Genomic DNA, 139,698 nt, shown 5'->3' on the forward strand with positions numbered 1-139,698 from the left:
TGCAGGTTGTCACAGTGGTGGGGTGCCCTGTGGTGGGGACAGGGCATGGCCCCAGTGTTGTGCTGCTCATTGTGGGAGGAGGTTTGTGGAGAGAGCAGTGCTGTGCTCCCAGGGCCCTGCCTGCCATCATGGTGTCCTTCTGGGAGACCTGGGGTGGGGACCATTGGTGACCGTGTTCCCTCCTTGGAGCATCCTGGTGCAAGCCAGGGATGCTCGCAGTTTGCTGCTTTCTGTCAGCTGTGGTTCAGGCTTGCAGTTTCTGAAGCTCTTGATGCTTTCCTGAGTCTTTGGGATTGTACGGACTCTTCTGGGGAAAGTCATCTTCTCACTCCTTATAAAGGCTTTCTGTTGAATCTGGACCCTCATTGCATCTTCCCATCCCAGACCCTCATCCATTCCAATCCATCAGAGAGACAGGGAGTAAATCAAAGCAGTCAGAGCCACTTCTTCGCCTTTTGCCTGCCCAGACCCTTGCAAACAGTGGAGATGCCACCTCACAGAAGTCAGGCCTCTCGGGGCGATGGGTGTCTCCAAAACACCTGTCCTTGATCAGCTGTGGAGGCAGGAAGATCCTCCTTGGGCTTCTCTTCTTGAGGCTGAACAAACTCAGCTCTCCCGGCCTTTCCTTACATGCCCCATGCTCCAGCCCCTGACCATCTTGGTGGCCCTGTGCTGGACTCCCCTCCTGTGTGTTAGCGTCTTTCTGGAACTGGAGAGCCCAGACAGGACCTGGTATCCAGATGTGGCCTCAGCTGTGCCCAAAAGAGGGGTAGAATGTCTCCGGTGGCCCTGCTGGCTGTGCTCTCACAAATACAGCTCAGCATGGAGGGGAGACATTGGTCCCTGGCTGTTGTGACTATGTAAGGCCAGCAGAACTGATACTAACCCTCTGATTCTTTCTTCTTAGGTTGCTCCGGTCATGTAGGCTGCCAGTGCAGTGCTAGAGCCCCCGAGGATGGAGGCAGGGTGCCAGGGTGTGTCCCTGTAGCTGTCAACACCTTTGCCACCATGGTGACTCCCTGTGAAAGCAGCTGCAAGTGAATGAGGTGAGGCTGCATATGGATGTGAAGGCTTCCATAAATGTGCCTTGGGGTGTGGGATCCCCTCCTGGTACCTCTGCTCTCCTGCAAATTCCTCCTCCTACAAATGCTGTTAGTGCTGGCCCGTGCAGCAAATGCTGTAGTGCCCCCTCCTTTTCCTAGATGGTTGTGCTTCCACACAGGATGAGTCAAAGACCCTTATAATAAATGCCAGTACCACCTGTGTGCCTTTGTCTGTGTGCCTCAAAGCCTGCTTAGCTTGAAGTGAGGAAGTTTCACAGCTCTTGAGCTTCTGTCTCTGCAGAGAGCTCCTCTGTGTGTTCCCCTAAGCAATGGGTGTGTTCCCATCTGGTGATGGAGCTGGGACAGGCAGGCCCACTGAGGATTTCTCCTCCAGCAAATCTTTGCTGAAGGGAAAGGCTGTGGGGATTTGTCCTTCCTGTGGATTAGGTGTGGTGATCTAAAGAGCTGTGCAGGCAGGCAGACTCACAGCTGTGTCCAGCTGATGACCAGTTGTCTTGAAGTTACAGTTTATTTGTCCTGCCTTGAGGACGAACCCTGGGAAACTGCCGGTCCCCCTCCTGCTGCGGAGACCTGTCCCAATGGCTTTTGTGTCTGGACACAGTTTGTTGCTGGTAGCTCATGGGAGCTGCTCTGCTCCTGCCCTCCTGTTCTCTCCAAAGGGAGGGAGAGGAAGCAAGGGTGACAGGGCTGCAGGTTGGGGAAAGCCTCACTTGAGTTGCTCATCTTCCCCAAAGGGGATAAGTGGTGAGAGACAGGCCACCCAGGAGCCACAGTTACAAGCATGACACATGGTCACATCTGCCCAGTGCAGCATGTCCAGGTTCCCTGAGTACCTCATAGGCCATCAGAAGGTGGCAGGCCATGTAAGCAGCCCGGAGGAACATGGCTTGGATGTTGAAAGTGTGCCTGATGGGTGGCCTGTCAAGGACTGAGGTCTCCTGCTGGCCTTGGAGGTGCTGAGGCAGAAGGGAGCTCACCGTCAGGATCCAAGCGGTGTGCCTGCAACTTGCCTGTCAGGTCCTGAGGATAAAGTGACCTCACAAGCACATACCCCAGCCATGGGCCTGCTGCTGCTGACCTATCAGGTAATGAGGCAGAAGAGATCCCAAAGTCCACACTGAAGTGATTAACCAGGTTCTTGCTGATTAGGAGAATGCACAGAGCCGACATCACCAGAACCTTTCCCAGCCTAGAGCCTGCTGATGGCCTGTCAGCTCCAGAGAAAGAAAGAACCTCACAAGCAGCATGCAAGGCATGTGTCTTCTGCTGGCCAGTCAGTTTCACAGTTGCCTGACATGTGACCTAACAGGCACAGGTACCATTCCGTTCCTTTCCATGGTTTCTAGGCTGACTTTGAGGTCACTTGTTCCTCTGTACGGGATAGGCCAGCAGCAGGTACATTGCTGCTGTTTGCGTGTGTGAGGTCATTTGTGATTCATTATCTGACAGGGCAGCTGCAGACACATGGATTGGAGGTCCTTTTTGAGGCACTACCTGATAGGCCAGCAGCAAGTACATTTTTGCTGGTTGTCTTGGTGAGGTCAAGTTGTGCCTGAGACCCTAAAAGGCCACAGCATGCACATTGCTTTGGTGATGATGATGGTGAGGTCAATTGTTTCTCAATCCATGATCGGTGGAGAGCAGGCACATGGCTGCTGTGTGTTCTTGTGTGTCCTTTCTGCCTCCAGACCTCATAAGCAAGGATCAGGCCCAGGGTTTGGATGCAGATGGTTAGGTCCCTTGGCCTCAGTACCTCTTTGGCCAGCACAGGCATATTGGTGCGGTTTGTACTTGTGAGGCCACTTGTGCCTCAGTAGCTGATTGGCCAGCACAAGGAAAATGCTGCTGGTTGTTCTCCTGAGCTCACGTCAGCCTCAGGACGTCATAGGCCGACAGCAGGAAAATGGCTTTGGTGCATAGTGAGAGGACACTTCTTCCTGAGGAACTTGCAGGCCAGGAGCAGGGACATGGCTGTTCTTTCTGCTTCTCAGGTCACTTGTGCTTCAGTAGCTGATTGGCCAGCAGGAGCACATGGCCTCAAAGATGACTATGACATCAATCCTGCCTCAGTTCCTGACAGGCCAGAAGCATGGGCATGGCTTTGATGCTAAGAAGAGGTCACTTCTGCCTCAGTCCCTCAGGGAAGGGAAGGCGAGGGAAGGGAAGGGATATCGCACTTCATTGACCGTGCAGGGAATGAAAAGGGAGGGTGGCTAGATTCCTTGGGACACCTGTAAGACGTCACTGTAACACAGGTATGTTGAGATTTGTGCAAATTTGGTCATCTAAAAATACAGTGCCTTATTGAAACCTGGTCACCCTGCTTTCCTCTATCAGTCGAGAGAGCTCAGCATCTGAGAGTGTGACTCACTCTGTGCACAGAGTGAGGAGTGGCATGGAGACCTGTAGGCAAGGGTGTGGTTTTGGGTCACTGGGAGAGACACAAAAATATCTTTTATAATGGTGCAGGCCTGATTATAACAGAAATGTTTAGAAAATGACATTAAAAAAGAAACAAGAAAGAAATTGAAAAAAAAGAGATTTAAAGCAAAGAACTATTTTGTTATACTGTCCAGCCTTTGCATTTTTTGTGTTCTTATTGTCTTTTGTGATTTTTTTTTAATGTAGTGGTCTTTTAGTTTAGTGGGGGTTTTTTGTTTTGTATTTTGGTTTTTTTTTTAAGAGATTTTCAGAACTGGGCTGGGATGCAGTCACAGGGTTATGGAGGGCTGGTGCCATTGCAGGTGCCCTGGTGCCCTCTGCCCAGCCTCCCTCTGCAGCTCCAAGGGGCTCCAGTCTCCAGCAGGTCCCCTGTGAGAGCTGCCAGGCCCAGGCAGATACCTCAGAGACACTGGGGCCTCTCCAGGTGCCACTGGGTGCTTGTGGTTGGACACCTGAGCTCTGCCTGGAAAGCTGAAGAACTGTTTTCAGTATTTCAAAAATATGAGCACACTTTCATCAGCTCAAATGATTCACTAATTTTCATGTCAATGTTTTGCTATGATGAAATAGTGGAAATCTTCAGGAAGGGTTCCCAGTGCAGCCAAGCTGATCTCCCAAGATGTCTACCAGTTTTACTGAGTATTGGGGTGGACCATCCTTGTGTGTGGCAGATGCTGTCCTTAAAGACCTGATGGCTTTCCAGAGCTCCTAGGCCCTTCAGAGCTGCCTCCCCTGGGATCCCCCACCAGTCCCCTGAATAGGCCCAGGTCTGCTCCTCTGAAGTGCAGGGTCTGTGCTCTGCCACTATCCTTCCTCACTCCACTCAGGACCTGGAACTCTACTTTTTCATGGTCACTGTAGGCAAGGCTGCCACTGCCTGTCCCATCCCTGATCAGTCCCTCCCTGTTTGAAATTTCCAGATACAAGAAATTATCATGAGTATTGTCCCATCATACACCTGTGCTAAGAAGTTGTCCGTGATGCCCTCCAGAAACCTCCTGGCCTGCTTGCACTTTGCTGCTTGCCCTTCCAGTTAATGTCTGGGACATGAAAATCACCACCACCACCCTAAGAACCAGGGCCTGTGATCCACAGACTTGTTCGCATTGCTTAAAGGAGGCTGCATCCAAGCACTCACCCAAAGCCTTGCTTCTTCCGTGGAAGAGCTCCACACATCTGAGCTGCCCCTTCACACAAAGGGCATCCCCCCTACTCATTGTCCCCGACAGTCTCTCCTGAAGAGCTTGTACCCTCCAAGGAGAGCCCGCCAGTCATGTGGGTGATCCCACCACGTCTCAGTCATTCCAATGATGTTGCAGTCCTGTGACAGCTTGTGCTCCTGGCTGTGCCCCAGGCTGCAGGCATTTGCATCTATTTGGGCTGCAGAGCCTCAGCTGTGACACAGAGAACAGATTGGTCATGGTGAGACCTGTTTGCAAGAGCCAAGGACACCGTGTGTACGATGGTCCCACTTCCAAGCAAACACTTGCTGGCATGGATAGCAGGTGGCAATGTAATGGTGAAAGGAGGTTCCCACTAAGAGAGCAAACCCTGCAGTGCCCAAGGCCAAGGAGGAACAGAGCTGAGCTGTGCTGAAATGGCAGGAGAGGGGTTTGCTGCCTCAGCTGATTCACAGCACCATGGGGCCTGTGGCAGAGGTGAACTGATCTCCTGGCAGGAGAAGGTGCCACTGAAGAAAGTCCCTGGGCCTGAACAGCCTGTGATCCAGCCACCTTGAGGTCATCATTAGCCCATTTCCTGTTTATAACATTCAGGGGTGAGAAGAAGTTCAGGGGGAGGAGAGCAAGAGGGTTTGAGAGGGCAGAGAGTAGAGCAGAGACCTTGGTGGGATGTGCCTCCCATTTATGCAGCACACTTGAATGTAGCTGGGATGGACTTTGCCTAAAGGCAGTGGTGGGATCCAGTTGTTTGGGCACAGGTAGGAAACCTGAGAGGCCCTGGGGCACTGGCCCAGCACCAAAGGGGCATGGTCTTCCTGCGGGTGCCATGGTGTATGTGCTAGAGACATGGTTGTGCTGGACACCCCAGGCATCTGACGTGGTCCCTGCCTATGGCCTATCTTTATGTCATTAAATCACATGTCTGCACTGAATTCTGTTAGCTTTTTGGGCTGTAGAGGTCTGCCTGTGTCTCTGCTTCACAGTGAGTGGAGCTCTAGTGGTAGCAGTAGACATCCAGTGTCATTACAGATGGCCAAGGAAATTCCCCACTTGGCCCCCACCTGATGTTCTGGAAGGATGTAGGTCTCCCAGTTGCTCCACCAGAGCAAGCAGACACTGGCACATGCCTTCAACCACCTCTGTCTCTACAAATGTCACCAGGTATTTGTGTATGGGCAACTGACTCCCACCCTCCATCTCCAGTGATTGAAATGGGAGCTTAGACAAGGAGCTTGCTTGCAGACACCTCTATTGTGCTCCCTTCAGCTTGGGGAAGGGGAATCTCAGCTCCTGTGTGTTTGTGGAGTTCATGGGAAGGATCTGAATCCCATTCCAGTCCAGGGGCTTCTAACCTGCTGTAAGATGCTTGAATGGACTCATCAGAATCAAAACCTGAACCACGTGTCAGTGAGCTCCCTTCTTGTCCCCATCTAGGTGTCCTGCCTAGTTAAGAGATGGGAATAGGGGCTTCCAGAGTGGAATGTTTCCACCTCTTTCAGATAACCATCCTCTGATGAGACTAACTGTAATGCTGGAATCAGTCTTCCTTCAGTGCTTAGAGAGGGACCGTCGGTGATTATTTTAGTCTGCTTCACATTTCCCAGGAGGAGGGAGCACAAGGGACAGAGAAATTCAGGCCTTCAGCTGGGCCTCTGCTCCTGAGTGGGGCCAGGCTCCTGGGATGGAGGGAGCTCATGGCAACCTGGCAGCACTGCCCAGACACAGCTGTGTGCAGGAGCAGCTCCTCTGCCAAGAGCAGCAGGGCTGTGGGCACTGCCTGCTGCTGCTGACATGAGATGAGAGAAGGCAGAGAGAAGTGGAAGGCAGTGTGGAGTGGGAGGACAGAGGAGAGCTCCTTGTGAGAGAAATCTTCATAGCCCTTTGCATGGTAAGTCTCTGGCTGCAGGGCAATGGTACTGAGGTTCCTGGAGTGGCCTTCTGAACCCATCCCATCCCATCCCATGACTGATAGGCTTTTTAAGAATTGCTCTCCCTGTTCTTCTAGTGCATAGGAGGAGGAGATGCTTCAGAGCAGGGATTCCCTGCCACACCATCACAGGGACAGGGCACGCTGCTCCCATCTGCCAGGGGCAGCTGCATGGGGGTGAAGCCTGGGTGTGCCCTCAGGTCTGTGCAGGGCTGTAATTCAGAGAAGTTCAGAGCAGTGACTCTGCCAGCTGTGCGGGTCAGCACTCAGCCTGCCCAGGGAGCTCCCTACGGTGCTGCAGGAGAAAGCTCTGGGTGAGAGGAGCGACCCAGCAGGGCAGATTTATTCTCCCACCGAGAGTGTGCTGAGTGGATCAGGGCTGCTCACAGCTCCAGCTCATGCACAGGAGATGTCCGAGGAGCCTTTTCAAGAGGAATATCAAGGGAAGGGCTACTTGAAAGAGAAGGTGCTTTCCTTCAGGTGTCCATGCTTTCAGTTCCCTAATTTTGTCAGGGAGAAAAAAAGAAAGAGTTTTCTGTTCTATCAAGGAACTGGGACTCCTGAACCTTCACTCTGAGAGATTAATAGTTTTGTGAGAAACCTCAGCAAGCCGCTTCATCCCCACCTTAGCCTAGAGACAGCATCAGAATCACCTTTGTGGCCTCGTAGGACTTTATGTGAGCTGCCTTAGGATGTGCATGCACAGAGATGCCCCTGGACAGTGCCCTGATCCGGGAGGTTACTATAGGTCAGAACTGAGCACACAGTGGCTGGGATGGCATCTGTGAGCACTAGCAGGGAAAAGATGTTGGGGCAGAGAAAGAGCTGCCAGCAGGGACAGCTCCAGGCAGCAGAGATGGGCAGGAAGGAGTGGGAAGTGCTAACAGAATCGTCATGGCAGGATGGATTTGGGCAAGTCATGTTCAGTCCCTCTGATGCAGACACCTTCCTCTGAGCAAGCTGCCCCTGTCTCCCCTCCCACCCAGCAGACCCTCTGCCTTGCGAGCCATGGAGTCCAGGGCATGAACCACCTCCTCTTCAGCCAGACCTCCAGCAGGGCAGAGGGGCATCTCTCCTGCCATGGGCCTGTTTACTGCTGTCCCACAAAGCGGCTGAGAGTGACTCCCCTGCGATGTCATCATTTGCGAGATGGTATGCCCAGCTGGGTACGGTGAAGGCTTTCCCAAGTGCCCCTCTGTCTTTCTCTCTCCTTGCCTCCTTCGGCACCAGGATCACAATGTTGCTCCTTTTTTCCCCTCCTGTCCATGCTGCTCCTGTTCTTCTGTCGAGCTCCCTGAGGTAGGGGAGGGGTTTCAGCTGCAGTTCGGACACTGACACTGAGAGTTAGGCAACAGAGGAGTCTGCATGGAAATGAGCTTTCCCCAGCCCCCTTCTAACCTGTGGAGCTCCAGGAAATGCAGAGTGTGGGGTTGGGAATTGAGCTGACTCTTCCTTAAGGAGAGCCCATCTTTATTCCTAATGGTCCTTTGACCATTTCTCTGTGGTGTCCTGTCAGGCTTTGAGCTGCCCCCTAGAATGGCACAGCTGTCTCGTAGCCTATCTTAGAGGCCATGAAGAAGGTACAGAGATGCTGAGAGTATGGAGATGATGGTGGGAGGCTGCATATGGGCATCTGAAAAGAGCCCTGTGTGTCCTTGGCTAGAAGGGGAGTGTGGAGACCTCCCTCTGGTGCCTGGAGAAAGGGTGAGAAATTTGGAGACCTGCACTTTGAAACTGGACTGCTCTGCTCTCAGCAGTGGCTGGTTTCCTTTCAGGGCAATATATGAGTGCTATCGTCCACCAGCTGAGCGAAGTAGGAGCACAGGAAAGCTGGGAACAAGACTAATAAACAGACTAGCTGTCCTCACACTGCAACAAGGGACAGTGAACCTGTTTTTCTCAGGACTCGCAGTAGAAATGCCAAGGATTTCTGGCTTTGAGGAACACTCCCCAGGGCTGATGAGGACATCTCAAAGAAAATAAAAAATCCCTGAAACTCTGCTCCTCAAACTTCATTCTTTAGAATAGGGAGTGAAGGTGCTGAAAAGCCCTTCTATATGAGAAGTGTATTTCATTTGCCAGAAATGGTGAATGTCAGAGCTAGTCACCCCCATTCCCCCGTTCCCACTGCTGCACAGCAGGACTAACTCCTCTGGAGCCCACGGGCAGATGTCCCTGCTCCTCGCAGCAGCACACTCAGGCAGTGCAAAGTGGAGCCCAAGCAAGGGAGCTGCACAAAGATCCTCTCAGTAAAGAGAGAGGCAACGTGGGGGGTTGTACGAGAACTGCAACAATTTTTTTTTTTTTTTTTTTTTGCTTGAAAAGTCTCTCCTAATTTCTCAATATCTTTTCTTTGGACAGTCCCCCATGCCCGGAGATAGCAAAATGTCCAACAGCAGCTCCCTCAACGAGTTCCTCCTCCTGGGGTTTGCGGACACACGGGAGCTGCAGCTCTTGCACTTCTCACTCTTCCTGGGCATCTACCTGGCTGCCCTCCTTGGAAACAGCCTCATCATCACAGCTGTAGCCTGCGACCACCGCCTCCACACCCCCATGTACTTCTTCCTACTCATTCTCTCCCTCCTGGACCTTGGCTCCATCTCCACCACTGTCCCCCAGTCCATGGCCAATTCCCTGTGGGACACCAAGGCCATTTCCTACTCAGGATGTGCTGCCCAGGTCTTCCATTTTATCTTTCTCATGTCGACTGAGTATTCTCTCCTCACAGTCATGGCCTACGACTGCCACATTGCCATCTGCAGACCCCTGCACTACGGAACCATCATGGGCAGCAGAGCTTGTGTCAGAATGGCAGCAGCTGCCTGGGCCAGTGGTTTTCTCTATGCTGTGCTACACACTGCTAACACATTTTCAATACCACTCTGCCAAGGCAACACAGTGGACCAGTTCTTCTGTGAAATTCCCCAGATCCTCAAGCTCTCCTGCTCAGACTCCTACCTCAGGGAAGTTGGCCTTCTTGTGGTTAGTCTTTGTTTATTCTTTGGGTGTTTCATTTTCATTGTGCTGTCCTACGTGCAGATCTTCACTGCCGTGCTGAGGATCCCCTCTGAGCAGGGCCGGCACAAAGCCTTTTCCATGTGCCTCCCGCACCTGGCTGTCGTCTCCCTGTTTGTCAGCACTGTCATGTTTGCCTACCTGAAGCCCCCCTCCCTCTCCTCCCCAGCTCTGGATCTGCTGGTGGCTGTTCTGTACTCGGTGGTGCCTCCAGCAGTGAACCCCCTCATCTACAGCATGAGGAACAAGGAGCTCAAGGATGCACTGAAGAAGCTGATTCAAAGGGTACAATGTCAGCACCAATAAATATCCATTGTGCATCCACTCCTCAGGGCATCTGGCATCAAGGCTGTGTGTTCTGCATTTCTTTCTTTCTTATTTTTCTCTTTTTTCTTTAAAAAAAATTTGGGTTCATGTTACATCTCCTCAGGAATCTCTCATTTGAATCTGACCCAGAGACCGTGTCGAAGCAGGGAGCCAGGCTTCCCCCTTCATCAGCAGACATGGGGGAACCTCAGAGCCTGCTAGTCTGAGATGCCTTGGATGCCTCCAGTGCAACGAGGAGCGTTTCCCTTTGCAGTGTCTCCTTTGGCACTGACACCAAGGGAGCTCAGGGGCACAGAGTCAGGCTCAGATGAGTACAGACGGGTTGAGACCATGGGTTCCAATTGCCTTTAGGAGACCTCAGCGCCCCTGGCCACAGTCAGGATGTGATGTCCTACCCCTCTTTGGGGAGGTAGCAGCCAGGTGTCACTGTGGCTGGTCCCGTTCCCTCTACAGAGCTCCGATGCACACAGTGGAGCGGAAATGGAGGGGAAGAGAGTCTGGACACAGCCTGTGGGGAAAGATCTTCTGCTCCTCAGCACCATCTCCTCACCACCACAGCAGGCATTTCCTCACTGCAGCCTTCACTGGGGGGCTGCAGCTTTCCTGGAGACTCGTCCACCAACAGCAGCAGGACTTTCTCATTTCAGGGCTGCTCTCCTCACTTCCACACTCTTCTGCTGTGCTAAAATGTGTTTATAGGGCCTAAGTGCTCTTGTAATATGGCAGTGGCATGCTCCTGTGAGCAAAAGCAGGACCAGGCATTTGGCACTCTTTTGCCAGACCTGGCCTCTGGGATAACATTTCTATAAGGAAAGGGGTTCTTCCTGTGACATGCCTGAAGTCTGGCCTTTCTTCAGAAGATGGAGTCAAAATTACGCCTAAAGGATTCCACCACAAAAGGGCCTACTCTTCTGCTTGTGAACTCCATGGGCTGCAGGGGAGGAGCTCAGAGTCCCCAGGTGATCTGTTAGGGACTGAGGGCTGGATTCAAGGCTCATCTGTCAGTGACCAGTGGAGATGGGGAATGATGTCTGAATCACCTGTGCTTGGCTGTCCCACAGGTGACAGTGCTGATGACAGATACCCAACCTTCTGGAAGGGAATCTCCAGGGGATCCCCAAGAGAGCTCAGGGGATCTCCAGAGACAGCATGTGCCTGGGGTGGGCAGTGAGTGGAGCCTCACAAAATGAGGGATGGTCCATGGTGGAGTAACCAGAAGGTAAAGCACTAAATCCAGGTATGTAGGGGGAAACGAGGGCTCTGCAATCCCTGGAGGGGGAGTGGAGGCCCAGGGAAGGGGCACTGGAGAGTGATTCCTGCACCCTCAGTGAAACACCACAGGCTGGAACCAGTGCCCACCCAAACACATCTCCTGCCATTGCCAACACCCTGGGGTCACTCTGAGCACCATCCATGAGCACAGAGAGGTGCCAGCAGTATCAGTGGTCCCTGTCCAGCTGGGTCTGCTTCCTGCCCCAGCCAGCACGGCCAGTGTGGAACAACCCCGCAGCCTCACAGCCCGCTCGCCCTGCAGAGCAGCACCGCCAGCCTGAGGCCCTGTGGGGAGCATGGGGCAGGGGTGCGGGAACGGCCAGGCCAGCACAGACACACTGACCTGAGGAAAGGCTCTCGGGGGAGCAGGGATGTCCCAGCAGAAAAGCCGGGTAGCATTCAGAGACAGGAAACGAGAAGGAGAAGCAGGTTTCTCTGGGCACCAGCTCGGGGCAGGTGGCTCTGTCCCTGGGGCAGCAGGAGCTGCCGGAGGGGCTGCAGGGCCAGGGCTCTGGTGCTGTGCTGGGCAGCGGGGTGGGCATGGAGGGGCTGCAGGCAGACAGGGAGGGGGATCTGCTGGGCACAAGAGCAGGGGAGACAGAGAGTGGTCAGCCTCATTGCAAGGCCCCCTCCCCCTTGCCAGGGATCTGCTCCCCTTGTCCTTGGGCCGTGCCTGAGCTACGCTGTGGACATGGCTGTGGCTGGCCCTGCACCTCTCGGGTCCTGACCCGACCCTGTCCCCATCCTGCTGACCTGACTCCCCATCTCTGCCTCGGACCTGTGTCTGACTATGGTCAGGAAAGCCTTGGCAAGGGAAGCTGGGACCCGAGCAGATCCCAGAGAAGGTTGTAAGTAAAAACACTGGCCGTGCAGGCACAGCAGCAACTCTTGCCTGACAGCCCATTTAAAGGAGTAAGGAGAGCTTTGGATTTGGACCCCCTGCCCGGGTGAAGCTGCACACGGAATCTTCACTAGATGAAAAAGTGAGAGCAGCCACTTGGGGTGTGCTTTTTAATGTGTAGTTATGAAAGCAGGTATTTCTGTATCACAGCTTGAGTGTTTAAGCACCACCTGTGAATGGGTTCCTGCACTGGAGTGCTGGGAGCAGCAGGAGCTGGGCTGCTGCCTGTGGGAAGGGGAGCTGGGAGCCGAGGGTGCTGGCAAGGCAGGCAGGGCAGTGACCCACCAACGAGAGGTACCGTACCACTGTGACTGGACAAGAGGAGCAGAGCAGGTTTGGAGATGGTAACTGGGGTCAGGTGCAGTTCAGAGATCACAGACAAGACCGTAGGGTTCTAAGCAGCCCTGCTCTGCGTGGGAGGTTGGACTGGAGGTCTCCAGGGGTCTGATCCCACCAAAAATCCTCTGCAACTCCATGAATGGAAAGACCCTGGGCACAGAGACAGGCTCTGCCTTTCCCACAGGCTGCACTGCCGGCAGGCGAGGGGCAGTGTTAAAGACGGCCTCTGACCCTAGGTTTCCCGAAGCAGAGTCTCAGACGCGGAGTATCACACACTCATTTACTATATATGGTACAGCAGCAAATGACAGCTCAAGCTGGATGCCTCCGGAGAGGGACCCGAACAAAGAAACCCCTGGGCAATTATAACCTTTCAATCTAAGTTCTCCACTCCTCACACAGTAGTTCGGACCAACAGTAATATTCAGGTCTGGGGTCTTCCCATTCCCTGTTGGGTCCTATCATTGTCTCTCTAGGTCCAGAGGAGATAATTCCAGACCACAATAACTAACACTGCCCCAGCAGTGAGAGGAGGCTTTGTTTCTCAAGGTCCTGATGCCCTGCACAGGCCTTATTTCAAAGCCTTGACATCCCCCCTTTCGGAGTGTGAGACACAGGAACACAGACTGCTGGTAACTCCCTCCTCTTTCCAGCTGGAACCAGCTCTGGGGCCTCTTTTACTGAACTAGGTGAAAGTTCATCATGTTCTGTGAGTGTGGCTGAAGGCTTCAGTAAATTTAGCTCCTCATGCTAAGCAAGTTTGAGAGAAGTTGTGCTAAGCGGCTACTTCTAGACAGCCCCAGTCCCATATTCTTTAACATCTTGCCAGGATCTCCTGCCAGGATGTTAACTCAGCGCCCATGTTCAGCTGATCAGATACAAGGAACCTCACCATCAGTGTCCAAGCTATGTGCCTGCTGCTTCTCTATCAGCTGCTAAAGCAGGAGTGACCTCACATGCACAGGCCCCAGCCATGAGCCTGCTGGTAGCCTATCAGAGGCTGAGGTAGAAGTGACCTCCCAAGCAGGAACTCAAACCTTGTCCATCAGAGAAGCTGAAAGGCCATCAGCAGCAGCCCTGTGGGCTTGGTAGAGGATTGTAAGGTCACCTCTATCTGAGCAGCTGATAGGCCAGCACTTGGCTAATGCTTGGGGCAATTGTTTGTGAGGTCACTTCTGCCGGAGGACCTGATAGGCCAGCAAGAGGCACAGGGCTAGGATGTTGCTTGTGAGGTCATTTAGAACTGTGTAGTTGATAGGCCAGAAACAGTTGCATGGCTTGGATGGTGACTGTGAGATCACTTCCATCTCAGCCTCACATTGGCCAGCAGCAGGTGCGTAGCTCAGGTGGTGATTGTGGTGTCATTTCTGCCTGAGTACCGGGCTGGATGGAAGCCAAGAGCATGCTGAGGTGATTTCCCTAAGGCAAGGTGAAAGACCAGCAGCCGGTCCATTGGCTTGGTAGGTGATTATGAGGTCAGTTGTATCTGGTCAGCTGACAGGCCACCAGGAGGCTGATAGTTGGGGACATTTTTATGAGATCAATTCTGTCTCAGAAGCTCATAAGAGAGTAGGAGGCCCACAGCCATGAAGGTGCCTGAGAGGTCACGTCTGCCTCTGCAGATGATGGACCAGGAGCAGGCACATGGGTGGGAAAGTGGCTGTGAGGTGACTTCAGTGGGTGAAGCTCACAGGCCAGCACTCGACTCCTTTCTAGGGTAGGTGGTTGTCAGGTCCTGTCTGCCTGAGTACCTGATAGACCACCAACAGGCACAGGGCAAGGATGTCGGTTGTGTGGTCACTCCTGTCTCTGCTGGGTGCGACTCGCTCTGTGCAGAGTGAGCAGTGGCGTGGACAGCCCTGGGCCATGCGTGGTTTTGGGCCACTGGGCTCTGTGCAAGACACAGAAATACATTTCTAATGCTGCAGGCCTGGTAATAACAGAGATCTTTTTAAAAATGTCAATAAAAATGAAACAACAATGCAATTAAGAAAATGATCTAAAGTGAAGAAATGTTTTGTTACACTTCCCAGCTTTTAAATTTTCTGTGTTCTTCTTGTCTTTCTTTGCTTTGTTATCTTTTTTTAATATACTGGTCTTTTTTTTTTTTTTCGGAAAGGGAAATTGATTTCCAGAATTGGGGAGGGATGCAATCACAGGCCACTTCTGCCTGAGGCCCTGATAGGCCAGTGCCAGTCACATGGCTGGTGTCTGTGGTTGTGAGGTCACTCGTGCCTCCTGCCCTTATAGGCCAGTGCTGGTTACAAGGCTGTTGTCTGTGGTTGTGAGGTCACTTGTGCCTCAGTGCCTGAGAGGTCAGTGCCAAGCATATTGCTGCTCTTGAGGACACTACATCCTCAGACGCTTTTAGGGCAGCTTCAGGCATATGGCTTTGACATTAACTGTGAGGTAACCATTGCATCAATACCCGATAGACCAGAAGCTGGAACTGGCTGCTGCTTGTGGCTGTGAGGTCACTGGTGCACCAGTGCCTGATAGGACAGTGCTAGGCAAATGGCTGGGGTTTGCAGTTTTGAGGACACTTCTGGCTGAGGCCCTGATAGGCCAGTGGCATGTGTAAAAATCATCTTTTCTCTTTTGTTCATTCGCGGGCACCGGTAATGAGCAGCAGGAGTCAGATTCTCTAAGATTTTTAAAGTTTTATTGCTAGCAATAAGGTGCCTCTTGGCTGGGCGCACAAGAAGGACCCCGAGCAGCTTTTGGTTACAGCTTTGAAGCAATACTAAGCTGTTACCTAGTCAATACTTTAGTCTACATAACCAACCAGATCTAGCCATGATTCTTAGTTCTACCAGTCCCCTTGCCATGTTACAGTACGAGGTATTTCCGTGCCAGCCTTATATGGACCATCTTGTAATTATTCATTAGCTGATTTGCACCTCCGCTGATGTTACCTTTGAGCAACTTTGGCACTGCTGGCTGGATTAAACTGGCTTCTTTGCAGTTCCTGAACTCTGTATGAAAGACAGGGCTAAGGCAAGGTCAGATAAGATGTTCTGCTTGCAGGGCGCTGTGACCTTGCATGTTCTTTCTCTGCAAAACTAAAGTACAGTGGAAATTTCCTTAACATTCCCTCCTGTTATTTCATGTGTGCCTGCTTTCATTGTTATGCTGGTCTATACTTATATCCCCTTACACGAGAGGCAAGTTGAACATTGTTGACCCTTGCACGAGACACAACAGCAAAGCACAGTTCCTATTGCCAGAATTAACATTAAAATTATGAAAACATGCCTGGTCCTCACTCACAGATCTGGTAGCCATGACCACAACCACGACCAGGCTGTTGCTAGGCTATTAAGCAGAGGCTGCTCTTTGGCTATCCAATGGAAGGTGCGGACATGTCGTTGAATGACGTTTCCCTCATATTCAATTTGTTTTGATTTGTTTGCATAAAAACAGCAGGTGGTGTTTACCAGCACACACACTGCTCCCTGTGTGGCCAATAGGTAATCTAGGGCCGATCGATTTTGGATGGCTAATTGAGAGAGAGAAATCACTTGTGCCTGTGAGGTCACAGCAGAATAAGGACATAATAACGCTTGCACAGGGCCCTCCCATTTTGGTTGTAACATGTTTTTGGCTTTATGAGTTTTTACTCTAACATAATCTCCCAGTCGATATGGATGAAGGTAATCTTCTAAAGGCAGAGGTTGGGTAATTACAGCTTCATACCTCTTATTTTTGAAACTATTTTGCAAATACAGAACATACTGGGTAACAGCTTCATCTCCTGCCAAAAGGCTTGCATGTGCCAGGATAAAAGTGCCTGGGATCCTATCTGGTCTGCCAAACAGAATTTCAAAAGGGGTCAACCCATGGCTTGGGCCCAGGCATCGTCTTCATTCCCATAATGCTAATGGCAGTGCTTCTGTCCATTTTAATTGATACTCCCTACAAATTTTTAGCTAACTTCATTTTTAGTGTACAATTCATTATTTCCACCTGCCCTGAAGATTGAGGATGATAAGATATATGTAGTCTGTTTTGAATTCCTAATGTTTCACATATTGCTTTTAGTACTTTAGCAGTAAAATGAGCTCCTTTATCAGAATCTAACTCAGTCTGGTAAAGCTAGAGAGGGAGCCTCCGTAACTGCCTGCTTTCACTCTTTAAATGCTCTTTTTCCCGCCTCTGTAGTCCATGCCACTAAATCCGGTTCACTGTCTTTCGTGAACTGTGTTAAATCCTTTGCTTTTTCACTAAACCCAAGTATCCAATACCTATTAAATCCCATTGCACCTATAAAAGCCCTAACCTGCCTTTTTGTCTGAGGGACTGGTGTTTCTTGGATTGCTTGTATTCACTCCAATGAGATCAATCTCTCTCCTGAGTAAATTACCATTCCCAAATAATTAACTTGTTGCTGGCACAACTGCATTTTGACAAGAGAGACTTTATGTCCCTTTTCGCTAGGGCACACAATGATGTTTTAGTATCTTGCAAACAAATATCACAATCAGTACTCGCAGTCAACAGGTCCTCTACATATTGTACCAGCTTAGTGTTTTTTTGACAGCGTAATAGTTTGTAAATCTCTTTTCAATATTCTTGAAAACCATGTGGGGGAACCTGCAAATCTGGTCCATGTGTACTGCTGTGCTTTCCAAGTCAAGGCAAAGAGGAACTGTGAGTCTTTATGTGCTGGTATACTAAAGAAAGCTACTGTTAGATCCAAAACAGTAACACAGCTTGCATGTGAGGGAATTTCCATCAGGACTTGGATTGGATCAGGGACCACAGGGTGTGGCAGATCCACTATTTTATTAACTGCTCATAAATCTTGTACAAAGCAGCATGCTGGTTTCCCGTTTGGGTCCAATTTTGGTTTCTTGACAGGCAATACAGGGGTATTACAAAGGGAAGTACATTGTGCTGTAATTCTGTTCTTAATCAAATCAGCAATCACAGGCGCAATTCCCTGTTTGGCCTCCCGGGAAAGGGGGTACTGTTTTATACCCATTCCTGCTCTTCTGGTCCCTCTTCCTCTTTGACCTCATCCTCTCACATCTATTCCCCTTCCTTTCATCTTTGGAATTCCACCCAATGCTGCTGCCAGCATACTCACTTCCTCCCGCTTCCCTCTTTCCTTCTCTTTTCATTCTTTTCCTGACCTTCCATCGTATATGCAAGCTGCTAACGACAGACAGCATCTTCTGTAAATTCTCTCCCTGCCGTCCTGAAGCATGTTTTCTGAAATACTCATGGATATTTGGTGCCACTTGCCTGAGCAATACGCTCATTGCTAGCCCTTTATTAGAATTTCCCACCAACGTCCCTCCATGGCATAACAGGGTTTGCCACAAGCGATTCCAAAAATTGCTCGGGTGTTCCTCAGACTTGCTAAAGATAGTAACTTTTCCGCATTAACGCCCACTTGCCCTGAAGTTCTTACCGCTAGAACTAGATTTTGGCACACAGTTTCGCATGCTGCTGGATCATTTGTATTATGTGCTTGCTGCTGGCCTGTCAGGTACAGAGGCACAATGACCTCACAACCACAAACAGAAGCAATTTGCCTACCACTGGACTATCTAGTGCTGAGGCAGAAGTGACCTCGCACATACGAACAGCAGCAATGTGCCTAGCACTGGCCTGTCAGGGCCTGAGGCACAAGTGACCTCACAACCACAAACAGCAGCCACATGACCAGCACTGGCCTATCAGGCACTGAGGCACAAGTGACCTGACACCAGGAAACAGCAGGCACAGGAGCAGTACTGCTGAGCAGGCACTGGGGCACAAGTGACCTCATAAGCAAAACAGCAGCCCCGTGACCAGTACTGGCCTATCAGGGCCTCAGGCACTGAGGCTCAAGTGACCTCACAACAGCAAACAGCAGCCATGTGACCAGCACGGGCCTATCAGGGCCTCAGGCAGAAGTGACCTCACAACCACAAACACAAGCCATAGACCCAGCACTGGCCTATCGGGAAGTGAGGCAGAAGTGAGCTCACAAGCACAAAGAGCAATAATATGCCTTCTTGTTGCTTGTCATTTACAGATGCACAGTGGCCTCACAGTGGAATTTGCTTAGTGCTTGGCTATCTGGTTCTGAGGAAGTAGTGACTTCACAGTCTTCATCAAAGCCACGTGCCATCTGCTGGCCTATCAGATATAAGGCAATAGTGACCTCACAAGCAAAAACCGCAGCCAGGTGCCCTCTCCAATAGCAAAACAAAAGTGACCTCAGTCTGCACTGAAGCCATGTGCCTGCTGCTGACCTATCATGGACTGAGGCACACGAACCTCAGAAGCACAGACAGCACTCATCTCCATACCGCTGCTCTACCAGGCCCTCATGCAGATGGGAGCTCAGAACCAGAAACAGCAGCAATGGCTCTGCTGCTGGCCTATCAGATTCTTCAGCAACAGTGACCTCAGAATCCGCACTGAAGCCATGTGCTTGCTGGTGGCCTATCAAGCACAGAGGCAGAAGTGACCTCACAAGCACAAAAGCAGCAACGTGCTTGATGCTGTCTGATGAGCTACTGAAACAAAAGCCACCTCACAAGTACAAAAATGAGCAATGTGGCGGCTGGTGGCCTAGCAGATCCTGAGACCGAATGATTTCACCAACACAAACATCAGCAATATGCATCGAGCTGGACTCTCAGGTACTGAGGCTGAAGTGACCTCACAGGAAGCCATCGATCTGCTCCTGGCCTGTTAGTGACTGAGGCGCAATTGACCTAAACAAGCACAAACAGCAGCAATGTGCCTGCTCATCACCAATCACATACTGATGCACAGCTGACCACAAAAGTACAACAGCAGCCATGGGCCTGCTCCCCGTTTGTGAGACATTGAGACACAAGGGACCTCACCAGCATCACCAAAGCTATGTGCATGCTGTTGGCCTACCAGGTTCACAGGCACAACTGACCTCACAAGCACAAATGGCATCAACGTGCCTGCTGCTGGCCTAGCTGGCAGCGAGTCACAAGTGACTGGAGAAGTGCAAACCTTCACAGAGGAGAAGCTCACCTGGGCCACTCGCATGGCCCTCGAGTACGCTGTTACCACTTCACGCATAACAGTCTTCTGCAAACGGCTGTCATCTCCTGGCAGGATTCTCTCCAGGTCATGGCACAGCTCCACTCTGTCACCCTGGGCACAAATCACAAAAGGCAACGATTGGTCTTGCTTTTCCTTTATGACCATCAAGTCCGAGCTGTAAGCCTTTGCACTGGAGCACCTACACAATGACAGCAGGAGGCCACTGCCATTTCCAGTGCCGAGGTACAGAGATCAGCTGAGGGAGCAGCTGCACTGGAAAGGGTCCCTGACACTGTCACATCAACTCAGCACTGCACCAGCCATCACCCTGACGCCAGACCTCAGCTGTGCCAGCTAGTCTACAAACACACTGTCTCTGCCCCACAGAGCTGGCCCTTCTGCTAGATACAACCAAGTGCCAGCAAGCAGAGATGGAGGCAGGACCCTTGCGGCTTGCATAGTCCCTCCGACACTGCTCTGCTCACTGCCTTCCCTTGGCTCCTCAACCCACACACACAGGGAAGCTCTTGTGGTAACACCAGGAGGTGGCCAAGGCACTCTAGGCTCACAAGGCAGGTGCAAAACAATCAGCACAAGACCAGGGACAGAGCTGTCTCCTTGGGCAATGCTGCTCTTTTCAGAGGGAAGGAGCCTGCTTTCTTTGGGCAGAGCAGGCTGCTGCTTTCCACCCCCATCCCCTCCCGAACCTCCAGCTAGGTATGGGGGGATAGGGATACACTGTTGAAACCTTTGAGAGTCTTGAAGGCCTCCAGATTTGGCCTTAGGCCAAAGTAACCTTGGTTTCTTTCCTTCAGTTCCTTGGACAAGGAGCCCTTGTGAAGGGAAAAAGGGTGCAGAGGCTTTGACATGAGGCCCAAGCAAGGAGACAGCCCCAGACTGGAGGTCTGCTGAAATGTCAGCTGTCCTGGCTGCCACAGGCAACCTGGCCCTGGGCACATCTTCACCCCTTGCAGAGCCAGATGGTGAAGAGCTGTGAGACTTCCTCAGTTCAAGCTACGGAGGCTTTGGGGCACTCAGACAAAGGCACTCAAGAGATGCTGGCATTTAATTATAAGGGTCTTGGACTTGTCCTGTATGGCACCACAACCTTCTAGGAAAAGGAGGGGGCACAGTGGCATTTGCTGAGCAGGCCGGCAGTAACAGCATTTGTGGGACATGGAATTTGCAGCACAGCAGAGGTACCAGGAGGTGAACCCCCTCCCCAAGTCACCCATGGAAGCCAGGCGCATTTCTGGAAGCCTTCGCATCCATACGCAGCCTCATCTCATTCACTTGCAGCTGCTTTCACAGAGGGCTCACGATGTTGGCAGAGATGTTGACAGGTACAGGGAGACACACTGGCATCCTGCCTCCATCCTCAGGGGCTCTAGGCCTGCACAGGGAACCTACGTGAGTGGAGCAACCTAGAAAGAAAGAAAAAAATCAGAGTGTTACTGTCGGTGCTGCTGGCCTTGCAGAATCACAACAGTCGGGGCAAATGTCTCCCCTCTTTGCTGAACTATAGTTGTGAGAGCACAGCCAGCAGGGCCACTGAGATGTTCTAGCCCGCTTTTTGGCACAGGGGAGACCATGTCTGTGCACCGGCTCCCATTTGGGCTCTGCAATTCTGCAAAGGCAGGAACACACAGGAGGCAGTCCAGCACAGGGACACCAAGATGGTCCAGCCTGGAGCATGAGCATGGGGCATATAAGGAGAGCTTGGGAGAGCTGGGTTCAGCCTAGACAAGAGAAGGCCAAGGGGGATCTTCATGCTGTGCACAGTTACCTTATGGAGGGCACAGAGAAGGCAGACCCCGATTTTCTTGGAGGTGCACACTAATAGCAGAAGAGGCAACAGGGACAAATAGGACAATGGGAAATTTTTCACAGATGTTTCTTCTGTGGCTTCTTAGGTTTTTCTCCATGAGGGTGGCCAAAACGTGGCATAGGGATCCGGAGAGGTTCTCAGATCTCCAGCCTCAGAGATAATCAAAACTACACTGGAAAAGGCCTGAAGATACCTCCTCTTCTGGGACCTGCCTTGAGCAGGGCATTGGATCCCCACCTCCAGATGTCTCCCCCATTGCAGGCTCAAGGAATCTGCTATTCTGAGATTCTTGCCAAAGGGAGCAGCAGCTTCGGAGATGCCACCTCCACCACTGACCAAGGACAGGTGTCTCAGAGCAACCCAGCACCCTGAGAGGCCTGACTTCTGGTGAGGTGGCATCTGCCCTGTCTGCAAGGGTCTGGGGAGGCACAAAGGGGAGAAATGGCTCTGCTTTGATTAACTACCCATCTCTTGGATGGATCGGAATGGGTTAGGGTCTGAGAAGGGAAGATGCCATGAGGGTCCAGCTTCAACAGAAAGCCTTTAAGGAGTGAGAAGAGAACTTTCTCCAGCAGAGTCAGTAAAATCCCAAAGACTCATGGAAGCATCAAGACCGTCAGAAACTGCAAGCCTGAACCTCAGCTGACAGAAACCACCAAACTGTGAGCATCCCTGGCTCACACCAGGATGCTCCAAGGAGGGAACACGGTCACCAACAGTCCTCACCCAGGTCTCCCAGAGGACACTGTGATGGCAGGCTGGGCCCTGGGAGCACAGCACTGCTCTCTCCAGCCACCTCCTCCCATGCTGAGCAGCAAAACACTGGGGCCAACACCCAGCTCCACCACAGGGCACCCCACAGTGTGACACACTACTACCCCCGCACCTCACAGAGGGTTGGCAGCCAACACGCGCCTCTGCATCAGCAACACACAGGGCACAGCACCACACATGGCAGCAGACACGGCACCCCCAAGTGCCCCAAAACACAGAAAGCCCAACTCTCCATCCCCTCAATTCCCTTCTAGTCCTCCAAGGCCTTGCAACAGGCACTGCCTCTGAACAGCCCCTCACAGCCCGGGGCCTGCTCACTTCCCACCTCCAGGAAGCAGAGGAGAAGGGCTCTCACAGGGGCTGATCAGGCAGCTCTTGCCTCTCTCTTGTGCCTCAACTTCTCTGAAAGCCTCTCAGAGCCCCTCGGAAATGCCGTTTTCAGAACAGAAGAGACCCCTGGGAAGGGCCCCTCGCAAGGACACCAGCAGCCTGCTCAGCCTTTGCCCAGCAGCTCCCAAACGCAGCTCTGAGCAGCACCTGGGGGCTGCGGTGGCAGCAGCAGCTCAGGGACACCCTTGACAAGGGGTCTGTGACCCAGGGCAGGGGCAAAGCTTCCTGCCCCCAAACCCCCCCAGCCCCCTGGCCCAGCTGCTCGGGGGCAGCCGGCACGTCTGGCTCGCAGGGCAGCTCCCCCGGGGCCAGGGCGCTTTGTCCTGTGCTCCTGGCCCCACCAGCCCCTGCTGCAGCTCCGGGAGGAAAGCAGCCCCAGGGCAGCACCACTGCCCCCGCCCCAGCGGGATGGCACCCGCCACCATCGGGACGCGCCCGCAGCCCCGCCAGCCCTGCTCACACCCGCTCACACCCACCCCCTCGCTCCTGCTTTGATCCCGCCCTGCTTCCAGGGCTGGGTTTTTCCACATGCTGCACTCTGATTGGCTGACAGAGCCACCAATCAAGCCCAGCCCTGCCCTCCTCCTCCCACCAGCCAATAGGAGGCAGCACTGGGGCGTTGCCAGGGGAACGTTACAGCCTCCTGCCCTGACGGCCAGCTGTGCCCCTTCCTCCCCGCCCCGCCATGGTGGGGCGCCATGTTGTGGGCAGCAGTGCGGGACGCGGCAGGGCCTGGGGGCAGCCCGGCGCCATGTGCCTGGGCAGTGCGGGGTGCTGGGGCCTGGCTGCTGTCCCGCAGGGTCTGGGCTCTGCCGCAGGGGCCCCGTGGGACTCCTGGCTGCCTTGCACCCGGGGTCTGTGCCGGGTGTGGGGGAGCAGCTCTCCTGCTGCGCCCGGCAGGGCTGGGCCGTGGCCAAGCAGGAGCTGCTCTCTGCGGGGCTGGGCTGGGCCCCGGCACATCGCTCCACAGGGCTGAGGAGCCCCGGGGCCCCGGGGCAGCCAGGGCCAGAGCAGCTCTGGGCCTGCCGGTGCTGGGCAGCAGAGGTGTGGGGCTGGGAGGGGGCGGGTGAGATGGCCCTGCTGGGCTGCCCCCAGCACTGCCCCCCACGGCTCAGAGAAACAGGTTTGGGGTCAGCAGGGCCTTGTGGGGTGGCAATGATGTTCCCAAGCTGCTCCCCCAAACAGGCTGTCTTTTGGGTGCAGAGGTCGGACCCCATCTGCAGGAGGACAGGGGCTGTGGCCATCTGAAGATGACTTCTCTGAGCCCAAAATATGTTCTGCCAAGTTGGAAGCGTAAAAGGAACCAAGGGGAAGGGACAGAAGTTCTCCCAAACAAGTAGATGGCTTCCAGTTATTAGAAGCTGAAGGGGTTTTTTTTGTTTTTTTTTCCCCATGTGGGCATTACCAGCAGGCTCTTGAGAGCCCCACAGGAGCTGCAGGACACCCCATCCTCCAGGACACAGGACCCCTTTCCTGCCAGAGCCAGATGCCAAAGGGGGACCCACTCCCAGGGAAGCCTGGCCATGGATTGCCCCCCAGCCTCCACAAGGGGATGGAGCCAGCCCCACAGGAGCCTCGGGGCTCGGGGCAGCCCCAAGTCCTGGCTGCCACATTGTCCCCTGAGCCAGAGGGGACCCTCAGGCAGGGCTCTTGTGGCAGCCCACAGGCCTGTCCAGCCACCCCTGCAGCCCAGGACCCACAGCCTTTTTTTTCAGCAAACACTATCTGTGCGACTCCTTGGGAAGGCGCTTCTGAAGCCCTTATCCTTGATGGAGGGCTGCAGGAGCACTAGCGACAATGAACTGTGTTCTGGGCTGATCGTCTTGGTCCAGCAGTCCTCCATCTCACTTCTCCCCTTGCCCTCAGCTCTTCTGTCCATCCAGGGGAAAAGGATGCTCTTCACATTTCTTCACTCAAAACTCCTCCTCAACCTGCTCCTCTGCCTTTCTGCGAGGCGCCCCAAGGTGGCCTGCTGCTTCCTGTCTCCCATCTTGCCATGGAGCAGCTCCAAAGGGCAGTGGTGGGGAGCGTGTGAGCAGTGCCCAGCAGCTCCTGGGCCTTGCAGCGAAGTGAGGGCACTGCTGCAGCACTGGGGAGACGTCCCTGTGATGCAGCACATCCCACTGTGACATCAGCTTGTGTCATCAGGGGGCTCAGTAGGTCACCGCCATGGAGATGGCAGAGCCAGGGAGAGAGCAGGCAGATTTCCCTTCCCCTTACCTCCCTTCACCCCAGGTATTTTCCAAAAACTTGCTGATAAATTCTTCAGAAACATCTCCAGACAGTGCCATAGGCTGTGATATATCTAAAAGGGGTCCCTGGAGACGTCACTTCTGCACCCCTGCACTGTCAGGTCTCTGCCCTGGGCAGACGTGTGCAGGAAGCTGGGGTTTGAGGGTTGGTTTGGTGGTTGGCGTTTTTTAAAGACAAGATCAAAGTCATGTGGGATGAAACAGCACAAAGCGTGGCCACAGTTTGAGATGCTTTGGTGAGCCTCAAAACTGATTTCTGCTGTGGGTTGCTCTTTTTGTAGAAGCAGGATGTAGGTAGGACCATATGGGGAGAGGACGCAACCTTCCTCTTTGAGGCACCAAAGCAGGCTCTTTGTTTTTCAAAGTCCTCAGCAAGGTTTCTCAGTCTGTGGTGCTTAAGATAGAGATGATACACCAGAAAAGATCAAATGTGTCCTGAACACACATCATCCGTAGAGCTTTATCTGGGACCCTGGTCCCTGCCATGCTTCATAGCCATGGTTACTGGAGTGCATGAACATGATGCTGCCAATTAATAAGAAAGAAAAAAAATATTCAGCAATGGTAAAAATGTGTGAATTCTTTGAAAAGAGGGTTTTTTTATAAATTATCACATTGAGTTCTTTTTTGCAAAGATTTCAGCTTATGACTAGAATCTCCTTTTGGGGCTTGATTCATTTGCCCACATCAAGAAGACTGTGCTGCCTGAGATGCCCTGGGATAGCTGTTGTGTTCCCATGTGGTGCTGGAAATTTTGGAGGTGGCTCCTACGGGACATTAGTTGTCATTAGGAAATGTATCTTAAAACAGCTCTGGTAAGAAATCTATTTCCCTCCATTGCCTAGAAAGGGAAGTGCAGACAACTGGGTCGGACAGAGACACCTGCACTGACGGGGTCTGGCATGGGGTGAGATCAGCCTCCTCCCTGTTGTCCCCTAAAATGAAGTCGCATTTCATTGACTGTGCAGGAAATGTAAAGGGAGTGTGGCTAGATGTTTTAGGGACTCCTTTAAAAGGTCACAGAAACACAGCTATGTTGAGATTTGTGCAAATTTGGCCATCCAAAAATAGACGAAGTGGGTCCCCCTGCTTTCCTCATCAATCGAGGGAGCCCAAAGCCTCAGAGTGCGACGTGCTCTGTGCAAAGAGTGAGGAGTGGCATGGACAGCCGTGGGCAGGAGGCGGCTTTCTGAGCACTGTGCTCTGCATGAGACACAAAAATGTCTTTCTTAACAGTGCAGGCCTGATTATAGCAGAAATGTTTAGAAAATGACATTAAAAATGAAACAAGAAAGAAACTGAAAAAGATTAAAAGCAAAGAAATGCGTTGTTATACTTTCCAGGTTTTCTTTTTTGTGTGTGCTCTTATTGTCTTTCTTGATTTGTTCTGTTTCAGTATACTAGTCTTCTGGAGAGATTGTGTCTTTTTGTCTGAAAAGGCAATTGATTTTCAGAACTGGGGTGTGATGCAGTCACAGAGTCATGGATTTCAGGTGCCCTGGTCCCCTCTGCCCAGCCTCCCTCTGCAGCTCCCAGGGGCTCCGGTCTCCCGCAGGTCCCCTGTGAGAGCTGTAGGGCCCAGGCAGGTGCCTCAGAGACACTGGGGCCTCTCCAAGTGGAGCCACTGGGTGCTTGTGGTTGGACACCTGAGCTCTCCCTGGAAAGGTGATGGACTGTTTTCAGCATTAAAAAAAGAAAACCATATGAGACCATTTTCATCAGCTGAAGGGACTGAATAATTTTAATAAAATGTTAGTGTTTTCCCATGATGACATAATGGAAATTTTGAGGAAGGGCATGAGTCTCAGAAGAAGGAATGTTGATCTGCCCCTCAACTTGCATTACCACTGCTCTGTCTGTTATGCTGTGCTTTGAACCTCACTAATCTTTCCCCTATTTCCACGTACCCTGATTAAATTGATCATTTCTAAAGTCAACTTTGCATCAGATGATCTGGGCATATGCACTTTCCATAGTTTTCCAGTATTCCTCCTCCCCTTGCTCTTTATCATTCAGATAGCTCTCAGCTCTCCAGTTGCTGCTTTAAGCTTCTGGGAGTCTGAAGCTTGCCTCACCTCTCAGCAGTCTAATTGTCTCTTCAACCAGCTCCTTCACGGTGTGTCTATCCAGCCTTTCCTATCTGTATGTGGAGAACATTTCAAGGAAGGTTATTCCCTGTAGGCTGTGGACCTCACTGGAGGCAGCATGGACTTGACATAGAGTTGAGGAGTATGTTTTATTTCTTATGACACTAGATCATGTTCATTTTTCTTTGATCACAATTAAGACAAATCCTTCTGTGTCTGTTTGCAGCTAGTCCTCTAAGGAAAGTAGATGGTAATTGGTGCACATGAGCTGTAACATTCAGCTACAGCCCTGAGTGGAAAAAGGTGAGATTTTACCAAGAGTGCTCTAAGTCCCCAGTGGCTGGTGAGAGAAATGGCAGGGGAGCTGGGGAGGAATATTTTCTAATGGATGTCTGACCTCAAGGATGCTGCTTTTCCTACATGCCCAGACTTCATTAGGAGACACTCTGGATCAATGTCAGTTGGGGAATGTGGATATCACTGTATTTTGTAAGCTGAAAAATAAGGAAAACTTTAAAAGCAGAAATTGTTTGGTTTTTTTTTTTTTTTTTTGATGCTCATTGAAATCTTCTATTAAATGTACTCCTGAAACCTCCCCAATTAGCCACACAACAATTGAAGAGCTGAAGAACATTATGGAAAGAGGCATGGCTCCTTAGGGGTTTTTGCATTTTAATGACCCCTTGGGTGGATTTGGTGCTGAGCCCATGAACCTCAGATGCTGGGAGGAGACTGAACAAACCTTTCAAGAAGTTGAAGTCAGAAGCTAAGTTTCCAAGTTTCTAGGAGTGTTAATTGGTCCCACTGAGGGTCATTACCAAGAAGGCCTCCCCAGGGGCTGATTAGAGCACAAAGTTGGAGGCCCTGATTGCAGGTAGGCAAAGGCAATGTGCAGGTGGCTGTGATGCCAAGTCAACTTTGATGTGTGTTATCAAGCAGAATGGCCAAGCTTCACAGCCAGCCCCGGGGCAGGGTGATCCTTTGCCTCACATGTTTCTCAGGGCTCTTCCTGGGGGCAGTGTGAGGGTGGGGGGGTACGCTATGCTGAGTGCAGTAGAACAATTTGGTGCCTCCTGCGCTCCCTGGCTTGTAAGGAAACATCATCTTCTCGTAGGCCTCAATGGCAGAGACGCTCGTCATAGCAAAGGGGACAAAGAACTCAGTTCTTCTGGAGGCTTTCAGCCTTGGCATTCCCCTCTGTCATCTCCACCACAACCTGTCCTAGTCTGTCCCAAAACTGCACCTGTTTCTCTGCAGCCTGTAGACACCCAGCCTGCTTCCCTACCTCGCTCTCACTGCAGGATCTCCCCACCTTTACTGACCTCCCTCTGTCCTTGCTGGCTGCTCCCTGACACAAAGCCAGAGGCTGATCACAGAGTCCCTCTGGGTGTCCTGTTGCACCACAGCACCACCCTACGAGTGACATTCTTGTTTCCTAAAGGGCAATCTGAACCTCTTAAGATGCAGTTTGTGGCACTTCTCATGCTGCTTCCCACCACCAAGAAAAGCTCCATCATCTCTGAAACCACCCTGTCACAGGCAACTACTGTACTGATCTTATCCTCCCTCCCCTTCACCAAGCTAAAGCAGCCCAGGTCCCTCAGCCTCTCCATACAGGCCATGTGCTTCAGGCCCCCAACCTAATCTTGACAGACCTCCTCTGAAGCCTCTCCAGTTGCTCCCCATTCCTCCAGCACTGGGCAGCCCACACTGGGACACACTGTTCCAGACATGGCCGTAGCAGTGCAGAGTCGAGGGGGATAAGAACTGCCCTTGCCTGGGTGGCCATGCTCTTCCTAATGCAGTCCTGTATGCAGCTGGCTTCATTTGTGGTGAGCATGCACCACAGGCTCATATGGCATCACTTGTAATGTCCATGGCCTTCTCCATGGGTCCAGAGATGTCTACTAATTTTACAAACTGTTCGTATGGAGCATTCTTGTACCTGATGGGTGCTTAATGACCTGCCAGCTTTCCTGGGCTCCTCTGCCCTTCAGAGCTGCCTCCCTTGGTCCATCCCATGGAAGAGCTCCATACATCCAAGCTGCCCCCTCCTGATCTTCCCTGCTGGTCTCTCCTGAAGAACTTGCACCCTGCCATTGAAGGACTCCAGTCATGCGAGTGATCCCACCACATCTCAGCTATTCCAACCATGTGGCACTCCTGTGACAGCTTGTGTATCTCCAGTTGCTCCTGGCTGCACCCCAGGCTGCATGTGTTTGCATGTGTGTTGGCTTCAGCACCTCAGCTGTGGTGCTGACTGAAGATTTGTCACAGGCAAACATGTTACCGAGGACCTCATGTATGCAAAGGCTTTGACTGCAAGTGATGACATACTGGCATGGATAGCAGCTGGCACTGTAATGGTGACAGGAGGTTCCCACTAAGAGAGCAAACCCTGCAGTGCCCAAGACCAGGGAGAAACAGAGCTGGGCTGTGCAGGAATGCCAGGAGAGGAGTTGGAAGAGAGGACAGAGAGGCAGAAGAAGAGAGAGGAGACATGTCAATTTGGATACAGTAGTTTCTCAGAACAAAGTTTCTCCATTCAGAGTGTTGGTAGGAAATGTATTGCATTGAATAGCTGTACATTTATATAAATATATACACTCACATAGAGTAAGTACTGTAGTATATGCATATGGTGCTGCCAATCAAAAAGAAAGAAAATAGTCATTAGAATTGATAAAGAATGTTCGAAGTTCTGAAAATGAAGATTTTTTTTTCCCTCAGTTCTCGCTTAGAGCTATTTTTTGCATAGATTTCAACCAATGCTGAGAACTTTACATTCAGGCCTTTATAGACACATATGGAGGCCATTGCTGCCTGAGATGCCCTGTGTAGCTGTGTTCCCATGCAATGCTGGGAAATGTGACCCAGGAACTGTGGGAAACTTTCTGGAGCATTGGCTGATCACCAGGAGAAGCATCTCCAGACTTCTCAGTGCGACAACTTATTTCTTTCCGCTGACTAGAAAGGGAAGTCCAGACAATTGGATTAGCCAGAGGCATCTGCCCTGAAGGAGTCTGGCATCGGGTCTTATAATTCCCATCGCTGTTGTTGCCTAAAATGGAGTCGCACTTCATGACCATGCAGGGAATGGAAAGGGCAAGTGGCTAGATATTCAGGGATTCCTTTAAGACATCACCGTAACACAGGTACTTTGAGATTGGTGCAATTTCGGCCATGGGTAAATAGAGCATTTACTGAAGCTGATCAGCCTGCTTTCCTCTATAAGCTGTGAGCACGTGACACCTCACGGTGTGACTTGCTGCATGCACAGAATGAGGAGTGGCAAGGAAGATCCTGGGCAGGAAGTCATTTGAGGGGCGCTGGACTTGTGTGAGTCATGAGAATAGATTTTTTAATAGCTTAGGCTCTGCTAGAAATCTTTAGAAACTGTCAATAAAAAAGAAGGAAAGAAATTATCTAAAGAAAAAAAAGTTTAATTACATTTTTCAGCATTTGAAACTTCTTTGAGTTCTTATTGCCTTTTTTGTTTGAGTCTTCTTTGATGTACTGATCTTTTGGGGAGTGGTTTTTGTTTTTTCTTTTTGAAAGCAAAAGTGATTTTTCAGAGCTGTGGTGGGATGCAGTCACAGGGTCATGGACATGTGGTGCCATTGCAGGTGCCCTGCTCCCCGCTGCCCAACCTCCCTCTGCAGCTCCAAGGGGCTCCGGTCTCCCGCAGGTCCCCTGCGAGAGCTGCCAGGTCCAGGCAGGTGCCTCAGAGACACCAGGGCCTCTCCAAGTGTCACTGGGTGCTTGTGGGTGGACACCTGAGCTCTGCCTGGAAAGGGGAAGAACTGTTTTCAATGTTAAAAAAATATGAGTCCGCTTTCATCAGCTCAGATGATTGGCTAATTTTAATGTCAATGTTTTCCTGTGATGAAAGAGTGGAGACGTTCAGGAAGGGTCTTAATCTGGGGAAGAGAAATATTGATCTGCTCCTGACCTTGTGTTTCCACTGCTCTGTCTATTTGGCTGTGGATGTAATCTCAGTGATCTCTCTCATATTTCCACATGTCCTGATTAAACTGATCATTTCTAAAGTCCTCTTTGCATCAGACTCTCTGGACATAGGCACTTTCCATAGTTTCACAGTTCTCCTCCTCCCCTTGCTCTTTATCATTCAGATGCCTCTCAACTCTCCAGTTGCTGCTCTGGGCTTCTGGGAGTCTGAAGCTTGCCCCGTCTTTCTGCAGTCTCATTGTCTCTTTAGCCAGTTCCTTTGTTCTGCTTCTTGTCTATCCTTTCCTATCTATCTGTCGAAAACATTTCAAGGAAGGTTATGTCTTGTGGGCAGTGGAGCTCACCAGAGGCAGCTTGGACTTGACATACAGTTGAGGAGTGTATTTTATTTCTGATGACACTGCTTCACATTTTATTTTGGTTTGTTTGCAATTAAGACAAAACCTTCTGTGTGTCTTTGGAGTTAGTTCTCTAAGGAAAGCAGGTTGGAATTGGAGCACATGAGTTGTAACATTCAGCTACATCCTTGAGCGGGAAAACACCTTCAGGACGGAAGGGACCTTAGGAGGTCCCTAGCCCAAACTCCTTGTCAGAGGACGGTCAGCTCTGGGGTCAGACCAGGTGGCTCTGCACTTCATCCAGTCTGGTCTTGGAAACCTCCAAGGCAGGAGGCTACACAGCTTCTCTGGGCAACCACTTCCAAAGCTTGACCATCCCCATAGTGGAAAAGCTTTTCCTCATGTCTTGCACAAATTTCTCTTCTTTCAACTTATGCCCATTTTTTTGTCTCTTGTCCTCCCAACATGCACCCTGGTGAAGAGCCTGCCTCCATCTTCTCGATGACCGCCTGGTAGCCATTGGAAGACTGCGATGAGATCCCTCCAAAGCCATCGCTTCTGCAAGTTGAACCAGCCCCATTTCCTCACAGAGCAAGTGCTCCAGCTCCCCAACTACTGCGAGGACCCTCGGCCAAATTCGCTCCCGGTTATCAGCCTCTTTCTTTTCCTGGGAATCCCAAACTGAATGAAATGTTCTCTATGTGGTCTAATGAATACTGACTAGAAGGTGATCATCATTTCCCTCGACCTCCTGGCTGTGCTCCTGCTCAGACAGCCCACGATGCTTCTGGCTTCTTTGCTGCCAGGGAATGCTGCTGGCTCATGTTCTGCCTCTCCACCAGAACCCTCAGGTCCTTTTCCACAGAGCTGCTCCCCAGGCACTCAGGCCTCAGCCTGTAACACTGCAGGGTGTTGGTTTCTCCCAGGTGCAAGACCTGGCATTTGTCCTTGTTGAATTTCCTGAGGTTCCTGACAGCCCATTCCTCCTGCCTGTCTAGCTCCCTCTGCATGGCAGCCCTCAAGCATATGGCTGGGCTCCCCACTTCCAGTCTGGGGTCATCTACAAGCATGACAAGTGTTGCCTCCTGCATGTAACCAATACAGAGGATAAACAAGAATATTGGGGGAGACAGTGTCAAACACCTTGCTAAAGTCTGGGTAAAAGACATTTACTCTTCTCCAGCCACAAATACAGTTATTTATTCATAGCAGGCAATCAGGTTGCTGAGGCACAATCTACCCTGGGTAAATCCATGCTAAGTGTTCTCAGGCATCTTCTTCTCCTTCATGTGCCCAGAAATGTGATCTGAGAGGATTCATTGCATGACTCACTCCTCACCAAAGTGAGGCTGAACTACCTGCAGCTCCCCAGGTTGCCCTTGGAGCCTCTTTTGAAGAGGGATGCAACATTTGCCTTTCTCCAGTCATTGAGACTTTGCCCCATCTCCACAACCTTGCAAAGATGGTGGTGAGTGGCCTTGCAGTGACAGCAGTCAGCTCTCACAGCATCCTCGTATGCAGCTCATCCAACCCCACTGACTGGTGTAGTTTGAGTTCTCACAAGGAATCCCTCACTAACCTCATCCACCATTGGCTGCTTTTCTCCTCTGGAGTCCTGACTCCAGGCACAACAGCCCGGGAGACCTTGCTTGTGGAAACGGAAGCTAACCATGGGTTGAGTTCCTCAGACCTATCTGCAGCTGCTGCTAGAGGATTCCCTGTCCCATTTAGCAGGGAGGCCACATATTCCTTTTTAATTTATTCCCTTGACGTCCCCTGCAAGTGTCTACCCTACGGGAGCTGTTTCTTCCCTAACACCATGCCTATGACGCTGGACAATATTTCTAAATTCCTCCTCTGCCTCTCCCTTCTTCCCACTGCTGCATGCTGCCCTATTACCCTGGAGCTAAGGTGGGAGGTCCCTGTGTAGCCAAGTTGGTCCCCTGAGGTGTCTGCTAGTTTTAATGAGTATCAGGATGGCCCATTCTTGTGCTTGGCAGGTCTGTCCTTAAAGGCCTGCTGGCTTTGTTGAGCTCCTGGGCCCTTGAGAGCTCTCTTCCATGGCATCCCCCACCAGTCCCCTGAACAGCCCAGGAAGTCTGTTCCTCTGAAGTCCAGGGTCTGTACTCTGCTACTGTCCTTCCTCATTTCCCTCAGGATCTGGGACTCCACATTTTCATGGTCACAGTAGGCAAGGCTCACACTTACTATCCCATTCCTGATCAGCTGCTCCCTGTTTCACATTTCCAGATACAAGAAAGCATCACCCTTATCTGTTCATCTGGCAGCTGTGTGAAGAAGTTGTCCTTGATGCCCTCCAGAAACCTCCTGGCCTGCTTGCACTCTGCGGTTTGCCCTTCCACTTCATGTCAGGCGGATCAAAGTTCTCCCCACAAGAACCAGGGCCTGTGATCAACAAACTTTCTCCCATTGCTTATAGGAGACTGCATCCACCTCCTGACCCTCATTGGGTGGTCTGTATCTGTCATGATGTCACCCTTACTGTGATGCTCACCCACAAGCTCTCACCCAAACCCCTATCCATCCCATGGAAGAGCTCCACACACCCGAGCTGACCCTTCACATAAAGGGCATTCACCCCTGCTCATCTTTCCTGGCAGCCTCTCCTGAAGAGATTGTAGCCTACAAGCACCACCCTCCCATCTTGTGAGTGATCCCACCACATCTCCGTCATTCCAGCAATGTTTCAGACCTCTGACAGCTTGTGCATCTCCAGCTGTTCCTGTGTGTACCCCAGGGTGCCTGCATGTGCATACATTTGGGTTGCAGAGCCTCAGCTGTGACACAGAGAACACACTGGTCATGGTGAAACAGGTTAGCAAGAGCCAAAGACACTGTGTGTACAATGGCCCCACTTCAGAGCAGAGACATGCTGGCGTAGATAGCAGGTGGCAATGTAATGGTGAAAGGAGGTTCCCACTAAGAGAGCAAACCCTGCAGTGCCCAAGGCCAGGGAGAAACAGAGCTGGGCTGTGCTGGAATGGCAGGAGAGGGGTTTGCTGCCTGAGCTGACTCACCATGGGGCCTGTGAGAGAAGTGCATCCATCTCCAGGCAGGACAAGGTGCCTCTGAAGAAGTCCCTGGGCCTGGGCAGCCTGTGATCCAGGCACCCTGTGAACATCATTAGCCCATGTCGTCTGGGGGCAAGAAGAGGTTCATGTGGAAGAGAGCAAGAAGGGTTTGAGGGTGCAGACGCTAGAGCGGAGACCTTGGTGGGATGTGCCTCCCATTTATGCAGCACACTAATGCGGACGAGATGGATTTTGCCTAAAGAGAGTGGTGCGATTCTGTTGCCTGGGCACAGGTAGAAAAACCTGAGATAACCTGGGGTGTTTGCCCAGCAAGCACTCCAAAAGGGCATTGTTTTCCCATAGGTCCCACCCACGTGGCTGTGCTAGAAACCCAGGCATCTGACATGGACCTGCCCGACTATTTTGAGGTCTTGATATCAAGTGTCTGCACTGAATTACATTAGCAGTCTGCACTACAGGCATCTCCATGTGTCTCAGCTTCATAGTGAGTGGTGCTCAAATAGTAGTGGGCATCTAGTGTCCTTTGAGATGGCCAAGGAAATTCCCCATCTGGCCCCACCTGAGGCTCCAGAAGGATGGGGGTCACACAGTCACTCCAACAGAGCAAGCAGACACTGGCACGTGCCTTGTACCATCTCTGTCTCTTCACATGTCACCAGGTGTTTGTGTGTGGGCAACTGACTCCCATCCTCCATCTCCAGGGATTCCAAAGGGAGCTTAGACAAGGAGATCGTGGACAGATCTCTCTGTTGTGCACGCTTCAGCTTAGCAAGGGGAATCTCAGCTCCTGTGTCTTTGTGGATATAATGGGAGGGATCTGAATCCCACTCCAGCCCGGAGACTTCTAAACCATCATGACATGCCCAGATTGACTCATCTGAATCAACACCTGAACCATGTGTCAGTGAACTCCCTTCTTGTCCCCATCCAGGTGTCCTGCCTAGTGAAGAGATGGGAATAGGGGCTTCCAGAGTGGGACATTTCCACCTCTCGTAGATAACCATCCTCTGATGAGACAAAAGGCAATGCTGGAATTGGTTTCTCTCCACTGTTCAGAGAGGGACCATCGGTGATTATTTTGGCATGCCCCCTCTGCACACCTTGCCACTTCTCCTTGCAGATCTTCAGCATGTTTCTGTTGTCCAAATCCCTGAGCAACTCTGCCCTTCACAGCTGCCTCCCTTTGTCTCCCTTCTTGGCCCCATCTAGGTGTCCTGCCTAGTGAAGAGATGGAAAGAGGGGCTGACAGAGTGGGATGTTTCCAACTCTTGCAAATAACCCTCCTCTGATGAGACAAATTGCAATGCTGCAATCAGTCTTCCTTCAGCGTTTAGAGAGGGACCATCAGTGGTTATTTTAGTTTATTGCAGTGAACATTTCCCAGGAGGAGGGAGCACAAGGGACAGGGAAATTTGTGTCTTCAGCTGGGCCTCTGCTCCTGAGTGGGGCCAGGCTCCTGGGATGGAGGGAGCTCATGGCAACCTGGCAGCACTGTCCAGAGACAGCTGTGTGCAGGAGCAGCTCCTCTGCAGAGAGCAGCAGGGCTGTGGGCACTGCCTGCTGCTGCTGACATGAGCTGAGAGAAGGCAGAGAGAAGTGGAAGGCAGTGTGGAGTGGGAGGACAGAGGAGAGCTCCTTGTGGGAGAAATCTTCGCAGCGCTAGACATGGTAAGTCTCTGGCTGCAGGGCAATGCTCCAGAGGTTCCTGGAGGGGTCTTCGGAACCCAGCCCAAACCATGGCTGATAGGATTTTTCATGATCTCTCCCCTGGATTATCCAGGACATAGCAGGAGGAGGAGATGCTTCAGAGCAGGGATTCCCTGCCAGAGCGTCACAGGGACAGGGCATCCTGCTTTCTCCCAGGGATGGCTGTGTACACCCAGGCTGTGCACCCAGGTCTACCCAGGTTCATGAGTCAGAGCAGCATCCCTGCACCCCAGGGTGCTGTGTGCCCGGGGCAGTGACTCTGCTGCCTGCGAGGGTCAGTGCTGCAGGGAGAAGCTCTGCGTGAGAGGATCGACCCCCCGGCCAGGCACGTTCATTCTCCTGTCAAGAGGGAGCTGCATCGGTCAAGGCTGCTCACAGCTCTAGCTCATGCACAGGACATGTCCAAGGGGTCTTTTCAAGAGGAGCATCAAGAGAAGGGCTACTTCCAAGGGAAGGAGCTTTCCTTCTGGTGTCTGTGCTTTCAGTTTTCTCCCTAATTTTAGCACGGAGAAAAAAAGAGAGTTTTCTCTTTTGGCAAGGAACTAGGACTCGCAAACCTTCCCTCTCAGAGATCAGGAGGTCTGGGAGAAAGCTCAGCAAACCCCTTCAACCCCACCTCCAGCGACAGCATCAGCATCACCTGTGTGGTCTCCCTGGGGTTTGTGGTACCTGCTCCTTACGAACTGCAGGCACAGAGACACCTCTGGACAGTGCACTGTCCTGGGAGGTTTCTGTAGGGCAGATCTGAGCACACAGAAGGGGTGATGTGGTCTGAGCACTGACTGGAAATGATGTTGGGACAGAGAAAGGTCCCAGCAGGGACTGCTCCAGGCAGCAGAGCTGGGCAGGGAAGGAGAGGGAACTGCTAACAGAATCATTGTGGGAGGATGGATTTGGGCAAGTCATGGTCAGTTCTGTTGGCAGCAGGATCATGGCATTGCTCCTTGTTTCCTCTCCTGTCCATGCTGCTCCTGTTCTTCTCTCAGGATCTCCAGGGTGGATGGGTTTTCAGCTGCAGTTCAGACACCATCACTGTGAGTTGGGCAACAGAGGAGTCTGGATGGAAGTGAGGGGTCCGCAGCCCCCTTCTAATCTGTGAGGCTCCAGGAAATGCAGTCTGTGGGGTTGGGAAATGAGCTGATCCTCCCTTAAGGAGAGACCATCTTTAGTCCTGATAGTCCTTTGACTGTTTCCCTGTGGTGTCCTGCCAGTCTGCAAGCTGCCCTCCAAAAAGGCACTGCTGTCTCATAGCATATCGATAAAACTGTAGAGACTGTGAAGACGATACAGAGATGCTGAGAGTATGGAGATGATGGTGGGAGGCTGCATATGGGCATCTGAAAAGAGCCCTGTGTGTCCTTGGCTAGAAGGGGAGTGTGGAGACCTCCCTCTGGTGCCTGGAGAAAGGGTGAGAAATTTGGAGACCTGCACTTTGAAACTGGACTGCTCTGCTCTCAGCAGTGGCTGGTTTTCTTTTAGGGCAACATATGGGTGTGATCGTCCACCAGATCGACGAGGTGGGAGCACAGGACAGCTGGGAACAAGACTAATAGACAGACCAGCTGTCCTCACGCTGCAACAAGGGACAGTGAATCCATTTTTCTCGGGACTCACAGTAGAAATGCCAAGGATTTCTAGCTTTGAGGAACAGTCCCCGGGGGTGACAAGGGCATCTTAAAGAAAATAAAAAATCCCAGAAACTCTGTTCCTCGAACATCGTTCTTTAGAATTCACAGTAAAGGTGCTGAAAAGCACTTCTATGTGACAAGTGTATTTCAGCTGACAGAAATGGTGAATGTCAGAGTTAATCACCCCCATTCCCCTGTGCCCACTGCTGCACAGCAGGACTGACTCCTCTGCAGCCCACGGGCAGAGGCCCCTGCTCCTCACAGCAGCACACTCAGCCAGTGCAAAGTGGAGCCCAAGCAAGGGAGCTGCACAAAGATGCTCTCAGTAAAGACAGCGGCAATGTGGGGGGTTGTATGAGAACTGCAACAATTTGAGTTTTTCTTGCTTGAAGATTCTCTTCTAACTTCTCAATGTCTTTTCTCCTTTGGACAGTAACCCATGCCTGGAGAGAACAAAACGTCCAGCAGCAGCTCCCTGAATGAGTTCCTTCTCCTGGCGTTTGCAAACACACGGGAGCTGCAGCTCTTGCACTTCTCGCTCTTCCTGGGCATCTACCTGGCTGCCCTTCTGGGCAACGGCCTCATCATCACAGCTGTAGCCTGCAACCACCACCTCCACACCCCCATGTACTTCTTCCTCCTCAACCTCTCCCTCCTCGACCTCGGGTTCATCTCCACCACTGTCCCCAAATCCATGGCCAATTCCCTGTGGGACACCAGAGTCATTTCCTACTCAGGATGTGCTGCCCAGGTCTTTTTCTTCTTTTTCTTAATTTCAGCAGAGTATTGTCTCCTCACTGTCATGGCCTATGACCGCTTTATTGCCATCTGCAAACCACTGCACTACAGCACACTCATGGGCAGCAGAGCTTGTGTCAAAATGGCAGCAGCTGCCTGGGCCAGTGGTTTTCTCTATGCTCTCCTGCACACTGCTAACACATTTTCAATACCACTCTGCCAAGGCAATGCCCTGGACCAGTTCTTCTGTGAAGTGCCCCAGATCCTCAAGCTCTCCTGCCCAGACTACTACCTCAGGGAACTTGGGTTTAATGTATTTAGTGCCTGCTTAGTCTTTGGGTGTTTTGTTTTCATTGTTCTGTCCTACGTGCAGATCTTCACTGCTGTGCTGAGGATCCCCTCTGAGCAGGGCCGGCACAAAGCCTTTTCCATGTGCCTCCCTCACCTGGCTGTGGTCTCTGTGTTTGTCAGCACTATCATATTTGCCTACTTGAACCCCTCCTCCCTCTCCTCCCCAGCTCTGAATCTGGTGGTGGCTGTTCTGTACTCGGTGGTGCCTCCAGCAGTGAACCCCCTCATCTACAGCATGAGGAACAAGGAGCTCCAGGAGGCACTGAGGAAACTGATTCAGCTGGTACTGTTTCAGCAGAAATAACCTGCCCATCCCTCTTCACAAGTGATTTCCAGTTCATCTCAGACAACTCTTATGCTTTGGGCAGTCCCTCTGTGATAATCATGTTTGGGCAGAAGTGCCGGAATTCCTAGCAGGAACCCAGTCTATCTGACCCAGAGGTCTTCTGTGAATGTGTCTATCACTATGCCAGAGCTGGCCTCTCTCTAATAAAAGGGGATTTCCTCGGTGCAGTGCTTGAAGATTGGGCTCTCCTTCCAAAGCTGAAGTCAAAAATGTGCTCAAGGGCTTTCACCCTGAAAGGGACTGTTCCTTTTCTGGGGCTCTGCATGGGCTCAAGGTGATGAGCTCAAGGGGTGATGTGTTAGGAAATGAGGGCTGGGTTCATTTCTCACTTGTGGGCGCCCATTGTTCCTGGAGGTGCTGAATGGTCAAGCAGTATCTCCCGTATGACAGGACTGGGGACAGATGTCTGTCATTCTCGAAGGGAGTTTGGAGCCCCCAGGAGAGCACAGGGCATCTCCAAGGGCACCACCTGGGCAGTGAATGGAGCTTCTCAAAATCAGGTGGAGTCACCCAAAGGTGAAAGGATAAACCAATGAATGTCCAGACTAGTGAGAGCTCTGCAATCCAACAAGCGGCACTGGGGACCCTGCAGGCACAGGAAGGGAGCCTGGAGAGTGGTTCAGGTCACCTTCAATCCAAAACCATGGGCTATATTTAATGACACACCTGAACACAGCCTGAGGCATTTGAAATGCCCTGAGACTGCGCAGAGCATCATCCATGGCCACAGACCCCTTGGTGGGGGCTTGTCAGGTGCAATGATGCCCATGCGGCTGGGTCTGCTTCCCACTCCGACCACCATGGCCAGTGTGGAGTCACCTCGTGGCCCTGCTGCCCCACAGCCACTCGCTCTGCAGAGCAGCACCGCCAGCTCGGGCCCCGCAGGGAGCACAGGGGAGGGTCCAGGAATGGCTGAGCAGGCCAGCACCCTTGCATGGACACTCTCACCTGGGGAAAGGCTCTGCAGAGAGCAGGGATATGCCACCCCTGCGCTGCCCCATCTCCCATCCCCTCTCCCCACACTGCAGGGACCAGCGGTGCAGCAGGAGCTGGCACAGCCCCACAGCCGCTGCCCGGCCCTGGCCCTCCCCACCTCCCCCACCAAACATGACATCCATCTTCAAGAAGGACAAGAAAGAGGATCCAGGGAAGGAGCTGGGGCTTGTGGTGGACATCAAGTTGACAAGAAGTCAGCAGGATGCTCTTGGAGCAAGGACAGCCACCGTTTTTCCGGGTTGTATTAGCAAGAGTGCAGGCAGCAGGGCAAGTGCAGTGGGACACACAAAATATCCTGGCAGCCTCAACCAAAGAGGAGCAAAATAAAGAAAGAGCAGAACTCACAGACTACCCATGTTGGAGAGAGTGGTATGCTCAGCAAGTGCCCAGGTACTGCAAGCACTTCAAAACAATCAGAAAAAGGCATTTCTGCCAGTGGCCAAGTGGCTGGATGTCCCAGACTTGCTCACAGGAGACTTCTGGTTTACTCTACCTCTAATAGCATGGCCAGGATGATGATTTTGTAGTGATAGAACATGACTTTGCTAATCTAACTTAACCCAAGATTAAAGCCTCATGCTCAAGCACACCAGTGAGGGGAAAAGAAGCACCAAAACCGCTTTCCATTGCCTCCAGTGGCTGCAAGATGGAGCCTGATTCTAGTCTGAAAAAGAAAGCATTAGGAATGAGTGTCCTGAGGGGGACTGTAAACTACCTGATGCCTTTTGTGCTCTTCAGTGACGTTTCCTCTGGTCCCACCTCAGTCTACACTGAACTGTATTTTTCCCCTTGCCTAATAGATCAGGACTGTGAGGAAAGAGCCGAGTCCAGGCCACTGCCACGCTGATGATCTGGGCAGCCTGAGGAGCCCATTGAGAAAGTAAATGTGTGCACAAGACCTCACAACACAGGCCTGGAAAAAGCAAGCGGCAGTGACCCTCGCAAGGCGCCAAGGAGCCCAACCCTGAGCCACGAGGCTGCATATGGCTTCCTCTGCTCATGCCGTGGGCTCAGGACACACCTCACAGAGTCAGATAAATTTCTGTGGGAGAGGCGGAGGAAGAAAGTAGAAATGAACCAAAAGAGGGGGAATGCAGGCCAGGAGTCCCACCAGTAAACATCTCCAAGTACAGGTGGATTCACCTCCTCTCTGGCAAGGCCATTTCTTCCATGACCAGCAGCACCTGCGGGAAAGAGGGTTTTTTCCTGACACCCTTTGTGGGATGGAGGGCAGCAGGATTTGAGGGACCTCTTCCAGCCAGGGACAAGTTTCTGGGCACTCAGGCAAAGAATTCAGCCTGGGACCTTAAAGTGCAGGGTGGCTGAAGACTGTGAGATGCCTCCAATGTGTGGCTCACAAGGGACCTGAGTCACATCACAGCCACCACTGAGACACCCTCAGAAGCAGATCCCGTAACGTGCGGCCTGAGCAAGACCTGCAGTATTTCCCAGCCTTTCTCTGTGCACGTAAAGCTTTTGTTTTAGCCCCTCAGCACTGGGGAGCAGTCTCGGCTCCTGGAGTGGCAGGGAAGGCACCAGTGACTGCCAGCCCTGCCACTGCACCCAGAATTTCATTGTGTTGAACTAAACCAAGTGCCCCGGGTGTTCCCTGCAGCCGGCTGGATGGGCACAGATGGGACCTGTCCCTTCCTGTTCCTCTCAAGCATGTTGTTTGAGGAAGTGCTGGAAGAACGGGCCTGGAGGGATCCTCATGGCCCTGCACTGCCTGGGGCTGTGATAACTGATCATCTCCCTCCTGCAGATGGTTCCTGGGCCAGGTGCTTGAGGACAAGCAGCCAGCGGTGCTCATGGGAGTCCCCCAGGAGCATGCCCTCTGGGTGGGCAAGGAGACCTCAGGCTCATCACCCTGTTGGAGACCAGCTGGCCACTCAGAGGACTTGGAGTAGGAGGGACCGGTCCCAGGACTCGTGAGGTGAAGGTGTTGACATGTGCCTGGGGCCAGGACACTGCTACCTCCTAGGCCCTCTCCCAGCTCCTGGGAAGCCAGTGCAGGAGCAAGCAAATCCTGGAGAACAGCCTTTCCCACATTCCTGGATGCCAATGGCAGGGTCACCTATGTGTGAGAACGTGAGAGACCAGCAGCAGGGACATGGCTGGGGTGTCATAGGGGGTCCTGGGGCCCTTTCAGGCCAGTGACTTTCAGGCGGGCCTTTTGGAAAATCCTAGGCACATGTGATTCAAACTGCACACGCCAACAACTGGAAGGCCTGGCAGCAGCCATCTCGGGGCATGGTCTTAGTGTTGACAGGCCACTGTGTAACCTTCAAGAGGTTGTGCTTACGCTGGAGACGTGTTTAGAAGAGAGAGCCCTTCTTTGCTGGACCTGCTGCTGTTCTGTGCCTGAAAAAGTCTGGCTAGGGCCCTGGCCCTGATGCTGTGAGGCAGGGTGGAAGATGGGCCTGCACCCGTGGCCCGGGGCCACGATCTGGTGCCTCAAATAACTGAGCTCGCCCCTCCCCTCCAGTACCCCCACCTCCACCTGCCAGCAGGTCACTGCTGCCCAGCTGCTGGCACTGTGCCCAGCTCTGCCAAGCTCCCCGGCTGCTGGTGGAGCTGCGAGAGAAGCCACTGCCCAAAGCCAGCAGCTGACTGGACTCCTGCCCTTCCTGCGGTGACAGGGGCACCTTGGTGCACAGGGACACAGAGAAAGGAGCCCAGCAGGCTTTCCTGGGCACGCCCAGTGTGCAGCCATGCAAGGACAGGACCAGCTGCCCTGGCGTCCTGGGCACAGGGACTGCGCGAGGGCTGGTACCCCAGGGACCTTGTGCCACGCGCCGATGCTGGGCCAGCAGGCAGCTGGCAGGGGAGGCTGTGGCGGGGCCCCGGGGCCCCCATGTCACAGTGCTGTCCCCCGGCAATGCAGTCACAATGCCCCGGGGCAGCATAAGAGGCGCAGCCTCCCGGGCCCCCTGCCAGAGCACAGAGCTGCCTGCAGCCAAGGGCTCTCGGGAGGCTCTCAGCAGGCTGTCCTTGGGCACGAACACACCCCTGCGAGGGCAGCAGGGCTATCGATGGCTTCCGAGCAGGGCACTGTCGCAGGACATGCAGGGGCACCAGTGCCTGCACCTCCGGCCACCGAACGATGGAAGCACTCAGCAGCTGCACCTCCATTTGGTACGGAGACCTCCTCCTGGCCTTCCGCTCACCTTCCTTCCAGCCCTTGCTTTGCACCTTATCTGCCCGGCTTTGCTGCTGAGACCACTCCCTGCTCTGCCTCACAGACTCGTCGAGTGCCTGTGTCTGCCACTCCGCTCCCTAACACTGCCTAAACACGGCCGGAAGAAAACCAGGATGGAGAAGACAGGCACGGTGAGACCCTAGGATGCCTCTTTGCCAAGGAGAGCGAGAGAACAGGCCTAGCCAAGAGAGGTGCACCACTCCGCAGCCTCCTCAGGCCACGAGGGAGACATGAGAGCCCCAAAGCACTAGAGATCTCTCTGGCCCCACTGGCCTGCACTTCCCATTGGCAAGAGACTGCAGGGAACTGAGGAGCCTGGTGCTGGCCCAACCACTTTCCCATGCAGTGCAAAAAAGCTCTGCCTTCCTCTTGCTCTGCCCCTGCTGCCCTTGTTTCTCCCTTTGTGGTGGCCATTGGTGTTGCGGCAGGAGCTTTCTGAGGAGGCTGCATGAGCTTCAGCAGTGCTGAGACAAAGCCGAAGCTGTCCTGTGCTTTTGGGGTGGAGAAAGCCCTGCCTTTCTGGAGCTCCCAGGTTGGCTGTGTTCTGCATTGTGCTGGCTCAGGGGGTGCTGCTGGGTGTTTGGAGCTGTCCTCTGAAAGCTTGTGGTGACCTCAGGCATCTGGTGGTTGTCCGGCCCTCAAGGGGCATGGTGGAAATTGTCTTGGGGCTGCTCCATCTTGGGAGCTGTGGCAGCGGCATTTGCAGGAGAGGTCAGTGGGGAGGGACATGCTGAGGTTGAAGGGCGCGGTGCTGTGTTCTGGTGCTAGTGCAGAGCTCGGAGGCAGGGCACTGCTCAGGGCTCGAGTAAGACTGGTTGGGCGTTTGCAGGAGCTGTGCAGGATTTGACTGTGGAGCACTTCCTTCCTCCAGGGAACAGGAGGGAGACAAGCCAGCAAATCAGAGAGGCTGCCTGTGCCCGCATGTCTATCCAAATCATGCTCTTCCAGCATGCTTGCCTGCTGAGTGTCACGCAGGGCTGGTCTGTGCTTCCAGCTCCCCAGGGAGAGCTCCATTCCACTGCTCTTCCAGAGCAGAAAACGCAGCTCTTGCATAGACTGCAAAAAGAGAGCAGCCGTCTCCTTATTTCCGAAGCCATTTCCTGGCCCTTGTTGGCACCACTGGAATGCAGGTTCCAGTGCACAGGAATCTGCTGGCTCATTGCAGGACTCAATGTGGTGGCAGGAGTCAGCAATGGGTACTATGATGCGTGTTGTGAGGCAGTGTTCTGTCTGTGCTTTCACTCAAATGACCTAGAGCAGCTCGTGATGCTCGTGGCATGTGGCCACAACCTGGCCTGTGGCAACTGCCCCGCGTGCAGCACCTTTGCTGGCCTGCTGAGCGAAGTGGCCCTCAGTGCCTGACCTGGGACAGCAGAGATGGGTCTTCGAAAGAGCCTCAGGAAATGGCTGCCTGGGATGAGGACTGCTGAGAGCCTGATGCAGATGGGAGGTCCGAGCTCCCTGGCAAAGCCTCGCAGACCTGCTGGAACTGGCAAGCAGGCGGCCCTTCCCCATCACGGCACGAATGTTCCCCCTGAGGACAAGGGACTCTCGGAGGTGCCAGTTCTCCTCGCCTGTGCTTGGCGTCTTGTGCCAGTCTGCACCTGTGGGAGGCTGCAGCAGCACGGGCATAGAAGAGGTTGCCTGCTGATTGGGGACCGATAGCCTTCTATCTTCAGAGGAAGTGCTTCCAGCCTCATGGGAGAAGGGCTTGTGCCAGCAAGGGCTTTTGTTGGGAAGCACGGACTTGGGGGGCGAGAGAGTCCTGCTGCAGTGCCCAGCACCTGCTCTAAGATTGGGCCTTTGGCTTGTCTGAGCCTCAGAAAGACTGCTGATCCTGTTCCTCTTCTGCCTGGGACGCCTCCAAAGACGGAGAGAGCAATCCCAAGTGACAGCAATGTTTTCACAGTGTTTTCCCTCTCCGGAAAGCAGAGGGAGGTCAGCATCTGCCAGCTCCAGGTCTCTTCAAAGCCCCGTCAGCTGAGCTGACCCAACGAGGCCAAGGCAAGCAGGCTGGAAGGCTTTGCTCCTGTCCTCGTGTGGCACTGCTGGGCACTGCTGGCCTGTGCATGCCTCCGGTGGGAAATGAAAGTGACACTGCCCGCCACTGTCAGCAGCCATTTCTCTGGGAGCAGAGACTGTGCCCAGGCATTTCCTGATGAGAAGGCAGTGAGCTGAATCTCACAGCTGAGTCAGCCCTTGTGTAGCCATTGGATCGTGGAAGAATTTCCCTTGGAAGAGTTCTCTGGAGGTGCTCTGATCCAAGTCATGCTCCGAGCAGGCTCGGATTCCAAGCCGGATGTAGCTGTGGTCCTTCAGAGACTGGAGCAACCCCTTGCTGGCATGAGAAGACCCCCACACACCTCGAGATGCCCAGGGGCACCAGGCCTTTTCAGCGGGAGATCAGTGGGAAAAGTGAACTCGAGGGCCTGCAAAGAACAAGGACATCCATTCTCAGCAGCCAAAGACCATTCCAAAGCTCCCCGTGCAGATCTGCTTCGGCGCCAGATGCAGCACCCAGGAAATGCAGGGCATGGGATGTGAGGCTGTTCCAGGTGGTTATCCTCAGTGTCATACCTCTCCGCCAACCCTCTGGAGCAGCCGGTGGTTTCCTGCAGGGCCCGGGAAAGATTTGTTTCCCTCCAGCTCTGTCAGGTCTGTATGTGGTGGGTTTTTTTTTTTTTTTTTTTTTTTTTTTTGGCCACTCTCTGGAGCCCCTAAGGTGGCTGCAGGTTGAGAGAGGAAAGGGGTTGGGCAGCGCTGGTGTCTCGAGCCCCGGTGGGCATGAGAAGCCTCCCAGGGCTGGCCGGGAGGCAGGCCTTGCTCACATGCACAGGGAACAGCCGATCACCAGCTTTGGGGTCAGGAAGGAATTTTCCCCCAGGACACATTGGCAGCAGTCCCTGGGGGTTTTTCGCCTTCCTCTGGAGCAGTGAGCACGGCCCATTCCCAAGGCTCCCCTGGGCCCTTGCAGGCCAGTGGCTGCCTGCTCGCAGCACCAAGACACCAGCTGTGCCCTGCAGCTCTCAGTCTCTCCCTGCCCTGGGGCAAGTTTGTCGCAGGAGCTCCGGGACTGCCGTTGCTCCCATATCCTTGGGGTGTTCTGGCTTGTGCAAACAGCGCAGTGTGTTTGGAAAGGCTGCAGGCTTGAGGATGCGTGAGGAGCTGCCCCTTGTCATCTGTGCCTGCATGCACACAATAAAAGCCAAGTGCTGTTCTCCTCTCCTAGGTGTGCTGTTTGTGTCGTGCATGTCCTGGCTGTTGCCTGAGAGCTTGCTGCTGCAGCTGTGCTGTCAGGAACTGCCGGTCCCCTCCTGCCCATGGGGCTTGTCATCTTCTGACCTTTCTTTATCTTGCTTCTCTTTGGTCGAGGCTGCCAGGATATTTCATCTGTTCCAGTGCGATTGCCCTGCTGTCTGCACTCTTGCAAATACAACCCAGGATAAGGGTGGCCATCTTTGCTACAGGAGCAGCCTGCTGGCTTCTTGTCAACTTGCTGTCCACCGGGCCCCCCAGGTCCTTTCCTGCAAAGCTGCTTTCCAGCCAGTCAGCCCCAGCGTGTCCTGCTGCTGGGGGTTATTTCATCTCAGGGACCGGACTTGGTTGAACTCCCCGTGTTCCCATCAGCCCGTATCATCAGCCTGTGCTGCCCCTCTGCTTAGCAGCCCTGTCCTCCAACAGGTCAGCAACTCGCCCCAATTAGGCATCATTGATGAACTGGCTGAGAGTCCACTCCATCCCACCATCTAAATCATTCACAAAGACGAACAGCACTGGCTCCAGTATTGACCTCTGAAGAACATCACTGGTAACAAATAGTCAGTTGGGCTTTGTACCACTGCTCTCCACCCTTTGAGCCAGGCGGCCTCCAGCTCAGTTCCCACACCCTCCATTGCTTACTCCTCCACCCCACCTCTCCCCAGTTTGGCTACAAAGATGTTATGGAAGACCATGTCAAAGGCCTTCCTACATTCAAGGAGTGCATGCACTGCACCCCTCCTTGTCCACACAGCCAGTCATTCTGTCACAAAAGGCAGTGAGATTGGTCAGGCACAATTTGACCTTGATGACATCATGCTGGCTGTTCCCAACGCCTTCATGTGGCTGGAACCAGCTCCAGGAAGATTTGCTCCCCAGGGACTGAGGTGACGCTGACCAGCCCATCACTCCCCAGATCCTCTTTCCTGTCCTTCTTGAAGATGGACGTGATGTTTGGCAGGCAGGAGGGGAGGGCCAGGGGCCGGGCAGCGGCTGTGGGGCTGTGCCAGCTCCTGCTGCATCACTGGTCCCTGCAGTGGGGAGAAGAGGGACAGAGGACGAGGCAGCACGGGAGTGGTGGCAGGTTGGCAGGGGCCGGTCAGCGGGGCAGGGGCCAGTGGGGGCTGCAGTGAGGGGTCATGGCCGGTGTTTCAGCAGCAGTGGCTGTCGCATTCACTTCACAGGCCAAATTCCCACACTGACCCCAGGCAGAAACAGGCCATTTCCCTGGTGCCCGTGCCACCCTCCCAGCAGGACGGGGACATACAAGGAGCGTGCTCTGCCTGTTGCGGTGCTCAGGGCAGCTCCCCAAGGAGCACAGCTTTGCCTGAGGACCTCTTGGTCCTTGGCCTTGGCTCCAGCACAGCTGGAGCAAGAACAAGAGCTCGTTGGCCAGGCCAACATCCCCCTGGCACAGTCCCTGTGGCAGCCTTCGGTGCCCTGTCCCCCACAGCCCTCCTGCTTTGGCAGCCTCCACAGTTTCTGCACCTTGCCCAGCCCCGGCCATGTCCCACGCAGGGGTTAGCACACAGCCGTCCCCAGGGCCTGCTGGGGTCTGGGCCAGGAGAGAGGCTGGCTAGGCCTGGCTCTTCCCCTCAATACCGGCGCTGAGCCCAGCAGGAACGAGCTGGCCGCACAGCAAAACTCGCCCATAAACCTGGGGTGTGCAGCCAGGGCTGCAAATGGCCTCCACTCTCCTGCACCTGGCATGTCTTCATTCCCCTCCACATTCTGCCCCACAGACCCACCGGTGTGTGTCCTCACCCCAGGGAGTGCATCAGTGCTGGCCTGCCTGGCCACTCCTGGAGCCTCCCCTATGCTCCCCGCAGGGCCCCGAGCTGGCGGTGCTGCTCTGCAGAGTGAGGGGGCTGTGGTGCCCCAGGGCCAAGGGGTGACTCTGCACTGGCCATGGTGGTTGGGGTGGGAAGCAGACCCAGGTGGACGGGCATCATTGCACCTGACAACCCCCTACCAAGGGGTCTGTGGTGTGGATGATGCTCTGAGCAATCAGAGGACATTTCAAATGGCTCAGGCTGTGTTCAAGTGTGTCCCGAGATCCAGCCCATTGAAGGTGACATGAACCACTCTCCAGGCTCCCTTTCCTCTGCCTGCTGGGTCCCCACTGTGGCCATCTGTCACCAGCCCTGTCATAGGGCAGACAGTCCCAGGCAGATACCACTTGACCATTCAGCACCTCCAGGAGCACTGGGCACCCACAAGTCAGAGCTGAATCCAGCCTGCATTCTCTAACACAGCACCCCATGAGCTCATCGCCTTGAGCCCAGGGGAACCTTGGAAAAGCAACAGGCCCTTTCATGGTGAAAGCCCCCGAGTGAATTCTTGGCTTCAGCTTTGGAAGAAGAAACCAACTTTCAAGCACAGCACTGAGGAAATAGTCTTTTATTAGAACGAGGCCAGCTCTGACACAGTGACAGACACATTCACAGAAGGCCTCTGGGTCAGACAGACTGAGTTCATGCCTCTGGAGAAGTGGGATGAATTTAAATCATTCTGTACAAGCATGATTATCACAGATACAATACCCAAAGCACAACAGTTGTCTGAGATAAATTCAAGTCACTTACAAAGAGGGATGGGCAACTTATAGCTGCTGAACCAGTACCACTTGAATCAGTTTCCTCAGGGCATCCTTGAGCTCCTTGTTCCTCATGCTGTAGATGAGGGGGTTCACTGCTGGAGGCACCACCGAGTACAGAACAGCCACCACCAGATCCACAGCTGGGGAGGAGAGGGAGGGGGGCTTCAGGGAGGCAACCATGACAGTGCTGATGAACAGGGAGACGACGGCCAGGTGAGGGAGGCACATGGAAAAAGCTTTGTGTCGGCCCTGCTCAGAGGGGATCCTCAGCACAACTGTGAAGATCTGCACATAGGACACCACAATGAAAACGAAACACCCAAAACCTAAACAGGCAGTAACCACAATAAGCCCAACTTCCCTGAGGTAGGAGTCTGAGCAGGAGAGCTTGAGGAGCTGGGGGATTTCACAGAAGAACTGGTCCACGGTGTTGCCTTGGCAGAGTGGTATTGAAAATGTGTTAGCAGTGTGCAGGAGAGCATTGAGAAAGCCACTGCCCCAGGCAGCTGCTGCCATTTTGACACAAGCTCTGCTGCCCATGAGTGTGCCATAGTGCAGGGGTCTGCAGATAGCAACAAAGCGGTCATAGGCCATGACTGTGAGAAGAGAATACGCAGCCAACATGAAAAAGACAAAGAAAAAGACTTGAGCAGCACATCCCGAGTAGGAAATGGCCTTGGTGTCCCACAGGGAATTGGCCATGGATTTGGGGAGAGTGGTGGAGATGGAGCCAAGGTCAAGGATGGAGAGGTTGAGGAGGAGGAAGTACATGGGGGTGTGGAGGCGGTGGTCACAGGCTACAGCTGTGATGATGAGGCCGTTGCCCAGGAGGGCAGCCAGGTAGATGCCCAGGAAGAGAGAGAAGTGCAAGAGCTGCAGCTCCCATGTGTTGGTGAATGCCAGGAGGAGGAACTCATTGAGGGAGCTGCCGTTGGACATTTTGCTCTCTCCATGCATGGGGGACTGTCCAAAGGAGAAAAGACATTGAGTAGTTAGTTAGGAGAGACTGTTCAAGCAAAAAAACCCCTAACTGTTGCAGTTCTTATACAACCCCCCCATTGCCTCTCCCTCTACTGAGAGGATCTCTGTGCAGCTCCCTTGCTTAAGCTCCACTTAGCACTGGCTGCATGTACTGTCAGTCCTGAGGACTCCAGAGGAATCTGTCCTGCTGTACAGTAGTAGGAATGGCGATAACTAGCCCTGACATTCACAGTTTCACAAAAAGTCAAATGAAATCCACTCGCTTTGTGGAAGGGCTTTTCAGCATCTTTACTCCCAATTCTAAAGAATGAGACTTGAGGAACAGAGGTTTAGGGATTTTTAAATAGTGTTTATTTTCTCTGAGTTGTCCTTGTCACCCCTGGGAAGTGTTCCTTAAAGGCAGAAATAAATTCTCAGCGTTTCTACTGTGAGTCCTGAGAAGATCGGATTCAATGTCACCTACTGCAGAGTGAGGACATCTTGTCTGTCTATTAGCCTTGTTCACAGCTGTCCTGTGCTCGGACCTGTCTGAAGGATGATGTTACCCTAAAAAGAAACCAGTCCCTGCTGAGTGCAGAGGAGTCTCATTTCAAAGTGCAGGTCTCCAAACTTCTCACCCTTTCTCCTGGCACCTGAGGGAGGTCTTCACACTCCCCTTCTAGCCAAGGACACACAGGGCTCTTTTCAGATGCCCATATGCAGCCTCCCACCATCATCTCCGTACTCTCAGCATCTCTGCACCTTCTTCATGGTCTCTCAGATATCACAGATATGCTACGAGTCAGCTGTGCCTTTCTAAGGGGCACAGCTCCCTGACAGGACACCACAGAGAAATGGTCAAAGGACCATTAGGAATAAAGGTGGTCTCTCCTTAAGGAAGAGTCAGCTCAATTCCCAACCCCACACTCTGCATTTCCTGGAGCTCCACAGGCTAGAAGGGGGCTGGGGAAAGCTCATTTCCATGCAGACTCCTCTGTTGCCTAACTCTCAGTGTTGATGTCTGAACTGCAGCTGAAACCGCCCCCCTACCCCAGGGAGCTCGACAGAAGAACAGGAGCAGCATGGACAGGAAGGGAAAAAAGGAGCAACATTGTGATCCTGGTGCCGAAGGAGGCAAGGAGAGAGAAAGACAGAGGGGCACTTGGGAAAGCCTTCACCTTACCCACCTGGGCATGCCACCTCGCAAATGATGACATCGCAGGGGAGTCACTCTCAGCCGCTTTGTGGGGCAGCAGTAAACAGGCCCATGGCAGGAGAGATGCCCCTCTGCCCTGCTGGAGGTCTGGCTGAAGAGGAGGCGGTTCATGCCCTGGACTCCATGGTTCTCAGGGCAGAGGGTCTGCTGGGTGGGAAGGGAGATGGGGGCAGCTTGCTCAGAGGAAGGTGTCTGCATTGGAGGGACTGACCAAGACTTGCTCAAATCCATCCTGCCATGACGATTCTGTTAGCAGTTCCCGCTCCTTCCTGCCCATCTCTGCTGCCTGGAGCTGTCCCTGCTGGCAGCTCTTTCTCTGCCCCAACATCTTTTACCCTGTCAGTGCTCACAGATGCCATCCCAGCCACTGTGTGCTCAGTTCTGACCTACAGTAACCTCTCGGATCAGGGCACTGTCCAGGGGCATCTCTGTGCATGCACATCCTAAGAAGCAGCTCACATAAAGTCCTACGAGGCCACAAAGATGATTCTGATGCTGTCTCTAGGCTAAGGTGGGGATGAAGCAGCTTGCTGAGGTTTCTCACAAACCTATTAATCCCTCAGAATGAAGGTTCAGGAGTCCCAGTTCCTTGACAAAACACAAAACTCTTTCTTTTTTTCTCTGTGACAAAATTAGGGAACTGAAAGCACGAACACCTGAAGGAAAGCGCCTTCTCTTTCAAGTAGCCCTTCTCTTGATATTCCTCTTGAAAAGGCTCCTCGGACATCTCCTGTGTGTGAGCTAGAGCTGTGAGCAGCCCTGATCCACCCAGCACACTCTCAGTGGGAAAATAAACCTGTCCTGCTCTCACCCAGAGCTTTGTCCTGCAGCACCGTAGGGAGCTCCCTGGGCAGGCTGAGTGCTGACCCGCACAGCTGGCAGAGTCACTGCTCTGAACTTCTCTGAATTACAGCCCTGCACAGACCTGAGGGCACACCCAGGCTTCACCCCCATGCAGCTGCCCCTGGCAGATGGGAGCAGCGTGCCCTGTCCCTGTGATGGTGTGGCAGGGAATCCCTGCTCTAAAGCATCTCCTCCTCCTATGCACTAGAAGAACAGGGAGAGCAATTCTTAAAAAGCCTATCAGTCATGGGATGGGATGGGATGGGTTCAGAAGGCCACTCCAGGAACCTCAGTAGCACTGCCCTGCAGCCAGAGACTTACCGTGCAAAGGGCTGTGAAGATTTCTCCCACAAGGAGCTCTCCTCTGTCCTCCCACTCCACGCTGCCTTCCACTTCTCTCTGCCTTCTCTCATCTCATGTCAGCAGCAGCAGGCAGTGCCCACAGCCCTGCTGCTCTTGGCAGAGGAGCTGCTCCTGCACACAGCTGTGTCTGGGCAGTGCTGCCAGGTTGCCATGAGCTCCCTCCCTCCCAGGAGCCTGGCCCCACTCAGGAGCAGAGGCCTGGCTGAAGACACAAATTTCTCTGTCCCTTGTGCTCCCTCCTCCTGGGAAATGTGAAGCAGACTAAAATAATCACCGACGGTCCCTCTCTAAGCACTGAAGGAAGACTGATTCCAGCATTACAGTTAGTCTCATCAGAGGATGGTTATCTGAAAGAGATGGAAACGTCCCACTCTGGAAGCCCCTCTTCCCATCTCTTAACTAGGCAGGACACCTAGACGGGGACAAGAAGGGAGCTCACTGACACATGGTTCAGGTTTTGATTCTGATGAGTCCTTTGAAGCATCGTACACCAGGTTAGAAGCCCCTGAGCTGCAGTGGGATTCAGATCCCTTCCATGAACTCCACAAACACACAGGAGCTGAGATTCCCCTTCCCCAAGCTGAAGGGAGCACAATAGAGGTGTCTGCAAGCAAGCTCCTTGTCTAAGCTCCCATTTCAATCACTGGAGATGGAGGGTGGGAGTCAGTTGCCCATACACAAATACCTGGTGACATGTGAAGAGACAGAGGTGGTTGAAGGCATGTGCCAGTGTCTGCTTGCTCTGATGGAGCGACTATAAGACCTACATCCTTCCAGAACATCAGGTGGGGGCCAAGTGGGGCATTTCCTTGGCCATCTGTAATGACACTGGATGTCTACTGCTACCACTAGAGCTCCACTCACTATGAAGCAGAGACACAGGCAGACCTCTACAGCCCAAAAAGCTAACAGAATTCAGTGCAGGCACGTGATTTAATGACATAAAGATAGGCCATAGGCAGGGACCACGTCAGATGCCTGGGGTGTCCAGCACAACCATGTCTCTAGCACATACACCATGGCACCCGCAGGAAGACCATGCCCCTTTGGTGCTGGGCCAGTGCCCCAGGGCCTCTCAGGTTTCCTACCTGTGCCCAAACAACTGGATCCCACCACTGCCTTTAGGCAAAGTCCATCCCAGCTACATTCAAGTGTGCTGCATAAATGGGAGGCACATCCCACCAAGGTCTCTGCTCTACTCTCTGCCCTCTCAAACCCTCTTGCTCTCCTCCCCCTGAACTTCTTCTCACCCCTGAATGTTATAAACAGGAAATGGGCTAATGATGACCTCAAGGTGGCTGGATCACAGGCTGTTCAGGCCCAGGGACTTTCTTCAGTGGCACCTTCTCCTGCCAGGAGATCAGTTCACCTCTGCCACAGGCCCCATGGTGCTGTGAATCAGCTGAGGCAGCAACCCCCTCTCCTGCCATTTCAGCACAGCTCAGCTCTGTTCCTCCCTGGCCTTGGGCACTGCAGGGTTTGCTCTCTTAGTGGGAACCTCCTTTCACCATTACATTGCCATCTGCTATCCATGCCAGCAAGTGTTTGCTTGGAAGTGGGACCATCGTTCACACGGTGTCCTTGGCTCTTGCAAACAGGTCTCATCATGACCAATCTGTTCTCTGTGTCACAGCTGAGGCTCTGCAGCCCAAATAGATGCAAATGCCTGCAGCCTGGGGCACAGCCAGGAAGGAGCACAAGCTGTCACAGGACTGCAACATCATTGGAATAACTGAGATGTGGTGGGATCACCCACATGACTGGCGGTCTCTCCTTGGAGGGTACAAGCTCTTCAGGAGAGACTGTCAGGGACAATGAGGAGGGGGGATGCCCTTGGTGTGAAGGGGCAGCTCAGATGTGTGGAGCTCTTCCACGGAAGAAGCAAGGCTTTGGGTGAGTGCTTGGATGCAGCCTCCTTTAAGCAATGCGAACAAGTCTGTGGATCACAGGCCCTGGTTCTTAGGGTGGTGGTGGTGATTTTCATGTCCCAGACATTAACTGGAAGGGCAAGCAGCAAAGTGCAAGCAGGCCAGGAGGTTTCTGGAGGGCATCAGGGACAACTTCTTAGCACAGGTGTATGATGGGACAATACTCATGATACTTTCTTGTATCTGGAAATTTCAAACAGGGAGGGACTGATCAGGGATGAGATAGGCAGTGGCAGCCTTGCCTACGGTGACCATGAAAAAGTAGAGTTCCAGATCCTGAGCGGAGTGAGGAAGGATAGTGGCAGAGCACAGATCCTGCACTTCAGAGGAACAGACCTGGGCCTATTCAGGGGACTGGTGGGGGATCCCAGGGGAGGCAGCTCTGAAGGGCCCAGGAGCTCTGGAAAGCCATCAGGTCTTTAAGGACAGCATCTGCCACACACAAGGATGGTCCACCCCAATACTCAGTAAAACTGGTAGACATCTTGGGAGGTCAGCTTGGCTGCACTGGGGACCCTTCCTGAAGATTTCCACTATTTCACCATAGGAGAACATTGACATTAAAATTAGTCAATCATTTGAGCTGATGAAAGTGTGCTCATATTTTTGATATGTTGAAAACAGTTCTTCCCCTTTCCAGGCAGAGCTCAGGTGTCCAACCACAAGCACCCAGTGGCACCTGGAGAGGCCCCAGTGTCTCTGAGGTATCTGCCTGGGCCTGGCAGCTCTCACAGGGGACCTGCGGGAGACTGGAGCCCCTTGGAGCTGCAGAGGGAGGCTGGGCAGAGGGCACCAGGGCACCTGCAATGGCACCAGCCCTCCATAACCCTGTGACTGCATCCCAGCCCAGTTCTGAAAATCTCTTAAAAAAAAAACAAAACAAAAAACCCCCACTAAACTAAAAGACCACTACATAAAAAAAAAAAAAATCACAAAAGACAATAAGAACACAAAAAATGCAAAGGCTGGACAGTATAACAAAATAGTTCTTTGCTTTAAATCTCTTTTTTTCAATTTCTTTCTTGTTTCATTTTTAATGTCATTTTCTAAACTTTTCTGTTATAATCAGGCCTGCACCATTATAAAAGATATTTTTGTGTCTCTCCCAGTGACCCAAAACCACACCCTTGCCTACAGCTCTCCATGCCACTCCTCACTCTTTGCACAGAGTGAGTCACACTCTCAGATGCTGAGCTCTCTCGACTGATAGAGGAAAGCAGGGTGACCAGGTTTCAATAAGGCACTGTATTTTTAGATGACCAAATTTGCACAAATCTCAACATACCTTTGTTACAGTGACGTCTTACAGGTGTCCCAAGGAATCTAGCCACCCTCCCTTTTCATTCCCTGCACGGTCAATGAAGTGCGATATCCCTTCCCTTCCCTCGCCTTCCCTTCCCTGAGGGACTGAGGCAGAAGTGACCTCTTCTTAGCTCAAAGCCATGCCCATGCTTCTGGCCTGTCAGGTATTGAGGCAGGACTGATGTCACAGTCATCTTTGAGGCCATGTGCTGCTGCTGGCCAATCAGCTACTGAAGCACAAGTGACCTGAGAAGCAGAAAGAACAGCCATGTCCCTGCTCCTGGCCTGTAAGTTCCTCAGGAAGAAGTGTCCTCTCACTATGCACCAAAGCCATTTTCCTGCTGTTGGCCTATGACGTCCTGAGGCTGACGTGAGCTCAGGAGAACAACCAGCAGCATTTTCCTTGTGCTGGCCAATCAGCTACTGAGGCACAAGTGGCCTCACAAGTACAAACCGCACCAATATGCCTGTGCTGGCCAAAGAGGTACTGAGGCCAAGGGACCTCACTATCTGCATCCAAACCCTGGGCCTGATCCTTGCTTATGAGGTCCGGAGGCAGAAAGGACACACAAGAACACACAGCAGCCATGTGCCTGCTCTCCACCTATTATGGATTGAGAAACAATTGACCTCACCATCATCATCACCAAAGCAATGTGCATGCTGTGGCCTTTTAGGGTCTCAGGCACAACTTGACCTCACCAAGACAACCAGCAAAAATGTACTTGCTGCTGGCCTATCAGGTAGTGCCTCAAAAAGGACCTCCAATCCATGTGTCTGCAGCTGCCCTGTCAGATAATGAATCACAAATGACCTCACACACGCAAACAGCAGCAATGTACCTGCTGCTGGCCTACCCCATACAGAGGAACAAGTGACCTCAAAGTCAGCCTAGAAACCATGGAAAGGAACGGAATGGTACCTGTGCCTGTTAGGTCACATGTCAGGCAACTGTGAAACTGACTGGGCAGCAGAAGACACGTGCCTTGCATGCTGCTTGTGAGGTTCTTTCTCTGGAGCTGACAGGCCATCAGCAGGCTCTAGGCTGGGAAAGGTTCTGGTGATGTCGGCTCTGTGCATTCTCCTAATCAGCAAGAAACTGGTTAATCACTTCAGTGTGGACTTTGGGATCTCTTCTGCCTCATTACCTGATAGGTCAGCAGCAGCAGGCCCATGGCTGGGGTATGTGCTTGTGAGGTCACTTTATCCTCAGGACCTGACAGGCAAGTTGCAGGCACACCGCTTGGATCCTGACGGAGAGCTCCCTTCTGCCTCAGCACCTCCAAGGCCAGCAGGAGACCTCAGTCCTTGACAGGCCACCCATCAGGCACACTTTCAACATCCAAGCCATGTTCCTCCGGGCTGCTTACATGGCCTGCCACCTTCTGCTGGCCTATGAGGTACTCAGGGAACCTGGACATGCTGCACTGGGCAGATATGACCATGTGTCATGCTTATAACTGTGGCTCCTGGGTGGCCTGTCTCTCACCACTTATCCCCTTTGGGGAAGATGAGCAGCTCAAGTGGGGCTTTCCCCACCTGCAGCCCCATCACCCTTGCTTCCTCTCCCTCCCTTTGGAGAGAACAGGAGGGCAGGAGCAGAGCAGCTCCCATGAGCTACCAGCAACAAACTGTGTCCAGACACAAAAGCCATTGGGACAGGTCTCCGCAGCAGGAGGGGGACCGGCAGTTTCCCAGGGTTCGTCCTCAAGTCAGGACAAATAAACTGTAACTTCAAGACAACTGGTCATCAGCTGGACACAGCTGTGAGTCTGCCTGCCTGCACAGCTCTTTAGATCACCACACCTAATCCACAGGAAGGACAAATCCCCACAGCCTTTCCCTTCAGCAAAGATTTGCTGGAGGAGAAATCCTCAGTGGGCCTGCCTGTCCCAGCTCCATCACCAGATGGGAACACACCCATTGCTTAGGGGAACACACAGAGGAGCTCTCTGCAGAGACAGAAGCCCAAGAGCTGTGAAACTTCCTCACTTCAAGCTAAGCAGGCTTTGAGGCACACAGACAAAGGCACACAGGTGCTACTGGCATTTATTATAAGGGTCTTGGACTCATCCTGTATGGAAGCACAACCATCTAGGAAAAGGAGGGGGCACTACAGCATTTGCTGCACGGGCCAGCACTAACAGCATTTGTAGGAGGAGGAATTTGCAGGAGAGCAGCGGTACCAGGAGGGGATCCCACACCCCAAGGCACATTTATGGAAGCCTTCACATCCATATGCAGCCTCACCTCATTCACTTGCAGCTGCTTTCCCAGGGGGTCACCATGGTGGCAAAGGTGTTGACAGCTACAGGGACACACCCTGGCACCCTGCCTCCATCCTCGGGGGCTCTAGCACTGCACTGGCAGCCTACATGACCGGAGCAACCTAAGAAGAAAGAATCAGAGGGTTAGTATCAGTTCTGCTGGCCTTACATAGTCACAACAGCCAGGGACCAATGTCTCCCCTCCATGCTGAGCTGTATTTGTGAGAGCACAGCCAGCAGGGCCACCGGAGACATTCTACCCCTCTTTTGGGCACAGCTGAGGCCATGTCCGGATACCAGGTCCGGTCTGGGCTCTCCAGTTCCAGAAAGACGCTAACACACAGGAGGGGAGTCCAGCACAGGGCCACCAAGATGGTCAGGGCTGGAGCATGGGGCATGTAAGGAAAGGCCAGGAGAGCTGAGTTTGTTCAGCCTCAAGAAGAGAAGCCCAAGGAGGATCTTCCTGCCTCCACAGCTGACCAAGGACAGGTGTTTCGGAGCCACCCATCGCCCCGAGAGGCCTGACTTTTGTGAGGTGGCATCTCCACTGTTTGCAAGGGTCTGGGCAGGCAAAAGGCGAAGAAGTGGCTCTGACTGCTTTGATTTACTCCCTGTCTCTCTGATGGATTGGAATGGATGAGGGTCTGGGATGGGAAGATGCAATGAGGGTCCAGATTCAACAGAAAGCCTTTATAAGGAGTGAGAAGATGACTTTCCCCAGAAGAGTCCGTACAATCCCAAAGACTCAGGAAAGCATCAAGAGCTTCAGAAACTGCAAGCCTGAACCACAGCTGACAGAAAGCAGCAAACCATGAGCATCCCTGGCTTGCACCAGGATGCTCCAAGGAGGGAACACGGTCACCAATGGTCCCCACCCCAGGTCTCCCAGAAGGACACCATGATGGCAGGCAGGGCCCTGGGAGCACAGCACTGCTCTCTCCACAAACCTCCTCCCACGATGAGCAGCACAACACTGGGGCCATCCCCTGTCCCCACCACAGGGCACCCCACCACTGTGACAACCTGCACCCCCACCCCTCACCTCACAGAGGGTGGCCAGCCAACACGTGCCTCCTGCAGCAGGGACACACAGGGCACAGCACCACACATGGCAGCAGACAGGGCACCCCCAAGGGTCCCAAAACACACACAGACCAACTCTCCAGCCCTTCAGTTTTCTTCTAGTCCCCCAAGGCCTTGCAACAGGCACTTCCTCTCAACAGCCAGCCACAGCCCTGCGCCTGCTCACTTCCCACCTCCAGGAATCCAAGGACAGAGATGTCCTTCAGGTCTTGGAGAACAATTGCAGAAGCCCCCTGGTATTTGGATGGGACAGAATTTTCTGCAGCACACAGACATATAAAACCAGAGATTACCAATGTCACTGCTCACACCAGCACTTCATTCATTTAGCAGTGTAAACATTCTAGCTGGACTCCCTCGCCCACTGGTAGCAGACTCTAAGCCAGTACTTAGCAAGAAGTACATAGTCAAACTCCACATCTACATTTACCAGAGAACATCACCCACATTTTAAATGTAGCACTACTAATCCATGATAACAGAATGGAATAAAACTGGTGTCAGATGGTATGGAACATTATTGCCTACTTCTGCTTGATTTATTAGTTGCATTTCTGTAGTGCTGTAGAGCTCTGCAGGTGTCAATCCTTCCTCCTGGCATACTCACCAAACCCAGAAGTGACCTCACCACCAACATCCAAGCCATGGGCCTTCTCCTGGCCTAACAGCAGCTGCTCCCACCACCAGGTGCCTGCTGATGGCCTATGGGCTTCAGAGACACAAGTTTTCTTTAAAATAATTTCCTATGCCATGAACATGCTGCTGCCCTACCAGCTACTTTGACCAAGAAGACCTCACAGTCTGCTTCCACACCCATCTGCCTGCTGCTGGTCTACCAGAGACTCACAGCCATGTGCCTGTCACTGGCCTATGAGCTTCTGAGACAGCAGTTACCTCACTATAACTTCCCCAGCCATCAGCCAAATCCTGGCTTATCAGCTGCTCAGGCAGAAGTGAGCTCCGAAGCACATGTCCCAGCCGTGGACCTGCTGCTGCCCCATCAACTGCTCAGCTGGAAGTGACCTCACAAGCACCTTTCCACCCACAGCTCTGCTGCTGTCCAATCAGTTCATCAGTCAGAAATGACCTCACCATCAACAGCCAAGCCTTGCTCCTGCTGCTGGCCTATCAGCTACTCTGGCAGAAGTGACCTCACCATCAACAGCTGAGCCACGGGCCTCCTGCTAGCCTGGCAGCTACTGACCAAGAGCTGATTTGGCAGTGATGACCTCCTGGCCCAGCTCTCGCAGACAGCCGTGACCTCCCTGCCCACAGCCCGGCCACGCGGCTATTGCTGCCTGCAGCTCCCCTGCCTCCCCCAAGGCTCAGCCAGCTCCTGAGCGGCTGCCAGGACTCACCCTGGGGCCTCACAACGATCACAGTGCAGCAAAACACCCATTACGGACCAGTTACTGCCCCAAAGCAGCAGCTCTGGGAAATGCTTGACAGCAGGTCTGCGACCCAGGGCAGGGGCAAAGCTTCCTGCCCCCAAACCCCCCCAGCCCCCTGGCCCAGCTGCTCGGGGGCAGCCGGCACGTCTGGCTCGCAGGGCAGCTCCCCCGGGGCCAGGGCGCTTTGTCCCGTGCTCCCGGCCCCACCAGCCCCTGCTGCAGCTCCGGGAGGAAAGCAGCCCCGGGGCAGCACCGCTGCCCCCGCCCCGGTGGGAGGGCACCCGCCACCATTGGGATGCGCCTGCAGCCCCACTCGCACCAACTCGCACCCACTCCCTCACTGCCGCTTTGCTCCCGCCCCGCTTCCAGGGCTGGGTTTTCCATATGCTGCACTCCGATTGGCTGACAGAGCCACCAGTCAAACTCAGCCCCACCCTCCCCCTCCCACCAGCCAATAGGAAGCAGCACTGGGGCGTTGCCAGGGAAACGTTGCAGCCTCCTGCCCTGGTGGCCAGCTCTGCCACTTCTCCCCCTCCCACCCCGCGGTGGGGCGCCATGTTGTGGGCAGCAGTGTGGGGCGCGGCGGGGCCTGGGGGCAGCCCGGCACCATGTGCCTGGGCAGTGCGGGGCCCCAGGGCCTGGCCTCTGCCCTGCAGGGTCTGGGCTCTGCTGCAGGGGCCCCGCGGGGCTCCTGGCTGCCCTGCGCCCAGAGGCCATGCCGGGCACGGGGAAGCAGCCCCGGGGCTGGTGCTGGTGCTGGCCCTGGCACCCATGTGGGGGCCCTGGGCATGGCTGGGGTGCCAGAGTCCGCGGGCAGCATCCGGACAGGGCAGGGCAGGCAGGGCAGCATCCTCTGGTCCCTGGGGCCCCATCAGGACTCTACAACAGGGCTGTTATGGCAGCCCCCACCCTGTCTAGCCACCGCCACAGCCCTGGATCCACAGCCCTTTTGGCAGTTAACAGTCTCTGTGCGACCCCTCAGGAAGGAGCTCCCAAAGCCCTCACCCTCAGTGGAGAGCTGCAGGAGCGCTGGGAACAAGGAACTGTGGTCTGGGCTGATGGTGTCAGTCCAGCAGGCCTCCATCTCCGTGCCCCTTGCCCTTGGCATGCTCTTCCCGTCTCATCACCCAAAACTCCTCTCCAACGTGCCCCTGCTCCTCTGCATGTTGGCAGGGAGCCCCAGCACGGCTCCCGTCCCCTCTCCTTGCCACAGAGTGGCTCTGAAGGGCAGCAGTGGGGAGTGCAAAAGTGGTGCCCAGCAGCAGTCGGGCCTCGCAGGGAAGTGAGGGCCCCGCTGTGGCACCAGGGAGACCACCCTGTGATGCAGCACATCCCACTGTGACCTCAGCTCGCGTCATCAGGGTGCTCAGGAGGTCACCGCCATGGAGATGGCACAGCCAGGGAGAGAGCAGAGAGATGTCCCCTCACGTCCTGGAAAGCAGTCATCTCCCTTCACCCCAGTTATTTTCCAGAACTTGCTGATAAATCCTTCAGGAATGTCTCCACATGGTGCCAAAGGCTGTGAAATATCTAAAATGGGGCACTGGAGAAGTCACTTCTGCACCTCTGCACTGACATATCTCTGCCCTGGGCAGACCTGTACGGGAAGCTAGGGCTTCAGGGCTGGTTTAAGGTTTGGCATTTTTCAAGGCCAGGATCGAAGTCACGTGAGATCAAACAGCACAAAGCGTGGCCACAGGCTGAGATGCTTTGGTGAGCTTCAAAACTGGTTTCTGCTGTGGGTTGCTCTTTTTGTCAAAGTAGGATGTAAGACCATATGGGACAGGACACTGCCTTCCTCCTTGAGACACCAAAGCAGGCTGTTCAGAGGCCCACCACAGAAACAGCATTCTTGTTTGAAGAGGCCCACCACAGAAACAGCGTTCTTGTTCGAAGAGAGCCACCAGGACAAGTGCTGAAAAAATCCAGCAAATTCTCTATTTCCCAGGCAACTGGCAGATGGAAACCCTGCCTCGCACACTGATAAAACTGGTTTTACCCCAGCTCAGAGCTGGGACCACGGCAGGAGCAGGCTCCGAGCGCTCCTCTTCTCTGGGGGCTTCCTGCCACCTTCACAGCTTTTTGCAGCACGTCGGAGCCAGGGAGCAGATCCAAGGCACAGTGAGACAAAATCCTGAGCCCCCCGACCTGCCCCCGGGTGCCCACCTGCACCCCGCAGCGCCCGAGCACCCAAACAGGGCGGGTTTAGCCTCGAACGGGGCGTTGGGTGCTGCTGCTCCCGGGCTGTGGGAGCCAAGGGGACTTGGCGGCGTCCCGGAAGCTGCAGCGAGGAGACGGCAGGCGCTCAGGCAGGCTGGGTCCCCGCTGCCCACGCTGCCGGGTCCGGCCGCGGCTCCTTGCTTACCAGGATGGAGCGCTTAAATAGCGGCATTGCTTCCTGCAAAGACAAGAGAGAAAAAATCAATAAAGGCAGAGCTGTGGGGGACGGGCGGTACCCCCGCACCCCCGTGCGCGCCCTGTCCTGCAGGTCCCAGCCCCACGTCGCTGTCCCCCACGGGAGCTGCACTGCGGGGCTAAATCCCCCCTCCCGGAGCCAGGGGAGCAGGCAGAAGCCCCCGAGGACCCAGCCGCAGCACCCGGCCAGCCGGCAGCCCCATGGCGGGTGCCAGCCTGGTATCGCGCTGGGCCGGAGCCCCCCGCCCCGCTCCCAGCACCAGCTCTGACCCATTCTGGAGCTGCTGGATGTCCCGCCGTGGCCTGTGAGAGAGGAGCGGCAGTGAGCCCCGGCCCCGTGCCAGTGGCACTGCAGGTCCCGCACCAGCCGCGGGCAAAGCCGGGCCAGGGCAGAGCCCGCTGGGCTGGGACCCGGCCCTGGAGCCGCCTCACAGGCGCCAGGAGCAGAGGGCAGCGCCCGGGCACCTCAGCCTCCAGCGGCGGGACGCCAACCCTTTCCCTGCCCCGCAGCCGGGGAAAAGCTGTGGGGCACGGAAGAGAGGAGATGGGGGCAGGCGGGGGACGGGACGCGCCAGCCCCGAGGCCGCCAGAAACCAGAGAGCAAATGCTGCCCCGCTGCCAGGCGCGGCCTGGGACGGAGCGGCCCCGGCACTCACCTTTGGCGATCGCGTACCCCTGCTCCTTCCTCCCTGCGGGAAGAAAGAGGCATCAGGCCACGCGGCCCCTCGCAGCCCGGCTCTGCTCTGGCCCCGGGGCGCCAGCTCGGGCCCCTTCTCCTCCCGGCCTCCCTCCCCCCGCCTCCTCGGCCCCCGTGCTTTACCCCATCTGCTCTTCCAGACCACAAAGCTGGCAATTGCCGTGATGACGACGACCACAGCGATGACCGCCCCGAGGACGACGGGCAGCAGGGAGCTTGGCGGCTCTGGAAGAGAGCGGGGCCAGGAGCAGGGGCCGGGAGCTGCCCCCAGCGGGCGCTCCGTGAGCTCTGGCCGCCCGCGCTCACCCCAGGAGAAGAGGCCGGGCTCCGGCAGGCTGGCGTGCTCCACACGGCACTGGTACTCGTGCTTCTCTGTGGGGAGGGCCTCAGTGCTGGCCCAAGCGGGGAGGTGCCATCATTGTTGGGCGTGACGCTGTCCCGCTTGGTCTCCTGGGCTTGGATGCGGCCCTTTTTCAGCCAGCTGATGCTGATGGGCTGCAGGTAGAAGCCGTGAGCCCGGCACGACAGGGTCACGAAGCCGTGGCTCTCCTTGGCCGACACTCTCACTGCGGGGCACTCTGGGGAGACGGCGCGAGGGAGGGAGGTCAGGCAGCTCGCACCCAGCCCCGGACGCACACGCCGCACCGCGCCGCCAGCAGCGCCCTCAGGCGCCTGGGCCCAGCACCGAGCCCGGGGCCCGTCCCCGTGTCCGGGGGGTCCCGCCTCGCCCTCTCCAGCGCGGCCCTCCCGTACTCCACGTATGTCCGCAGCCCCTCGATGCAGCTGTTCTCCAGGTAGTGCTTCCAGCGCTCAGGCTCATTCTCAGCCTCCCACTTCTTCTTCGTGATTAGCGCAGCAGCATCCGCCGTGACGAATGTCAGCGTGTCCTTGTCGAAGGCGATGAAGTCCTTCCCGTCGTAGCCAAGCTGCATAAACCCCCGGGTCCCGCCATCCTCCAGGAGATCACAGCCGTACATGCGCTGCACTGTGTGATACCCTGAGACACAAGCAGGGAGACGGGGGCTCAGGGGCAGCAGAGGGGCTCGGACCCGGCACCCAGCGCAGGGCCAGGGGCACCCCAGCCCCGCAGCCCCCAGCGCTGATGGCGAGCGGCTGCTGCCGGGAGCCCCGGCCTGGCCCCTGGAGCCCCGGCCTGTGCTCACCCCCGCTCTGGCTGTAGCACTCCTGCAGCGTGTCCAGGTACACACGGAAAGTCTCCTGACAGTCCTGATTGATCCGGGTCTCCTCGTCCCAGCGGTCCTGACCCTCCTGCTCCATCCAGGCCACACCCAGCACCACTCTCTGCATCTCGCTGTCGTAGCGATCGATGAGCTCCCCATCTACGTAGCCCACGGAGGCGAAGGCGGGCAGCCCCGGGCTGGGCTCCGTCACGGCGGTGTTGAAGTAGCGCAGGGAGTGGGGGCCTGCAGGGACATGGGGTGTGGTGAGGGGCTGGGGGGGGCACACTGGGGGGCATCTGGGGGATCAAGATGTCCCGGGGGGACAGGACGGGCGGGTCGGGGGGGCAGCATGTCCCAGGGTTCAGGTCGGGGGGGCAGCACGTCCTGGGGGGGGCAGGCTGGGGGGCTCCGGGGGGGCAGCACAGCCCGAGGGGTCCAGGGGGGTAGCACGTCCCGGGGGGCAGGTCGGGGGGGTAGCACCTCCCGGGGACGGTTGCAGGCCGGCCCGTGGGGCCGCTGACGGGGAGCCCGGCAGCGGGGGAGGGCAGAGGGGGGCCGGGGTCCCCGCCCGCACTCACCACTCCCCGCCGCCCCACCGCCCCCAAGCAGCAGCAGCAGCAGCAGCAGCCCCGGCCCCATCGCCCGCCCCCCTACCGCCTCCTCGCTGCCATCGCCGTCGCCCTCACGCAGCGCCGAAGCCCACGGGGGCCACGCCCCCACACCGCCATTGGCTCTGCTGCGGCACACCGCCATTGGCTGCGCTCTGTCCCACCCGCCAATAGCAGCTCGAGTCGACCCAGGCGTCACCAGGCGCTGGGCAGATCCCGGCGCGGCAGGTTGGGAAAAGCGACAGCGAGGGCGCGCGCGGAGGGCGCTGCACAGGGCCGAGCTGCGACTTCCGCCCCGCCTTGTCACGCAGCCATTGGCCCCGCCGGCGGCCGCCCGCCAATGGCGCAGCGCGGCAGTGGTGATGCCACCGGGCGCCGGGCAGATCTCCGTGGAGCGCGTGGTGGGCGGGAGCGCGGAGGCGATGTGGGAGGACGAGGACGATGTGGGGACGGAGATGATGTGGGGACGGGGACACTGGGGGGACGGGGACGATGTGGGGATGGGGATGATGTGGGGATGGGACACTGGGGGGATGGGGATGATGTGGGGATGGAGATGATGTGGAAGTGGGGACGATGTGGGGATGGGACGCCATGGGGATGGAGACAATGTGGGGATGGGATGCCGTGGGGATGGGGACGATGTGGGGATGGAGATGGAGTTGGCTCTGTCACAGGGGCAGGGGGACACTGTGGGGATGGGGATGATGTGGGGTTGGGGACGATGTGTGGACGGGGACACCATTGGGATGGGATGGAGTTGGCTCTGTCACAGGGGCAGGGGGATGTGGTGAGGACAGGGACACCGTGGGGACGGGGATGCCGTGGGGCTGGAGATGGAGTTGGCTCTGTCTCAGGGGCAGGGGGACGGGGACACCACGGGGATGGGGACATGGTGAGGACGAGGACGGCAGGCGAATGGGGATGCTGTGGGGATGGGGACACCGTGGGGACGGGGATGCTGTGGGGATGCTGATGGAGTTGGCTCTGTCACAGGGACGGGGGGACACGGTGGGGACAGGGGTCAGCTCCGGGGATGGAGTTTGGCTCGGCCAAGGGACGGGGACCCGGCGGTGGAGATGGGGACCCGAGGATGCAGGGACGGGGGCAGGGATAGGGACAGGAGACCACGGGGACATGGCGATGGGGACACGGGGCCAGCAGTGGGAGCTCAGGGAGTGGTGCCCATCGAAGGCCGAGTGCTGGTAGGTGGCCCCGGCCCACCCCCGGCACCCATAGGTCTACTGGAAGATGTGGAAACCTGCCCAAGGTGGCACCCATGGGTGAGGAGCTGCCCGGGGACCCAGGCATCCAGCCCCATTGCACCCCTGGAGCCAGGCATCCAGTCCCAGCAGCACCCACACCCATCCATGGAGCCAGCTGTCCAACCCCATCAGCACCGTCCGCCACCCATGGACCCAGGTGTCCAGCCCCATTGCACCCGTGTTGTCACCCATGGGCCCAGGTGGCCACCCATCAGCACCCACCACCACCCATGGACCCAGGCGTCCACCCCCATTGCACCCCTGGACTGAGGCGTGAGGTCACATCAACACCCACCACCACCCATGGACCCAGGCCCCCCATCCCATTGCACCCATGGTCCCAGCCCCCTGCCCCATTGCACCCATGTCCCCAGACCCCTGCCCCATTGCGCCCATGTCCCCAGGCCCCTGCCCCATTGTGCCCATATCCCAAGCCTCCCCGCCCCATTGCACCCATATCCCCAGCCCCTGCCCCATTGCACCCACCTCCCCAGCCCCTGCCCCATTGCACCCACGTCCCCAGGCCCCTGCCCAATTGCACCCACCTCCCCAGCCCCCCGCCCCATTGCACCCATATCCCCAGCCCTCTGCCCCATTGCACCCACATCCCCAGGCCCCCTGCCCCATTGCACCCACATCCCCAGGCCCTCACCCTATTGCACCCATATCCCCAGGCCCCTGCCCCATTGCACCATATCCCCAGCTCCCTGCCCCACGCAGACGGGGCCACACTGCAGCAAGCCCAGCGCAGGCCCCCAAGCTGCCTGGCAGCTGCAGCACAGCACACAGGAGCAGAGGCCAAGGGTGCTGGCTTGGTGCAGCCGGCGGAAGAGAAGGCGTAGGGGGATCTCACTGCTGCCTGCAAGAGCCTAACGGGAGCGTGCAGAGAGCATGGAGCCAGAGACGTCCTGAGGGGCCTGGGGACAGGTTGAGGGCAACGGCACAGCTTGCGGCAGGGAAAATTCCCCTCAGAGACTGCAAATGGCCTTGGAAGCCGAATGGTGGTGCAACACTGGAGCAGGGTGCCAGGGCCGTGCGGGAATCCATCGCCAGAGACGGTCAGAGCTTGACCCTGACAGGCCCTGCGAAACCTCCTCTGCTTGCCTCCACTTGCAGCAGGAGGTTGCAGCAGACACCTCCGGAAGACCCTTCCCACCCCAGCTGCTCTCTCACTCTGCGACTGCTTGTAGGGCTTTCTCTGCAGCCCTGACTGCCTTCCTTGGCAGCGCCTGCACTAGTCTTTCTCCTGACATTTCCCTGACACCAAGTAACACGGCGGGAACAGCTGCCGAGGGTTTATTTGGAGCAGAACATGGGCTCTGGGACACGATGCGGCAGCATTGCTGTAGCAGCCAGGAGAGAGCCTCCGTCGCTCTGCCTCTTTGCTCTGCGCCATGCCCCATCTCGGACGACCTGTCTGGCAGCTGCATCCTCGCGCTGTTCCTCTCACTGCCCTGAGACACAGCGGCAGCTAAAAGCTCTGCGCAGAGCCCGAAGCGCTGCCCTGAGCCGCGACGGCCATCGCCTGGAAGCCGCAGCATGCGGGAGGGCGGCGATGCCTGTGGAGGAAGGAGAGCCGTGGGCGAGGGGCTGGGCAGGCGCAGGGCAAGCACCCGCCTGTCCCTGGCACCAAGGGCTTTCCCGAGGGCTCACGGCCTCGGCATGGCCAGCCCCTGGGTGCTTCCTGCTGCCAGCCTCAGTGCCGCTCGCTGTGCCGTCCCCAGAACGGCTCTCGACTTGGGTACCTACCTGAGTCCACCTCTGGCGTGGGCCTGAGGGAAGACGACGACTTGTGCTCCTCTTTGGGCTCACAGGCAACCTGCATGGGGAGAGCAGCAACACACCCCTGTGTGGTATCAGCTGGCCATGCTCAGCATCCTGGTGCCCTGGGATATGTGAGGGGGGAAAGGGTCTGGGGTGGGGGGATGCTGTGAGTGGCCGCGAGCCCCAAGGGGAGGCACATGCAGCTGGCTGGGCAATGGCACAAGGCTTGTCTTGGGGCTGTAGCAGCAGGGCTGGGCCGGGGGCCACGGCGGGCAGCGGGGGATGGAGGTGGCCGGGTGCGGGGCACAAGGGGGCTGGCTCGCTGGCTGTGGGAGGCGGCTGCTGCTGGGGCTGCCCCTGCCCTCCTCGCTCAGCATCCATGCCCCAGGGCTGGATGCTGTGCAGGCCGGGGAGGGCACGTCAGCCCTGGGCCTCTGGCACTTGGAAACGCAGAGCACCAGGCATCTTCCCCAGGGCAGAGAGTGCAGAGGGCAAAGGGCTGGGGGGACAGCTTCTCACCACGGCCGCGGGGGACCCATGCGATGGGGCAGCTCTTCTCACCCACCCTGCACACCCCAGACGCTGCTCACACCGCACCTCCCTTGGGTGGTGGGTGCCAACGCCATGCTCCTTGCTCACCTGGTGAGGAAGGCCTGCGGCCAGGGCAGAGCCTTCTGCTGCGCTTTCTTCGGGGAACGGTGGTTGGAGAGGCAGGCTGTTGCTCTCCCCACAAGGGCCTCCGCACAAGTGGGAGGCCTCTGGCGCAGCCTCTGCGGGAAGCGATGGAGGCAGAGGAGCATTTTCCCCTGCATCCTCAGGGCCTCTGGCTGCGGGGGAGGCCTCCGCCTTTGTCCCTGTGCTGGCCAATGGGGACAGAGGCACACTGTCCCCCGCATCCTGGCAGCCTCCTGCCAAAGGAGATGCCGCTGCCTCGGCTCCTCGGGGCACTGCTGGGGCCAGAGGCGTGCTCTGCAGGTCACCAGCTGCCTCCCTGGCAGCATCTCTGCCCTTCACAACGGGGGAGCAGGGCACCTCCGCAGGGCACGGCTCTGTGTCTGCCAAGAGGCTCCTGAGGCTCGGTCTGACCCAGCTCATGACCAAGGCCGTGTTTTTCTCCAGCTCCTCCCATTGCAAAGGCTCTTCATCAACGTCCTCTTCCTCATCGCTCCACTCCACGCCAGCATCCTCTGGTGCTCCCCGGACTCTCTTCCCAGCTCCCAGCTCCCTCCTGGGCGCATGGGCGTACAGCCGCTCCTGCACCTCCCACTTGGACCTCGCGTCCTTCAGGAGCTCCACTCGCGTCACCTCCGGTTGCCACAGGTTATAGAAGGAGTTTCTGGCACAGAGCTGAAGCCAGAGAGGGAGATTTGTGAAGGCAGCTGCTTTTCCCACCAGCAATGCCCCCCGCAGCCCTGCCAGCACTGCCACCATCACGCTGTTGCAGCAGGGCGCAGCGGCTGGCCCCAGCACACGGAGGGTCACCATCTGCCCCGGCCCACCCTTTGCACTCACCTCCTTGGGGCGAACATTGAGGCATCCCGATGCTGTCAGGGAGAAACGTTTCCCCTTGCCCTCCTCTTCCTCGACCTCCCTCTCCTTCGGCCTCGGCTCCTTCCTCTCCAGAAAGGCTTCTCGCAGCTGGGCCAAGCTCTGCCCGGTGCGCGCCACGCAGCTCCTGTCAAGCTCCTCCAGCGTCTCTGTTTTGATTGAGAGCACGGCGAGATACTGCGCGGGGTTGTCGGGGTGTATGCTCAGCGGCGTGCCTCGAAGGCGACAGATGATGCCCAGAGGCTGCTGTTTGGGCCTCTGCACTGCAAGCTGCCATCCTAGTGTGACCAGTCCATGGCCACTGCCCGGGGAAGCTGGTGCACCGGCCCCCGTGACCTTCCTTTTGCCATCACAAGTGTGGGCATCAGGCCCTTGCAGAGCTGTGGCAGCTGTGCTTTTGCCATGCTCGCTGCTCTCCTCTTGGGCTCTCTTTGCCACTGCTGCTGGACCAAGGGTGTGTGCCGATATCTTCTGTGGCACGGCTGCACTGAGCTCCTTTGTGCCTTTGTCCACATCAGGCTGCACCAGCTGCCGGTCATGTCCAAGACTCATGTCATCAGCACAGCTCCAGGCTGCAGACACGAGCTCAAGGCCTGTGGAATCCAGAGCTGCGGCAGGTGCTACAGGGCTGTGTGCAGCAAGTCTCTGGCTCTCAGCCCTCAATTCCATGCACGCATCTGCAAGGATGCTCTGAATAAGGCCAGCAGGCTCAGGCCAGGAAGGCCAGGAGGACTCTGCTGTGACCATTTCACTGGGGCAACTGCCAGCAACGGCTTTGGCAGAGCTGGGTGGCACCTCTGCGAAGTGGGGGCTGCTGAGCCCCACCTGCTGTGAAACATCTTTGGCCATTGTCTCCCACTGCGGGACCTCCCCCACGCCAGAAGAGGCTGATTCTCCTTGGGGGTTCTCAGCGGGGGAAACTTGCCCTTCTGCAGGCTGCAGCTCAACACCTTGGGACGCTGAGGCCTTGCTCCGCACCAAGTCCTGCCTGTGCGCCATCGTCTCCAACCATTGTGCCTTGGTCTCCTGCGCACAGGCATCTCTGGGAGCTGCCAGCACCTTGCTACCTAGCTCCTGGCACAGTCCTTCGACAGTTCTCGAAAAAGCCACCCTCAGCAGCAACGGTGGCAGCCTTGGCTCTGTCAGGCAGCCTGGCCACGGCTCATGCTGCTCCTTGCATGCTGGCATGCCTCGCATCTGCCTTTGAGGAATGCTCTCTGCTCCCGCAACAAAGGAGGTGCCTCCTGGCAGCTGCCGGCTTTGCACAGGAAGTCTTGTCCTGGCACCATCAGCTCGCAGCAGCCTTGTTTTTCCCAGCGAGGAAGACCCAGCCCTGGCCTCAGGCAAGCAGCGGACAGGAGCTTGAAGTGCCCGGGGCAGAGCCCCAGCCTCCCGCTTGCCTTGTTGAAGGGCAGGCAAAGGAAGAGGCACTGCCTGTAGACCTTCCTCTGCCAGGCTCTTCCTGCACTCCAGACACATCACAGCAGCACTAAGAGGCGGCAGCTGCTCCCTGGCTTTGGCCCTGCCTCTTGCAGAAGATCTGCGGGATGTCTCCAGAGCAGGCAGCTTGCTTCCACGGGCAGATCCTGCCGTTTTAGCTGCAGAGGCCTCCAGGCCTCCAAGGGGCTGCCTAGCTGCCTTGGGTGCACGAGGTACTAAGCTGGGCAGATGGAGTGTTTCCGTTTCTCTCTTGAACGCTGCGATGAGAACATCTCTGGCAGTGTCCTTCACCGTCTGCAATCCAAGCCCAGGAGATAGGAAAGTGATTGCAGCCCTTTCCTCCCCCCCAGCCCCCGCCCCCACTCTCCATCCTTCCCACAATTTCCAGCACCTCTGATGCCCTCAACAGCGGCAGCGCTCTGCCACGCAGGCGGCTCCCACCCTGCTCCCAAAGGCTGCATGGGGACAGGGCTCATCAGCACTGCGCAGGACAGGGGCAAAGGCAGTTCCCCTGAGGACCCTGAGACCTCCTGGTCTCTCCCACCGCTTCCCGCCTGCTTCTCCACAGCTGCAGCCAGGCAGGCAGAGGCTTTGCCACCATCGCTGCTCAGCTCGGTACCTCTGCAATGAGGTGTTCGAGGCCTTGCAAGCTCTGTGGGCCGGGCAGCAACGGCCGCCTGTCCCTTCGGTGCGACGAAGTCGGGGTCGGGATGCGTTGCAGTGCTGCGCGCAGCTCCTGCTGGCCCCCCTGCAGGGAGAAGGAAGCCCATGATGGAGGTGGTTGCGTTCATACCAGCTGCCCCTCAGGCACAGGAAAGCCCAGCCCCATGTCGAAGGGAAGCTCAAGGCCGAGCACGGCCCAGCTGCGCTAAGCCCAGAGGTGCTCTCTGACCCTCAGCACAGCTCACAGGCTCCATTTGGGCCTTGCAGCATCCCGGTCGGTGTGCTTTGTGCACCAGAAAACCCCCAGCACCAGCAAGAAATACCCCCTGGCCAGAGAAGATCAGGCCTGGCTCGCTTGCCCCACCTCCTCTTCCCCACCGTCCTCACGCTTTCCGTGCGGCTCCCGGCCCTGCTGCCTGCCTCTCCCTCCAGCCCCACCGCTCACCTTGCTTCTGCGCTTCGGCCTCACAGAAAGCCCATCCACGGGCTGGGAGCCGGCATTCGCCTGCCGCCCCTTGTCCATCTGCAGGAGCTTCTCCTGCGCACCTGCCACTCTGGCCCTCAAGAGAGCTGCTCCCTCCTCAGCGAGCTGCTCTCCTCAGAGGGCACACCCAGGGGCTCTGCTCCCAGCACGGACTCGGTCACCACGGGCACCGCCCCATCACAATGGCCTTGGGGGCACGATGCCACCCCCATCACAAAGCCCTGCACGTTGCCATGGGGACCCCCGTGACCACCTCCTGCTGTGACCAGGGCACCCGCATCACAAGGCCTTGCTGGTGACCGTGCTAGCACCGACATCACAAGGCCTTGCTGCTCACCGGGGGCACCTCCAGCACCACGGCTTTGCCTCCAAGCCTCTGGTGCCAGCTTCTGAGCCCAGCTCCGAGCTGCCATCTGTGCCGCAGCAGGGATTTTCCTCTCCCCACCTCTCTGCCTCCCAGACCGTGCAGATGCTGCCCTTCTTCAGGCCCTCTAGAGCACACAGCAGCCACTGCAAGACCACTCCTCTTGCTGGGGCCACTAAGCCTCACCCATATGCCTCACCGTCCAGCCCTAGGCAGAGCTTCCTGCATTCCCGCTGCTTTCTCACAGAAAGGCCAACTGCCCCTCCGCACCTTCCCAGACGGGCCTTCCCAAAGAGGCTGCAGCCATCCACCGCAGCGCTCCAGGCATGCCACGCTGCAGGCCCGCAGCTGCACACAGACTGCAAAGTGCTCCTGTCTGGTCCCCAGGCTGCAGGCATTAGCGGACGGACCCCCGAGACAGGTGCCCGGCTCTGCAGATTTCCCACAAAAGGTGCCAGAGATTGATTTCTCCAGACTGTTGCTCTCTAAGCACTTCCCTGTTGGCGTGCACGCACTGCGCTGGGCCCCTCCAGGCTTTCTTTGCTCCACATCACCCTGCACCTTTGCCTGGCCCTCCCACACCATCGCTTCCTCACTCTTCCATGCATCCTCCTCTCCCCTCAGGGGCACCGACTTTTGGGCTCTCCTCACCACCTTGGCCACCGGCTTGAGCCTCACCGCAGCACACGGGCACACTCTGCTTCCTGATGAAGCGTGACACCCCCCAGCCTTGGTGCCTCGCTGCTGGCTCGCCTTCGGGACGTCCAGCTGCTGGACCGCCAGGCCACTGGGGCAAGCAGGCCCTGCCCTCACCTGTGCACCTCTTCCTACTCACGGGGCTTGGGCTTTTCTTGCTTTTGCCCCCGGGGGCACGTGGGGACCATCTCTCCACGCCAGCCTTCATGCACAAAGAGGGGCCCACGCTCATGAAACCAAAGCCCTGCTGCCAGCACCAGCTGCACACCCAGGGGCTGACCTGCTGGATCCAAGCACTGCTGCTCAAGCCCATTCCCCTCGCTGGCAGCATGCAGGAAAAACCCCACCTGCCCTGCCAGGCCTAGAGCCATGTCATCACACTTGGTACTTTCCAGGCAGGATCCTTGTGTCAAGGAAGAGCAAACTGAAACTGTCTAGAGGTAGCCGCTTAGCACGACTTCTCTAAAACTTGCTTAGCATGAGGAGCTAAATTTGTTGAAGCCTTAGGCCGCACTTAGATAAAATAGTGAACTTTTACCTAGTTCAGTAAGTAAAGGGCCTGAGAGCTGGTTGAAACTGGAACGATAAGGGAGTTGCAAGCAGTTTACATTCCTGTGCTTCACACTCCGAAAGGGAGGATGTCAAGGCTCTGAAATAAGGCCTCGTTGGGCGCCAGGACCCTGGGAAACAAAGCCTCCTCTCACTGCTGAAACAGTGTTAATTTGGGGGGTCTGGACTATCTTGGGGTCTGGATTATATCCCCTTCATCAGGACCTTGGGAGATAACACCTACTGTCACTGCTGGGGCAGTGCTAATTGCTGGAACAACACCTCTCTGTCAGGGCCTTGAGAGACAAGGGCGGGACCCGAGGAATCAAGACACGTCTGTCAGCAGAAACCTCAACAGTAAAGATAAACAGCCTGCCTAGGGACAGGGATGAGACCCAATAAGGAGCAGGAGACCCCAGACCTAAATATTACTATTGGTCCAAACTACCGCGTGAGGGGTGGAGAGCTCAGATTGGAAAGTATAATTGCCCAGGGATTTCTTTGCTCGGGGTCCCTCTTCGGAGGCCCCCGCTCGAGCTGTAATTACTGCATGCGTGTCATTAAAATTTAATTATTTAATTTGCTTTGATTTGGCTCTGAACTTTTCTGCAGGAACCTAGGGTCGGGCCCTGTTATGGTGGCTGACAAGCCTAATTTCCATAACACCTGGGAGGAGGGAGGTGTAACCCAGGCCATTCCTGTGTCACCAGAATGCCAAGGGTGTTGTCCGCAACCCCAGGCCCCAGGGATTTGGAGCCATAACACCCTGTGGGGGTCAGGGACACTCGACCGCCCCAGGCTGGGGCTGGGCTCAGCGCACACTTACTGGGGCTGGATTGTCTCCAGCTTGGCTGCTGCTTTCTTCTCTTCCACGGGCTGGGGGGAGGCTTTTCCACCTCTGCCTGTGCTCTTTTCTCCTCGGCTGGGCGGGAGGGTGGGGAGCCCAAGTCTCTTTAGGGCCAAAGCCCTGCCAAGAAGGAGCGACTGACTGTCTGCAAACCAGACCGGGAAGAGAGGAACCCTTTCCCAAAGGCCCTCTGGCGAGCACCCGGCAGCAGGAGCTGGGCAACCAGGAACCTCTCCACCACAGGCCCCCAGGGCAAGGGCAGGGTGGGAGCAGGGCTTCACTGCAATTCCCAGCTGGCCCTCTGCTTTGCTGCTGACATCACTGAGAGCATGGGAAATGGGGAGGAGGGAATTGCCATTTGCAGGGCAGGAACTTCCAATGAGCTCCTCCCTAGGTTTGGCAGGGCACACCAAGCGATCCAAACCCTTCTGCACTCAAGTTTTACCCACAGCTTCAGGCCTCACTGCCCCACTGGCTGCTTCCCCAACCCCCGGCAGCCCAGCAAGGGGGATTTGATAACACCGTGACTTTTCCTCAGCAGGACACCCCTCTGCTGCTTGGCCTTTGGCTGCTGCAGCACTCACGGAAAAACACCCCGCAGGATTCACACAGCCATTAGTGGGGCGGGAACTACTGCTTTCCTTCCCCAAATGCTCCTACCAGGTGTGCTCTGCTCTCAGCTGTACTTCTGCTCCTGGCAGCTCTGGGCAGCTCTGGATCCTCCCAAATGCTGCAAGAAGCTTCCCTGGGGTGGAGGTCTTTCTCTGGGGCCAACTGTTAGGCAAAGAACAAAAAGAGGCCCTGCCTTTTGGAGGCAGGTGAGAAGAGAGCTTTCCGCAGCATCTGCAGCCTGAGGTGACTGCAGCACGATTGGGACCAAGAAGGAAAAAAGCAGTGAGGTGTACGCTGTTTGTCTGGCAGGAGTCTGCGTGGAGCAAGAGAGGCAGGTAGAGAGGAGGTGAGAAGCTGGTTGCAGAAAGAGAGCAAATGAGGCATGAGGACTCCAAAGAAGAAAGGAGGGGCCGGGGGAAACTGCAGCGGGGGTATCTTCCAACAGTGAGCGTGTGGATGTGTACACATGGCAGTGAGGCTGAGCTGCAGACCCAAGCTCATGCTGACAGCCTCGGAAAAGCCAGCAGACTCTCCACCAGTCTATGCGCAAAAGCCTTGGAGGGGCTGTGCGAAGTAGGGAGGGAACAAACTGCACCCTAGACACTAAGTGCTGGGCAGGGAAGGGAGATGCAATTGTAATCCAGTACTAGCTGGGTGGGAGTCCTAAGACCATGGGTGGTAATTAGTTGTGCTGCAGTTGCAAAGTGTCCCATTGACTGAGCAGCAACACTGCCCCCAAGGCCAGAGGACCTCCCGCCCTCGGCTCCGTGACGGAGAGGATGGCAGTTGTTCCGAAGGGTGTCCAATGGGGCCGGTACCTGAGCCGGCTCTGGAGCCTCCCCTGTACACCAGGCTTCCCACGCAGCCCATTCGGCCTCTGCTTGTTCCTGCCGCTCTCTGTACAAGGAGCCCAGGCTCTGCCTTCGGTCCCACTGCGCACACAGCTCGCCGCTTTCCTGCAGGGCCACAGAAACGCCACAGCACACAGGATTAGTCTCAGCTGCTGCCAGGGCATGGCTTTCTGCAGGTTGTACCCTCACTCCTGGGCTCTCTCCTCAGCCGGCCTGTCACCAGAGTTTGGCTCCGGAAAGGTGAGCAGGCCTGAAGTTACGCCCGGCTCCTCCCTTCACTGCACACACCATTGAGCGGTCTGGGAGGACCAATGATCTCAACTACCAAGGGTCTAGAAAAGACCTGTGCATTGCCACAGCCTCAGAATGCAGCAGGTCCTGCTGCTAGAGCCAACAGTGCCCTGGGGAAGTGTCCGTGGCTGCTTCCTGCATGTACAGGAGGCAAGGACACACTGGAAAGGTAGAGCAGGCCTTTGGCCCACAAGGAGATCTGAAGGAAGGAAGAGCAATGGTCAATGTGTTACAAGACAACCCTGAGAAGCTCAGAAAGAATGTTTGAAGTAGGTAGATTTGGATAACTTCTATCTTAGACAGAATTTGCTTAACATGAGTAGCCGCACACTTGCTTAGCATGAGTAGCTAAATTTGCTGAAGCCTTAGGCCGCGCTCCTAGTGCGGTAAGAAAGGGCCTCAGAGCTGGTGCAGGCTGGAAAGATAAGGGAGTTACAAGCAGTCTGCATTCCTGTGCCCCACACTCCGAAAGGGAGGATGCCAAGGCTGAGAAATAAGGCCTGTTTGGGCGCCAGGACCTTGGGAAGCAAAGCTTCCTCTCACTGTTGAAACAGTGCTGATTAAGGGGTCTGGATTATGTCTTCTTCCTCAGGGCCTTGGGAGATAACACCTACTGAGCCAGCTGGGGCAGTGTTAATTGACCAGGACCTTGAGGAGCAGGGGTGGGATCCAGGGAATGAAGAAATCACTAACCAATCAGTGTAAAAGGGAAAGTCGTAAATCTGGCAATTTGTGTGTATAAATGCTACTTGAAAAGTTGGGGGGGTGTGCTCGATTTGTGGAAAACCACCGAGCACCCAGGCTTGCGCAACTCTGAAAATAAATAAACAAATGTCTCTCCTGAGTGTGTAATTATTGGCTTATTGCACACCGGGCAACGAATCCGCTTTTCGGACAACTGTTTTCTGGCGACCCAGGTGGGACTCTTGCTGTAAAGCCTTGCCCGGATCGTCTTGCCAGTTCCCGGCGGGGAGACGCTGCTCATCGGACTCCAGCGCACACCGACCGTTTTGTTCGGGGACTCCGTGAGCACCCTCCCTGGTCGGAACAGGTAAGCGACTCAAAGGTGCAACGCAGTAATTATTAAGAGACATTGCATAGAGCGTATGATACAAGGGTAATTGGTTGTGGTAACCAAAGGTAAGCTTTGTACACGTTTGGACAGTGACAACTGGAGTGTACGAAAGCGTAATTGGTAAGAACGTTCTTTTAAGGGTAATAATATGGGAACAGGACAATCTGTGGGGGTATCCTCCTGTTCTCCTTTAGGATGCATCCTGAAACATTGGAGTAAGTTTGGTGGGAATCCTTTAACAAGGAGAAAATTAAAGGAATACTCTACTCAGTGGTGGCCAATGTCTAAACTGGAGGATGAGGAAAAATGGCCAGAAATGGGAACGCTAAACTATAATACAATCTTGCAACTTATGTTGTTTTGCAGAAGACAGAACAAATGGGATGAGGTCCCATATGTAGATTTGTTCTTCTCTCTGAGAAATGATCATGAAACTAGAAAAAAATGTAAGCTATTGATCTCTGACTCAAATGTGTTAATGATGATGGGAAACAAAGAGAAAATGTCTCGGTGTTGCTCTGCTTGTAGCATTGGGAAAAGATGTTTAAAAGTGGGTGATGAGGAAGAGGATGTACAATTATTGGTCTCTCCGGAAAGAGATCAAGACAGTGTCGATAGCAGAAATGAGGGAAGTGAGGCATGTAGCCCGATTGCAGGCAGAACTCGGGCTACTTGGGCTCAACAAAATCCCGTGATTCAGGCCCCGCTGCGTCAAGCAGTCGGACCAGATGGGATGCCTGTGTATGTGAAGGTCCCTTTTTCAACTACAGATTTAATGAATTGGAAGGAGTCTGCCGGGTCGTACCGAGAAAATCCAGAAAAGATGTATCAATCCTTTAAAATGATAATTGAAAATCATAATCCAGATTGGCAGGATTTACAGGTGCTTTTAAATACTTTGCTTTCACCTGAGGAGAAAAGAATGGTATGAGACAAAGCTCAAGAGGAGAATGAAAGACAAAATGCCAGAGACGGACCAGACCGTTTTATGCCGGCCCGGGAACCGGGTTGGGATCAAAACACAGGGGCAGGCAGGTTAATGACTAAACAGTACCAACAGTTAATATTATATGGGGTAAAGCATGGAGTACCTAGGCCCAAAAATATTGCAAAACTATATCAAGTCGCACAGGGTAAGAATGAGGATCCCTCTGCATTTTACGAGCGGTTATGTGAAACTGCCCGAAAATGGACAGACTTGGATCCCGAGGACGAAGCAAATAAAATGACTTTTACTACATTATTTGTAGGACAGTCAGCACCAGATATAAGGAGAAAGCTTCAGAAAGTAGATGGTATGTCGGGGATGTCGATATAGCAATTAATAGAAATTGCATATAAGGTGTACAATAACAGGGAAGAAGTAGAGAGAAAGGAAAAACAAAAGGAGAAACTGAAAGATAAGAGGCAAAATGCTGCAATCTTGGCAGCTGCATTTGCCCGGGCACAAACTCCCTCTCAGGGAAGGGGCTTTCCGAAAGGACAAGGACGTGGAAGAGGGTATAGAGTAAGAGGGAATTTGGGAGATAGAATTCCGCTAAGGAGAGATCAGTGTGCAATTTGCAGGGGGAAGGGGCACTGGAAAAATGAGTGCCCGAAGAGACAAACAGATCATTGGAAACCTCAGTCTGCATCTGTTCCAGAGGCAGATTTGCTCATGATTGGTACAGAGGATTCAGACTGATGGGGACCGGGGGTTGAGGAATTGGATTCCCCAGCCGAACCCCTGGTTTCAGTAAAGCTGGGGAACGAAACAGTTAAATTTTTAGTAGACACTGGAGCAACATATTCAGTACTAAATAGCTGTAAGGGACCAATGAGTAAATTCTCTATGCCAGTAATTGGGGCCACGGGAAAGCGAGAGGTCAAACCTTTCTTTCAACCAATTAAATGTGAAATAAGAAATAGGGTGTTAACACATGAATTCTTATATATGCCTAAATGCCCATTACCCCTAATGGGGAGGGATTTACTGAATAAACTGGGGGCACAGATAACCTTTGATCAAAACAAAGTTAAGGTGCACATTCCACAAAGTAACGCCTGGAAGGCACAAGCATATATGTTGCAGAAAGCACTGGATTCCGAACAGCTGGAGGATGGACCAAGCGAAATTCCCTCTGAAGTAATGGACGCAGTAGTCCCTTTTGTCTGGGCAACGGAGCAACCTGGAAGAGCCAGATGTGCAGAACTGGTAAAGGTGGAATTAAAACAAGGAGCTAAACCGGTAAGGTGCATCTTTATTACCACTTCATGAAGAGGGGAGGTTGGCTCATGACTGTCTGCAAACTATTGAGCGGGTATATTCCAGCCGTCCAGATTTGAGAGATATTGCGGAATCCGGACTGGGAATTATTTATCGATGGGAGCAGTTTTATAATAAAGGGAGAAAGAAGGGCTGGATACGCTGTTGTCACTTTGGAAGGAGAAATCGAAGCAAGATTGCTACCAGCAAATACATCCGCCCAGAAAGCAGAACTGATTGCTTTAACCCGGGCTCTGGAATTATCAGAGGGAAAACGGACTAATGTGTTTACAGATTCAAAATACGCCTTTGGGGTTATACATGCCCATAGCACAATTTGGAAGGAAAGAGGATTGCTATCTTCTCAAGGGAATCCTATAAAATACAGTAAGGAGATTATGGGACTACTCAAAGCAGTTAATAAACCCAAAGAAATAGCAGTAATGCATTGCAAAGCGCACCAGTCCAGACAGACTGACATAGTTAAAGGGAACAAAAGGGCCGATGAGGCTGCAAAAAGGGCAGCATTATCCGTGTCGGTGGCAGCCTTAGTTCCAGAAAGAATGTTAAAAATGGAAATTCCAGTATACACTGTAAAAGAAAATAAATTAGCAGAAATACTGAAATGCATAAAAACTCCCGAAGAATGGTGGGTGACATCTACTGGACAATGTGTGGTAACTTTGCCGATAATGAAGCAGCTGATGAAGCAAATACATGATAGCACCCACATGGGAGCCGAGTCACTGGTTGAAACAGTTAAAAGATTTGCTGTGGGAGTCAGTATGCTAATAATTGCAAAGGGTATTACACAGAAATGTGAAATCTGTCTTAGAAATAATCCCAAGATTCAGAAAAAGCCCCCCCCAGGGGAAGTAAAAAGGGGCTTCATGCCTGGGGATTACTGGCAAATTGATTTTTCTGAATTACCAAAATGTAATGGATATAAATATTTATTGGTAATTGTTGACACCTTTTCAGGATGGCCTGAGGCTTTCCCGTGTCGTACCAATAAAGCCAGGGAAGTAGTAAAAATGTTATTAAAAGAAATCATACCAAGATTTGGGGTACCAGAAGGGTTTTCTTCAGATAGGGGACCTCATTTTATAGCAGAAATAGTACAGCAAATCTCAAAAATACTACAAATTAAATGGGACTTACATACCCCCTGGAGGCCACAATCCAGTGGAAAAGTGGAAAGAATGAATCAAACAATTAAGAGACAGATAGGAAAATGGTGTCAGGAGACTCAGATGAAATGGACTGATGTTTTACCTCTGGCATTATTAAGAATCAGAATAACCCCAAGGGTTAGAGAGAAAGTTAGTCCATTTGAGATTCTGTATGGTAAACCTTACACTGTAAATCTAACTGGAAATGAAATTCAAATGCACGTTAAGGGCGATCAAATTTTAAGTGATTATCTCTTGTCTATGGCAAAGGTTCTTACTTCTCTCCGTAGGTGCATCCAGTTAAGATCTCCCGTACTTTTAGATTCACCTGTACATTCATTCCAGCCAGGAGATCAAGTGTATCTTCGGACCTGGAAGGACGAGCCATTGGTAGAAAAGTGGAGGGGACCGTATCTTGTACTGCTAACAACAAATACTGCTGTGAAACTGCAGGGAATTGATTCCTGGATCCACTACACCCGAGTGAAAGCAGTACCTCGAGAGACGTGGAAAGCTGAACAAGTTCACCCTTTAAAGTTAAAAATATATAAAGATATATGAGTTGTACTGGAAGCGAATCGGTTTTAAATTTAGATTGTACGCAGGGAAGAATTGCTTTAATCTGTTTGTTAGGAATAGGGTTAATATTGTTGTTATGGTATCTGTGTAAAAATGATGTTCTCCTTAACAACCAGGGGAGAAATGTGGTGGTTAGCTTTTCTAGGTTGCCTGAGCCAAACAATTAAAGGGAATCAGGAAGGATTTTGGAGCCATAATCTCCATTTGGAAGTAATTACAAAATCTATGAAGATAGTTAACCAGAGGGATTGCTGGGTGTGTACCCACTTCCCTGAACATTCCAACAAGGGCTTCCCACTAATTGGAGTGCCTCTTAATTTTTCCTTTATGGAATTTATGAAACAGATAAGAAATGATAGTGATCAAACGAAATATGATGAAACAACCAAACAGGAATGGGAAGTCCAGAGTGTGACAGGAGATTATTATCAATGTATCCGAAGATGTAATAATAGTAATAGATGGTGGGAGAAAACTGTACTTTATAGAAAGCAACCGATCAACTGTACTGGAGCCATTAAGATAGGAGGTTATAAAAATTGCTCTCATATACCTGAAATAGGTTGTAAGTAGCCAAGTAAGGAACTAAATGGGTGGCGTGTTCCGAAAGGTAGTGGATGGTATTGGTTGTGTGGGAACAAGGCACGAAAAGTGCTACCTCCTAATTGGTCAGGGACGTGTACTTTAGGGGCAATAATCCCTAATGTCACTATAAGAAAAGAATTGAGTAATAAGTATCAAAAATCCTGGCTAAGAACATTCATGAGGAGACAAAAGAGGGTCAATAATCCTTTAACAGATCGACCTACTAGGTTTCAGTCATTTGTAAGGTAGCTGTTTCCACAATTAGGAGTGAGTGATAAAACTTCTGATGCCATTGCAGCTTTATGTTATTGGCATCTCAGGGAGGCATATGTACAGTAATAAATACTAGTTGCTGTGTATATGTGGATCAAAGTAGGAGAATTTCTACCGATCTAAATGAAATCTGGAAGCAGACTGAAATCTTACATGGGGTTCAGAAAGATGATACTTCTTTTGGATTTGAAGAAACATGGAAATGGTTGACTTCCTGTTTCCCTGATGTGAGTTCATGGGTTAAAAAATGTTTAACAATTTAGGGAATGGTGCTAGTAGTTTTTGTATGCGTTTATGTAGTGATTCAATGCATTTCTAAGTGTTTTACAAAATTAATATGGGAAAGATTTTAAAAGAGTGAGACTAATATGAAAATGATCATATAAGTCTCAAAGGGGGGAACTGTTACAAGACAACCCTGAGAAGCTCAGAAAGAATGTTTGAAGTAGGTAGATTTGGATAACTTCTATCTTAGACAGAATTTGCTTAACATGAGTAGCCGCACACTTGCTTAGCATGAGTAGCTAAATTTGCTGAAGCCTTAGGCCGCGCTCCTAGTGCGGTAAGAAAGGGCCTCAGAGCTGGTGCAGGCTGGAAAGATAAGGGAGTTACAAGCAGTCTGCATTCCTGTGCCCCACTCTCCGAAAGGGAGGATGCCAAGGCTGAGAAATAAGGCCTGTTTGGGCGCCAGGACCTTGGGAAGCAAAGCTTCCTCTCACTGTTGAAACAGTGCTGATTAAGGGGTCTGGATTATGTCTTCTTCCTCAGGGCCTTGGGAGATAACACCTACTGAGCCAGCTGGGGCAGTGTTAATTGACCAGGACCTTGAGGAGCAGGGGTGGGATCCAGGGAATGAAGAAACCACTAACCAATCAGTGTAAAAGGGAAAGTCGTAAATCTGGCAATTTGTGTGTATAAATGCTACTTGAAAAGTTGGGGGGGTGTGCTCGATTTGTGGAAAACCACCGAGCACCCAGGCTTGCGCAACTCTGAAAATAAATAAACAAATGTCTCTCCTGAGTGTGTAATTATTGGCTTACTGCACACCGGGCAACGAATCCGCTTTTCGGACAACAAATGGAAGAGTGCTTAAGGGCTCTTGGCAGAGTCGGTATGTGCACAATGGGGCTTTGGCACCGTTTGCAACAGCACAGTCATTACAGCAACCCAGGGCATGTACCTGCAATAGTCTCCAACAGCCTTCAGGAACAGCGAGAGCAGCCGTGGACCTGGCTGGAGGAGGTGGGTGCTGCTTGCCGGCCTCCTTGGTCCTGGGGGAGCTGCCTGGACACGGTGGGAGCAGACTACAAGGAGATAGCAGGAGGAGTTGGCATGAGCACAGCGGGACGTTGTTCTGCGTCCCGTGCGCCCGTGCTGGGCTCTTGCCTCTGCAGTGGGAGGCAGTTCTGCCAAAGATGCAGCTGTATTTCACTAATCGTGAAGCAGATCCTCGCTACGACACAGGGGCAAGCCCAGCTTTGAATCTCGCTTCTTACCAGGCCACGGGCTCTTCTCAGAGCTGAGATTCTTCTCCAGCAGAAACACCTTGTCCACCCGAAACACTCGTCTCCAAACATGCAAACTCTTCTTATCCACATCACGCAAGTAGTTTTCCGGAACGGACATGTTACCCACGCCTGCTAGCTGGACAGGCTGAAAACAGGAGAGCAACAAAGGAACAAAAGCAGGGCTTTCACACACACAATAACGAAGACTAGACTTGTCAGGGCACACTAAGGGTGATCTCCAAAGGGGCAAGATGGGGCGCTTTGCAGGAGAGCCTTGCACTCTCCAGTCTCCCCCTCTCCCACTCCTTCACCTCCCACCAGCTGAGAGTTGACGCACAAGCAGGGAAAAACCCCTGGAGCCTCAGAACCTCCGAGGAGGGACCACACCTGGCAGAAACTCTCCACAGCATGCCACCATCTCTGGCGGGTTGTTCCACCCTGCCAGGAGCAGCTAGAGAGGGCCCCAGAGGAGAAACCCCACACTCGGCTTCTCCAGCTGCGCTTTGCTTCTGCTCTCCGCTGAGGGAGAGCTTGCTCTGGGGCAAAACTGCCAGCTGCAGGCTCCTGCTGGGGCCTGGCTGCTGCTTTCCAAGGCAGGCAGGAAGAAGGCTGCTCAGTGGCAGCATGCAAGCAGAAGCCAGCACTCATCAAGGTCGGAGGGACAAGGAGGACATGAGCCCCACCTCGTTCAGCAGCAGCGCTTGGCAGTAGCACTCACACACACTCTCCCAAACTTTAGCTGCATCTGGGCAGCAAGAAAAACATGGGCTCTGCCTGAAGTCAACAAGCTCACCACCATCCCACCCGCTCCAAACCAAGCAGACACAGGCAGCACCCACCACCACCACCTCCACCAATCCCAAGAGAACCTGCACAGCGGGCAGCTGCAGAGCTGACACGTTAACTGACATCCAACCAGAAGCCCTCCGCTGGCCCCACCAGAGCTCTGGAGACAAAAGAAGGGCAGAAGAAAGGCTTGCCACAAGGGCTTCCTCCCAGCCAGGAGGCCGAGGCGTCTCCGACAGCAGAGCCTCTTCCCCGCTCTGCAGACACCAGCACAACCAGGGGCGAGAAACCAGGGGCCGTGACTGCGCTTCTCAACACAAAGCCAAGCTCAGCAGCAGGAATCACAGGCTCTGGCAAAGCAAACGATCCAGCTCTCACACGGGCGTTTCCAAGAGCCTCTCCAGAGCCCAGCAGCAGCACCAGGACACCTCAGCCTTCTGCCAACAGCACTCCTGTCCTTTCACAGCCTCCTCGCAAAGCCGGACCCTCTCCTGGCAAAAACTGCCCCTCCGTCCCCAGCCCGGCAAGAGGACAGGCCTCTGCCCACGGGCACCTCGCGGGCTCGCGGAGCTCCAGGCCTTACCTGCCTTCCGGAAATGCACAGGCTGCCGAGACAGCGACGGCAGAAGCGGAGCAAGGCAGAAACGGGCCGGTTCCGCGCCGTCGCCCCCAGCTCTGACGAATCCCCTCCGCGCTCAGAAAGGCTTTGGCCCAGCTCAACCCAGCCACAGCTGCCGCCCCACACCGGCACCCACTGCCCCACACGCCCCACCTGCCCACCCCCAATGCGAGTGAGGCCTCCCGCCTCGACGCTCCGCCCCCCGCCCCTCCCTGCTGCGCGCTCCCCATTGGCTGAGGCGGCGCGTGGCCTGCCGGGGCTGCACAGGCGGGGGGGCAGGGGAGGGGAGGGCAGGGGCGGGGCGAGCAGGGCAGGGGCGGGGCGAGGCAGTGGGCGTGCGCGTGCGCAGTGCGGGGCCCCGCGGCAGAGCGCCCCGGGCAGGGCGGGCGAGGGGCGGGGCTGCGCGCATGCGCGGAGGCCGCAGGCGCTGGGGAGGCAGCAGCAGCTGCGCGTGCGCGGCCTGGGGCCTGGGCGAGGCGTGCGGGGGGCTGCTGAGGTGCTGCCGCGGGGGCAGCAGCTGCCCCGGAGAGACCTTCCCGTGTCTCTGCCGGAGAGGATCCCCGAGGGCCTGGGGAGGGAGAGCTGCGCAGCCTGGATGCTTTTTGTGAGACTTCCAAAGCGAAGTGGAAGTGGGCAGTCAAAGCAGGGAGTGACTGTTCCCCTTGGGCAACCCTGTTATTTTTCATACATGTAGCACTCTTGAAACGGTTTGTTGAAAGAACAGGGTTCTCTTCTGTTTCCTGCTTTCCACAGGCTACTAGTCACATTACAGGAAGCAGCCACTCCTCTGCCCCAGCGCGGATTCCCACCAAGGCAGCTGTCCCTCAGGCATGTGCCTGCTCCAACGTGGGTCCTCCCCGGGCGGTGGTCCCTCGGGGCTGTCCCTGCTGCAGCGTGGCTCCTCCCCGGGCCACGGTGCCCTCAGAGGAGGACCAGCTCCAGCATGGAGCACCTCCTTGCAAGAGTGCGACTCCAGCCATTTGCCTGACAATGTCCCCTGCCACGTAGCTCCTGCCTTTTGTTTCTCCAAACATGGTTCATCACAGTTCTCCTCACGGGGGCCTCTCATGTCTCCTGTATCTCCTCCCATGTGCCTCCTCCTGTGTCTCCTGCCTGCAGCATCTCCTGCCCGTTCTTCAGGACGTTTGAGCAGAGGCACCATGGGCTCCTCTGACTGCCTGAAGTCCTGGTGCGCAATGGGCTGTTGTCGTCTGTTGCAGAGTTGGCTGGAAGTGGCTGAGCCTGGCCTAGGGCAGCTCGTGGTCTCCTCGCACACAGGGCCTCCTGCAGAGCCCTGCTCCCAAACTGAGCCATCTGTGCCCAGCACGGCCCTCACTCACACACACAGACACGCACACGCGCACACACCCGCACTGTGGCTCCCTCCAAGAACTGCCCTTAGACACTCAGTCGGTCCTGTAGTTGGCCCTGGATCCCTGGTTTCCCAGTTGCCTCACGCACACACACACACACACACATTCACCAAGGCCCTGCCCATGGGGGCCCCCTCCAGCCCCCAGGATCCCCCCGCGGGGCAGAGCCCGGCAGGGCCCCCACAGGTGGGGATGGAACCAGGCATGCCGTCACCACGGCCCACCTATGTCATCATCAGTGACCTCAGCACCGCTGTTCCAGAGCCGTTGGGAGACCGTTGGTGGGAGAAGGGCCAGGAAGGTGCTCTCCGTTGCTGCCCGCCATGAGCCAGCCGGAGCGGCTGTGGATGAGGAGGAAGGCGGCGCTGCGCATCAGGAGGAAGATGGGCCCGACCGTTTGGGACCGCCGCGCCGCCCTCCTGCCGAGTGCCGCAGCCGCCCCGGAGCCCGTGGAGGTGGAGCGCGTGGAGGAGGAGGAGGAACCCATGCAGGTGGAGCCTGTGGAGGGGCAGCCCGCCCCGCAGCCCCTGGACCTGCCCCAGGGGCCAAAGAGGAGGAGGAGGTGCTAGCCCGGCAGAAGGCCCCCGCTGCCCACAAGCCAGGGCACGGCCCCCCAGCAAGACCAGGCTGGGGCTGGCACTCAGCCCAGGGGAGCCGAGCCCAAGGCGCCGGCCTTGGAGGCTGAGGAGCGCCGGGCTGCGCGGCACCTCCTGGCCCGCCCCTGACTGCCGGGCACCAACATTTGCCCGGCAGAGGCAGGGCCGACCACGGGGCCACCTCCCTGCCAGGACTCCCCTCCACCTCCGCTGCAGGATGGAGACAGCACCCAGGAACGGCTCCCACCACCCTACCACAGCTCTCTTCAGGTGATAAATTAGTTAGGATTATTAGTATTTTAGGATTAGGAAGATAAGTAGTATGCAGATAGTGTAGGTATAGTTATTGTAGTCTTAGTGGGTTCTTAGGCAGTTACTTAGAGAATTCTTAGAGCAGTTGCGGGGGTGGGGTCTAAGTTCATAGGTATTTGGCTAAGTGTAGGATAGAGTTCTTATTTTTAGTTCCGCTTGGGTCAATTATTTCTTATAGGCATCCTAAGTAGCATTAGTCATAGTTATTGGTTAGAGCTATTTGGTACCATTAGGAGCATTAGTCCTAGTTATTAGTTATAGTTATTCTTAGTCAGATTTAAGGCATAGTTCTTCTTACTGTAGGACAGTTCATGTTAGGGCCCTGTTATAGTGGCCGACAAGCCTAATTTCCATAACAGTTCGGCAACCCAGATGGGACCCTAGGCGACCACTGTCGGGGCCTCTCATCTCCAAATGACCATCTGGTGCCATCGGGTGAGTTCACCTGGGATCTTTGGCACCGAGAGGCACCGAAAAGGTGAGTCTTAAACTCCCGCCTAAATTCTAAATCCTGGTCTGGGAACAGTGCACTGTAAGGGGTACGCGGGCTGAGCACCATAAGTCGTACCAGGCAGGGGGGTACATGGGCTGGCCACCGTAAGGCGTACCAGGGGGACGGGGGCGAGTCCCATCCCCAGGGGGACGGGTGCAAGTCCCATCCCCACGGTTTGAGTGGGTTATAAGTCCTAGCTCGGTCTGGCCGGAGAAGGGGTGCACAGCCTGATCAGCGTAAGGCGCGCTGCAAAACTGTAAGACAGAAATCTAGAGTCACTGTGACTGGTGTGAGCGTGAACAGTGCTGTGTGTGTGAGTGCGTATAGCCTGGGAACCGACCGGGGCACCCGTCGGCTGAGAAGCCGCCCGCTGTGAAGGGTCAGCAGTCCTAGCAGTTAAAGACTCGGGGGGTGTGAGTGCGGTTCCCAGAGAGTGAGAGAGAGTGTGTGATTAAAGAAAAAAAAAAAAAAAAAAAAAAAAAGGTTGGTCCAACTATGTCAGGAGGATTGCCCATTCCTGACAAAGGAGGAAAACTCAGCAGAACCCAGCAAGGGACTTTGGATCAGCAGGCTAAATTGTCCCACAATGTTTTTTTTCCACTAAAATGCAAAAGCGCCACAAAAAACTTATCATATCACAAGGGACTAGGCCCAAAACATTATTCGAACTTGCCCTGATTGCCAAAATTTATCCCAGTTACCACCATACTTAGGGACCAACCCTCGAGGCCTGCAACCCTGCAGTATTTGGCAAACAGACGTTACCCATTATCCCTTATTCAGAAATTTGAAATATGTCCATGTCTCTGTAGATACCTTTTCCCATTACGTTGTCACTATTGCCCATGTTGGGGAAAAAAGCCGTGATGTATGTCGTCACTGGCTTGCCTGTTTCACCACAACGGGGGTTCCCACTCAAATTAAAACTGACAATGGTCCCGCATACAACGAACGCGGGCATTTCCTCAAACCTGGGGGTCACTCACGTGACCGGAATTCCCTATTCCCCAACTGGCCAGGCAATAGTGGAACGTACCCATCGTACTCTAAAAGACATGCTTGAAAAGCAAAAAAGGGGGAATAGCCCCGGTGCCTCCCCACAAGAGCAGCTCTGGAAAGCCTTATATGTTCTCAACCTCTTAAACCGTTATACAGACCAAAGTGCAGTTAATAAGCATTTCTCATGCCCGACGTGGCGAGGACAGCCTCAGGTTCACTACAAGAACCTGGAAACGGGTCAATGGAGTGAACCAGTAGACTTAATAACGTGGGGGAAAGGTTATGCTTGTGTCTCCACAGGTAACGGACCTCGTTGGATGCCTGCACAGCTGATTCGACCTGTTGACGCATCCCTCAAAACACCAAACGAGGACTGAGAGCCAGTTAAGATGAGCCCATTTCAGGACATTTTCTGGCAATACCTGCCTGCCTCGTGCAGGATCAGTATCAACTCATAAAAGCTTACCGCGACTACGCGACCTTACTAATAAGTTGTAGATAGAATCAGAGTGGAACCCTTTTGAGGGACAGTACTGGACGTTAGGTTTGGGGTCATGGGTTAAGAAGGTACTGGGGTGTGGATTGGTAATCTTGCTAAGATTTCTAGCCCTTGCTATCTCCCTTGCTTAATAAGCCTTGTGCAGAGAATGACTCGAAGGACTTTGCATCAAGTACTTGCTGTACAAATACACACTGCACTGGCAATATTTAGTTTAGAAAATAAAAAAGGGGGAGATGTAGGGGCAGACAGCGAAGGATTGGACAAGATAAGAGTTAAGGAGCTGAAAGCCTTGGGAGGAATAAATAGCAGTATGTAGATAAGGTAGTAGCCGCGTGGAGTAAGGAGTGATGATGGGAACGTGACCTTCGGGAAAGTACCGATCCGGGCTAAAGCTCATGTAAAGGGCTTGCTTGCTTGAATAAAGTTGATTGTGATCCAGCACATCGGAGTCCGTGAATCAATCCACCACAGTCCCTAAATAGCTCCCCCTCCCTGTCCCCAACCCCCTGTCCCCCCCCCCGTCCCCAAATAGCCCCCAGGGCCTGTCCCTAACCCCTCTCGTCCCCAAAGAGCCCCCTCATCCCTGTCCCCCCGCCCCCTTCCCTGTCCCCAAATAGCCCCCAGGACTTGTCCCTAACCCCCTCCCATCCCCAAATATCCCCTCATCCCTGTCCCCAAACCCCTAATCCCCAAATACCCCCCATCCCCCAAACCTCCCTATCCCTGTCCCCACCCCCGTCCCCAAATAGCCCCCAGGGCCTATCCCTACCCCCCCCCCGTCCACAAATACCCCCCCATCCCTATCCCCCCCTTCCTATCCCCAAATAGCCCCCAGGGTCAGTCCCTAACCCCTTCCATCCCCAAATACCCCTGTCCCCAAAACCCCCCATCCCTCCATCCCTGTTCCCAAATAGCCCCCAAGGCCTGTCCCTAACCCCCCCATCCCTGTTCCTCCCATCCCCGTCCCCAAATTCCCCCCATCCCTGTCCCCAACCCCCCCATCCCTGTCCCCTCTTACCCCTGTCCCCAACCCCCCCCCGTCCCCGTCCCCTCCCCTCCCTGTCCCCAACCCCCCCGTCCCCAAATAGCCCCCAGGGTCTGTCCCTAGTCCCCCCCTCCCTGTGCCCAAACACCCCCCATCCCTGTCCCCCCGCCAGGGCCTGTCCCCAACCCTCTCATGCCCCCCCCATCCCTGCGCCCCCTGTCCCGGTCCCGCCCCCCCCCCAGACCCTGCGCGGGGGCGTCGATGTCGGCCAGCGTGGCCTGCAGCTCAGCAGGGGCCCAGGCCGCGTAGGGCGGCGGCTGCAGCAGCTCCCCCGCGCCAGGGCCCGCGGCCGCCTCCAGCCGCTCCGTCGCCATCTTCCCGCCCCCGCCCCCTGCCCGCGCGCGCGCAGGCGCCGCCGCCGCCACCTCAGCGCCCGCCCAATCCGTGCACGCGCCGCCCCAACGCCCGCCCCCTCCCCGCGGACGCGCCGCCGCCTCAGCGCCCGCCCAATGCGCGCGCGCGGGACGCCGGGAAGGGGGGGGGCGCGGCGGCCGCACGGCCTGCTGGGAGTTGTAGTTCCCGGCGGGGGGAGCCGGCCCTGAGGTAACGGCCGGGCGCCCCGGGTGGGGGGAGGGGAGGTGCTCGGACGCCTGGGCCCCTGGGGGGGTCCCGGACGCCTAGGTCCCTGCGGGGGGATGGGGATCCCCTGGGCACCTGACGGGGGGGGCCCGGAAGCCTGGGTCCCGGGGGGGGGAATCCCCATGGCACCTGGGGGGGGGGGTCCCGGACACCTGGGTCCCTGGGGGGGGAGGGGATCGGGGTCGGGTCCCCTGGGGGGGGATCCCCATGGCACCTGGCGGGGGGGTCCTGGACGCCTGGGTCCCTGGGGGGAGGGGACGGGGGACACATGGCCCCGCTGGCCCCCGCCCCCCCCACACACATGTGCCCCCCCCCCGGCATCGCCGTGCGGCTCCGGGGCGGCGGCGGCGGCGGCGACAACGACGACGACGACGAGGGTGCGACGGGGGTGCGAGGGATGGGGTGACGGGGGTGGGAGGGACAGGGTGCTGGGTGTGTGAGGGACGGGGTGACATGGTGCCCAAGGGACAGGGGTGCAAGGGACGGGGTTGAGGGTGTGCGAGGGATGGGTGTGTGAGGGATGAGGTGACGGGGGTGCGAGGGACCGGGGGTGCGAGGGACCAGGTGACAGGGGTGCGAGGGATGGGAGTGAGAGGGACCGGGGTGACATGGTGCCCGAGGGACGGGGGTGTGAAGGACGGGGTGTGAGGGGGATTGGGGTACACTAGGGACAGGGTGTGTGAGGGACAGGGTGTGCGAAGGATAGGTTGTGCGAGGGACGGGTGTGTGAGGGACAGGGGTGCACGAGTGATTGGCGTACACTAGGGACAGGGTGTGCGAGGAATGGGGTGTGTGAGGGACGGGGGTGCGAGGGCCAGGGTTGTGCAAGCAATGCACTGACCTCTTCAACATTTGGGTGGAAATGGCTTCGTTTGATCTCCCTGGTGGCCCCGACCTCCCCCAGCTTTTGGGGTGGGAACGGCCTTTTCCGTCTCCCTGGTGACACTGACTTCATCGACTTTTGGGGTGGGGTTGACCTTCTCCAGCCTTCTAGGTGGGCTTGATGCCATCCAGCCTTCTAGGTGGGCTTGATCCCATCCAGCTTTTGGGCCGGGACTGAGCTTTTCTAATTTGCCAGGTGGGATTGATCTCGGCCGGCTTTTGTGGTGGGATCGACCTTTTCTGGCCTTCTGGGTGAGTTTCAGCTCCTGCAGCTCTCCAGTTGGGATTGACTCCTTCTGATTTTCCTGGTTGGATTGTCCTTGTCCTGTTTTCTGATTGGGATTGACCTTCTCCGACTTGCCTGGGGGGATTCAGCTTTTCCAGTGTTCTTGGTGGGATTCAGCTCATCCAGCTTTCAGGGTGGGATTGATATCATCCAACCTTTGCGGTGGGATTGACCTCACGCAACTTTTGGAGTGGGATTGACCTCATCCAACCTCCTCTGTCTTTCCAGGTGAGATCTTCCTTCTCCTCTGGCTCTCCAGGTGGGATTTGGCTTCTTCAGCTCTCCTGGTGGGATTCACACCTGTTCTTTCAGGTGGGATTTATCTCCTCCTCCAACTCTCCAGGTGGGATTTGCCTTTTCTAATCCTCCTGGTAGGATTCATATTTGATTTCTCAGGTGAGATTTTCCTTCTCTTCCAGTTCTCCAGGTGGGATTCATCTCCAATTCTCCTGGTGGGATTCATACTTGATTTTTTAGGTGATGTTTATCTTCTTCAACTCTTCAGGTAGGATTTACCCTCTCCAAGTTTCTGGGTAGGTTGTATCTCCTCCAGCTTCCCAGGGGAGATTCAGCTCCTCCAGTGCTCGTGGTGGGATTTGGCCCCTCCAACCCTTGCGGTGGGATTCAGCCCCAGCTTTAGACACCAAAACTCCTTCCAGCTCCCAGTACTGCCTCGTCCTTCCCCTTCCACTCAGTCATCTCTGTCGGGTCTTGGTGGGCTCCTCCGTTTCCGAAGTACGTGTGGTCCCTCGGACACGTGGTCCCTTGGACACATGAAGCCTCCAACACGTTGTCACTTCAATGTGTCTCTATGGACTCTCAGCCAACAAGGATGCGATCTACCAGCTGAGTTGCTCCAAGATCATGTTTTTACTACTTCTGGTGCTCAGTCTGGCCCCGTTTTTGGTTCTTTTTGACTCCTGAGGGTGCGGAAGAGCTGCTTGGACTCTCCTAGTTGGAGCAACTACCTTTCTCCTCCTGGCTTTGTCCCAACACGTGGTGTCCACCTCCTTGCACGTGCGTTTTCCGAGGAACGAAACGCCCTGGAGCCGTGGCTCGGTTTGACCTAGGTCACTTGGAGAAGGAGCTGGGACTTCCCAAGCCGAAAGCGTGGCAGAAATAATGGGTGTGAAACCTGGTCCTCTTTCCTTGCACCCCCTCCCTGGGGCAGAGGTTGGAGGGGGGTTAAGGGTGTCCCCTTGGGTTGGGGTCCTCGTCCCACGTCGCGCTGCCACCGGTTTCCTCTCTGCGTCTCCTTCCAGAAATGAGCAGAAGCAACAATCGTGGCTTTTCTCTGATGGCAGCAAGAGAAGCAGGTCGGTCCCGTTTTCATCCGCTTGGGGACGGGGTGTTGTGGTGGTTTCAGCCATAGCGTTGTGGGAACGCGGGGACAATCCAACTCGGCTGGGACCTTGGGAGGTCTCTGGCCCAACCTGCTCGAAGCAGGGCTTGATCCAGCTGGGTCCTGAACCCTTCTGAGATGGCACAAAGTCCCTCCCGCTTGCGACGGGGAATGGGGCAGCCTGGCTCCTGCCTGCAGCCGGCAGTTTAGCGGAGAGCTGATCCGGGCTCCAGATTTTGAGGACTTTTCCCTCTCTTTCTCCTCCAGAAACCCACGGACGAGCTGAAGTTGTGTCCTGGGTGCAGCAAGATGCTGCGCTGACGGGTGAGTGAGGTTATGTTTCCGACCTCCGCTGAGGCTCTGTGTCGCTCATCGTCTTTCTTTTGTGTCTTTTAACCTATTCTCGTGTCTCTTCAGTGATGTCCAGGTTTGGCTTTTCATCCAGCTCCGAGGAGGACTCATCTGATCCCGGTGAGTGGCGCTGAGCTTGTCCGCAGGGAGGTTTCACGGGCGTTTCGGGGGCTTTGTGTCCCGTTGCCGGCGCACTTAATTTTGCTGAAACGGGGAGCTGCCTTTCACCGAGGCTCAGCCCTGGTGGGACCAACGGCGGGTCGCAACTCACCCAACCTTCAGCCGGGGGGAGGAGGATGGTCCAGGTCTGATCTTGGTTGAAACGAGGTCAAAGGGGATCACGCTGTAGCGTCGCACACCGCGAGTGAGAGCGCAGCTGCTCTAGCATGCAGTTACCATTGCCTCACAACACCCTGAAGAGCCTCGATAGCCGTCTGGGATTTATTTCTTCTGCTATTTCCGTGACAGATGTTTCCCTGGTGGCCCGACGCAGGGAGGAGGACAGCTGTGGCCGCTGTCAGAGGGACAAGGTGGGAGCTCCTTATCTCCGGCGTCCCTCTCCGTTGTCCCCAAGAGTCACCTCGCCCAGGGTTAGATGCCTGGGCAGCCCTGGCCCGCATGGTGGGAGAGACATACATCCACCTTGGGTCTCTGGGGACCTGCTGGGATGGGCTTGAGATGGGTTTTTTCATTTTTTCTGCCTGCTTTTTAGTTTTTCCTGCCCATTTGCTGAGCTGGTGATGGAGAACGGTGTGATGCATCTTCTCCGTCTGCTCTGCCTTTCCTTCCTTGCGCTGAATTTTGGGGATCATCTCCGTGCGCATGATACTCCCGCAAGGATGCAAACCACGAGGCTGGGCTTTGGTCCCTCTCACCTCCTTGGCTCCAAAACTACCAAGCTCTTCTCCCACGGCACCTCACAGAGCTCCTGGGACATCTCTGGTGGGTGCCAAGCTAACGCTCGTTCCTCTCTCCAGTGTCTCCCAGAAGCGACCGAGATCATTTGGGATGAGGGTGGCAAGAAAGCCTACAGGTGAGAGGTGGTGGCTCCAAATTGGGGGCGTCTCAGGGAACATGGCTGAATGCTTGGCGGGACTGAGGTAGGAGCAGCCTGCTTGAATTTATGGTGTCTACCAGGCGGCTGCTGTTATCCGAGAGCTTCTGGCCTCTCTGGGAGGCAGGTTTTAAGCGCTGCTCGTGCAGGATGTTAACTCCATCATGGGTCCAAGCTAGACCTCCCCGATCTGGCTCTCCTCTTTGCTGCGCAGAGTTTCCCTCCCTGGTGCCAGCTCGTTCCGGTGCGCCGAGACCGACCTGTGCTTCGACGTGAAGGCGGCGGTCACCCTGAGCTACGAGTACGGCTCCTGGCAGCAGCACCTGCGGGGAGGCGACGCGAAGAGATGGACCTTCGTCGGCCCGTTGTTCAACATCCGGGCGGAGCCGGCTGGCGCCGTGGGTGCCGTCTACCTGCCACACTTCGTGTGCCTCAGAGGTGGAGCGGCTTCGTGGCATCCCCCACCTCCTTCTCCGTCCTCCTCCTCCTCCAAAGCCGAGGTCCGGGAGTCCCCGCTCTGGGCTCACGGGTTAAACCTCGGTGGGAGCCTCCGGAGGCCAAAGGAGACCTCGTTTCCTCCCGGCAGGCCAAGGAGACACTTCCAAGATGCGAATTGGCCATTTCGTCAATGGGAAGCTGGTCCTGGAGACGCCGGCGAGGGTGAAGCCATTCCACGCGGTGCTGGAAAACCCCAGCTTCTCCTTTCTGGGGGTGCTTTGGAGGAAGATAGCTTCAATTCTCCATTTTCCTATCCACTCCCTTGTGCTGATCTACCACGCCACCAGGAAGGAACCTGTCACCCTCCATCTCTACTTGATCCCCGATGACCGCTCCATAAAGCAGGTGAGATCCCAGCAAGCACGTGCCGCACTGCGGAAGCGTCACCGCTCCTCCAAGGCTGGGCGGCGCCTGACGTGTCCGGATCTACATGTACGTCCGTGTTTGCTCATCTTTCTCTCCCGGTGCTGACCGTGTTTGACTTTCTGCAGGCAATCGAAGAGACAGAGAACAAGTCCATGTCCTACCGGGTGGATAAACCGCCTTTGACCAAACGTGTCAACTGCGGGAGGTCCTACGTTGTTTCTGGCTCCGCACCCATAGCCATACAACCCAAGGTAACTGGGATTTGGGGAAGAGCTGAGGCAGGTGGTACTTCACGTGGTAGAGCCGAGCGTTTTATGGGTGGAATAAGCCCAATCACGCGGCAAAGCGACGGTTCTTGTGCTGTTAGCAAGCCTCAACTCCTATATAAACGTCCTCAACATGAGCTGTGACCTCTAGAAAATGGCCTGTCTCTCCAATTCCTTCCTATGATCCCTTTAGGTTGGTAGAGTGTGATGGTTCTCCAACTTCTGTCGCTAAAAACGCCTCTGTCTCAGGTGGAAGAACCATCTCAGGTTGCTCCACAACCAAGGAGACTGGTTTCCTTCAAAATGTAGTTTATCCCACCCCAATATCAGTGTCTAAGGTTGGGGCAAGAGTTGCCGCCTGGAGCCTAAGCTATTTGTTTCCATGAAATATCCAAATTTTGGGGACATATGCTAAGACAAGGTTTCTTCTACTCTTCCATCTCATTCATACTCTTCCAGGATGAGCTTGACCACGATGGACAGTCATGGAGTTGCTTTCTTCTGCTCCTCCATTGAGTGGATGAGCTTGATCATGGCAGATGGTCATGGGGTTGGTTTCTTGTGCTCCTCCATCAAGCGGATGAGCTTGACCATGATGGATGGTCACAGGGTTGGTTTCTTCTGCTGTGCTGGCTATGAAAGAGCAGCTCCTGAGAGCAATTCCTGCCTTTCCACCAGATCCTGGACTTCCATCTCAGAGGGGCAGATAAGCAGCAGATCTTCAGTGAAATCTACCTTAGTGTCATGGTAGAGGAAGTCAAACTCAGCTTGAAAGACGAAGAGAGGGACAAGTGCATGTGGCACGCAGTGCTGCGAAGAGGTAGGTGTCTCGCGTCCTTTCCCCTCCAGCATGGTGAAGCTGTGAGATGTCCCAAGGAGGGAAGGCTGGTGCCCAAGTCTTTTCAGACAGAAGCAGAACCTTCAAAACGTCTCTTTTTCTGCTGGCTGCAGAAGAAACCGAGGGTGACGAGCTCGATCGTACGTATTTGCCGTGACGGTGTCTGAAATTAGGTTAAAGCTCCACTGCAGTGAGTTCCCAGCAAGACATACGTGTTGAACCAGGTGATGGGATCTCACCTCCCTGTCAGAGGTGCCCATCAAACATCACCCGTAGCTCCAGCAGCTCCCACGGCCAATGTGAGAGTGGTGGTGGGCCCTGATAGGGCTGTAATTAGCTTTGCTGCCACGTGATGGCACCAGCTGGCCGGGAACGGGAGCAGCCCTAGGGTGGAGGAACCCAACCTTGGTTCCTGTCCTCTTCCAGGAGACATCGCACCCAGCGGGGCGGGCGCAGATGCACCGCGCGCCAGTTGCCGGCCCCCCAGATCGCGGCGCAGCCGGCCAGGTAGGAGGCGAAGCCGTGGGAAAAGGTCACCAAGCCAAGGTCGGGAGGTGGCCTGGGAGGCTGGGTGCTCCTGCAGGACGGAGCTTCCCGTGGAAGTGCGTCTGCTCCGTCCCTGTGTCCTCCAGCACCCCGTTGACCACGCGGGGTTGGAGATCCCTCGTTGGGCCCCGCCATCGCTCACCCTCTCGTGTCTGCTCCGTCTTGCTCTCCCACAGGCTGGGCAGACAGAGGACAAATCCCAGGAGCCTCCGCGACGACGACAGGTGAGACCTTTGGGGGTGAAATGCCCGCCCTGAACCCCACCATCGACCTCGGCACGGCCCCGGGTCGGATGGGACCTTCTCACAGGCCTCCGCTTCGGGCTAGTCCGCTGAGTTCGCTTGTGGCCTCCGCAGAGAAGCACTTCCTGGATCTGCACCGAGTGGAGCTGATCAACCGCGTCGTCGAAGTGAAGGGCGTCCTGGACCTCCTGCTCGGGGATGTTCTGGACTTCGAGCAATACCAAAGGATCCTGGCGGAGAAAACGTCCCACAGCAGGATGCGCGAGCTGTTCAAGCTGATGCCGAGCTGGACTCCCTGGTGCAAGGACCGCATCTACGAGGCCCTGAAGGAGAAGCACCCACACCTCGTCGAAGATCTTGAGAAGTAACCAATGCTGCTCCTCAATACGGTCTTCCGTGGAGGAGCAAAGTCCCTCAGGCAGCTCACAAGTGACCTCACCAATGGCAGCGTCACCGCAGGATCAACGCCTTGCTGAGGACGGAAAGCACCTCTGGAGATCACCTACCCCCACCGCCTTTTTTATAGCAAGGTCACCTAGAACAGGTTGCCCAGGACCATGTGTGGTCGCATTTGGAATTTCTCCAAGAATGGAGACTCCACAACCCCCCTGGGCAACCTGGTCCAGTGTTTCCATCACCCTCACAGTAAAAAATCTTATGTTTAATGGGATTTCTTGTATTTCTGTATGTTCCCGTTGCCTCTTGTCCTGTCCCTGGCTGTCACTGAGAAGAATCTGTGTCCGTCTTCTTCACCCCCTGTCCCCATCGGGCGTTTCTAGACATTGATAAGATCCCCCTGAGTCTTCTCCCCTCCAGGCTGAACAGTCTTGGCTCTCTCAGTCTCTCCTGGTATGGGAGCAGCTCCAGGCCCTTAGTCATCTCGGTGGTTGCACTTGCTCCACTAGGTCCATGTTGTACTGGTGGACCAAGCCCTCCAGGTGTGGCCTCACCAGCGCTGAGGAGAGGGGAAGCATCTCCTCCCTCGACCTGCTGGCAACGCTGCTCCTGATGCAGCCCAGGATGCCATGGGTCTTTGTGGCCACCAGAGCACGTCGCTGGTTCACCGTCAACTTGGTGCCCACCAGGTGCTTCTCTGCAAAGCTCCTTGCAGCTCAGCCAGGTTTTGGTCCACCTCCCTGGCCTCTTATCCAGCTCGTACTTCATCCGTGCGTCTACGAAGGCACAACGGGAGAGGCCCAGGCTGCAGAAACATTTGGTTGGACCCAGTGGCCCCTCTCTCCCCTCCTGCACCGAGCTCGGCGACGCTCCTGATGCCTCCCCAGGCAGGTTGCTCCTTCCTAAGCGTGAGCAGCAGCCATGTGCCCGCCGCTGGCCTCTCCGGTGCCGAGGCACAAGTGACCTCACGAGCAGAAGCAGCAGCCATGTGCCTCCTCCTGGCTTCGCAGGGAGGCTGGAATAACCTCACAGGCAGCATTGACGTCATTTTAGGCACAAGGGACCTCACGGTCAGCCTCGAAGTCATGGGCCTGCTGCTGGCCTATCAGGTCCTGGCGCAGAAGTGACCTCACAAGCAGCATGGACGCCATGGGACTGCTCCTGCCCGTCAGGCACTGCCAATTCGTAGCTGGAAGAGGTTTCCTGAGCTCACTCTTCCCCTCGGGACAGATGTTCTTCCTTCTCGGCAGCTGGGAGGGACTTGCTGTGTCCCAGCAGCCTCGGATTGCTGCCCACATCTGCAGCGGTGGGATGACAAATGCAGATGTTCAATGACGGCTGGGAGCGTGCCGAGATAAGCAATGGCGTGCGCTGGGGAGACCCACATCCCCCTGCTCCGCCCTTCTCCGGGGTGACAGCGCTGGCATGGTCATCTCCTTGCAGCACCCAAAAGCTTCGCTCTTCTCCCAGGCCAACTGCAGAAGGGGTTGAAGAATGAGGCGGTGGGGACACGCATGCACGTAGCGTCACGTCCCTGGAGGTCTTCTCGCAGGAGGTGTTTCCAGAGCGGTTGGTCTCGTGGCTGAAAGCATGGAGAGCTGCGGCGTTGCCGTTCCGGGAAGGCCCCGAGGACACAGGGACCTGGCCAGGGCATCGCCCGGCCCAGATGCCCGCACATAGACCGGGCGAAGGCTCCCTCCGCTCTCCATCCCGGACAGCACAGCGGCGTGCGAGCGGAGGCCGCAGCGATGCCGGGGGCCACGGCAGGACTCGGGCAGACCCGGCATGACGACAGCAGCCCCGGGGGGCTCCTCGAGGCCTGGCCCCGCGGGGGCTTGGCCCTGCCCACCCACAAGTAGCCTGGGAGCTGGCCTCCGCTCCTGGAACCACAGAAGCTCAGCAGGGTTGAGGTTGGACGGGACCTCTGGAGGTCCTCTAGTCCACCCGGCCTGCTCAGGCAGGGTCACCTGGAGCAGCTTGCCCAGGACCCTGGCCAGATGGCTTCTCACTCTCTCCAAGGATGGAGACTCCACAGCCTCTCAGGGCAACCTGTTCCAGTGCTCAGTCACCCCGCGAGGGAAGTTTGTCCTTCTGTTCAGATGGACCTTCCTGGGTTTCAGGTTGTGCCCGTTGCCTCTTGTCCTATTGCTGGGCACCACTGAGAAGAGCCTGGCCCCATCCTCTCGGCACCCTCCCTTCAGACACTTACACACGTTGATGAGATCCTGCCTCAGCCGTCTCTTCTCCGGCTGAACAGGCCCAGCTCTCTCCGCCTTTCCACCTAGGAGAGATGCTCCGCTCCCTTCCTGACCTTAGGAACCTGTGCTAAGTGCTGGACTTTGCACTTGTCTTTATTGACCTTCATGAAGTTCCCCTCCGCTCGTCTCCAGCCTGTCGAGGTCCCTCGGGATGGCAGCACAGCCCTCTGGGTATCGGCTGCCCCTCCCAGGTTTGGATCATCATGCAGGCCACCGATGAACACGTTGAGGATTGGAGCCAGCGTTGAGGATGTCATGGGAGACAGCGTTGGAGGCCGTCCTGGAGTCAAGGCAGACAACGTCCACTGCTCTCCCCTCATCTGCCCAGCCAGTCCCTCCATCATGGAGGGCTCTCAGGTCGCTGAAGCGTGATTTCCCCTTGGCGAAGCCGTGCTGACTGCTCCTGATCACCTTGGCAATGGTGTGCGGGATGAGCTGCCCCTGCAGCTTTGCAGGGCTCGAGGTGAGGCTCACCGGCCTGTCGTGCCCTGGGTCCTTCTTCTTGCCCTCTTGGAAGACTGAGGAGACATTTGCTTTCTTCCAGAGTGCCATGATGTATGTCCGCCTTGCTGAAGTGACCCCTAACCCAGTCCTCCCGCAGCAAGGGAAAGACGTGCTCCCTGCAGCCTTCCTCTGTGGTCTGCAGGGCCAGGGACTCCTGAGGGCCAGGCTTAGCAGTAAAGACTGAGGCAAAGATGGCAGCCAGCAGCTCGGCCTTTTCGGGATCCTTTGCCCGCCCCGTTCGGCAGTGGGCCTCCACTTCACATCCACGTCGTGCTCACATACAGGCGACTCCACGCTATGAAGAACACAGCTGTGGAGGAAAAGGCCGGCCCAAGATGTCTTTTGGGCAGGGACTGGCTCTTTAACACAAAACAAAACCCAAACCAACTCATTCCTCTCCGTATTATAAGCCCTCAGCGGGAGCTACGGAAGGATGGAAGCACACGGAATGGCTGGGCAATGACGTGCCAGAGGCTATTCCCTGCGGGCCCAGGCTGAAGCAACATTGCGTTGGACGCAGTGGCCCCTCTGCTCCTGCTCTGCAAAACTCTTGGCCTAAGACTCTTCACTCCCTCGGCATCAGTGGCAAAGCCATCGAGGGAGGCCGCCTTAGGTTGAGCTTTGCCGTATGCCTAGTGTTTCCGAGCACAGGAGCCCTGGCTGCCTCTGGTTGCCGCAAAGTTTGCAACAGCAGCCTGGTTTTGTCTTTCAGAGTGCTACCTTGGAAGGGCAGGGTTGTTTCCACATGTTTTCCCATCAGTGGTGACAGGGGCAAGAGAGGAATCTGCCGGAAAACCGAGGCCTAGCACAGCCCAGCAAGCAGCTGAGGAATGAACCCAAGCACAGCCAAGGCCTCTCCTGCCACAGCAGCCTGCAGCTCTCACAACCCTGGCATCAAGCATTTCGGGAGCTGCAGTGTGCAAGCAGAACCTCGGTGTCCGTGTAGGACATCTGCCACAGCAGACGTCCTGGACTTCTGCAGGCCCTCCTCTGGCTTTGCCAAGGCAGTTGCAAGAGTTGGTGTGGGCTTTCTCTCGCAGCGCCTGCTGGGGGGGTTAGTGAAAAGCTGTGGAGGATGAAGAGGCTGGAAACTTGTCTGAGGTGCACGTTCTTCCCCTAAGCTTGTCACTTTGCAGGGAGAAGGGCACTTGATCCTCGTGAAATGCTTATGAATGTTTTCATGAGCGGGCTCGCAAGCAAAGCTCCTGCATTTGCAGATGTGCACTTACCAGATGTAACGATGAAGCCCTGTCCTATGGAATCTGCCATTCCTAGTGATGGGCTGTAAGCTTTGCACTGACTTGGCAAGGCCTCAGGCCTGAGGCTTGCCAGGCTTGCTGTCACTGACCTCTGGGAGACCTGCCTGCAGCTTGCTTTCACTTGGTTTAGCTGTGAGAGCAATTTCTCTCTTGCACCGTGTTCATATGGCTCATGGGTTTTGTTTCTCTTTGAGTGCTATGACGCTAGTTTGATCTTGCTCGCAGTAGCAGGTAGTTCTTGGCTTGGAGTCCACAACACAGAAGTTGTGGCCTGGGAGAGGAAGAGATGGGGTGCAGGCTTGGTCCTGGAGACACCACAGCGAGAAACACCTCGCCACTGCTCACTGAAAGACATGCAGACCTGGAGGTGCACAGAACGGGCAGAACAGACTTGGCTGCTTCCTTGCTCCAGTAGCAAGGTGGAGCACTGCAGCACTTGGAGGAGGCTGTCCCTAAAGACCTTAAAGACCTGCCAGATCTCCCAAGCTCCTTTGTCCTAGCAGGTCCCTGCAGAAGGGGAAGTCTGCTCGCCTCAAGGCCAGGCTCTGTGCTCTGCTGCTCTCCTTCCTCGCTCCCCTCAGGCTCTGCAACTCCCGTAGTTCATGGATGCTACCGCCAAGGTGGCCATGGACTCTGCTGGCACCAAACCTCCTGGGTGGCAGCTTCCCCTTCCGGCCCTTGGCACCCTCCTTAGGCCCCTCACACCCGTAAAAGCCCCCACTCAAGGGCACCCAACACACACACAGGAGCTGGCAGCTCCCTCCCAGCATGCAGCCAGCACTGGGCACCAGCAAGGGAGGCCCAGGCTCAAGCCCTTCTCTGTGTCCTTCTTCTTGCCCTCTTGGGCAAGGTTTAGTGACCCTGGTGGTTTAATTCAACCGAAAAAAGCTTCCCGTGTGCCCACATGCCTCGCAGTCACTGCTGCTGCTTCTTCGGCCTCCGCCAACGGCTCCTCTTCTGCCTGCAGAAGGAGGGAGAAAGGAAGAGGTTGTGTTCTGCCTGGGCAGAAAGGCCGAGAAATACTGCCGACTCGTCGAGGCCAGCGATGTTTGCAGGGGCTTCTGCTGGTGGTGCCATGCTCACCGGCATGGGACACAGGCCCCTGGGTCCAAACAAGGTCCCGCGTGCAGCTCAGCAGCCTGTGGCTGATTTTTCTGGCACTGAGACTGGTGGAGGTGGGGAACGTGTGTCTTGGCTTCAGCAGTCAGTGAGAGCTTTGCAAAGGGGCACACAAGCATTGCAAGGATCCCTCTGCGCTCAGCTGCTCAGAACTGCTAGGTGCCACCATTGAAGCCAGTTCTGAGCACCCAACAGCTACCCCTTGGATGGAAGGCAAGGCTGAGCCAAGGCCAGCCCTGTGGCTTGCTCCGGGGGCAATGGGGCTGCAGCAGCACTGACACCTCCTCTCTCTCACTCTGCCTCGGACCCCTCCTGCTCCTCTCCTCCCACAGCCCCTCCACCCTGCTCCCAGTTGCAGCCACAGCCCTTCAGCTCCACAGCAGTGCGGGCCATTTGCTTGGGGCTGCAGAGCGCTGCTTAGTGTCAGGCTTCCAGCCACCTCACGCCCCTCTCAGGAAAGGTCACAGCATGCTCTAGGCAACCCAGGGGCTCTGGCACTGGGAGGGGCACCCCTCGCTGCCTCACTGCCCCTCAGCTCTGCCAGGCTTCTCCTGGAGCTGCCACATACCTGCTCTGTGGGGGAGGCCCCGCTTCAGCCGCCAGCCTTTTGGCCTCTTCCTCCAGGCGCGAGAAGTGAATGTTCAGGATCACCTCCTTATCTTCTCCCAGCTGGTACTTCATGACATTCCGAATAGTTAGCTTTTCTTCAGGCAACTTCTCATCAGCCCACTGCACCTGCCAGACAATTCCACACCCCTTTGTGCCCCACTTCCAAGTCCACTCAGCTGCTCGCAACATGCACCTCTCCAGCACCCAGTGCCTGCAGGACCTGGGCAGTCACCAGCCCCCCGGCTCTGGCCTGCCCTCAGGCACCCCGCATGACAACTGCTGCCCCAGGCAGCGATGCTGCAGCCCCAGCTGCAGAACAGCGAGGGGACTGCAACACGCCCCAGGCTAGCTCTCAGCCTGCGCAGGCTTCCCTCTCTTTCCCATGGGCTCAGTCTCTGATTTCTCTTGCTGTCAGAAAAAAAGTGGAGGGAATTGCTACTTGCAGAGCTTGAAATCTGGAGGAGACAGCTGGTCTGCTTTCCCGCAAGGGAAGGTTACTTCTCACCGTCTCCTCTGCCCCTTGCCCTGAGCCTTCCTGGCAGCACCCTTTTGCCGGAAAGGGAAGCCCAGCAAGGCTGAACAGCCCTTACTTGTTTGGACCAAGCAGCTAAATAATCACACAGCTCAACAGCCACCGCCCATAGCATGATGCTTTTGCAGAACGCAGGCTGGCTCCAGAAGGACGTCGGTCCGGAGCACTTACCAGGCCTGTCCTCCGACGGCCGGCGTTGGCAGGGCGTGCAGTACGTGCTCGGGCTTCTGGAGGCTGCTTCCTTCCCGCTGGTGCTGCCTTCGGGGCAGAGCACTCCGGGATGACTGGCAATGGGCTGCGATCGCACGTCGTGGGGAGGTGGGATGAGCACAGGGGGAGTTGGGTCTTCCGCTCATCCTCACAAGGTGGGCACCTGCTCCTGCAGCAGAAGGCAGGACTGCAGCAGAAGCACATGCATTCCACTGAGTTGAGTCACATCACTGTACATGGAGATCACCCCCCAATGAAACACCCAGGGCTGCACAACATGTCCGAAGGGAGCTCCGGGCTTGCCCACAGCCAGACTTTCTATCCATGCCGCAAGGAGAGCAGCAGGGTCATCTACAAGGACCCGCAAGACACACCATTGCCCACTGCCCTGCGAAGTCCATTAGCCACTGCTCGGTGGCCCCAAAGACAAGGGACTGTTGCTGGGCACCCCGTGTCGAAGGAGGAGGAAAGGATCAAGGCAGTAAAGCACAAACCACTTGCAAGGTGGGAGCCAGCACAGAGCTCAGCAGAACCTCCCCCCCACAGAGCCCTTATGAAGGCAGAGTGTGCCTGCAGGTGCCTGGGAAGCAGCCACTGGGAAGACTTGCTCCCAAAGCACTTCCTGAGCAGCCTGCGCAAGCCCTGGCAAGGCAGCCCTATCAGACCTGTGCTGAGAAGATGCTCCCTTCGTCAGCCAGGGGCGAAGAAGCAAACAAATACACTCAGGGTAGAAACATATCGGGATGAGCAGGAGGAGCAGGGGCCTCAGTTCTAGGTTTTTTGCTGGCTGTGAAGGTAGAATTCCAGTCTGGTAGCATCTGCAAAGGTGAGAAGCACAGGTGAGATGCTACCAAGAAAAAGGTCTCGCTGCTCACAAGGGCACCCAACATTTCCACTGTTCAGAAAAGCAGCTGCTTCTCAGAGACTCGGAAACAGCCCTCGCTGTTTCTCACAGCAGCCCCTCAATTCTACAGAGCAGCAGCTGCAGGGCAATACAGGAGGATGGCTAAAAGCCCTCGCGGGTTTTTGGCAAGGGCAAAGGCCAAGAGGCTCAGCCAGCACACCAGTTCTTGCCTAATGGAGAAGGCAAGGGAGGCAAGCACAGGGGAAGGCAGCTCACTACAATCTAGGGCAATCTGCAGTGCAATCCTGCCTGGGAGTGTGGGAGGGGGCAGTGGGGGCTAAGGCAGGTCTCTTTTCCTAGGAAGCTTATTGCTCACCCTCTCCTCTGACCGTGGTCTTTGGAAGAGCTCTTGTACAGCCAGCACCCATAGCACAATGCTTTTGCAGAATGCAGGCTGGCACAAGAAGCACCTCTGTCTGCAGCACCTACCTCTCCTGCCTTCTCATGGCCTTCATTCACAGCCCATGCAGCTCGTGCTCTAGGGTCTAGAGATTGCTTCCTCCTGCTGGGTGCTTCATCCTTGGCAGAGCGCGCTTGGATTGCTGGGAGCATGCTGCAAATACACACATCATGGGGAGGTGGGATGAGCACAGGGGGAGGAGGGTCTCCAAGCTGTGCTCACAGGCTGGGCACCTGCTTCTGCAGCAGAAGCATGTGGGTTCCACTGACTGGGGTCACATCAATGGACGCGGAGATCACCCCCCACCAAAACACGCAGTGCTGCACGACATGCGTGAATGAGAGCTCTGGGTGCCCACAGGCAGACTGTCTGTCCATGCTACAAGAAGAGCTGCAGGGCCATCTATAAGGAGCAGCTCCAAAAAACACCGTTACTTGCTATCCTGCCAACTCTGTTAGCCATTCCTCCATGGCCAGGTTTCTTGGAAGCTTCGGAAACTGAAATGGGAATAACTGCTTGGTCGCTTGCACTCCTTCAGTCTTCAGGCTCTTATGTCCCACAGTTACATCCTCTTCCAAGTGACAAAACAACCAGCCCTGGCCTCTAAGGACTGCCTGCGGCAAGGGCACACCTCTCAAACCTGCTGCTCAACACCGCCTGACGGCGGCCTGGAGAAGACCCTCCTTGCGCGTTGCTGATGGAAGGCAAAGGAAGGGCATTGCCCAAGGGGAAACATCACTCCTTTGGGCAGATAATCACCCAAGGCGCTCCTCCCCTCCAACACCATTCCTTGACTTGCAGCCCTCTCTTCCACCTCTTCCACCAACTTTGCACAAGTTTTTGGCACTCCTTTGGGGACGCAGAAAGGCTCCTGCTAGCAGGGTGTAACCACACCCTGCTTGTGCCAGCCACCAGACAAGATTTCCTGGGAAGGAAAGGGCTCCCAGGTCCCAGAATTCCAGCGAGGGATGCCTAGTCCTTGCGGCACGGCACAGCTTCAAAGGCATCCAGAGCTCCGAGGGACGTTGGGTCCAAGGGAAACCTCTCCCTCCAAGACACGCAGGGCTACAGGGTCACCCTTCTCCCTCGCTCCAAGGCTCTTACCTGCCAGGAGGCTCTTTCCCCTTGTCCTTCACCCCCTCGTCTTCCTCCATAGGCACAAACGCTACCCTGGGTGCCGGCTGCCTCTCTCGCAGCAGCAGCCGCTGGCCAGACACTTTCTCTGCAAGCAGGAGACAAGAACACACTTCAGAGCAGCATCACGGTGACCCTTGGAACCAGAGTGGCGTGCAGATACTTTGACACATGTGACAGGCCTACGTTACCTCTGGTGACAGAGTCAACCCAAGGGCAGCGCTTTGGGAATGTGTCTGAGAAACTCACAAGAAAAGGCTAGAACTGCCTGCTTTGAAAACCCAAGGAAGTCTCTGCACGTGTGAGCAGACTTTGGACCCTCTACTCCAGGGGACTTTTCCCATGAGAGGAAAGTCCCTGGATTCCAGGAGAGAGGGCCCTCCTTCCTTTTGCATTCTGCTCTGGGCAGACGTGATGAGTCACAAGGACCGTCCTCCAGTTGCACTCCCTTCTTCTCCAACTCCTCAAATGGAGGAGTACTTTGCAGTGTACGCTAGGGCACAGAGTCCTGTGGCCAAGGGGAACTTGGCAGGACCAAGGGCTGTTGGGAATCTTGAGCTGCCCTGAGCTCTTGTTGCCTCCGCAGTCCGTTGCCTCATGCTAGCCGAGCCATGGTGCTGCAGCCTGGGCTCCGATGCCCTGCCAAGGAGGACCGAAGGAGAAGGCACAAAGCCCTGCCAGCAGCCAGCGCCTCCACTACCTTTCTTGCTGCTGCCCACATCTTGCCCCTTCTCCTCCTCACGGGTGGGCTTCACAGCTCGCACAGCTGGTTTCCCAGGGGCCGTCTCCAGCACGTACCTGGAAGCAACGAAAGACACCACTCACAAGCAGAACGTATCTGGGAAGAAGCTGTCTTGGTGCCCGAGAGGACTGAATCCCTCATCTCTGGCATCTGCAAAGGGCAGACACGGGAAGGCAGAGAAGAAGCTGCCTCTCCAAAACTTGGAAACAAGCCTCGCTCTTCCTCACAGCAGCTCCTCAATTATGCAGAAGAGCAGCTGCGGGGCAATACTTCTGGAGGGAGCCTAGCAGGGAAAAACACAGAAGAAGAACTGGGCAGGGAGCTGGCATTACTCGAGGCTAGCACTGTCCATGTACCCAGACGGCTTGTGGCAGGCCAAGAGAAAGCTCTTCGTTGCCACTTGGCTAGGGTTTCAAGGAGTGAGAAGGAGCGCTGTTAAAATGGGAAACTTACGGCCAGAAGAGCTTCTAGCAGCTGTGGAGAGCCGTTCAGCCTGCGCAGAAGGCCTTTGTGAAATCGCATCTTCACCTCTTTGCCTTTGATGATAAGCATGCCAATGCCCTCCAAAACAAGGGCCACATTCTGCCCATTCGCAAGGCAGCAGGAAAGAAGGTACATGGTCTCCTCTTCACAAGCTGCCACTGTTTTCCAAGGAACGGAGATGGCCACGGCTACGTGAGGATATTTCAGGGTCGCAGCTTGCTTGTGCCCTAGGCAGCAACGAAAGAGCAGCACCGTCACGGACAGAGCACTGCAGCAGCCTCCAACCCAGTGCTGGGAGCTCGAAGGCCTTCCAGCAGCACAGGCCTACAGAGCTGTCTTCTTCAACCCCCTGCCAAAGCCCATCAAGGAGGCTCATGTCCTCCCTCCCTGGCAGAAATTCAAAGCACTTTGCCACCTCCTGGCCCAAGGCCACAGTAGTGCTTCCTTCCCAGGCTGATGCTCCCAGCACAGAGAAGACGGAGTCATCGGAAAGGAAAGGCCCTCTCCAGACACAGCTCCGAGCTCCTGCTGCCCCACAGCCATCCCCGGCCGCACACTGCAGGTGCAGATGGCTTGGAGCCACTTTGAAGCATGGGCAGCTTGCAAGAGCCAGCAGCAATGCTGCTCTTTGCCCATCCAAGGGCTGCTGTGGCATAAACAGGGAGCAGCAGTTGGAAGGACGTGGCCCATGACACACCCCACCCATGTCCCCAGGGGAAGCAGAAGTTTCACTCTCCCTTCTTACCACCAACAGCGGCCTTATTGTGGGTGAGGCTGTGAAGATCCACAAGGTTGCTGCAGAGGTGAAACGTGGGTCTACGAACAGTCAGAAGACCCTTCTTGCCAGCATCGACTTGTTCTGCAACAACACTGAAGGTGCCCAGGGGAAGAATTCTCACGTCCTGCAGCCAGAGGAGAAGAGGAGAGAAGCATTAGGAGCATGGCAGATGGACGAACAGAGCCAAGACTTCTCCGAGCACGGCCATGGTGCTACGTGCCCTGCCCACACCCGGTGTACAAAGGGGCAAGATGGAGCCTTCTGGAGAGCTTGGGAGAAGCCTTGGAGAAGTCCTTGAGAAGAACATTGTAGATCGTTCCCTCCCCCTCCTCCTCCCGCTCTCAGCCTTACAAGGCAAGCCTGCCTCACCTCCAGCAGATCCGTCAAAGGGTTTCCAAGAAGGCCCATTCACCTTGGAGAAACGTGCCAGGCTCTCGCTTTGGCCTTGCACTCTGCCAGGGGGACCAGAGAAAGCCCAGAAAGCCTCCCACCCTTCTGCAACTGCCCCTGCACTGTACATTTGCCGTCTCCCTTTGGGGAGAACTTGGTCCGGGGCACAGCTGTCCTTTGCAGCATGCTTCTCCAGGGGGGCTCCCTTTGCTGTCAGAGGAGGGGCAGGGCCATTACACCCAACGGCACAGAGGGGTCAGGGCTGCTGCAGCCACCAGGGCTGGAGGGGAGGAAGAGGATGGCCCACCCACCTTGTTCAGCACCAGCTTCTCCAGAACGTAGTTGCACACGCCAGCCCAGATGGGCACGGCCACTGCAAAGCAAGGCAAAGACACGTCCTGCTCCGGGTGGGCCAGCTCACAGCCACACGCCTGAGCAAGGAGAGGACCTAAGCAGGCGTCACCAAACAGCACCCCCTCCCCAACCAAGCCCCTCCCTGACAGGGGCTGCAGGGCGCAGGTGGGCTTGAGGGCACCCACCCGCCCCTCCGACCCCCCCTACAGCCCTGGGTGTCTGCAGCCAAGCTTCAAGTTGTGGTTCTTGACCGCAACGCTGGGCAAGAGGCCTCACCCCGCGGGGGGATGATGGGCATGGGCTGCCCACGCCGCGTGGCATGGCCGGCGTCCTGGAGCTCCATCCCTGTCACCAGCGCTGCCCCGGCCTCCCCTGGCAGCTCCCGCTCGGGGCTCGGGGCCTCCTGGCAGCAGAGTTGGCCAAGAGCAGCCCCGGCACCTGGGCTGGCACGGCCTCGCCGGGACGCGTGGGCAGGGGCCGGGGCCGCGCGGAGAGGGCATCACACGGGATGTCCCCTATGACGCTCCTGCAGCAGCCCTGCGTGTAGCCAGCACGGTCTGTGCTCGGTGCTGTGGTGGGACTCAGCTGGTGGCACCAGGCCCCAAATCCATTGCAGATGCCCCGCGCTGTCTGTGCAGCATCCACTCGCAGCTCCCCTGCTGTCCCTGCCAGCCGTAGGTGCTTCTGCTGGACACCCCGGCATCTCACGGGACCCCGGAGCAGCAGGCTTAGGCCACGACATCGAGTATCTGCCCCAAATCACCTTACGGGCCCACAACGCAGGCGCGGACATGTGTCTAAGCCACAGAAGGAAGGGAGCTCTCGTAAATACAGTGGATGGAGTCCAGGCAGAGACACAGCTCTGTGGATCATACATGTCTCCTGGGCTCAGCTGAGCAGCTCTGCAGGCTGCACTCCACTTCATGCCCAAGGAGAAGTTTCCTTCTCCCAGGCGTGGGCAGCTGGCGCATTTCCTGCGGCCAGGGAATCCCCCCCAGCTGATGCCACACCAGGCTGTGTTTCCTCCTCTCGTGGGAAAAGGACACTATACTTTAGTCTGCTTCTGGGTGAGGGTGGTGGAGCTGCCGGGGAATTCGATGGGCATTAGCTGCTGTTGTAGTGCAGCGCGGAAGGGCCGTTCTCAAAGGTTTCGCTTAAGCGATGAGAACGGGACTCGGTCTCGACTTGGCAGCGTAAAATGATGAGCCCTGCACAGCTGCCATCTCCGCTGCCGTGGAGGAAAAGGGCTTTGAAAAGAAGAAGGCCTGAAGGTGTGGGAGTCCAGGTGGAGTTGTAGCGCTTTTTTGAGAGCTTCCTCTTCTCCTGGCGTTGCTGAGGAGGGAAGGGAAAGGATGGGCACGAATGGGCCCAGCCTTCTCTGGAGCTGTGGCAAGATGTGCTTGTGTTTTAGAGTAGGTGTTGTTACCATCGCCCGGGACTGAAGCTGTAGTTCTCTCTGAACGTGCCATGGGGAAGGTTGCATTGTACTTTGTCTCTGCTGGCAGGCTGATGGTGGCAAGGTGTGAGTGAAGCCATCTCGACTGAAGCTTATGTCTTGCTGAAAGCTGAACTGGAGGACACAGCAATGTTTTGCCTCCTTGAGTTTTACCTTCTGAACTAGCCGACTCTGCTGAATGAGCATCTATTTTGATAGGAATATATTTGCGTTTACCATCTCCTACCCCCACCCAATACCTTCTGCTTGACTTTAGTAGTATCTGAACAGCAAGTCTTGCCTGTGGTCTCTGGAAGGTGAAGTTAAGGCTCTCCATGAGGTCGTAGGGACTTTTTGTGGCCCTGACACGAAAGGGAGATAGTGCAGTGGTGATAGTAGCAACTGGGATTGGGAGCCCAAGAGTTGAGAAGACCTGCTTTTGTTGAAGAAAGCCTTAAGAGCCGTGACGGTGCTTCCTAGTCTTTTTTTGAAAGCAACTAGAAGAAGCTGAGAAGGTGCTTTCACTCTCCGTTCTACTTCTCCCAAGTAGAAGAGTTTGCAAGGCAAAACCCTCTTTGTATGAGCTGATCTGGTATTTGAACTGACTCTTGCCCTCTGCCTAGGGAGGAAGCAGCAGCTGCGGCTTCTTGGAAGACCTAGTTCTGAGCAGGGCTTTAGCATACGTTCTCCTCCGAGGCTTGATATTATCTCTGCTGTTTGAAGGAATGAAACCAAAGAATGGATCGGGGTCATGTCCCGATCCAATATCGGGAGGGTTTCGTTACGATCCCAAGGATGAGATTAAGACGCTAAAACCGGTCAAATATCGTACAACCTTTTAACTTTATTTTCCACAAAGTGGGGAGAAAAGGTGGGGAAAGGTGAAGGGGAGGTGAAGGGGGGAGGGGAAAGAGGGTAAGGGGAGAAGACAGAGAAAGTTGGAAAAGAAGAGAAGAAGCTAGCTGCCACCACTCCGAGTCCGATGATGTTCTGCTGACTCCGTTCGAATTACAGCTCGAGCTGGGTGCCTCCGAAGACGGACCCCGAGCAAAGAAATCCCTGGCAATTATACTTTCCAATCTAACCTCTCCACCCCTCACACAGTAGTTTGGACCAATAGTAATATTTAGGTCTGGGGTCTCCTGCTCCTTATTGGGTCTCATCCCTGTCCCTAGGCAGGCTGTTTATCTTTACTGTTGAGGTTTCTGCTGACAGATGTGTCTTGATTCCTCAGGTCCCGCCCTCGTCTCTCAAGGCCCTGACAGAGAGGTGTTGTTCCAGCAATTAGCACTGCCCCAGCAGTGACAGTAGGTGTTATCTCCCAAGGTCCTGACGAAGGGGATATAATCCAGACCCCAAGATAGTCCAGACCCCCCAAATTAACACTGTTTCAGCAGTGAGAGGAGGCTTTGTTTCCCAGGGTCCTGGCGCCCAACGAGGCCTTGTTTCAGAGCCTTGACACCCTCCCTTTCGGAGTGTGAAGCACAGGAATGCAGACTGCTTGCAACTCCCTTATCGTTCCAGTTTGAACCAGCTCTGAGGCCCTTTTCTTACTGAACTAGGTAAAAGTTCATTATTTTATCTAAGTCCAGCCTAAGGCTTCAACAAATTTAGCTCCTCATGCTAAGCAAGTTTTAGAGAAGTCGTGCTAAGCGGCTACCTCTAGACAGTTTCAGTTTGCTATTCCTTGACACAAGGATCCTGCCTGGAAAGTACCAAGTGTGATGACATGGCTCTAGGCCTGGCAGGGCAGGTGGGGTTTTTCTGCATGCTGCCAGTGAGGGGAATGGGCTTGAGCAGCAGTGCTTGGATCCAGCAGGTCAGCCCCTGGGTGTGCAGCTGGTGTTGGCAGCAGGGCTTTGGTTTCCTGAGCGTGGGCCCCTCTTTGTGCATGAAGGCTGGCGTGGAGAGATGGTCCCCACGTGCCCCCGGGGGCAAAAGCAAGAAAAGCCCAAGCCCCGTGAGTAGGAAGAGGTGCACAGGTGAGGGCAGGGCCTGCTTGCCCCGGTGGCCTGGCAGTCCAGCAGCTGGACGTCCCGAAGGCGAGCCAGCAGCGAGGCACCAAGGCTGGGGGGTGTCACGCTTCATCAGGAAGCAGAGTGTGCCCGTGTGCTGCCGTGAGGCTCAAGCCGGTGGCCAAGCTGGTGAGGAGAGCCCAAAAGTCGGCGCCCCTGAGGGGAGAGGAGGATGCATGGAAGAGTGAGGAAGCGATGGTGTGGGAGGGCACGGCAAAGGTGCAGGGTGATGTGGAGCAAAGAAAGCCTGGAGGGGCCCAGCGCAGTGCGTGCACGCCAACAGGGAAGTGCTTAGAGAGCAGCAGTCTGGAGAAATCAATCTCTGGCACCTTTTGTGGGAAATCTGCAGAGACGGGCACCTGTCTCGGGGGTCCGTCCGCTAATGCCTGCAGCCTGGGGACCAGACAGGAGCACTTTGCAGTCTGTGTGCAGCTGCGGGCCTGCAGCGTGGCATGCCTGGAGCGCTGCGGTGGATGGCTGCAGCCTCTTTGGGAAGGCCCGTCTGGGAAGGTGCGGAGGGGCAGTTGGCCTTTCTGTGAGAAAGCAGTGGGAATGCAGGAAGCTCTGCCTAGGGCTGGATGGTGAGGCATATGGGTGAGGCTTAGTGGCCCAAGCAAGAGGAGTGGTCTTGCAGTGGCTGGCTGTGTGCTCTAGAGGGCCTGAAGAAGGGCAGCATCTGCACGGTCTGGGAGGCAGAGAGGTGGGGAGAGGAAAATCCCTGCTGCTGCACAGATGGCAGCTCAGAGCTGGGCTCAGAAGCTGGCACCAGAGGCTTGGAGGCAAAGCCGTGGTGCTGGAGGTGCCCCCGGTGAGCAGCAAGGCCTTGTGATGTCGGTGCTAGCACGGTCACCAGCAAGGCCTTGTGATGCGGGTGCCCCTGGTCACAGCAGGAGGTGGTCACGGGGGTCCCCATGGCAACGTGCAGGGCTTTGTGATGGGGGTGGCATCGTGCCCCCAAGGCCATTGTGATGGGGCGGTGCCCGTGGTGACCGAGTCCGTGCTGGGAGCAGAGCCCCTGGGTGTGCCCTCTGAGGAGAGCAGCTCGCTGAGGAGGGAGCAGCTCTCTTGAGGGCCAGAGTGGCAGGTGCGCAGGAGAAGCTCCTGCAGATGGACAAGGGGCGGCAGGCGAATGCCGGCTCCCAGCCCGTGGATGGGCTTTCTGTGAGGCCGAAGCGCAGAAGCAAGGTGAGCGGTGGGGCTGGAGGGAGAGGCAGGCAGCAGGGCCGGGAGCCGCACGGAAAGCGTGAGGACGGTGGGGAAGAGGAGGTGGGGCAAGCGAGCCAGGCCTGATCTTCTCTGGCCAGGGGGTATTTCTTGCTGGTGCTGGGGGTTTTCTGGTGCACAAAGCACACCGACCGGGATGCTGCAAGGCCCAAATGGAGCCTGTGAGCTGTGCTGAGGGTCAGAGAGCATCTCCAGGCTTAGCACAGCTGAGTCGTGCTCGGCCTTGAGCTTCTCTTCGCCATGGGGCCGGGCTTTCCTGTGCCTGAGGGGCCGCTTGTACGAACGCAACCGCCTCCATCATGGGCTTTTTTCTCCCTGCAGGGGGGCCAGCGGGAGCCGCGCGCAGCGCTGCAACGCATCCCGACCCCGACTTCGTCGCACCGAAGGGACAGGCGGCCGTTGCTGCCCAGCCCACAGAGCTTGCAAGGCCTCGAACACCTCATTGCAGAGGTACCGAGCTGAGCAGCGATGGTGGCAAAGCCTCTGCCTGCCTGGCTGCAGCTGCGGAGAAGCAGGCGGGAAGCGGTGGGAGAGACCAGGAGGTCTCAGGCTCCTCAGGGGAACTGCCTTTGCCCCTGTCCTGCGCAGTGCTGATGAGCCCTGTCCCCATGCAGCCTTTGGGAGCAGGGTGGGAGCCGCCTGCGTGGCAGAGCGCTGCCGCTGTTGAGGGCATCAGAGGTGCTGGAAATTGTGGGAAGGATGGAGAGTGGGGGCGGGGGCTGGGGGGGAGGAAAGGGCTGCAATCACTTTCCTATCTCCTGGGCTTGGATTGCAGACGGTGAAGGACACTGCCAGAGATGTTCTCATCGCAGCGTTCAAGAGAGAAACGGAAACACTCCATCTGCCCAGCTTAGCACCTCGTGCACCCAAGGCAGCTAGGCAGCTCCTTGGAGGCCTGGAGGCCTCTGCAGCTAAAACGGCAGGATCTGCCCGTGGAAGCAAGCTGCCTGCTCTGGAGACATCCTGCAGATCTTCTGCAAGAGGCAGGGCCAAAGCCAGGGAGCAGCTGCCGCCTCTTAGTGCTGCTGTGATGTGTCTGGAGTGCAGGAAGAGCCTGGCAGAGGAAGGTCTACAGGCAGTGCGTCTTCCTTTGCCTGCCCTTCAACAAGGCAAGCGGGAAGCTGGGGCTCTGCCCCGGGCACTTCAAGCTCCTGTCCGCTGCTTGCCTGAGGCCAGGGCTGGGTCTTCCGCGCTGGGAAAAACAAGGCTGCTGCGAGCTGATGGTGCCAGGACAAGTCTTCCTGTGCAAAGCCGGCAGCTGCCAGGAGGCACCTCCTTTGTTGCGGGAGCACAGAGCATTCCTCAAAGGCAGATGCGAGGCATGCCAGCATGCAAGGAGCAGCATGAGCCGTGGCCAGGCTGCCTGACAGAGCCAAGGCTGCCACCGTTGCTGCTGAGGGTGGCTTTTTCGAGAACTGTCGAAGGACTGTGCCAGGAGCCAGGTAGCAAGGTGCTGGCAGCTCCCAGAGATGCCTGTGCGCAGGAGACCAAGGCACAATGGTTGGAGACGATGGCGCACAGGCAGGACTTGGTGCGGAGCAAGGCCTCAGCGTCCCAAGGTGTTGAGGTGCAGCCTGCAGAAGGGCAAGTTTCCCCCGCTGAGAATCCCCAAGGAGAATCAGCCTCTTCTGGCGTGGGGGAGGTCCCGCAGTGGGAGACAATGGCCAAAGGTGTTTCACAGCAGGTTGGGCTCAGCAGCCCCCGCTTCGCAGAGGTGCCACCCAGCTCTGCCAAAGCCGTTGCTGGCAGCTGCCCCAGTGAAATGGTCACAGCAGAGTCCTCCTGGCCTTCCTGGCCTGAGCCTGCTGGCCTTATTCAGATGATCCTTGCAGATGCGTGCATGGAATTGAGGGCTGAGAGCCAGAGACTTGCTGCACACAGCCCTGTAGCACCTGCCGCAGCTCTGGAATCCACAGGCCTTGAGCTCGTGTCTGCAGCCTGGAGCTGTGCTGATGACATGAGTCTTGGACGTGACCGGCAGCTGGTGCAGCCTGATGTGGACAAAGGCACAAAGGAGCTCAGTGCAGCCGTGCCACGGAAGATATCGGCACACGCCCTTGGTCTAGCAGCAGTGGCAAAGAGAGCCCAAGAGGAGAGCAGCGAGCATGGCAAAAGCACAGCTGCCACAGCTCTGCAAGGGCCTGATGCCCACACTCGTGATGGCAAAAGGAAGGTCACGGGGGCCGGTGCACCAGCTTCCCCGGGCAGTGGCCATGGACTGGTCACACTGGGATGGCAGCTTGCAGTGCAGAGGCCCAAACAGCAGCCTCTGGGCATCATCTGTCGCCTTCGAGGCACGCCGCTGAGCATACACCCCGACAACCCCGCGCAGTATCTCGCCGTGCTCTCAATCAAAACAGAGACGCTGGAGGAGCTCGACAGGAGCTGCGTGGCACGCACCGGGCAGAGCTTGGCTCAGCTGCGAGAAGCCTTTCTGGAGAGGAAGGAGCCGAGGCCAAAGGAGAGGGAGGTTGAGGAAGAGGAGGGCAAGGGGAAACGTTTCTCCCTGACAGCATCGGGATGCCTCAATGTTCGCCCCAAGGAGGTGAGTGCAAAGGGTGGGCCGCGGCAGATGGTGACCCTCCGTGTGCTGGGGCCAGCCGCTGCGCCCTGCTGCAACAGCGTGATGGTGGCAGTGCTGGCAGGGCTGCGGGGGGCATTGCTGGTGGGAAAAGCAGCTGCCTTCACAAATCTCCCTCTCTGGCTTCAGCTCTGTGCCAGAAACTCCTTCTATAACCTGTGGCAACCGGAGGTGACGCGAGTGGAGCTCCTGAAGGACGCCAGGTCCAAGTGGGAGGTGCAGGAGCGGCTGTACGCCCATGCGCCCAGGAGGGAGCTGGGAGCTGGGAAGAGAGTCCGGGGAGCGCCGGAGGATGCTGGCGTGGAGTGGAGTGATGAGGAAGAGGATGTTGATGAAGAGCCTTTGCAATGGGAGGAGCTGGAGAAAAACACGGCCTTGGTCATGAGCTGGGTCAGACCGAGCCTCAGGAGCCTCTTGGCAGACCCACAGCCGTGTCCTGAGGAGGTGCCCTGCTGCCCCGTTGTGAAGGGCAGAGATGCTGCCAGGGAGGCAGCTGGTGACCTGCAGAGCACGCCTCTGGCCCCAGCAGTGCCCCGAGGAGCCGAGGCAGCGGCATCTCCTTTGGCAGGAGGCTGCCAGGATGCGGGGGACAGTGTGCCTCTGTCCCCATCGGCCAGCACAGGGACAAAGGCGGAGGCCTCCCCCGCAGCCAGAGGCCCTGAGGTTGCAGGGGAAAATGTTCCTCTGCCTCCATCGCTTCCCGCAGAGGCTGCGCCAGAGGCCTCCCACTTGTGCGGAGGCCCTTGTGGGGAGAGCAACAGCCTGCCTCTCCAACCACCGTTCCCCGAAGAAAGCGCAGCAGAAGGCTCTGCCCTGGCCGCAGGCCTTCCTCACCAGGTGAGCAAGGAGCATGGCGTCGGCACCCACCACCCAAGGGAGGTGCGGTGTGAGCAGTGTCTGGGGTGTGCAGGGTGGGTGAGAAGAGCTGCCCCATCGCATGGGTCCCCCGCGGCCGTGGTGAGAAGCTGTCCCCCCAGCCCTTTGCGCTCTGCACTCTCTGCCCTGGGGAAGATGCCTGGTGCTCTGCGTTTCCAAGTGCCAGAGGCCCAGGGCTGACGTGCCCTCCCCGGCCTGCACAGCACCCAGCCCTGGGGCATGGGTGCTGAGCGAGGAGGGCAGGGGCAGCCCCAGCAGCAGCCGCCTCCCACAGCCAGCGAGCCAGCCCCCTTGTGCCCCGCACCCGGCCACCTCCATCCCCCGCTGCCCGTCGTGGCCCCCGGCCCAGCCCTGCTGCTACGGCCCCAAGACAAGCCTTGTGCCACTGCCCAGCCAGCTGCATGTGCCTCCCCTTGGGGCTCGCGGCCACTCACAGCATCCCCCCACCCCAGACCCTTTCCCCCCTCACATATCCCAGGGCACCAGGATGCTGAGCATGGCCAGCTGATACCACACAGGGGTGTGTTGCTGCTCTCCCCATGCAGGTTGCCTGGGAGCCCAAAGAGGAGCACAAGTCGTCGTCTTCCCTCAGGCCCACGCCAGAGGTGGACTCAGGTAGGTACCCAAGTCGAGAGCCGCTCTGGGGACGGCACAGCGAGCGGCACTGAGGCTGGCAGCAGGAAGCACCCAGGGGCTGGCCATGCCGAGGCCAGGAGCCCTCGGGAAAGCCCTTGGTGCCAGGGACAGGCGGGTGCTTGCCCTGCGCCTGCCCAGCCCCTCGCCCACGGCTCTCCTTCCTCCACAGGCATCACCGCCCTCCCGCATGCTGCGGCTTCCAGGCGGTGGCTGTCGCGGCTCAGGGCAGCGCTTCGGGCTCTGCGCAGGGCTTTTAGCTGCCACTGTGTCTCAGGGCAGTGAGAGGAACAGCGCGAGGATGCAGCTGCCAGACAGGTCGCCCGAGATGGGGGATGGCGCAGAGCAAAGAGGCAGAGCGATGGAGGCTCTCTCCTGGCTGCTACAGCAATGCTGCCGCATCGTGTCCCACTGCACATGTTCTGCTCCAAATAAACCCTCGGCAGCTGTTCCCACCGTGTTACTTGGTGTCAGGGAACTGTCAGGAGAAAGACTAGTGCAGGCGCTGCCAAGGAAGGCAGTCAGGGCTGCAGAGAAAGCCCTACAAGCAGTCACAGAGTGAAAGAGCAGCTGGGGTGAGAAGGGTCTTCCGGAGGTGTCTGCTGCAACCTCCTGCTGCAAGTGGAGGCAAGCGGAGGAGGTTTCGCAGGGCCTGTCAGGGTCGAGCTCTGACCGTCTCTGGCGATGGATTCCCGCACGGCCCTGGCACCCTGCTCCAGTGTTGCACCACCATTCGGCTTCCAAGGCCATTTGCAGTCTCTGAGGGGAATTTTCCCTGCCGCAAGCTGTGCCGTTGCCCCTCGTCCTGTCCCCAGGCCCCTCAGGACTTCTCTGGCTCCATGCTCTCTGCACGCTCCCGTTAGGCTCTTGCAGGCAGCAGTGAGATCCCCCTACGCCTTCTCTTCCGCCGGCTGCACAAAGCCAGCACCCTTGGCCTCTGCTCCTGTGTGCTGTGCTGCAGCTGCCAGGCAGCTTGGGGGCCTGCGCTGGGCTTGCTGCAGTGTGGCCCCGTCTGCGTGGGGCAGGGGGCTGGGGATATGGTGCAATGGGGTGGGGGCCTGGGATATGGGTGCAATAGGACGGGGGCCTGGGGATGTGAGTGCAATGGGGCAGAGGGCTGGGGATATGGGTGCAATGGGGCAGGGGTGCTGGGGATATGGGTGCAATGGGGCGGGGGGCTGGGGAGGTGGGTGCAATGGGGCAGGGGGCTGGGACCATGGGTGCAATGGGGCGGGGAGGCTTGGGATATGGGCGCAATGGGGCAGAAGCCTGGGGACGTGGGCGCAATGGGGCAGGGGGCTGGGACCATGGGTGCAATGGGGTGGGGGGCCTGGGTCCATGGGTGGTGGTGGGTGTTGATGTGACCTCACGCCTGCGTCCATTGGTGGTGGTGGGTGTTGATGTGACCTCATGCCTGAGTCCAGGGGTGCAATGGGGGTGGACACCTGGGTCCATGGGTGGTGGTGGGTGCTGATGGGGTGGCCACCGGGGCCCATGGGTGACAACACGGGTGCAATGGGGCTGGACACCTGGGTCCATGGGTGGCGGACGGTGCTGATGAGGTTGGACAGCTGGCTCCATGGATGGGTGTGGGTGCTGATGGGACTGGATGCCTGGCTCCAGGGGTGCAACGGGGCTGGATGCCTGGGTCTCCGGGCAGCTCCTCACCCATGGGTGCCACCTTGGGCAGGTTTCCACATCTTCCAGTAGACCTATGGGTGCCGGGGGTGGGCCGGGGGCCACCTACCAGCACTCGGCCTTCGATGGGCGCCACTCCCTGAGCTCCCACTGCTGGCCCCGTGTCCCCATCACCATGTCCCCGTGGTCTCCTGTCCCTATCCCTGCCCCCGTCCCTGCATCCTCGGGTCCCCATCTCCACCGCCGGGTCCCCGTCCCTTGGCCGAGCCAAACTCCATCCCCGGAGCTGACCCCTGTCCCCACCGTGTCCCCCCGTCCCTGTGACAGAGCCAACTCCATCAGCATCCCCACAGCATCCCCGTCCCCACGGTGTCCCCATCCCCACAGCATCCCCATTCGCCTGCCGTCCTCGTCCTCACCATGTCCCCATCCCCGTGGTGTCCCCGTCCCCCTGCCCCTGTGACAGAGCCAACTCCATCTCCAGCCCCACGGCGTCCCCGTCCCCACGGTGTCCCTGTCCCCACCACGTCCCCCTGCCCGTGACAGAGCCAACTCCATCCCATCCCAATGGTGTCCCCGTCCACACATCGTCCCCAGCCCCACATCATCCCCATCCCCAGTGTCCCCCTGCCCCTGTGACAGAGCCAACTCCATCTCCATCCCCACATCGTCCCCATCCCCACGGCATCCCATCCCCACATCGTCTCCATCCCCATGGCGTCCCATCCCCACATCGTCCCCACTTCCACATCATCCCCATTCCCACATCATCCCCATCCCCCCTGTGTCCCATCCCCACATCATCCCCATCCCCACATCATCCCCATCCCCCCAGTGTCCCCGTCCCCACATCGTCTCCATCCCCACATCGTCCTCGTCCTCCCACATCGCCTCTGCGCTCCCGCCCACCACGCGCTCCGCGGAGATCAGCCCGGCGCCCAGTGGCGTCACCACCGCCGCGCCGCGCCATTGGCGGGCGGCCGCCGGCGGGGCCAATGGCTGCGCGACAAGGTGGGGCGGGAGTCGCGGCTCGGCCCTGCGCAGCGCCCTCCGCGCGCGTCCTCGCTGTCGCTTCTCCCAACCTGCCGCACCGGGATCTGCCCAGCGCCTGGTGACGCCTGGGTCGACGCGAGCCGCTATTGGCGGGTGGGACAGAGCACAGCCAATGGCGGTGTGCCGCAGCGGAGCCAATGGCGGTGTGGGGGCGTGGCCCCCGTGAGCTTCGGCGCTGCGTGAGGGCGATGGCGCTGGCAGTGAGGAGGCGGTAGCGGGGCGGGCGATGGGGCCGGGGCTGCTGCTGCTGCTGCTGCTGGGGGGTGGTGGGGCGGCAGGGAGTGGTGAGTGCGGGCGGGGACCCCAGCCCCCCTCTGCCCCCCCTTGCCGCCGGGCTGCCCGTCAGTGGCCCCATGGACCGGCCTGCAACCACCCCCGGGAGGTGCTGCCCCCCCGACCTGCCCCCCGGGACGTGCTACCCCCCTGGACCCCCCCGGGATGTGCTGCCCCCCCGGAGCCCCCCAACCTGCCCCCCAGGACGTGCTGCCCCCCCGACCTGAACCCTGGGACATGCTGCCCCCCCGACCCGCCCGTCTTGTCCCCCCGGGACATCTTGATCCCCCGGATGCCCCCCAATGTGCCCACCCCAGCCCCTCACTGCACCCCATGTCCCCGCAGGCCCCCACTCCCTGCGCTACTTCAACACCGCCGTGACGGAGCCCAGCCCGGGGCTGCCCGCCTTCGTCTCCGTGGGCTACGTGGACGGGGAGCTCATCGATCGCTACGACAGCGAGATGCAGAGCGGTGCCAGGCACGGCCTGGATGGAGCAGGAGGGTCAGGACCACTGGGACGAGGAGACCCGGATCAATCAGGACTGTCAGGAGACTTTCCGTGTGTACCTGGACATGCTGCAGGAGTGCTACAACCAGAGTGGGGGTGAGCACGGGCCGGGGCTCCAGGGGCCGGGCCGGGGCTCCCGGGGCCGGGCCGGGGCTCCCGGCGGCAGCCGCTCGCCATCAGCGCTGGGGGCTGCGGGGCTGGGGTGTCCCCGGCCCTGCGCTGGGTGCCGGGTCTGAGCCCCTCTGCTGCCCCTGAGCCCCCATCTCCCTGCTTGTGTCTCAGGGTATCACACAGTGCAGCGCACGTACGGCTGTGACCTCCTGGAGGATGGTGGGACCCGGGGGTTTATGCAGCTTGGCTACGACGGGAAGGACTTCATCGCCTTTGACAAGGACACGCTGACATTCGTCACGGCGGATGCTGCTGCGCTAATCACGAAGAGGAAGTGGGAGGCTGAGAATGAGCCTGAGCGCTGGAAGCACTACCTGGAGAACAGCTGCATCGAGGGGCTGCAGGGGCTGCGGACATACGTGGAGTACGGGAGGGCCGCGCTGGAGAGGAGAGGTGAGGGCGAGGCGGGACCCCCCGGACACGGGGACGGGCCCCGGGCTCGGCGCTGGGCCCAGGCGCCTGAGGGCGCTGCTGGCGGCATGGTGCGGCGTGTGCATCCAGGCCTGGGCGCGAGCTGCCTGACCTCCCTCCCTCGCGCCGTCTCCCCAGAGCGCCCTGCGGTGAGAGTGTCGGCCAAGGAGAGCCACGGCTTCGTGACCCTGTCGTGCCAGGCTCATGGCTTCTACCCGCGGCCCATCAGCATCAGCTGGCTGAAAAAGGGCCGCGTCCAAGCCCAGGAGACCAAGCGGGGCAGCGTCACGCCCAACAGCGATGGCACCTCCCCGCCTGGGCCAGCTTTGAGGCCCTCCCCACAGAGAAGCACGAGTACCAGTGCCGCGTGGAGCACGCCAGCCTGCCGGAGCCCGGCCTCTTCTCCTGGGGTGAGCGCGGGCGGCCAGAGCCCGTGGAGTGCCCGCTGGGGGCAGCTCCCGGCCCCTGCTCCCGGCCCCGCTCTCTTCCAGAGCCACCAAGCTCCCTGCTGCCCGTTGTCCTTGGGGCGGTCGTCGCTGTGGTGGTTGTCATCGCAGCGATCGCCGGCTTTGTGGTCTAGAAGAGCAGATGGGGTAAAGCGCCAGGGCTGGGGAGGCGGGGGGAGGGAGGCCGGGAGGAGAAGGGGCCCGAGCTGGCGCCCCGGGGCCAGAGCAGAGCCGGGCTGCGAGGGGCCGCGTGGCCTGATGCCTCTTTCTTCCCGCAGGGAGGAAGGAGAAGGGGTACGCAATCGCCAAAGGTGAGTGCCGGGGCCGCTCCGTCCCGGGCCGCGCCTGGCAGCGGGGCAGCATTTGCTCTCTGGTTTCTGGCGGCCACGGGGCTGGCGCGTCCCGTCCCCCGCCTGCCCCCATCTCCCCTCTTCCGTGCCCCACAGCTTTTCCCCGGCTGCAGGGCAGGGAAAGGGTTGGCGTCCCGCCGCTGGAGGCTGAGGCGCCTGGGCGCTGCCCTCTGCTCCTGGCGCCTGTGAGGCAGCTCCAGGGCCGGGTCCCGGCCCAGCGGGCTCTGCCCTGGTCCGGCTTTGCCCGCGGCTGGTGCGGGGCCCACAGTGCCACTGGCACGGGGCCGGGGCTCACTGCCGCTCCTCTCTCACAGGCCACGACGGGACATCCAGCAGCTCCAGAATGGGTCAGAGCTGGTGCTGGGAGCGGGGCGGGGGGCCCCGGCCCAGCGCGATACCAGGCTGGCACCCGCCATGGGGTTGCCGGCCGGCCGGGCGCTGCGGCTGGGTCCTTGGGGGCTTCTGCCTGCTCCCCTGGCTCCGGGAGGGGGGATTTAGCCCCGCAGCGCAGCTCCCGTGGGGGACGGCGATGTGGGGCTGGGACCTGCAGGACAGGGCGCGCACGGGGGTGCGGGGGTACCCCCCGTCCCCCACACCTCTGCCTTTATTGATTTTTTCTCTCTTGTCTTTGCAGGAAGCAATGCCGCCATTTAAGCGCTCCGTCTCCTCACTGCAGCTCCCGGGATGCCGCCAAGCCCCCTCGGCTCCCACAGCCCGGGAGCAGCAGCACCCGATGCCTCGCTCGAGGCTAAACCCGCCCCGTTTGGGCGCTTGGGCGCTGCGGGGTGCAGGTGGGCACCCGGGGGCAGGTCGGGGGGCTCAGGCTTTTGTCTCGCCATGCCTTGGATCTGCTCCCTGGCTCCGATGTGCTGCAAAAAGCTGTGAAGGTGGCAGGAAGCCCCCAGAGAAGAGGAGCACTCGGAGCCTGCTCCTGCCATGGTCCCAGCTCTGAGCTGGGGTAAAACTCATCTGTTTTATCAGTGTGTGAGGCAGGGTTTCCATCTGCCAGTTGCCTGGGAAATAGAGAATTTGCTGGATTTTTCCAGCACTTGTCCTGGTGGCTCTCTTCGAACAAGAATGCTGTTTCTGTGGTGGGCCTCTTCGAACAAGAACGCTGTTTCTGCGGTGGGCCTCTGAACAAGAACGCTGTTTTTTTTAGTGCGTCTCGTAGCACAGGAACGTTGTTTTTAGGTGTGTCTGTTACGACAACAGTGCTGTTTTCTGACTGTACTGTTATGGAAATTAGGCTTGTCGGCCCCCATAACAGCGCCCGACCCTAGGTTCCCGCAAGTAAAATTCAGAGCCAAATCAAAGCAAATTAAATAATTAAATTTTAGTTACACGCGTGCAGTAATTACAGCTCGAGCTGGGTGCCTCCAAAGAGAGACCCCAACAAAAAAAAATCCTGGGCAATTACAGTTTTTTCAACTTAAGTTTCCCACCCTTCACACAGTAGTTAGACCAATAGTAATTTTTTTGGTCTGGGGTCTCCTGCTCCTCATTGGATCTCATCATTGTTCCTAGGCAGGCTCTTTTTCTTCCTTATCTTTACTGTTGTGGTTTCTGCCGATGGTTGTACCTTCGTTTCTTGCTGGGTCTTACTGTTGTCTCTCAAGGTCCAGAGGAGGAGGAGGAGGTGATTCTAAATCATAACAATTAACACTGCCCTAGCAGTGAACTAAGGCTTTGCCCCTCAAGGTCCTAATGCCCTGCACTGGTCTTATTTCAAAGCCTTGACACCCTCCCTTTGGGAGTGTGAGACGCAGGAATGCAGACTGCTTGTAACTCCCTTATCTTCCCAGCTGGAACCAGCTCTGAGGCCCTTTTCTTACTGGACTAAGTAAAAGTTCATTATTTTCTCTAAGTGCGGCCTAAGGCTTCATCAAATTTAGCTACTCATGCTAAGCAAGTTTTATACAAGGTGTGCTAAGCGGCTACCTCTAGACAGTTTCAGTTTGCTATTCTTTAACACTGCCAGCACTAGCTGCACACCCAGGGGCTGACCTGCTGGATCCAAGCACTGCTGCTCAAGCCCATGCCCCTCACTGGCAGCATGCAGGAAAAACCCCACCTGCCCTGCCAGGCCTAGAGCCATGTCATCACACTTGGTACTTTCCAGGCAGGATCCTTGGTGCCCATACGGAGCAGCTGTTAAAGAATAGCGAACTGAAACTGTCTAGAGGTAGCCGCTTAGCACAACTTCTATAAATCTTGCTTGGCATGAGGAGCTAAATTTGCTGAAGCCTTAGGCCGCACTTAGAGAAAATAATGAACTTTTACTTAGTCCAGTAAGAAAAGGGCCTCAGAGCTGGTTCCAGCTGGGAAGATAAGGGAGTTACAAGCAGTCTGCATTCCTGCGTCTCACACTCCCAAAGGGAGGGTGTCAAGGCTTTGAAATAAGACCAGTGCAGGGCATTAGGACCTTGAGGGGCAAAGCCTTAGTTCACTGCTAGGGCAGTGTTAATTGTTATGATTTAGAATCACCTCCTCCTCCCCCTCTGGACCTTGAGAGACAACAGTAAGACCCAGCAAGAAACGAAGGTACAACCATCGGCAGAAACCACAACAGTAAAGATAAGGAAGAAAAAGAGCCTGCCTAGGAACAACGATGAGATCCAATGAGGAGCAGGAGACCCCAGACCTAAAAATTACTATTGGTCTAACTACTGCGTGAGGGGTGGGAAATTTAAGTTGAAAAAACTATAATTGCCCAGGATTTTTTTTTGTTGGGGTGTCTCTTTGGAGGCACCCAGCTCAAGCTGTAATTACTGCACGCATGTAACTAAAATTTAATTATTTAATTTGCTTTGATTTGGCTCTGAATTTTACTTGCGGGAACCTAGGATCGGGCCCTGTTATGGTGGCCGACGAGCCTAATTTCCATAACAGTACAGTCAGAAAACAGCATTGTTGTCGTAACAGACACACCTAAAAACAACGTTCCTGTGCTACGAGACACACCAAAAAAACAGCGTTCTTGTTCAGAGGCCCACCACAGAAACAGCATTCTTGTTTGAAGAGGCCCACCACAGAAACAGCATTCTTGTTCGAAGAGAGCCACCAGGACAAGTGCTGAAAAAATCCAGCAAATTCTCTATTTCCCAGGCAACTGGCAGATGGAAACCCTGCCTCGCACACTGATAAAAGTGGTTTTACCCCAGCTCAGCGCTGGGACCACGGCAGGAGCAGGCTCCGAGCGCTCCTCTTCTCTGGGGGCTTCCCACCACCTTCACAGCTTTTTGCAGCACGTCGGAGCCAGGGAGCAGATCCAAGGCATGGCGAGACAAAAGCCTGAGCCCCCTGACCTGCCCCCGGGTGCCCACCTGCACCCCGCAGCACCCAAGCACCCAAACGGGGCGGGTTTAGCCTCGAACGGGGCGTTGGGTGCTGCTGCTCCCGGGCTGTGGGAGCCGAGGGGGCTTGGCGGCGTCCCGGGAGCTGCAGCGAGGAGACGGCGAGCGCTCGGGGGGGCTGGGCCCCCGCTGCCCGCACCGCTGGGTCCGGCTGCGGCACCTCGCTTACCAGGACGGAGCGCTTAAATGGCGGCATTGCTTCCTGCAAAGACAAGAGAGGAAAAAATCAATAAAGGCAGAGGTGTGGGGGGCAGGGGGTACCCCTGCACCCCTGTGCGCGCCCTGTCCTGCAGGTCCTGGCCCCACATCGCCGTCCCCCATGGGAGCTGCGCTGCAGGGCTAAATCCCCCCTCCCAGAGCCAGGGGAGCAGGCAGAAGCCCCCGAGGACCCAGCCGCAGCGCCCGGCCGGCCAGCAGCCCCATGGCGGGTGCCAGCCTGGCATCGCGCTGGGCTGGGGCCCCCCGCCCTGCTCCCAACACCAGCTCTGACCCATTCCGGAGCTGCTGGATGTCCCGTCGTGGCCTGTGAGAGAGGAGCGGCAGTGAGCCCCGGCCCCGTGCCAGTGGCACTGCAGGTCCCGCACCAGCCGCGGGCAAAGCCGGATCAGGGCAGAGCCCACTGGGCCGGGACCCGGCCCTGGAGCCACCTCACAGGCGCCAGGAGCAGAGGGCAGCACCCGGGCGCCTCAGCCTCCAGCGGCGGGACGCCAACCCTTTCCCTGCCCTGCAGCCGGGGAAAAGCTGCAGGGCGCGGAAGAGAGGAGATGGGGGCAGGTGGGGGACAGGACGCACCAGCCCCGCGGCCGCCAGAAACCAGAGAGCAAATGCTGCCCCACTGCCAGGCGCGGCCTGGGACGGAGCGGCCCCGGCACTCACCTTTGGCGATCGCGTACCCCTTCTCCTTCCTCCCTGCGGGAAGAGAAGGCATCAGGCCACGTGGCCCCTTGCAGCCCGGCTCTGCTCCGGTCCCGGGGCGCCAGCTCGGGCCCCTTCTCCTCCCGGCCTCCCTCCCCCCGCCTCCCCAGCCCTGGCGCTTTACCCCATCTGCTCTTCCAGACCACAAAGCTGGTGATCACCGCAATGACGACAACCACAGCAACGACCGCCCCAAGGACAACGGGCAGCAGGGAGCTCAGTGGCTCTGGAAGAGAGCGGGGCCGGGAGCAGGGGCCGGGAGCTGCCCCCAGCGGGCACTCCACGGGCTCTGGCCGCCCGCGCTCACCCCAGGAGAAGAGGCCGGGCTCCGGCAGGCTGGCGTGCTCCACGCGGCACTGGTACTCGTGCTTCTCTGCGGGGAGGGCCTCAAAGCTGGCCCAGGCGGGGAGGTGCCATCACTGTTGGGCGTGACACTGTCCCGCTTGGTCTCCTGGGCTTGGACGCGGCCCTTTTTCAGCCAGCTGATGCTGATGGGCCGCGGGTAGAAGCCGTGAGCCCGGCACGACAGGGTCACAAAGCCGTGGCTCTCCTTGGCCGACACTCTCACCGTGGGGCGCTCTGGGGAGACGGCGCGAGGGAGGGAGGTCAGGCAGCTCGCGCCCAGGCCTGGATGCACATGCCGCACCGCGCCGCCAGCAGCGCCCTCGGGCGCCTGGGCCCAGCGCCGAGCCCGGGGCCCGTCCCCGTGTCCGGGGGGTCCCGCCTCGCCCTCACCTCTCCTCTCCAGCGCGGCCCTCCGTACTCCACGTATCTCCGCAGCCCCTCGATGCAGCTGTTCTCCAGGTAGTGCTTCCAGCGCTCAGGCTCATTCTCAGCCTCCCACTTCCTCTTCGTGATTAGCGCAGCAGCATCCGCCGTGACGAATGTCAGCGTGTCCTTGTCAAAGGCGATGAAGTCCTTCCCGTCGTAGCCAAGCTGCATAAACCCCCGGGTCCCGCCATCCTCCAGGAGGTCACAGCCGTACGTGCGCTGCACTGTGTGATACCCTGAGACACAAGCAGGGAGACGGGGGCTCAGCGGCAGCAGAGAGGCTCAGACCCGGCACCCAGTGCAGGGCCGGGGGCACCCCAGCCCCGCAGCCCCCAGCACTGATGGCGAGTGGCTGCTGCCGGGAGCCCCGGCCTGGCCCCTGGAGCCCCAGCCCGTGCTCACCCCCGCTCTGGTTGTAGCACTCCTGCAGCATGTCCAGGTACACACGGAAAGTCTCCTGACAGTCCTGATTGATCCGGGTCTCCTCGTCCCAGTGGTCCTGACCCTCCTGCTCCATCCAGGCCGCGCCCGGCACCGCCCTCTGCGTCTCGCTGTCGTAGCGATCGATGAGCTCCCCGTCCACGTAGCCCACAGAGATGAAGGCAGGCAGCCCCGGGCTGGGCTCCGTCACGGCGCTGTTGAAGTAGCGCAGGGAGTGGGGGCCTGCAGGGACATGGGGTGCGGTGAGGGGCCGGGGGGGCACATTGGGGGGCATCCGGGGGTTCAAGATATCCTGGGGGGACACGACGGGCAGGTCGGGGGGGCAGCATGTCCCAGGGTTCAGGTCGGGGGGGCAGCACGTCCTGGGGGGACTGGTTGGGGGGCTCCGGGAGGGCAGCACATCCCGGGGGGGTCCAGGGGGGTAGCACGTCCCGGGGGGCAGGTCGGGGGGGCAGCACCTCCCGGGGGCGGTTGCAGGCCGGTCCGTGGGCCCGCTGACGGGGAGCCCAGCGGCGGGGGGGGCAGAGGGGGGCCAGGGTCCCTGCCCGCACTCACTGCTTGCCGCCGCCCCACCGCCCCCCAGCAGCAGCAGCAGCAGCAGCAGCAGCAGCAGCAGCAGCAGCAGCAGCAGCAGCAGCAGCAGCAGCAGCAGCAGCAGCAGCCCTGGCCCCCCTGCCCGCCCCGCTACCACCTCCTCGCTGCCATTGCTGCCGCCCTCATGCAGCCCCGAAGCCCACGGGGGCCACGCCCCCGCGCCACCATTGGCTCCGCTGCGGCGCACCGCCATTGGCTGCGCTCTGTCCCAGCCGCCAATAGCGGCTCGCGTCGACCCAGGCGTCACCAGGCGCTGGGCAGATCCCGGCGCGGCAGGTTGGGAGAAGCGACAGCGAGGGCGCGCACGGAGGGCGCTGCGCAGGGCTGAGCTGCGGCTCCCGCCCCGCCTTGTCGCGCAGCCATTGGCCCCGCCGGCGGCCGCCCGCCAATGGCGCGACGCTGCAGTGGTGACGCCACCGGGCGCTGGGCAGATCTCCGCGGAGCGCGTGGTGGGTGGGAGCGCGGAGGCGAAGTGGGAGGACGAGGACGATGTGGGGATGGAGACGATGTGGGGACGGGGACACTGGGGGGACGGGGATGATGTGGGGATGGGGATGATGTGGAAGTGGGGACGATGTGGGGACGGGACGCCATGGGGATGGGGACGATGTGGGGATGGGATGCCGTGGGGATGGGGACGATATGGGGATGGAGTTGGCTCTGTCACAGGGGCAGGGGGACACTGTGGGGATGGGGATGATGTGGGGTTGGGGATGATGTGTGGACGGGGACACCATTGGGATGGGATGGAGTTGGCTCTGTCACGGGCAGGGGGACGTGGTGGGGACAGGGACACCGTGGGGACGGGGACGCCGTGGGGCTGGAGATGGAGTTGGCTCTGTCGCAGGGGCAGGGGGACGGGGACACCACGGGGATGGGGACGTGGTGAGGACGAGGACGGCAGGCGAATGGGGATGCTGTGGGGATGGGGACACCGTGGGGACGGGGATGCTGTGGGGATGCTGATGGAGTTGGCTCTGTCACAGGGACGGGGGGACACGGTGGGGACGGGGGTCAGCTCCGGGGATGGAGTTTGGCTCGGCCAAGGGACGGGGACCCGGCGGTGGAGATGGGGACACGAGGATGCAGGGACGGGGGCAGGGATAGGGACAGGAGACCATGGGGACATGGCGATGGGGACACGGGGCCAGCAGTGGGAGCTTAGGGAGTGGCGCCCATCGAAGGCCGAGTGCTGGTAGGTGGCCCCCAGCCCACCCCCGGCACCCATAGGTCTACTGGAAGATGTGGAAACCTGCCCAAGGTGGCACCCATGGATGAGGAGCTGCCCGGAGACCCAGGCGTCCAGCCCCGTTGCACCCCTGGAGCCAGGCATCCAGTCCCATCAGCACCCACACCCATCCATGGAGCCAGCTGTCCAACCCCATCAGCACCGTCCGCCACCCATGGACCCAGGTGTCCAGCCCCATTGCACCCGTGTTGTCACCCATGGGCCCAGGTGGCCACCCATCTGCACCCACCACCACCCATGGACCCCGGCGTCCACCCCCATTGCACCACTGGACTGAGGCGTGAGGTCACATCAACACCCACCACCACCCATGGACGCAGGCGTGAGGTCACATCAACACCCACCACCACCCATGGACCCAGGCCCCCCATCCCATTGCACCCATGGTCCCAGCCCCCTGCCCCATTGCACCCATGTCCCCAGACCCCTGCCCAATTGTGCCCATGTCCCCAGGCCCCTGCCCCATTGCACCCATGTCCCCAGGCCCCTGCCCCATTGCACCCATATCCCCAGCCCCTGCCCCATTGCACCCATGGTCCCAGCCCCCTGCCCCATTGCACCCACCTCCCCAGCCCCCTGCCCCATTGCACCCGTATCCCCAGCCCCCCTGCCCCATTGCACCCATATCCCCAGCCCTCTGCCCCATTGCACTCACATCCCCAGGCCCCCGTCCTATTGCACCCATATCCCAGGCCCCCACCCCATTGCACCATATCCCCAGCCCCCTGCCCCACGCAGATGGGGCCACACTGCAGCAAGCCCAGCGCAGGCCCCCAAGCTGCCTGGCAGCTGCAGCACAGCACACAGGAGCAGAGACCAAGGGTGCTGGCTTTGTGCAGCCAGCGGAAGAGAAGGCGTAGGGGGATCTCACTGCTGCCTGCAAGAGCCTAACGGGAGCGTGCAGAGAGCATGGAGCCAGAGACGTCTTGAGGGGCCTGGGGACAGGACGAGGGGCAACGGCACAGCTTGCGGCAGGGAAAATTCCCCTCAGAGACTGCAAATGGCCTTGGAAGCCGAATGGTGGTGCAACACTGGAGCAGGGTGCCAGGGCCGTGCGGGAATCCATCGCCAGAGACGGTCAGAGCTCGACCCTGACAGGCCCTGTGAAACCTCCTCTGCTTGCCTCCACTTGCAGCAGGAGGTTGCAGCAGACACCTCCGGAAGACCCTTCCCACCCCAGCTGCTCTCTCACTCTGCGACTGCTTGTAGGGCTTTCTCTGCAGCCCTGACTGCCTTCCTTGGCAGCGCCTGCACTAGTCTTTCTCCTGACAGTTCCCTGACACCAAGTAACACGGCGGGAACAGCTGCCGAGGGTTTATTTGGAGCAGAACATGTGCAGTGGGACACGATGCGGCAGCATTGCTGTAGCAGCCAGGAGAGAGCCTCCGTCGCTCTGCCTCTTTGCTCTGCGCCATGCCCCATCTCGGGCGACCTGTCTGGCAGCTGCATCCTCGCGCTGTTCCTCTCACTGCCCTGAGACACAGCGGCAGCTAAAAGCTCTGCGCAGAGCCCGAAGCGCTGCCCTGAGCCGCGACGGCCATCGCCTGGAAGCCGCAGCATGCGGGAGAGCAGTGATGCCTGTGGAGGAAGGAGAGCCGTGGGCGAGGGGCTGGGCAGGCGCAGGGCAAGCACCCGCCTGTCCCTGGCACCAAGGGCTTTCCCGAGGGCTCACGGCCTCGGCATGGCCAGCCCCTGGGTGCTTCCTGCTGCCAACCTCAGTGCCGCTCGCTGTGCCGTCCCCAGAACGGCTCTCGACTTGGGTACCTACCTGAGTCCACCTCTGGCGTGGGCCGGAGGGAAGACGACGACTTGTGCTCCTCTTTGGGCTCACAGGCAACCTGCATGGGGAGAGCAGCAACACACCCCTGTGTGGTATCAGCTGGCCATGCTCAGCATCCTGGTGCCCTGAGATATGTGAGGGGGGAAAGGGTCTGGGGTGGGGGGATGCTGTGAGTGGCCGCGAGCCCCAAGGGGAGGCACATGCAGCTGGCTGGGCAGTGGCACAAGGCTTGTCTTGGGGCCGTAGCAGCAGGGCTGGGCCGGGGGCCACGACGGGCAGCGGGGGATGGAGGTGGCCGGGTGCGGGGCACAAGGGGGCTGGCTCGCTGGCTGTGGGAGGCGGCTGCTGCTGGGGCTGCCCCTGCCCTCCTCGCTCAGCACCCATGCCCCAGGGCTGGGTGCTGTGCAGGCCGGGGAGGGCACGTCAGCCCTGGGCCTCTGGCACTTGGAAACGCAGAGCACCAGGCATCTTCCCCAGGGCAGAGAGTGCAGAGGGCAAAGGGCTGGGGGGACAGCTTCTCACCACGGCCGCGGGGGACCCATGCGATGGGGCAGCTCTTCTCACCCACCCTGCACACCCCAGACACTGCTCACACCGCACCTCCCTTGGGTGGTGGGTGCCGACGCCATGCTCCTTGCTCACCTGGTGAGGAAGGCCTGCGGCCAGGGCAGAGCCTTCTGCTGCGCTTTCTTCGGGGAACGGTGGTTGGAGAGGCAGGCTGTTGCTCTCCCCACAAGGGCCTCCGCACAAGTGGGAGGCCTCTGGTGCAGCCTCTGCGGGAAGCGATGGAGGCAGAGGAGCATTTTCCCCTGCAACCTCAGGGCCTCTGGCTGCGGGGGAGGCCTCCGCCTTTGTCCCTGTGCTGGCCGATGGGGACAGAGGCACACTGTCCCCCGCATCCTGGCAGCCTCCTGCCAAAGGAGATGCCGCTGCCTCGGCTCCTCGGGGCACTGCTGGGGCCAGAGGCGTGCTCTGCAGGTCACCAGCTGCCTCCCTGGCAGCATCTCTGCCCTTCACAACGGGGGAGCAGGGCACCTCCTCAGGACACGGCTCTGGGTCTGCCAAGAGGCTCCTGAGGCTCGGTCTGACCCAGCTCATGACCAAGGCCGTGTTTTTCTCCAGCTCCTCCCATTGCAAAGGCTCTTCATCAACGTCCTCTTCCTCATCACTCCACTCCACGCCAGCATCCTCTGGTGCTCCCCGGACTCTCTTCCCAGCTCCCAGCTCCCTCCTGGGCGCATGGGCGTACAGCCGCTCCTGCACCTCCCACTTGGACCTGGCGTCCTTCAGGAGCTCCACTCGCGTCACCTCCGGTTGCCACAGGTTATAGAAGGAGTTTCTGGCACAGAGCTGAAGCCAGAGAGGGAGATTTGTGAAGGCAGCTGCTTTTCCCACCAGCAATGCCCCCCGCAGCCCTGCCAGCACTGCCACCATCACGCTGTTGCAGCAGGGCGCAGCGGCTGGCCCCAGCACACGGAGGGTCACCATCTGCCCCGGCCCACCCTTTGCACTCACCTCCTTGGGGCGAACATTGAGGCATCCCGATGCTGTCAGGGAGAAACGTTTCCCCTTGCCCTCCTCTTCCTCGACCTCCTTCTCCTTCGGCCTCGGCTCCTTCCTCTCCAGACAGGCTTCTCGCAGCTGGGCCAAGCTCTGCCCGGTGCGCGCCACGCAGCTCCTGTCGAGCTCCTCCAGCGTCTCTGTTTTGATTGAGAGCACGGCGAGATACTGCGCGGGGTTGTCGGGGTGTATGTGCAGCGGCGTGCCTCGAAGGCGACAGATGATGCCCAGAGGCTGCTGTTTGGGCCTCTGCACTGCAAGCTGCCATCCCAGTGTGACCAGTCCATGGCCACTGCCCGGGGAAGCTGGTGCACCGGCCCCCGTGACCTTCCTTTTGCCATCACGAGTGTGGGCATCAGGCCCTTGCAGAGCTGTGGCAGCTGTGCTTTTGCCATGCTCGCTGCTCTCCTCTTGGGCTCTCTTTGCCACTGCTGCTAGACCAAGGGCGTGTGCCGATATCTTCCGTGGCACGGCTGCACTGAGCTCCTTTGTGCCTTTGTCCACATCAGGCTGCACCAGCTGCCGGTCACGTCCAAGACTCATGTCATCAGCACAGCTCCAGGCTGCAGACACGAGCTCAAGGCCTGTGGATTCCAGAGCTGCGGCAGGTGCTACAGGGCTGTGTGCAGCAAGTCTCTGGCTCTCAGCCCTCAATTCCATGCACGCATCTGCAAGGATCATCTGAATAAGGCCAGCAGGCTCAGGCCAGGAAGGCCAGGAGGGCTCTGCTGTGACCGTTTCACTGGGGCAGCTGCCAGCAACGGCTTTGGCAGAGCTGGGTGGCACCTCTGCGAAGCGGGGGCTGCTGAGCCCAACCTGCTGTGAAACACCTTTGGCCATTGTCTCCCACTGCGGGACCTCCCCCACGCCAGAAGAGGCTGATTCTCCTTGGGGATTCTCAGCGGGGGAAACTTGCCCTTCTGCAGGCTGCACCTCAACACCTTGGGACGCTGAGGCCTTGCTCCGCACCAAGTCCTGCCTGTGCGCCATCGTCTCCAACCATTGTGCCTTGGTCTCCTGCGCACAGGCATCTCTGGGAGCTGCCAGCACCTTGCTACCTGGCTCCTGGCACAGTCCTTTGACAGTTCTCGGAAAAGCCACCCTCAGCAGCAACGGTGGCAGCCTTGGCTCTGTCAGGCAGCCTGGCCATGGCTCATCCTGCTCCTTGCATGCTGGCATGCCTCGCATCTGCCTTTGAGGAATGCTCTGTGCTCCCGCAACAAAGGAGGTGCCTCCTGGCAGCTGCCGGCTTTGCACAGGAAGACTTGTCCTGGCACCATCACCTCGCAGCAGCCTTGTTTTTCCCAGCGCGGAAGACCCAGCCCTGGCCTCAGGCAAGCAGCGGACAGGAGCTTGAAGTGCCCGGGGCAGAGCCCCAGCCTCCTGCTTGCCTTGTTGAAGGGCAGGCAAAGGAAGATGCACTGCCTGTAGACCTTCCTCTGCCAGGCTCTTCCTGCACTCCAGACACATCACAGCAGCACTAAGAGGCGGCAGCTGCTCCCTGGCTTTGGCCCTGCCTCTTGCAGAAGATCTGCAGGATGTCTCCAGAGCAGGCAGCTTGGTTCCACGGGCAGATCCTGCCGTTTTAGCTGCAGAGGCCTCCAGGCCTCCAAGGAGCTGCCTAGCTGCCTTGGGTGCACGAGGTGCTAAGCTGGGCAGATGGAGTGTTTCCGTTTCTCTCTTGAACGCTGCGATGAGAACATCTCTGGCAGTGTCCTTCACCGTCTGCAATCCAAGCCCAGGAGATAGGAAAGTGATTGCAGCCCTTTCCTCCCCCCCAACCCCCGCCCCCGCTCTCCATCCTTCCCACAATTTCCAGCACCTCTGATGCCCTCAACAGCGGCAGCGCTCTGCCACACAGGCGGCTCCCACCCTGCTCCCAAAGGCTGCATGGGGACAGGGCTCATCAGCACTGCGCAGGACAGGGGCAAAGGCAGTTCCCCTGAGGACCCTGAGACCTCCTGGTCTCTCCCACCGCTTCCCGCCTGCTTCTCCGCAGCTGCAGCCAGGCAGGCAGAGGCTTTGCCACCATCGCTGCTCAGCTCGGTACCTCTGCAATGAGGTGTTCGAGGCCTTGCAAGCTCTGTGGGCCGGGCAGCAACGGCCGCCTGTCCCTTCGGTGCGACGAAGTCGGGGTCGGGATGCGTTGCAGCGCTGCGCGCGGCTCCTGCTGGCCCCCCTGCAGGGAGAAAAAAGCCCATGATGGAGGCGGTTGTGTTCTACAAGCTGCCCCTCAGGCACAGGAAAGCCCAGCCCCACGTCGAAGGGAAGCTCAAGGCCAAGCACGGCCCAGCTGTGCTAAGCCTGGAGATGCTCTCTGACCCTCAGCACAGCGCACAGGCTCCATTTGGGCCTTGCAGCATCCCGGTCGGTGTGCTTTGTGCACCAGAAAACCCCCAGCACCAGCAAGAAATACCCCCTGGCCGGAGAAGATCAGGCCTGGCTCGCTTGCCCCACCTCCTCTTCCCCACCGTCCTCACGCTTTCCGTGCGGCTCCCGGCCCTGCTGCCTGCCTCTCCCTCCAGCCCCACCGCTCACCTTGCTTCTGCGCTTCGGCCTCACAGAAAGCCCATCCACGGGCTGGGAGCCGGCATTCGCCTGCCGCCCCTTGTCCATCTGCAGGAGCTTCTCCTGCGCACCTGCCACTCTGGCCCTCAAGAGAGCTGCTCCCTCCTCAGCGAGCTGCTCTCCTCAGAGGGCACACCCAGGGGCTCTGCTCCCAGCACGGACTCGGTCACCACGGGCACCGCCCCATCACAATGGCCTTGGGGGCACGATGCCACCCCCATCACAAAGCCCTGCACGTTGCCATGGGGACCCCCGTGACCACCTCCTGCTGTGACCAGGGCACCCGCATCACAAGGCCTTGCTGGTGACCGTGCTAGCACCGACATCACAAGGCCTTGCTGCTCACCGGGGGCACCTCCAGCACCACGGCTTTGCCTCCAAGCCTCTGGTGCCAGCTTCTGAGCCCAGCTCCGAGCTGCCATCTGTGCCGCAGCAGGAATTTTCCTCTCCCCACCTCTCTGCCTCCCAGACCGTGCAGATGCTGCCCTTCTTCAGGCCCTCTAGAGCACACAGCCAGCCACTGCAAGACCACTCCTCTTGCTCGGGCCACGAAGCCTCACCCATATGCCTCACCGTCCAGCCCTAGGCAGAGCTTCCTGCATTCCCGCTGCTTGCTCACAGAAAGGCCAACTGCCCCTCCGCCCCTTCCCAGACGGGCCTTCCCAAAGAGGCTGCAGCCATCCACCGCAGCGCTCCAGGCATGCCACGCTGCAGGCCCGCAGCTGCACACAGACTGCAAAGTGCTCCTGTCTGGTCCCCAGGCTGCAGGCATTAGCGGACGGACCCCCGAGACAGGTGCCCGGCTCTGCAGATTTCCCACAAAAGGTGCCAGAGATTGATTTCTCCAGACTGCTGCTCTCTAAGCACTTCCCTGTTGGCGTGCACGCACTGCGCTGGGCCCCTCCAGGCTTTCTTTGCTCCACATCACCCTGCACCTTTGCCTTGCCCTCCCACACCATCCCTTCTTCACTCTTCCATGCATCCTCCTCTCCCCTCAGGGGTGCCGACTTTTGGGCTCTCCTCACCACCTTGGCCACCGGCTTGAGCCTCACGGCAGCACACGGGCACACTCTGCTTCCTGATGAAGCCTGACACCCCCCAGCCTTGGTGCCTCGCTGCTGGCTCGCCTTCGGGACGTCCAGCTGCTGGACCGCCAGGCCACCGGGGCAAGCAGCCCCTGCCCTCACCTGTGCACCTCTTCCTACTCACGGGGCTTGGGCTTTTCTTGCTTTTGCCCCCGGGGGCACGTGGGGACCATCTCTCCACGCCAGCCTTCATGCACAAAGAGGGGCCCACGCTCAGGAAACCAAAGCCCTGCTGCCAACACCAGCTGCACACCCAGGGGCTGACCTGCCACTCTCTGTACAAGGAGCCCAGGCTCTGCCTTCGGTCCCACTGCGCGCACAGCTCGCCGCTCTCCTGCAGGGCCACAGAAACGCCACAGCACACAGGATTAGTCTCCGCTGCTGCCAGGGCATGGCTTTCTGCAGGTCGTACCCTCACTCCTGGGCTCTCTCCTCAGCCGGCCTGTCGCCAGAGTTTGGCTCCGGAAAGGTGAGCAGGCCTGAAGTTACGCCCGGCTCCTCCCTTCACTGCACACACCATTGAGCGGTCTGGGAGGACCAATGATCTCAACTACCAAGGGTCTAGAAAAGACCTGGGCATTGCCACAGCCACAGTGCCCTGGGGAAGTGTCCGTGGCTGCTTCCTGCAAGTACAGGAGGCAAGGACACACTGGAAAGGTAGAGCAGGCCTTTGGCCCACAAGGAGATCTGAAGGAAGGAAGAGCAATGGTCAACGGAAGAGTGCTTAAGGGCTCTTGGCAGAGTCGGTATGTGCACAATGGGGCTTTGGCACCGTTTGCAACAGCACAGTCATTACAGCAACCCAGGGCATGTACCTGCAATAGTCTCCAACAGCCTTCAGGAACAGTGAGAGCAGCCGTGCACCTGGCTGGAGGAGGTGGGTGCTGCTTGCCGGCCTCCTTGGTCCTGGGGGAGCTGCCTGGACACGGTGGGAGCAGACTACAAGGAGATAGCAGGAGGAGTTGGCATGAGCACAGCGGGACGTTGTTCTGCGTCCTGTGCGCCCGTGCTGGGCTCCTGCCTCTGCAGTGGGAGGCAGTTCTGCCAAAGAAGCAGCTGTATTTCACTAATCGTGAAGCAGATCCTCGCTACGACACAGGGGCAAGCCCAGCTTTGAATCTCGCTTCTTACCAGGCCACGGGCTCTTCTCAGAGCTGAGATTCTTCTCCAGCAGAAACACCTTGTCCACCCGAAACACTCGTCTCCAAACATGCAAACTCTTCTCCACATCACGCAAGTAGTTTTCCGGAACGGACATGTTACCCACGCCTGCTAGCTGGACAGGCTGAAAACAGGAGAGCAACAAAGGAACAAAAGCAGGGCTTTCACACACACAATAACGAAGACTAGACTTGTCAGGGCACACTAAGGGTGATCTCCAAAGGGGCAAGATGGGGCGCTTTGCAGGAGAGCCTTGCACTCTCCAATCTCCCCCTCTCCCACTCCTTCACCTCCCACCAGCTGAGAGTTGACGCACAAGCAGGGAAAAACCCCTGGAGCCTCAGAACCTCCGAGGAGGGACCACACCTGGCAGAAACTCTCCACAGCATGCCACCATCTCTGGCGGGTTGTTCCACCCTGCCAGGAGCAGCTAGAGAGGGCCCCAGAGGAGAAACCCCACACTCGGCTTCTCCAGCTGTGCTTTGCTTCTGCTC

At 56.9% G+C, this 139,698-nt stretch overlaps 3 protein-coding genes and 2 pseudogenes across 3 annotated transcripts; 3 read left to right on the forward strand and 2 right to left on the reverse strand.

The window, feature by feature from the left end:
* Window positions 1-9,167: 9,167 nt before the first annotated feature.
* Window positions 9,168-11,146, forward strand: LOC135325537 (olfactory receptor 14C36-like). The gene is made up of 2 exons (XM_064503656.1): window positions 9,168-9,914; window positions 11,018-11,146. The coding sequence occupies exons 1-2, from the start codon at window positions 9,168-9,170 to the stop codon at window positions 11,144-11,146; spliced, it is 876 nt and encodes a 291-aa protein (XP_064359726.1).
* Window positions 11,147-18,522: 7,376 nt separating this feature from the next.
* On the reverse strand, window positions 18,523-65,400 carry LOC135325538 (class I histocompatibility antigen, F10 alpha chain-like; annotated as a pseudogene).
* A 31,490-nt stretch (window positions 65,401-96,890) lies between these two features.
* LOC135325539 (NACHT, LRR and PYD domains-containing protein 1b allele 5-like) lies at window positions 96,891-98,591 on the forward strand. The gene is made up of 6 exons (XM_064503657.1): window positions 96,891-97,025; window positions 97,094-97,235; window positions 97,322-97,393; window positions 97,680-97,760; window positions 97,976-98,023; window positions 98,156-98,591. Exons 1-6 carry the CDS (start codon window positions 96,891-96,893, stop codon window positions 98,407-98,409), a joined length of 732 nt encoding a protein of 243 aa, XP_064359727.1. The 3' UTR covers window positions 98,410-98,591.
* Window positions 98,592-122,191: 23,600 nt separating this feature from the next.
* LOC135325582 (class I histocompatibility antigen, F10 alpha chain-like) lies at window positions 122,192-123,514 on the forward strand (the record flags this gene model as incomplete). Its single annotated transcript, XM_064503680.1, is given in 6 exon segments — window positions 122,192-122,304; window positions 122,306-122,445; window positions 122,632-122,913; window positions 123,070-123,240; window positions 123,243-123,341; window positions 123,423-123,514. Coding segments are annotated over 6 exon segments (894 nt in total), but the record flags the coding sequence as incomplete, so codon positions are not given.
* Window positions 123,515-127,262: 3,748 nt separating this feature from the next.
* On the reverse strand, window positions 127,263-129,994 carry LOC135325540 (class I histocompatibility antigen, F10 alpha chain-like; annotated as a pseudogene).
* Window positions 129,995-139,698: the final 9,704 nt, after the last annotated feature.

Source organism: Dromaius novaehollandiae, unplaced genomic scaffold (genome assembly GCF_036370855.1).
Source record: "Dromaius novaehollandiae isolate bDroNov1 unplaced genomic scaffold, bDroNov1.hap1 HAP1_SCAFFOLD_31, whole genome shotgun sequence".
Taxonomy (NCBI): Eukaryota; Metazoa; Chordata; class Aves; order Casuariiformes; family Dromaiidae; genus Dromaius; species Dromaius novaehollandiae.

Coding starts and splice junctions, on each gene's coding strand:
- LOC135325537 (XM_064503656.1), top strand. CDS start 9,168: ATGTACTTCTTCCTACTCATTCTCTCCCTCCTGGACCTTGGCTCCATC. Junction 9,915..11,017: donor TGAAGAAGCTGATTCAAAGG/GTACAATGTCAG, acceptor GCTGTCCCACAG/GTGACAGTGCTGATGACAGA.
- LOC135325539 (XM_064503657.1), top strand. CDS start 96,891: ATGGACAGTCATGGAGTTGCTTTCTTCTGCTCCTCCATTGAGTGGATG. Junction 97,026..97,093: donor CCATGATGGATGGTCACAGG/GTTGGTTTCTTC, acceptor CCTTTCCACCAG/ATCCTGGACTTCCATCTCAG. Junction 97,236..97,321: donor GCACGCAGTGCTGCGAAGAG/GTAGGTGTCTCG, acceptor AAGTCTTTTCAG/ACAGAAGCAGAACCTTCAAA.